A 130,006-nucleotide genomic window follows, 5' to 3' on the forward strand; every position below is an offset into this window, starting at 1 on the left:
GGCTTGCAGCCATAACCCCTAAATGGTAAAGTTATTTGGGATGAACATATATATTTTTTCTCTTTAGTATAATATAAAATAGGAATGATAGAAATTAAATGTTTTAATACATTAATATTCTCTTGAATGTGTTCATGCGTTTACGGAAAATGTAATTAATCTGAACGGGTTAACTATGCTAGGGCATGGGATTGATCAAACCAGATGATCGATCCATGATGGACCAGATTAATCTGACATTTTAATAAAAGTTTTAATAAAAGGCATGGAGCATGCGATTATGGAAAAAAACTGTACCATGTGGTGGAAGCAGTACGCCGATGTTGTTTTGACACAATGTAGGAATACTGTTAAAAGTTAAAACATCGAGTAAAAAACAAGTATTGGCATGAAATTATACTTTATATGGAAACACTGGTGCGATTGTCTCCTGTAATAGCTGATGTTTTTATAGTATAGGGGTGTTTCTGTATGTAGTTTTTTTATGGTCGTTTTTTTTAATGGACCCATGAGTCTACACAAATAAAGATTGATAGCTACTTAACAATAAACAACAAAAGTAGTTCTTGGTGGGTCTTGATTCCAATTACTTTGTGCTGCTGGGAAGCGTAACCTATGATATGTTTCATGTGGAACCGAAGAAGACTACCGACCGCGGAAGCTAATGGGGAGTTTATCAGTTTACCGCCTGAACATTTATTCACCAAAATAGCCGATATACAAGCTATTTTCCAGCCATTTGGCCATTTTCCGCAAGTGTTCACTTACAACGCCATGACCAGAATAGGGTTCATCTGGGTAATGTACAGTATATTTTGCATTCATAATCCAGTCTGTAATGTAACCAAAGCTGTCAAATAACTGTAGTAGAGTAGAAGTAGCCTACAATATTTGCCCGAGATGTAGAGTAGAAGTATTCAACCTGCTCAAGTAAAGTAAAAGTACCATGACATTGTACCCAAAAGTACAGTAGTTGAAAATGTACTACTTTCCACCACCGACTCCGTTCCCACCTACCGATGGCCGGGACACAGATATTCCAAAATGTGACTCAAAAACACACCCTGGAGTATAGCCACCTTCGCATCCGATTTTGTATACGGTCCATATCAAATTCGGTATAGTCGCAGAGGATCTGGCATTTTGAAGTCAATTAATGGGCTGGGACTGGCCTTATGTGGTGCACTAGGGCAGAGAATACTAGTAGGTAATCATTTGAATATCGTGGAAAAGTTATATACTTTTTTTTGCCGTTGTCTGAAGGAAACCAAAATAAGTTTTTACTCGTGACAATAAAGTACAACCTTGACCTTAGAATTTACAATTTAGGCATTTAGCACTCTCTTCATCCAGAGAGATGTACATTAATTTGAACTGAGATCTGATTCTAAAAAGGTCTTCTACATCCTGACAGTTTTCTGAAAAAGCTATGTTTCTATGTCAGTGGTTCAGACCTACAAGCTCGTAGCGTGCACTATGAGCTTGTAGATCTATTTTTCAAAAGCTAAAGCATAGCATGATGCTAACACCAAAAGGGGTCCCGCCCAAAATAGGTTAAGCAAGAACAAAAAGCATGGCAATACATCGCATACATAAAAAGTAGTTATCATGAAACAAGCTAAGAATGTAACAGTGGAATATCGATATAATGAAACTATACATATATACTTTTAAAAGCTATAGTGCCGTCTACATAAAATGCTATGCAAGTTACATAAATTGAGCCTGCAAGGTCGTCGGGGCTAGGGCAAAATAACAAGTAGCCCAGACCATTGAGTGCATAAATTAACATATTTTCCAGATGGTCGACACTTCTCCATAGTGTTTTTTTGTGGTTTCATACAATATTCTAATATTTTGAGATAGTATTTTTAGATTTTCTAGCTGCATGCCAGAATCATCAAAAACTAAACAAATATTTCACTTTATGCGCAATTAATCTAGATTGTAGCAGTGTTGATTTCGTTGACTAAATGACGAAAATCACAAAATGGGCCCAAACTACATGAAAACTAAGCTATGATGACTAGAAGTAAGACTAAATATATTGACAATTTCGTCAACTAAAAACTAGACTAAAATGTTTGCATGGGACTAGTGGACAAAAGATCAAGTATAAGTAAGACAAGTCATTTTACACTTGCTTGCTTGTAAAATCAGCCATTCCAACACCATCATAAACTGTAGATTTAGTCGACTAAAACTAGACTAACACTAAAACATTCCAGGTGACTAAAATGTGACTAATTCCTAGTGACTAAACTAAAATCTAAATTTGCTGCCAAAAACACTGGATTGTAGAGCAACTTTCGTTCAACCCGTCACATGGAACCATCTGTTGTGTCCAGTATCACTACACCAGTAAGCAATGTGACAAGGGGGTCAAAGTCGAACGAAAGTTGCTCTATAGAATATATGAAAGTTTCATGCACTTTATGAATTATATTATGGAAGAAAATTAACTTTTCCATCATTTAGATGCACCTGTAAGGATGAGAGATCAGATATGAAGTTAACCACCGATGGCTTCACCTCCAAATAGAACCCCGAAACTCACTGGAGTGAAAATGGTATTAAAAAAAACAAAATCCCAGGACACATGGGAGCCCATTTCATGTTTTCTTTCATTTATTCAGAGGCATTTGACAAGTGGAGCTGTGTGAAAGGGGTGAAGGGGCACAAGCATGGTCACAGAGGAGGGGATATCATGCTGAAATCTGACCACTTTTGAAAAAAAAAGAAAAAAAAACTGAGACCCAGTCCCTCGAATCTGTTCCATACCAACTGATGTTCCACGATACACAGCCAAGAAATGCTAACAGAACAAATGGCTACCAAATCAGCAGATGTAGCATCTGTGAGAAGACATTAAAAAGGTTAAGGAAAAAAATAAATGAGTTGACTCTGTGTCCTATAGTCGTACATGCCAGAAACAAGGTAGGCCCTTTTATTTTTTTTACTGTATTTTTTTTATCCTTCCATCTATTGAATGCAAAATCCAAAATAAAGGTGATTTAACCTTTTCACAAAAAAAAAAAAAAAAAAGAAAAACGCAAGAAAAAAAGCCACACCACCAAAAAATTAAAAGCAGAAAGAAAATAAAAGCATCATGTTTGATGATTTTTAATCAATTGAGCTACAAGAGTATATATATATATACGCTGGCAAAGGAAATATTTCTGATCACTTTTTGATTAATCTTTCATTTCTAAAGAGTACATGATTTTTAGTTAAGTTTTCTTTCATATCTGGGGGAATAAGGAAGGACAGGTGGGGGGGGGGGAGGGAGAGGGGGGGGGGGGCTAAAAATCTAAATCGATAGAATGCCTCTAATTCAAATACGTGTCTAAAGAGGTAGATCAAAAAACACTGAGGAGTAGGGAGAGAAGGGGCAGGTGGGGAAAGGTGGCGGGGGGATTATTATTATTTTAAGTATCACTTGTGCCCCTCAGGTTTAAGCGCGCGGTGTTGGATTTTGCGCGAGCAGGCACGCGCCCGCCGTGCGGAGAGCAGTGTTCCAGAGAGGGACTGAGGTATCGCCGCGGCCGCGCAATAGCAGATCTACAAGCTCATAAGCGCGGCACCGAGTGCCGCACTATGATCTTGTAGGTCTGCTATTTTTTATGGCGCTATAGGTGGAGGGTGGGGTGGTGGAGAGGGCGGGGCGGGGCGAGGCGTGTCACACCGTGTCTCACACACGCACACCCCCCCAACGTCCTTCTCCACAAACCCTCGCTCTCCTCTCTCCCTCCACCTCAGCTGAGGTAGACTGCGTTCCATATTGTGGAAGCATGGATACACTAGCACTTTTTTTTTTTTTTTACCACAATCAGCATATTTACATTCGGCATCAAAGAACCAAAACGAAAAATAAAAATAAAAATAAAAGGAAATAAACTCCACTCGGTATATTTTTAGGCTAAATTTGTTGGATATTACTCTCCAATCAAGATTAATTCGGAAAATGTGTGCCGTTTTTTTTGCCCCCCCCCCCCACCCAATGAAAAACATCACTTCAATCAACCTATAGCGAGCTGCTGCAGGTTACACAAACGGTCCTTTCGGTTTCAGATCCTAAAGTGAAAAACAAAAACAAAAAAAAAACGCATCTATCAGTGTGACTCCGACACTTTGGTCAGAGGTTTGGGTTGTGTTCTGGACTGGTTATGATGCAACAAGTCCAAATGGCAAGATACCTTTGCTCCGTTGATCATCCACTTTACATTGTAGGGTTAGGGGTCAAAGTCAACTCTTTTAGCACAAACGAAGGGCAGACTTATCAATTTCTAAATCAATGGAGCGACGGCGCAAGCTATCTCACCAACTAGGACTATAGGTACATCACGAAAAGCCATCTACACAATCCAGACCTCTACCAACGTGCACTTTTAACAACACTAACATTGACTCCGTGGCCTGACTATGAGGGCCACGGCAAACTGATGAAGCTCGCTCCATTAAAAAGAACGACAAATAGGGGGTACGGGGGCCTCGCCAAAAGGCTGCAATGTAAAGGAGGCGGTTGGGAGAGCCTTTAAAGCACTGCAGCTGGCCAGATAACTTGGCGGGGGTAGCTACCGTCGTTTCTAAACGGCAGCCACACTGAAGCCCACAGCCCTTCTAGGAAGGCAACAAAGTACAAATAAACGTGACAAATCAAAGTGTACCGTCAACAAGTTATGTAAATCCCAAAACTAAATGGCATTGCTGCAATTATGTACGGTTGGCATTATTCGGCATGTCCAATAAGTGTAGCTCTATACTTTTTTTTTTCCTTTTTTTTTTTTTTTTTTTTTTTTTTTATTTAAAGAAGATGATGGTGGACCCTCAGGCAAAAAAACTGAGGTGATTTTCTCGATATTTCCCGTCAGCCGCCAGCCGATAAAGGGCGCCAACTCTCGCTCTGGGGGCTGCTATGTACAAGACATTATGTACAGGATCATCATAGTCATACATACACATGTACAACAACGCCGCCTTAAAGCACCAGAGTTGAAGGCAAAGGTCAGATGGCAGCTGACCAAATTTTAAATTTTCTTAAAAAAATAAAAATGTTCAAGAACTATCAGCTTTATAAAGTATACAAAATACCACAAAAGCAAAATAAAAAAAAGAAAAGGAACATTTTTTTTTCTCCATATATATATAATCATTTTTCTTTTCTCTTCTGAGGTACTAGGATCCTGAGGTAGTTCAGTAAAATGCATATTAAATTGGTTTTCCCGGGCAGCGGGCTGTTCGGCACCATTCTCAAGTGTTGACCGGCCGGTCTGCCCTCTCTCACCTCTCTAAATATATATTTATATACGTATATAGGTATATCTATAAAATGCATCCGAATTTATAAAATGCCACTATCGATACAGGGGCAGGACGCCCCCATATATCCACCCTTTTCAGGGGGTCCTGTCCCAAAACAAGAATCATACGCCTAAACCCCCGGCCCACCCAGTCTAGGCCAACGTCCCCCACCCACCCCCAAATCAACCTTTCTCTTGGTCCTTCCAAGGACTCGGATCACAATGCCTTTTTTTCCTTTCCAAAGAAAACTCAAAGGAGAGAAAAAGCTTCATCAACCAATTCAACTGTTAAACACGCCATTCCAGGGGTTAAAAAACGGGAGAGGAAAAAGAAAAAAGAAAAATAAGTGTCGACTAAAACTGACGTCAAATGGAACATCTCGTCAACGTGCGTGGTTTTTACAGAACCGCACCAACCAAGTGATAGGAGAGGGAGGATCGTCATTTCCTCTTTTGTGTTTCTATAGTGTTAAAAAGGGAAACCAACCGGAAAAATAAAAAAACTAATTCATCATCAAGTACACACCCGTGAGGGAGGGAGGGGGGGGGGATGGGGGAAGGGGTTAGGCGGAGGGGTGTGTGCACATTTCAGAGGGCGGGTGACATCCTCAGAAGTACATTCTCACAGAGATGCAGATAGGCGAGGTGGGTGGGTGTGTGGGGGGGGGGGGGGGAGAGAGAAGGGTGGCATCATCAGGGTCTCTCGTCTGTATCAACGAGAGAGAGCGGGAGGGGGCAGGTTTTCAGTCATGTTCCGATGACCTTTTGAGCCCTGAGGGGGAGCATGACGACAACACCCCTCCGCCACCCCCTCAACGACCCCCCCTGTCTGTGTTGTTCTCCCCCCCGCCCCCCCTGAGTTCGCGCTGCACCCGTCCCATGTCTTCAGGGGGGAAGATCACCGGCGGCGTCACCGTTCCTCCAGGTCAAGTCACTTGGAGGCTCTTTTACTTCCTACGGGGAGGAGGTGGCGGCTGAGGGCCGGCGCCGGGCCCGGGGCTGGGCCCGGGGCTGGGCCCGCCGTGCACCGGCTTGGGCTGCTGTTGCCTCCTGACCTGGGACAGGATCTCCTGGATTTTCCTCTGGGCCAGCTGGAGACAAAATAGTGACTTTGTTTAACCCACTCTGACCTGAGATCAGATTCTAAAGAGGTCTTCTACATCCCGACAGTTTTCTGAAAAAAAGCTATGTTTCTATGACAGTCATTCTTCGATTTTTCAAAAATAGCAGACCTACAAGCTCGTAGCGCGCCGCTCGTAGCGCGCCACTCGGTGGCGCGCTATGAGCTTGTAGATCTGCTATTTTTCAATAGTTAAAGCATAACATAATGCCAACACCAAAATGGGCTCCCGCCCAACATGGATTAATTAATTAAAACTCTTTCAATCCAGGCATGGCTGGAGAAAAACGCTGCTAATCGTGGTTATATAGGAGTGAATGGAGGAGGGATTTTTGGATTTTGTGCATACATCAGTGCTGTTGAACACTTTTTTACGTCTGTGTGTCGAAACCTCTCAACTCCATTGGACCCTCAAACTGTCTGCTACAGCAACCAACTCCACCACCAAGTAATTGACAATATATAAACTCACAACACCAACTTTGCTGAGGCAGTATTGCTTCGTTTTCAAAATAGATTTTCTTCATTTCCTGAATATATTAAAGCAATTCTGAATAAATAACATTTTGGAGTTAGGTGGTTAATTCCCCCCCCCCCCCCAAGCTCATAGCGTGCCATAATGCTAACACCAAAAGGGTTTCCCGGCCCAAAATGGGTTTTGAACAGACGAGACACTAACTAACCTGGCTTGCATAGAAGTGTCCGCTAATCTTCACAATCACTTGATCGTTTTCATCCGGCGTCTGCTCTCTGGGAACCACCACCTCGGCGCTGGTGAGGTTTTGAAGCTCGTTCACCTGAAAGCCAATAATGGAGAGAGACGGTGGTGATGAATAACAATGCAAAACATTTAATGAGACGATTTTAGCATCGACATGGTCCTAGTTATAGCAGGCCGGGAGAAACTATGCGCAGCTGCGCGACATGAGACAAATTACTTAGAGCGACAGAGAGAGAGAGGAGTGTGTGTGTGTGTACATGTGTGTCAATTTAACAAAGTGCCGATGACGATCAGAAATCACCGAATTGAAGTGGACTCAGACCCAGACTTTTTTTTTCCTCCCTGGAAATAAAAACGTCTGGGTTTCCGAGACTACATATAATAGGTCCTCACTAATAATCATGAAAAAGAATTATGCACATTTGTTCTAATCTGTGTCTCATAGGAGGGCTGTGGGCAGTTCAGAAACCGTCTTCCAGTGACATCGATTGGGAATACAAGCCAATAAAAACGTCAGGCTTTCTAGTCCTGAAAAGTTGCAATGCGAAAATGGAAGCCATCGTCACGATAATGAAAATCTAAACATTTTTGTAAAAAGAAATCTTGTTTAAAAAAATAATCTGCCTAATGACGATGTCACTGGAAGATGGTTTCTAAAATGCCCACAGCCCTCCTATGAGACACAGACAGAGTAGAAAAAAAATCGTGCCATTTTATCATGATTATTAATTAGTGAGGACCCATTATATGAAGATGGGTTGAAAAGTGGTGGAGTGGAAAATATAAAGCAGTGGAGAGAAGAAGTGAAAGTACCAATTTGAAGTGAACCCGGAATATTTCAATGTGGTCGGTGTCGATAAGCGATCGACACACCAAATGGGGTTATGAGGGAAAACGGCAATTGTTTTCCGAGGGCACCCACCGTTTTGCCACCCTTTCCGATGACCCGTCCAGCAGCAAAGGAGGGCACCTTGATGTGAGCCTCCAGTTTCACCTCCTCTTTGGGCCCGAAGAAGTTCTCCTCTTTCAGCTTCCCGAAGATACGACCCTGAGCCTGAAGAAGCAGAGCAAAGAGGTGACGTTTATGCTTTTGCCATCATTTACACGTTATACAGACTTTAAATGGTAAATAAAAATAAATGGTAAATGGTGCATTTATATAGCGCCTTTATCCAAGGCGCTTTACATAGATTGTGCATTACATTCACCCAGTCATACACCGATTGCGGCGGAAGCCATGCAAGGTACCAACCAGCACATCGGGAGCAATTTGGGGTTCAGAGTCTTGCCCAAGGACACTTCGACATGTAGACAGGAGGAGCCGGGATTCGAACCACCGACCCATGGATCATTGGACGACCTGCTCTACCTCCTGAGCCACAGTCGCCCCTTTAGGACTTATTTACAGTGTACAGTACCAACTTGATGCCCCAGATGCTTGAACAGGACACATACACATTGTGTTTGTAGTTGTGTTTATTTGCCCAAAAAAAGGCAATTTTAAGAACCGAGACTAGATTCTACAAATGTCTTCTAAATCATGACAGTTTTCAGATAAAATAGCAGGCCTACAAGCTCGTGGTGCGGCACCGGCACTCTTTGCCGTGCTATGAGCTTGTAGATCTGCCATTTCTCAATAGCCAAAGTGAACACCAAAAGGGGTTCCCGTCCTGAATGGGTTAATATTGTATGTTTTACCATCTTTGTTCTTGCTTTTGTAAAGAAAAGGTTTTAAAAGGTATAAGCCCCCAAATTAATACTTCACCTCAGTGTGGCGGCGACTACGCAATTTACACTTAGTTGCACGCTGAACAGCAGGCATGTCTGCTGTTCACACATCACGCATCTCTTATTCAGAAAGGGATCTATAAAATCAAGGTAAAAGGCCCCGTTTGGCCAGGTTTGTCCTGGTGAAGGTCTTAACGACTAAAGTGTCGATTTAATAGATTGTTTTCAAGTGCCAGACAGTGTACGGGACCCTTTTCTTTGACATCCCTTTCTGAACATTTAGACCTTCGTGGTTGTCATACGCACGTCACCAACATTTAAGTTTGAGTCGTCATCAACCTTCAACACGGAGCCCACCAGAAGCGTAGAAAGCGTAGATTAACTTTAGTCTGACAGCCCGCCAAAAGCGTAGCCTACGTTTTCTAGGCTTTATTATTCTTTAATCCATGTTTTGATTGGATCGCATCAATAGCCGTCTCTCGTTAGCATCCCAGTGTAAAGTGTGACAGTGGCCGCGGCCATTATGAAGATGCGAGCGCAACCGCACATCCACTTGCACTCCATGTGCTGCTTTCAATGGCCTGCATCTCCAAATTGGCACAATGAATGTCGTTTCTGGTGAAAAGGTTTCGACGGCCGACACCGAGCGAGAGAACAACAACCGGTCAAGACACCGCACACAGCATTACGTCATCGTAACATCCGGTTACGAATATTTGGCTCTTCAAAATAAGGGTTGAAAGGGGTAAAACCTTGGCAATAAATTAATTAATCCTGGCGGTCAAACGGTTAGGTTTGAGGTGTTCACCAGTCTATTTTGTATTTATTTATTAATACACTATTATTTAAATGGTTCATTTGACTGGTGGTAACATTATTGTAAAAACTTAAATGGACATTTGAATTGAATTGAAGTGATGTAAAATTGAAAATCCAAGCAGTGATATTACGTGATTATTTCAATCCCTGATGCAGGGATTGAGATAATGCTGATACAATGCCACCAAGTATGCATGGCCTGCTGGCCAAGACACTATTGAAACACTCGACCACTTACTACATGATACACGTAAAAAATATTGCCCCCAAAAATCCAGCAACATAATTTCACAATAATGAAATGTCTAGTTGCGGAATACAGTAGGTATTGTTTACATGTATACGATGTTTATTGAAGAGATTCTCCACTCTTCAAGGGTCAAAGTTGTGTGAAGTGGAAGAGAACAGCAGAGCATATGAACCACAGGTGTTAGCTGGGGTACAATTATGTTCCAAAGAGTGGTCACGTTAGGCTGGCAATTGCTGGTTTGCCAGTGCAAAAAAAAACAACTATTGGTTACACCAACATTGCAATTTGTTTATGCGTATTTATTAAGACAAGAAACAAAAAGGGTAAAAATACAAAAAGGGTTACCGTCCTAAATGGGTTGAAGAACTTTTAAAGTCCTTTTAAGGAGGTTCTGATCTCAGTCCCATATCCGCTAGATTCATCCAACAGTCACTAGAAAATGTATCATCATCGATCAGAAGAAACTCCATATTTATACCAATATGAAATGAAATAAAACGTTTTAAATTAATAACTAGAAATGCACTCTGTCGAGGTGCCAACTTGCACGTTGCACACAAGTAGGCCATGTACTGCCGACCTCTACGAACTTACGATCAGCCCCTCTATAAAATATATACCTACCTCGAAGTGTACCTTAGTTACGCCACCGTCAACAGCCACTAAGGGACCACCATTCTTATATGAATTACAGTGTCCAAGTTGCTCCTTTACACCTGACAGGGGGGAGTTTCCCTGGTTGGACGTAGCGTGTGGAAGGAACACGTTATTCCAACCAGTTCCTTTCCCCTCCATCAGGCGCCCCGGCCGGCCAGGGGGAGGCAGTTTAGAGACCAGGATTACTGAATGGCACACCTTCCAGCCAATCACAACAGCGGCGGTCTAGTGCAGGGGTTCTCAACATTATTGGTCTGGGGACCCCCGGAAATGCTTCCGCCGTGCCTCGCGTGTTTGTGTTGGGACCAAATAGCCAATTTGGTCAGACAGATATGACGTAAATTCTCAATTCATTGTCAATGGGATTGAACAAAAATACAGATTTGCTCGTCTACATAAGACGCAAATTCTCCATTCATCGTCAATGGCATTAAATGTTTGATAGGACCAAAAATGTACACTATAGCCGAATATGGGAAATCACTCGTGTGAAGTGAGGGGTGCTCTTATCATCACACATTATCATATTCCGGCGGCCAATCACAATCTTCAATTTTCCACCCTCACTTTATTATCCTCAATATGTACTTTGCTCAGCCAATCAAATCATCGCTAAAAGATTATAGCGATAGTGTGTAACGATTTGCGTTTGGAATTAATATCAAAGAACGTTTTTTTTTGCAAAACAGCCTACTGGTGGTGTTATAACAAGCCAATGTGAAGTATTTAGGGCAGAAGCTCTGCTCTGGCCTCCGGGGGGGGGGGGGGGGGTGCATGGACAACATCGTCTCTGCCACACTGTTGGCCTGGAGGAGACAATTATGCCTAGGCCACCGCTAGTCATTCTAAATCCATAAGGTCATATGAGCCAGACTGACTACTATGAACAAGCCGCAGTTGTGTCCATATCATACCTTAAACTGAGCCTCCGGTGGTCCAGCGATGATGACCATCCTCTGTTTGGCATCCATTCCCTCCGCTGGGGCGATCTGGAAGGAAGGCAGACAGACAGCATTAGAAACAGGTCGGGCCCTCACCTCTCAATGGGCTCTATGCACTATGCAGGCGTTACGTCCGATACTAATGAAGGCTCTGTTCCATTCTGGTCAAACAGAGTCAGTGTTAATGATACTAATGAAGGCTCTGTTCCATTCTGGTCTAAACAGAGTCAGTGTTAATGATACTAATGAAGGCTCTGTTCCATTCCGGTCAAATAGAGTCAGTGTTAATGATACTAATGAAGGCTCTGTTCCATTCTGGTCAAACAGAGTCAGTGTTAATGATACTAATGAAGGCTCTGTTCCATTCTGGTCAAATAGAGTCAGTGTTAATGATACTAATGAAGCCTCTGTTCCATTCTGGTCAAACAGTCAGTGTTAATGATACTAATGAAGGCTCTGTTCCATTCTGGTCTAAACAGAGTCAGTGTTAATGATACTAATGAAGGCTCTGTTCCATTCCGGTCAAATAGAGTCAGGGTGCTGCTATTGTGCATGTTGGCTCACTAGAAACACTCCTGACAGTTTTCTGAAAAAGCTACGTTTCTATGTCAGTGGTTCTTCGATTTTTCAAAAAATAGCAGACCTACAAGCTCGTAGCACGCCACCGAGTGGCGCGCTACGAGCTTGTAGATCTGCTATTTTTCAATAGCTAAAGCATAACATAATGCTAACACCAAAAGGGGTTCCCGCCTAGAATGGGTTAAACAAATCGGATTTCCATCTGGATGTGGTTCAGATCTGATTCTGATTTGGCTGCTAGTGTAAATGGGGCCAAAGTGTGGCCCCTGAGTGGGGTCCAAATGGCCCCGTACGGGTGTGTATAACTCAGAGACTTATGGGGGTTCCTTTGAAATTAAAAAGTTTGAAAACCACTGCACACTAAAAGGAACAGGGTCTTAATTGGTATCATCGGTAACACCTGTGAAGGAAGTAGGGAAGCTGCCCGGTAGGGAGTAGGGATAATTATTCTGCGTGCATCTAGCCCCATTTCACCAGTCGCAAGACAGCCAGGTCAAGTTGTGAACCTCAATGTCATCATCAGTCACCTTGATAGAGGCCCCGGCAAAGCGCGACAGCTGCTTGATGTGTTGACCCTGTTTGCCGATGATGGCTCCGACGGCCAGTGCTGGGATGAAAAGGTGAACCGTCTCCGACTCAGGCTGCCCCTGCTGGTTACAACCACACACACACACACACGGCCATGGTTAGAGCACACAAGAGCAGGTAGCCATTGCTGACCAAGCTGATCATAATAGAGATTATGCAGAAAGAAAAGAAAGTGAGCCTTACTACGAAATTCATTCAGCTAGGGTGCAATAGTTAATCGAATTAAACGCCAATGTCAATTTTCAAAACCGCTCACAAGCTCAACGCGGTGCAACACGTTGTGAGCTTGCGAGTGTATAATTGTAGCTCGGCATTGTTACACAACTACATAAAATAGGCTGTGATTTAAATCGATTATTTAAAAACTTTTTTTCCGTGTCCATTTGTTAAAACCAAAAGATTTAAATTAATCACAAATGTACTAATAGCTAATAGGGGTGTAACGGTACATTTTAACAGCGATAAGATACAAAACGATGCATGGTTGATTATCCATGGCATGCGCCCTGGATCCATGGTCTGCCAAACAGGAACATTGATATTAGTTTTACTCAGCAGCATGACCCAGTATATCCTAAGAAATATTTTCTACTTCATACAATTAATCATGTGATTGCCACTAGCTCCACAAGTCTTTCATAGTTTCCACAAGTATGCAATGTATCAAAATATGGCTCTCCTAATATAAAAGGCAGATGCGAATACACCGCAAGTCAATCAGAAGGAAAAAAGCTGTTATTTTTGTTATGTTTCAATGAAAGGAAGTGCAGTGCTCTGACTTCTGTTAGACATTCATTTATTTGGAGGACACTGCAACTGTGAAATATTTGAACATTTAGCAAAAAGAGAATGGTACCTACTGTAAATGTGTATATAGTCTAGCAACAGCAATAGCCAACATCAGAACTTTCCACATGCATGAGTTTTATGCTCCCAGCTTAAAGTAAATTAAAAAATAAAATCTGTGTGGCAAACCCATGGAGACACTGCTCTGCCTGAGGAGGGTAAATCTCAACGATTTGATTTTGACAGTTTGAGTACTAGGGAAATTGCACGACGACAATTTGATTATTTTACACTGAAGTCTATGACAGTATTTACTCGGCATAAGGGGAATACAAAAAACAAGCTATATAGCCAAGCTATATAGCAAGCTCCAAGTGTATTAATTTTCACGAAGCAACATCTCACTCAACTTTATTTTGGTGGAGAAAAATAATTAAAATCTATAATCCATTTTAATATACCAAAAGTCGATGCAGTTGAATCGCTACATCACGATGCATCGATGCATTTTTTTGCACTAACTGCTCTGAATCCCCATGTGTTTTCCCATCAGCACCTTCTGCAAACCCGATGATTGTAGCATTAACCCATTTTGACCCGAGATCAGATTCTAAAAATGTCTTCTACGTCCTGACAGTTTTCTGAAAAAGCTATGTTTCTATGTCAGTCGTTCTTCGATTTTTCAAAAATAGCAGACCTACGAGCTTGTAGATCTGCTATTTTTCAATAGCTAAAGCATAACATAATGCTAACACCAAAAGGGGTTCCCACCCAAAATGGGTTAAGAGATGCCTAACCGCAGCTTCTATCAGAGGGAGCATGATAGACTATAAAGCTCTGGAAGAGGAGGTGGGAGGCAGCATCGTGCAAGAGGAACAACAAGTAGCACTGTTGGTTTTGGATGAGGCCCAATGTACTAACTAGTCGATATGTCAGCAGGGGGCGGACAAATAACTTGCTTTGGCAGGCTCCGAATGAAGATGGAGATTTCAATAATGAGGATGATGTTTTAACTGGCTTGTTTGGGAAAATTTTTTTCGAAAAGATCCTGCGGCCACGCACATTTTAACAGAAATGCAGATTCCTTCTCAAGCGTTTGACCAAAAAAAAAAGAACAGTAGGCTATATGGCGTTTGCCCTCCAACGACTAAAGTTTGGCCATAAAAAGATGCTAAACGTTTGGCCATAAAAAGATGAGTTGGGCCCTTCTCACAAAGGTTTACTGGACAGTGGGAGGTGCGTAGATGTGGCAAGCCCTGCCCTCTAATCCCCGTAGCGAGCAGCCTCAAGCCGTGCAAAGCACTGAGGGGAACGGGTGACTTACAGCGAGGGGCTGGCTGCTCACAGACAACAGAGAGGCCCAAAATGGCCCTTCGCAGCCAAAGGGACCGCTCTACAAGGGAAAAGAATGACATGAAACTGAGTTCCGTGGACCCCAAGATGGCTGCCATTTATGGATGAATGAATGTTAAGACATACTCGACTGGTAAAGGCCCAGATTGGTGGCCAGCACTATATAACTGCTGTGAGGAGGAGTGGACCTTGCCTCCACTCCACTTTTCGAACGCCTCATTCTCCTTTGTGCAAGCACATTCTCCTCATGTGCCCTCACAAAAGGAAACTTACGATACACACTATACAGCTCCATCTCAAAGAAATGGAATATTCTGCAAAAGTTCATTTTCTTCTGTAATATAATTTAAAAAGTTAAACTTTAATATATTCTCAATTCATTGCACATAAAGTGAAATATTTAAAACTTTTGTTTTTTAATCTTGATTATGGCATACAGCTGATGAAAAAAAAAAAAAAATCCTATATCAAAATAGAATATTTTACGACCACTAAAAAATTTAGAAATGTCAACCATCTGAAAAGTATGCAGTCAATACTTGTTCTGGGCTACTTTTGAACAAATTATGAATCAATGGGGTGTGGCATGGAGGTGATCAGCCTGTGGCACTGTTGAGGCTTTATGAAAGCCCAGGTTTGCATTGATAACAGCCGGAAGTTAATTTGTATTGTCGAGTCTTATGTCTCACACCTTCCTCTTGACAATGCAACCTAGATTCTCCATGGGTTTTTGGTTAGGCCAGTTGGTTGGTCAGTTAAGCACAGGAATACCATGGTCAGTACACCAGTTACTAGTAGTTTTGGCTCTGGGCAGGTGCCAAATCGAGCTGGAAAGGAAAATAATCAGCATCTCCATAAAGCTTGTCAAACATACAGAAGCACAAAGTGTTCTAAAAATATCCTGATCGATCATAGATGGCTGTGTTGACTCCAGTGTGACGTTTTCATTGTCAGTGATGATTTGGGGGTGCCATGTCATCAGTGGCACAGCCAGTACTGAAGTTCTGGGTGGGCCTGCCCAGGAGTGGGTGGGCCTGCATGCACGCATGCGACACCACACCACATTATTCATGCCTTTATTTGCTGGGTCAGGCCAGCTTTCTATCTGGCTGCATGTCATCTGCTGGTGTTGGTCCACTGTGTTGTATCAAGTCCAGAGTCAACACAGCCATTTATGATCAGGATATGTTGGAGCACTGTGTGCTTCTGTATGTCGACAGGCTTTATTAGAGATGCTGATTTTCCTTTCCAGCTGGATTTGGCACCTGCCTGCATTGCCAAACGACTAGTAACTGGTGTGTTGACCATGGTATTATTGTGCTTAACACCGCAACAGTGACAAAGGCTGATCACCTCCACGCCCCGTTGATGAAATAATGTGTTCAAAAGTAGCCCAGACCAAGTACTGACTGCATACATTAATGTCTTTTTCAGATGGTCGACATTTCTGGATTTAGTGATCTGGTAAAAATATTCTAATATTTTGAGATAGGATTTTTTGATTTTCATGAGCTGTATGCCATAATCATCTAGATTCAAACAAAAAGGTTTTAAATGTTTCACTTTACGCACATTGAATTGAGAATATAAGCGTTTCACTTTTTAGAATTATAATACGGAAGAAAATTAACACAGAATATTCCAATTCTTTGAGATGAAGCTGTATATAATTTAACCAGGCAAGTCATAAAAAAAAAGACATTTTCATTATATAATTGGTCCTCACTAATGCTCATCATAATATGGTGTAAAGAAAGAGAAGATTCATCTTTGTCAGGATCTTTGTCAGGTATACCTGGCCGGTAAAGTCATGTCAATGAAAAAACTATTTGGGTGATGACTAAATGCCACAAGAGAATATGTTCCATCGAAGCATGCCGTCAAACAATTTAAAACGTTAGCTTGTCGACTGGAAAAATTCTACTTTCCAGGTATACCGGCCTCTATCAGGTATACCTGACGAAGGCCAGAGAGGCCGAAACATTTAGTTTTTACCAATCTGTTAATGTATTATTTTGGGAGCGTAAAGGCTGTGCAGACCTTTTCTTCCTTTACAGTTTATCCATTTTGACCCGTCAGAATGTTTGGCTGTGCGTGCTCCTCTTGGTGCTATACACCAAGAGGTGTATAGCTACACGCTATACATATAATAATGGTACCATTTTTGTCTACTCCATATACATAGATACCTTTATTATCCCGCAGGGGGAAAAAAAAATCAGTCTCCTACACAGCAGTTAAGGTTACAGCTTACTTTTTCTTTTTTTTATCCCGCGATTTTGTAACCCATTTTTCACCCCTGTGTCAATCATCTAATGTGATCCTGGGCTCTACACACCCTCCACAAACCTAGTCCCCATATATGGGGGACAAGGGGAGAGCAACAGACTTGAACTCATGCTTCCTTCATGCCTGAGTGTCCAAGTTGCTCCTTTACACCTGACAGGGGGGAGTTTCCCTGGTTGGACGTAGTGCGTGGAAGGAACACGTTATTCCAACCAGTTCCTTTCCCCTCCATCAGGCGCCCCGGCTGGCCAGGGGGAGGCAGTTTTACAGCTTACATTTAAAGGGGATACACCATGAATTTGACATTTTTCAAGAATTTTTGTGTTTTTAGGTTCCACAGTGTATTTTTACAGCCAAAAAAGTGATTTATTTTTAAAAACACTGATGTTCATTGAGAAATCTGTGATTTTCTGAATGGGCATGTCTCACGGTGTCTGAATGGGCCCACTCCACGCCCCCAGTGAGGCTCTCCAACGTTGAAGCACTCGGCCCTATGGGCAAGAGGTGGGACTGCAGGCTGACCCGTGGATTTATGACGAGGAAACCCTGTGCGGCTGGAGTTTAAAAATTTGGTAATTTGACAAAGCTGCCCAACAATGCTACCCATTGGAGAGTTTCTTAACTGTACACAGCCCCCCCCCCCCCCCCCCACCACCCACTGAGACACAGGCCGAGTAAAGAAAAATTGTACAATATTATCATGAGCAGTGTGTCAGGAGAGGACCATTTATATGAAGATGGGTTGAAATGGGTGCAGTCGTCCATTAGAACAAATTGGTAACCTGGTAAAAGGTTCTTTGGTAGACAACAACTTTTGAATTGACAATCAGCATTTCTCCAATTAACAAATACACCAACAGCAACATTGTTTATGGGGCGCAGAGGGTATATCTGAACCCGAGTGGAATAGTATGAGAGCGACGACACTAGCATCGACTCCCATTGTAACAATGGAATACGGAAGTGCTCATTCCATCGCAATGGGATAGGACCAATAGAGAAAAAAGATGAACTAACCAGGTGCTCAATGGAGATAGCAAAACGTGATAATGATAAAAGAAGGTGCTCACACAGATCAAAAACAGGATCAATACAGATAAAAAGAGAGTTAAAAAAATGAGGAACGCCTTTATTAAAGGGCAGATTGCCTTTTTAATTTAATAAAGGCATTCCTCATTTTTTTAACTTTGTGTGCCCGGATCCTTCTCGCTTAGTACCAATGTTTGGAACTATAGCCCATAGGCACCTGCTTTGCAGCGAGATCAAAGCGTGTCGCCACTCTTACTATTCCACTCGGATCGCAACATGGGACACGAGACGAGGCATTCTAGTGGAGTGAAAAGTGCCACTTGTTGCCGACAAGCAGCTGGGTTTGCAGCTACAGTATGACCACCATGTGGTTGCAGTTGTGCATACAAAACATACTTACAGGATTCAAATTCACACGTGGCAACTGTACAAGCTCATAATTGACTAAAATACAGCGACACTGACGAAATAGGGCATTAACCAAAATAAATAAACAAAACATGAAATTAGAATTTGCCAGACAAAACAATGTGTGACATGACGACTCGGGGGTGATGATCAACAGCACGGACCAGGAAACTCACCCCAAACGATGAGTAGCCACCACCTGGGGGTCCGGGAGGCGGGCCGCTGCTGACCATGGAGGGACCCATACCCGGGGCTCCACCAGGGAACAGGCCCAGAGCATTTAGGTTTAGACCTGGGATCAGGTTGGACTGAAGCTGCAGAGAGGACACAACATTTCAAACACTTTAAAAACAATGTAGCGTAGTGGGCTATGGAAAGATTTAAAATATATATATATATACATTTTAACCCATTTAGGCCTGACGTCGAAGTTTATAAAATGTCTTCTAAATCCTGACAGTTCTGTCAGGATTTGCGCCACATTTTCACGATATTTTCAAAAATAGCTGACCTACAAGCTCGTATGAGCTTTTAGATCTGCTATTTTTCAATAGCTAAATTATAACATAATGTTAAAAAAAAGGGGGTTAAAGAACAATGTGACAGCTATAAATGAAGACTGGGCTTTATATTCACTCGCCACACGCTGGAAATAGCAGATCTATAAGCTCCCTACACAAATGGTGGCGCTACAGATGCACAACAAAGTATAAATCCGGTTTTAATTGTGCTTTTCTTATTGAAAACACACAACTGAAGAGCTGGGGTTAGGGGGAAGGACTTCTACCAGACCCTACACAGTCTGTATAGACCGATTCAGAAACGGGTCCCATGGTCGCAGGCAACGTATTTCCTTTAGGCGGAGACGACATATCTGCGGTGTAAACAGTCTGCTCTTCTACTACATTGAATAGGAAAGTGACTGATGTTAGTCTGCTCAAACGTTACTCTTTTACCTGCTTTTTACCAACACTGACTTTACAAAGATGCCCAGAACATCAGGACGAACCTGTGTAATTTACGGCTGCTCCAACAGTAGTGGCAACATTCAACTTTGGAGAGAAACGGAATGTCAAAAAAAATACACTGCGGTGGCTGAGACCAGAGGCATAGAGTAATGGTTGAGACGAAGCAGTGAAATGTCCTGAAAGATGCATAATGTCAGTCTTACCCAATCTTTCTGTTGTATGAACACAAGGCAGCTGTACTTTATACCAAGCATTTAAAGTATGACGCTCTGAGGATTCATGTGTGTAGCGCCCAGGATTACATTAGATAGTTGACACTGGGTGAAAAGAAATGAGTTGCAAAATCGTGGGATAAAAAATAAAAAATAAAACCACCACAACAACTCAAGCATGCACCCACAACCACACAGAATTAACAAAAAAAATCGATCTATCCATCCATCCATCTTCAACCGCTTATCTGTCACAGGGGCAACAGCTCTACCAGAGAGCTCCCTCTCCCGAGCAACATTATTAACTTCCTCCTGGGGGATCCCGAAGTGTTATTAATATTGTGCAATTTATGTTTTAGAACTACAAATACAGACAATTGTTTTTGTTTTACACATGAACAAAATGTTGTTGAATTTTCCCCCAGCCCGAGGAGAAATGATTTTCAAAACAAACCATTCCAACTTTTTACACCCTGCAGATAAACTTTGTTCTCCCCGTCGAGTGAACTTACGTTCATGGCGGCAACGTCGTTCTCGTACGACTCCCTGATCTTCTTCATCACCTCTTCTTCGGCCCGGGCACACGCCTCGATGGAGCCCTTCACTGTGATGGTTCGCTCAGGGTTGTACAAGGTCAGGTCCTGGAGACTGGACACATGACAACTTTACGGCTATGGTTGGATAGTGATATATTGGGAGTGGCTGGTGATTCAATTCTTGGGATACACTATATACAGGGCTGCACACAACTTTTTGTCTAGTACTCAGAGGAGCACCTGGAGGAGTTTCTTGGTGCTCCTAAAATGCGGCGACCCGTCTCGCCAGATGGATAAAAGAGGGATGAATAACTTATAGCAAAACGATATTTATTGGATGAGTGGGGAGTCAATGGAGGGTATTGCAACGCTAGATTTAGCCCTAGAATGGCTCTTGTTGTAGATTCATCCAATTATTAAAGAAAATCTAAATTTGCTAAAATCTAGGTCCATGTGTGGTCCAGCCCTATGGAATGCATATTCTAATAAAAACAACTTAATACTTCCTAAGGATAATATGAGCATCAAAGCAATATTTAGATTTATTATTATTTTGTATATAAATAACCGATCTACTAGCTCACAACGTGGTGCGACATGTTGTGAGCTTGCAGATCAGCAAATTTTTTAACATGCGACACATCGTACGGCGAAGCATACATCAGGGTTCCCAAACACAAGCACAGCGGCAAATGGGAAGAGTGCAAAGCATCCAAAGCATGCCCTTTTACACCGGGGACTACAGTAGTTTGCTATCTGAAACGGAGAAGACGAAACTATGTGTGTCAGGTTTTCTCAGTAGTGTCCTTCTGTCAACCGCCCTCCTACCAGCAGAAAGCAGCATGGAAGCCGCTTCCCGGCACTTGATTGACAGCGCATTTTGAATTTTGACGACGCATGCGTGCTGGCGCACCGCTTATGTGCAGCCCTGACTATATACACACAAAGTATGGCAGCCCCTAGTACCTCCTTCACATTCAATAGAGCCTGTGAAAAAGCAGCAAATAAAAACCTCAAAATACAGAATCAATGATAGGATCCATTACATCACTGTACCCACACTGTACATAACTTGGTGTTCATATATTTGAACGGGTAAGGACTACGGTAGTAATAATAATATTTAAGAAATGTATATAACGTGTGAGACACATTACATGGTTTCACCTACTAAAGTGGGTTTACATGGTTAGATAATATTGCATTGCATACTGAATAAATAGCCTGCCACCATCTCAGCATTAGGTGAATGGAAAACATTTCAGTGTTTCTGGTTATGGTCAGTGTTAAGTGAAAAGATGAAAAATCTCTATTTTCAAGGAAGGTTTTTTGGGGGGGGCACACATTTAAATAAAATGAAGACCATGGTTTATATGGACATGGACAAAAAAAATGAATTTAGCATGCGATAATTGGAGACTTGAAATAACGTCATAACTGAGTGGGTATTAAGTATAAACTGTTTACCAGGACATCTGCTATAGTCTTAAGTCATACCTGAGTGGGTATTAAGTATAAACTGGTTACCAGGACATCTGCTATAGTCTTAATGAGTATTGCCTTAAGAGGTAAGAGCATATTAGTGTGCAGGTTGAATGCATCCACTATGGGCAACACAGACACAACACAGACAATGAGGTCAAACCAAGTACAATGAGGTCAAACCAAGTTTGTGTGTGTGTATTGGTTAATACTACTAGTGTACGGGTACAGGCTTTAGTTCAGACATAACTATTGGTCCGACTGTCATTAGACCTACCTCAAACTACACTGATAGTCTGAATTTTCATTTCGTTTCACTTCATTATTCAGACTGAAAGCCTTTCCCCACGGCAGCAGTTTCTGGAATGGCCGTTGTCAAAGGGGCAGTCTAGCGGTCCAGGCACATTCGCTTGTAATCCAGCATGTGTCGCGGGCCGGGTTTGAGCCCCGATACCGACGAACTTTGCTGTGTTGCCAGCAATTCAATTAATAATATCAGAAATGTATATAACGTGTACGACACATTACATGGTTTCACCTACCAAAGTGCGTTTACCTGGTTATTTCTTGGTCTATATATAAACCATAGTCTTCATCGTAAAAAGAAAAGTACAAACATTCCGAGAAGCCATAGTGGTTCTCCAAGAGGTTTGTGTGTCTGAGATCATCTTACGGTGAGATGGTGATCTTCGTCTCTGTGTCCTGCTCAATCTTCTTGAGGTTGCGGCCTTCCTTCCCAATCAACCTTCCCACAAAGTTGTTATGTGCCAGGATCTTCAATGGGATCTCCTCCGTACTGCAAAGCCAAACATGCAAATAACATTCCTAGTTAATGATGCGTCTCACCAGTGTTCTTGCATAATTCATAACAGGCTGACAGAATAATTGGTGTCAAGTTTAGGGAAAAAGGAGGGGGAAAAACATCTGATTGCTTTACTGTGCCTAAAAACAGACACACAGCTGTCTGCTGCGGCTCTCAACTGCATTATTGGGAGTGTAATTGGTAAGAGCTATCACTCACTAAAGCACATTTAATTTAGGTAATTAATCCACTGGAGAACCATTTACTACAGGAACAAAAGGTTTAGCACTGCGGTCAAAATATACAGAAGCCATCAATATAGAGAAGGGAAAAAAAACTGCTTCCATGAGGGTTGAGCAAATCATGAACATTTGAGTATGTGTGCAAGTTGGTCTTGTTTGCCATTGTGCATAAACGGGAAAATGTGCGCGACACGTGTGCAAACTCACAACTTTGTATCGACTGCCTCCTTCTGCATGATGTCCATGATGGCTCTGCACGCGTTGGAGCAGCCTTCAGGGGTGGAGTGGACTGTGATGGGCTTCTCCGCTGCACCCGCGTTCTCCTTTCTGTGGATGTCGATCCTGGAGAGCATGAAAAGGGAGGAGGAGGATCGTGTTAATTGTGGTTTTCACACTTTGCACCCCCAAGGAACACCAATGGGCACGAAAAGATCTCAAGGTACACCTGCATTCACAGAGAAAATATCCTTATTGGCGAGATGGTATCGTCACCATCCTACTATAAAATATGCAAACTTTTCTGTCTGTGTAGTTCACCGTCTGTCTGTAAATTGACAAATCCCCATATATGGAGTATGCTGAGACTCCATATATGGGCAAAAGAGACAGACATATATGGACTTTAAGCGGCAGGCGGGTACACCGACAGAAACGACACGCATTTTATAACTGGGTGGGGCATTCATTTCCAACTTGCGTTGTTCCCGAGTAGGTTGCACTCACTCGTGTTTTAACTTGTTTCATTGACGTTATTTGATGCCATTAGTTTGTTTTTTCCCACAATTTTTGTAGCATTGTTTTCACCCGGTTCCAGCGCCTAAGCTGTAATCCTGGGTGCTACTCTCCCTCTGCCAACCTGTGCCGCAAACTGAGCTTATGCGTCTGTCAATGCATGAGGAGTGAGCAGGCCGCTTCTTATCACTTGACGGTTGGTTATTCCAACCAGTTCCTTTACCCTCCATCTGACTAGGTGACCAGGGGGAGGCAGTATAGAGACCAGGATTACTGCACGTTTTTTTCTGTGTACCTACCCTAGGCCTAGGGGACACGAGGAGAACATGCAAACTCCACAGTCACACCCTTTTCATTTTCAACCGAATGTGAACAAGGACCAGGGATCAAGCTGGAGACGACTGGTGGGCTAAGAAGCCCAAGATTAGTTTTGCACAGAGTCAAACTATTCCTGGTTATAGTGGTAGACGGGGACAGAGCCTAATTTTCTATCTCCAACCTAGCCATGCACATTTTGCTTTTACAGTAAGCTCTGGGAATTCTGCCTGACAACTCACCCAGAACATCACAAGAGGCTGCGTTTCATAAATGTGTCTCTTGACAGTCTGTCAATGAGCTTATGCTCTTCTGTAGCTCAGCATCAGGTACATTTTGCATTAAAGAACAAGCCTCTTCAAATGAGCACCATTAGGAGTTTAATTCCACCGTCATCACACAAACAGTGGTCTACGTTTCTCCAAAATTGGGAGAGATATAAATATATATATATATATATATATATATATATATATACACATACATACATACACACACACTATGCTGATTTCTCGGCACAGCGCAGAAATCAAGCAGAATGGCAGAGAATTGTTTTGTCTGGGGTTTTTTTATCCAGTTCGCAGTCAGATGGGGATAGTGCACAACGTGCGAGCATGTGCCGCTTTGTGTGTATGAAAAACGTTTAGGAAAAGGCAGGTTCTAAAGGCAGGCTTTGCACAGCGAACTCAGCAAGTCTCTACAGTCACTGGCAGCATGAAAGCTACAGGCATAATGTTTCAAAACATTTTTTATAAATGGTATGTTTTTGTTGCAATTCCTGAACTTATGCTGCAAAATAAATCTGCCCAAGAGGGACAAAGAAAATGTTGAAACCAGTAACATTGACTCAATTACTGGGTTACAAATTGTTTTAGAATGGTATTACAATTAACTATCCATTTCATAAAGGATTTTCCTTGATAATTAAAACTAAATCCATTTTTGCTTGATTACTGGCTGTTTTTCAAAGTCAGCCACAGAATCAAGGACTGTTCTCTGCGAAATCAAGACTAAATAATGTGTGGTTGTCACAAAAAATCCCAAGGCACTCCTGGACTCATCTCACACCACACAAGAGTAATGCCAACACCACTGTGGGTACCACAGTAGTCAACATTGTTCAGTCTTACATTGCCAAGTAGCAACTACAGACACCTGCGATTCAAAACGTACTTTGAGTGAGTCTGTTTGGTGATGTTACGGATAGTGGCTCCCTCCTTGCCGATGATGGCGCCGACAAACTGCGTGGGGACCAGCATTCGCAGGGGCACGTCCGACTGAAGTTTGGGCCGTGCACCCAGACCAGGGGAGCCGGCGCGCGGGGGTCCACGGGGAGGGAATCCTCTCCTACCCCCCATTGGAGGGGCATCTGTCGCTGCCGTCTCGTCTGGGATGTAGGACACTTTCAGGGCATAGTTCTCCATCATGAATCCATTCAGCTTCTCCATGGCTCTGGTGAGTAAAAGGAGGTTGTTAACATCGACAGTCAGGGTGAGGTCACTGAAGTGTTCTGCGCTGTTCTAGCAAATATTGGTAAGATAAGATGTTCAGATTCATAGGTAGCAAAATGAGAAACAATATATAACCAGCTTGACTTTCATAGAAGGAAAGCAATCTGTGCAAACAGCATATGACAAGATCAGCTTCAATGCACACAATGAGCAATTTTAAGGCTCATTATGTGGCTCTCATCCCTTTACCTCGTCTGAAAAAACACTAAAGTCCAACCAGTCAAGGCTAAGGAATACACAAGCTACGAGTAACCGAGCCAGAACACTGAGAGGCAAGCGCTTCTGAATAAAAGCCAACCCCTCGTATAGCTGAGTGTAGCACTTATAAATTATGACTGCTTCCTGAATCCTTTAAAGCTAAAAGACTAAACTTTCAATTCAAAGGAGCTTTTACAAAGCAAGTGTCCAAAAACTCTGCACAAAAAGTTCTGAAACGTAACTTTGGTTGGCTATTTCTCCCCTTTAATAATGCCAATTGGTATTGTATTTTATATTGTTTTTATTGTTGATTAGGCATCTTTACAACAAGGTATAGCTTGTAAGGATCTGGCATTCCTGGAATGAGCAGCAGAGCTAAACGTGTGGGTAGTGCCTCCAAAACATTTGCCAAAAATGGCAATGGTTGGCATTCACCCTTGCTTTGAGTTGCTTAGCGGATTGGATGATTGCACTCTCCCACAGTACTAAGGAAAAATAAAAAGTAACATTGGCCATTTTTACACTTTATTAATTATACACCCAGTGTTAGGAAACTCAGTAGCATCTGGAAGATCCATACGCAGCCACAACAGCTTGGGGGGCGGCATCTCTCACAGGCAAGACAGAACTTGTCATGATTGAAGGAAATCTCAATGCAGTGAGATATCGGGATGAGATTCTAAAGCCAGCGGCGATCCTATATCTTCAGAATATGGGACCCTAACGCCACCCTAAAGGATGACAATCAATGCTCACCCCCACACAGCTGCAGCCAGGATCATTCTGGAGGAGTACCTCCAGAATTTGGGAGTGGAGAGGATGGAATGGCCTGCCGTGAGTCCAAATCTCAACGCAATTGAACACATTGAACACTGGGATCAGCTTGGGCATGCGGTGCGTGCTAGTAACCAACAGAACCCTGTTGGCCGACTTGCAACAAATCCTGGTTGAGGAATGGGATGCCACATCCCACAAACGTGGCTAGGTTGGTGACCAGCGTTAGGAGGAGGTGCCAAGCTGCTGTGGCCGTGTATGGATCTTCCACACAGCGTAAAAATTAATACAAGTGTAAAAATGGCCAATAATATGTGTAGTTTCTCACATTTGCTAAGCAACTCAAAACAAGGGTATTATTAAAGGCAATAAAGGGGAGAAATAACAGACCAAAATGTAAGTTTCCAAACTTTGTGCCAAGTTTATAATAAAGCAGTTGAAAATAGGGAAAGTATATAAGTTTCATATATAAATACTAAACAGACTCATCTCTCTCACTCAAGTACCGACATTTGAGCCATGCCTTCTCACAGCGGGGTCAAGGTTAATAACTACACAGAGTATAAGGCATCGAAGCTCTTCCATGACAGCATGTATGAAACACACCACTGCAGTGTATAGCATGTACACCAGGGGGCACCAAATGGGCATTTTCTGTCACTGCTTATTGCATGACATATCAAATAAGATTTAGGGAGGCGGAAGCAGGAATCAGGTGCATTACATGAGAAACTACATAAAAGTAGCTAATTCTGAGGCTATTGGGAATATTAGACGATGGAGGAAAAAAAAGCCACAATGCATCAAGGCAACACAGTTTGATGTTAGGAGTTGGGCAGAGGCAGAGTGTGATGTTAGGAGTTGGGCAGAGGCAGAGTGTGTGTTGGGCAGAGGCAGAGTGTGATGTTAGGAGTTGGGCAGAGGCAGAGTGTGTGTTGGGCAGAGGCAGAGTGTGATGTTAGGAGTTGGGCAGAGGCAGAGTGTGATGTTAGGAGTTGGGCAGAGGCAGAGTGTGTGTTGGGCAGAGGCAGAGTGTGTGTTGGGCAGAGGCAGAGTGTGATGTTAGGAGTTGGGCAGAGGCAGAGTGTGATGTTAGGAGTTGGGCAGAGGCAGAGTGTGTGTTGGGCAGAGGCAGAGTGTGTGTTGGGCAGAGGCAGAGTGTGTGTTGGGCAGAGGCAGAGTGTGTGTTGGGCAGAGGCAGAGTGTGTGTTGGGCAGAGGCAGAGTGTGTGTTGGGCAGAGGCAGAGTGTGCATGTGTTTTGCGCGTGTGAAAGAGTGTGACTCACAGTCTGGCCTGATCCTTGGCTGCGTATCGAACATTGACCACTGCAGTCTCCGTGTCTGTGTTCACTGCGTGAGAGCAGGGAGTAGTCAATACAAGAACACCAATGGCATACCGGTTGGAAAACACACTCGTGGGCTTTAGAGCTTGTTGTGCGGGGACCTGAAGTTCCCATAGGAAACGGAGGGTCTCCATTGACAACAGGTTTTAATTCCCCCATTCACCCAATTTATAACTCAAGTCATTCAATTTATCTTCATTTGCTCCACCCAACTGGTAAACTAGACTACAGGAGATTTACCGGGTGGACACAACATTAACACATGCCCAAACCAACAGTATTAGATTAGGTAAAACCAGGAAAGCATCTGTGTCATCAGACTAGTCATTGGTCCGACAAATGACAACCCACCTCATCTCCTAACCCAACCATAACCGCAAGCACGGGAGCAGACGCTAGTTCGACATGCGGATGCATGTCGTAACTAATGCCCCGTCTGAATTACATGCGGTCCCCATATTAGATTTTAGCGTTTGCCATTAAAAGAAATAGATATGAAAGCTCAGCTTTGTCACTTCATACCATGCTCTGAGCTTGTTCATCTGCCATTTGACAAATCTTGAAAGTGCGAGAACTACCGATTTAGAAGGCATTTTGTAGAATCGGCCTCAGGTCTTAATGGGTTAAGAAGAGAAAGACATAATTACCCTGTTCACAGTTGTCCACTGCACCATACTGGGCTAACATACCATCCAACACCTGCAGGAAACAAAGACATTACCGTATTAGACATTCAGGCATTTAGCCCATCCGGAGCAAGTTGATGAAGTTAAACTGCAGCACAAGCTTCGTCACCTACATTACATGAAATACAAGGTCAAATCCAAAAGGCCAAATGAAATGCTCCAGGAAACGAGGTTTGGTTGGAGCAGGCTGCTCTCATCTGTAATCATTAGCACTGTCACAACAGCGAAAAGCTTATCTGCAAGGGGACCAGCCCAGCTCACTGGCAGGAAGCACATCCAGACACTCCGAAACACTCATTTGAAAAGTTAAAAATCACAGGTGTATCTGCGGTCCGGGCACCTAGGCTGCTGATGCCCATCCTGACAACCTTTGCTGCATGTCACTCCCCATATCTCTCTGCCCCATGTCCTGTATGTCTGCTGTTCACCATCAATAAAATATTTTAAAAAAACCAAAAAGAAAAAAAAAAACGCTTAATCCTATATACTGCATTGACCAGAGCATGGAGGGGCAACTTTAACAATGGAGAGGGCCACTATATTTCCACTCACTCCAGAGGGCCACATTGCACCATTTTCGCAGAATGTTTACCCACTGAATATGGACTCTAGTGTGGTGTGCTAAATTCATTTTGGATTTTATTATTTTAAGGTTTTCTGGGGTCAGTGAATCACCACTAAATAGCACATATAAAAATGTAACAAAATTATTAGTTACAGAACAGAACATTTTGGACAACTAGTCATTTAACAGACGAGTGAACAAGTGATGACGGATCGCATTTAGTTATACAAATCCCAATATTTAACCCATTTTAGGCAGGAACCTCTTTTGATGTTAGCATCACGTTATGCTTTAGCTATTTAAAAATAGCAGATCTACAAGCTTGTAGGTCTGCTATTTTTGAAAAATCGAAGAGCAACTGACATGGAAGACATTTTTAGAATCTGATCTCAGGTCAGAATGGGTTAATGCATACGTGGGACCTCGACAGTGTCTTGTTTAATCAAATGTGTTACCTGGTCAAAACATGGCAGTGACAGGATTCAAATTCACATATGTGTGATCAAGTGAGGGCAAAACGGGGAAAGGTTCCAAGAACAGCGTTACATGCCAAAGACCTGCAAACCATGCTCAGTCAAAATGGACAACCACACCCCCGGCAGCTCAACCCCCCTTCCTAGCCAACCAGGCTGCTTCACCCTCTCCCCCCCACCCCCCACCACTCCACCATCCCACCAACGACACTACCTCCCGCCCCTCCCTGCCATCTCCAATTCCCATCATTGGGGGCTGCTCCTGCACAGATATGAGAGCTCCCTGAAGTCAAAGAGCTGCCGGTTGCTGGCTGGCTGAGCCGCCCATCTGTCCAGGGGGGGCCCGGCCAATGGAAATCCAGGCCATTCAGGAAAGGGTGGGGTCGTGCATTCCAGCAGGAAGTGGTGGCTGGCTGGGGGAGGGGCGCTCGTTCATGCTACACATTCTGTGAGTCGGCAGGGCAGCACATGGAGGCGAAAGGGGAAGGAGACGAGTCCAGGGCCACCCACCCCACTATGGCTGGTGAACACACCACACTACTACAGCCTGGCGTTCCGTGGCTATACATACGAGACACATTATCTACCCGATAAGCTACATACAAGGCCAAAGATCTCATTCTATTCTCACCATTCTTCCAACCCTTCCCCCTCCCAAGGGGGGGGGGGGGGAATTGAAAAAAAAAAACCCCTTCCATGTCACCTTTGAGAGCTTAAGGCTTGCTTGCCACATACTAGCAACATGGGAGGATCTGGAACTGCAGCGTAGCGACATCATGCGTAGGCATAACGAGGCCCACCATTAGAAAACGCTGGACCAGCCTGTAGCCATTTGATAATCAAGGGTAGCGAATGCTACTGGATCTAATGTTATGCATACATCCAATGTCTCACGAGATCAAACTTCCAGAGGCAGAAGAAATACATAAATGATCAAGTGTTATGTCCCATGTTTGTAAGAATACTAGCATATTAACCACACATAAAACCCATGGCAAGCCAAAACAATACCACAGCATTATTTTAATTGTGGGAGGAGAGGGGGAAAAAAACTATTGCTTTAGTTTTACATAACATACAATTTTTAATTATACCATTTCATGGCTTACGTTATATATATATATATATATATATATATATATATATATATATATATATATATATATATAAAGCTTTCTACAAAATAAATAAAGGCCTGCACCATTGTCTCTAGTGAAAGACAATCTTCATTTTCCTGTACTATAAATTGTCTACTCGCTTATCTGCTGTCAACAAACATGATAAATACAATGTATGAACACACACACACTTGACACACAAGACAGGAAATTACACCCCAATGCAGTACACCTGTACCACAGACACCAGTTAAATAGATTTTAGTTGATGACTGATGTTGAACCATTAAATATAAAGATGAAGACAGGGTTTGACAGAAACACTTCTTCAGTCCACTTTAGCAACTCAAATGCAGTCACCCGTTCCCAGCTACCTCCCAGTTCAATGACTCCTTGACCGAGCTGTGGATTATGTACTAATAATCAAATGAACACGGGAAATGCATGAGAATATTAAAGAGTGTACATTTGTAGTTTAGCACTGCAAAATCCAAAATAATTAAATATTTCTCATTCACTGTGGCTCAATGCTCACATGGGACATTTTTCAGCAATAGTGTTTCGTTTTCGCAACCCATGAGCAACTAGTCACAACCAATGTGCAAAGTCAGTGACCATACAGTATTTATTAATTATGTTAATTAGCTCTGATCAGAGGACGTGTTCCATTAAATTCTGGACAGTACAGACAGAAAAGCATAAGGGATGTGCACGCAATTAGCAAATGGAACATAAAATGAAAATTTGGGGTATTTTAACTGACACTAAACTACTAAAGACATCATAAATGCCCAGTAAGGTCGGGAAAGGTTCGAAGTGTGACTGTGTGTGTGCGTGCAGACACGCGCACACACAAAGGGGTTGGGAGGTCTTGTTCATGCCTGTGATGCTGCTCTCTACATGTAGGGTTCGGTCGTGAGTCGTTACAAATGCCTCTCCATGCCATTGTCCCTCTGTCCTATAGTACATTCACTGCTACGGTCTAAAACCTTATAAAAATCTAACAGTTAATAATTAGAGGCTGACCTCTACGCCATCACATCAAGAAAGACTGGCCAGCACCCACTGCTCTGTTCGAATAGGTTGAGGGTGCTCAGTTCAACCCCCAGGGCAGCTCTGGCAGCTCTAGACATAAGTCTAAATGAGAGCCCAGTTGGGGCCGGCTGGCGATGCGTGCCCCGCCCTGGCAGCAGTTAGCAGCCTGTTAGCACTCACCTCCCACTGCATGTGAGGCGGGATGTTCCTGATCTGCAGTTTACAGCTCCTGGAGAGAGAGAGGACAGACAGAGTGACAGAGAGAGAGAGCGAGACAGAGCGCAAAAGAGGAGAAGGGGGTGTTGGGGGGTAAGGGTGGAGGAAAGGTAGAGAAAAAAATAAATGAATGCAGTTAAGTCATAGGATAATGAGTATCACCGAGGGTGGTGTGTGTGTGTGTGTGTGTGTGTGTGTGTATGTGTGTGTGCGATAAATGACAAACTAAAGGCATCGACCACGAAGACATCAGTGGGGTCTCTGTTCTCCATTCCAGCTGGGTGGTAGAGAGATAATCAAACAAACAGGTGGAGAAGCTGTGGATGAATCCCTTTTCAACCATTTCAAGCCATTCCCCATACCCAGCAGGTGGAACATGTGCGACAGACTCATGGGGGGGGGGGTGCTTCAAGTCACTGCTGGATAGCTTAAAACAAGATGGGCCTGGTCAACATGGAAAATCAATCTCAATGCACTCCGCTACCAGCCGCCTCACTCACACCACACAGCACTGGGAGATGAGGCGACGATAGACGGGGGTGGGGGGGGTTGAGGACAAGGACGACGAGAAGGAAGGAGACGTGAGAGGAGCGAGAGAGAGAGAGAGAGAGAGAGAGAGAGAGAGAGAGAGAGAGACAGTGGCATCCCAAGAGAAAATTCTGTGTGTTTTTGTGGTGGGGGGGCTAAAACTCACACCACCCTGAATGAGATTTATTTTTCTTCCCAAGACATGTACTCATTGCGTGTGTTGTACGGGTGAGATGTTGCTCATTGGCAGAGTTCGTTTTTACTCATGCCATGTTCAACATGACATTGTACACGATGGTCGTGCACAGTAGCACACACACTTTGGGGAAATTTGAAGGAGCAGAGAAGGATTTTAAGTGACACCAAATTAAATTATGAGGGAGTTGGACAGGAGGCGATGGGAGTCTCTCTTGGCCAGGTCACTGGCCGTTTGGGGGGGGGGGGGGGGGGGACACAACTACTACAGGCATATGCACACACATACCAGAGCCAAACGAAGGCGGCCATTTAAAGAGTCACTGAATTACTAAGCAATGCAGACTACATCCAGCATGAGCAACTTCAAATTCATCCATTTCTTTTTTTTTGGTTCCCAATTTATATATGGTTGCGCACCACTGGAATACCAGAGAAAAAAGATGTACAAAGGGGATATGTTTTGGAGGTCATGCAGACAATATGACTTGTTGATTGGAAGTCACATAGGCAGTTTCACAAGTGTTCTTTTGAACGTGGCTGATGTTATGTAAAATGTGAGGAAAAGTGTGCGGCCACTCCAAAGTCCATCGCCTGCTGACACACCAACCTAAAAGGAACACAATGTACATACAGCTGAGAACTGAAGCAGAATTTCTGACCCTTACTCACACAAAAAAAAGCAACAAAAAAAACAACGTACAGGGGAAAACCCTGACCCTAACCCAGTTCTATACAGGCCATATAAACAGACATCCATATAGCCTACAGGTGTAGACTATATCGATGTGTGTACTGTGTGTGTGCATCATAAAAGCATTGTGTTAATTTAACACAGAATGTAGAAATGGATAAATCACAGATTTTGTTGTGTACCCAGCATACATCAACTAATGAGCTCATGGAGGCTTATTGTCACACTTATCTATGGAGTAAGGCTTTCCAAGCCCTTACCCCTGAATAATCTTCCTCAAGTGTGATCAAATCCAGTTCAACATGCAGTACATTTAAATTCAGGTGATCAGCTTGTGCAAACTGTTGAATACACAATCCGTGGCAATTTAGGTAGATCACTGGTTTTCAAAGTGAAGGTCCTTGCTAAAAAGTTTAACCACATATTACCATACATTGGCCATTTGAAAACAGCCAATCTACACGCTCTCAAAGCTTTTAGATTATGCTTGTAGATCTTTGAAAAACTTTGACTATTTTTTATATTTGGGGAATATCTAATAACACAAATCTTGTATGGGGTCTCTCTCTGGCACAGAATATTTTCAGATGGGGGTCTGCAGCTACATGCATGCCACTGAGGTAGATAAAAGCAATGGGAGGCACCACATAACATCCATCACCTGGGCCTATTCCCTAAACATCATAAATTCACCTTTAGCCCCCAAAACACACACCAAGAAATTTACGCAAGCTGGGAGAAAAGCATATAATGCAGGTTTTACAACGGGTCATGCAACAGCCACACACACACACAGGCCCAAAAAGAACTTCCACATGAAGGGGCATGCACATGTGTGTGAAGGAGAATGCTTAGCAGCATAGGCCATTAATTAAAATGTATTTTAAAAATAAGACGTTTTTCCTCTGCATGTCAAGCTAGCCGTGCTGCATGTGTGTACAGATTTGATTTAATTTAAAACATTAGGAAACCACTTAATTCCAAATGAGTGAATCGTAAAGAAAATTCCCAAATGAGCTTCCAAGAGGAATTCCAGCCCTTTCCGGCCCACTGTGCCATTCCTAGCTGATCCAGCCCCCTTACACCCCCCCACCCCTTCTGTATGCTCTGCATTGCGGTGGGAACGCCGTGCGAAATGTGCAAATGCACCAAGCACTTCCAGTTGGATTAACCTATAGCTCCACACATGGAGGAAGTCAGCCCGGGAATGGGGGGGGGAGGGGGGTGCATTCCCCAGTTCCAGCCTTTGATTTGGGAAGGGGGGTGGGGTGGAGAGGACTAACCCTGTTCCAGGGAAGGGTAACAAGGGCCCTCTCTGCCCTGTGGGGGTGGGGCCCCGTTGCCATGGACACAGGACAAGTCCACTGACAGAAACATGTAGGGGGGGGGGGGGGTAAAATGGGGAAGGGTAGAGGAGGGGAGGGCCGGGAGAGACTAGCATAGGCTCATCGTGTGACCAGGAGATGGCCGGCTTCCTTATTTACTTTTAAATTCAACCAGCATTCTACACATTCAGCCCACCCCCCTCCCCCCATTGCCACCCCCCTCTCTCAACACAGCTGAGATCAGGGAAAAGTGTATGTATGTAAAATACCCTCAACACAGTAACTAACACACACACACACACACGTACGCAAGCATGTATATGCATACATGAAACCACAAGAGGAATCCCATGTTGAGCAGGCAGCACGAGACTTTGCCACATCCGTATTCATCTCCATTTCTCAGCTATCCAACCATGCTGTGTAGCTCCTTCCATCAATACTAACCAGTAGATACAAACACTCAAAAAGGGTTCTCAACACCCATTTGACTATTCAGCATGCAGAGGTTCTGAATAACTCACCGCCACGCAGCCCTAGTTTCTGCTGCCTTCTCACAGGCCCTCCAATGCCCATTAAGCTACATTCAACCATTATGTACCTAGATTTTTTGGAAGTTTTTACATTTCTTACATTTATCTATAAAAAAAAATTAACAAACCCCGCTCGCACAAAACAAACTAGATGACTCAATGTCAATTTCTGATATTTTTGTGAAGGATCATTGAGGAAACTCGACCTGCCGATTGACTGAAACATGGGGCCACTTTCTCAAGTCTCAGCCCTAAATCTCAGTTTTTGCAGGTGGGGCCCCATTGTGACCCTGTGTGACATAGAATTTTTCTAATATGAGCCAGGACATACTTATTGTACAACAAAGCCTGGTACCACCTAAACATTGACAATTGTTACTAATTTCTACTGTTATTTATAGAACACCACTTTTTTTAAATGGACTGTTCTGACACACACACGCTCGCTCTGTTTCAGCGTTTAATTTGTTGGTGTGTGCGCACCAACAAACCCTGTATGGCATCTGTCAACTTCAAGTGCATTAAAAAAATCCCTTAATACGTTTTCTGACTTTCTACACACTAGTGACAGGAAATGTGTGTCCGTGTTATGTAGGGGAGGAGGAGGGCCTAGCTAGTTTTATGGAACCAGGCAGACGTAATAACCATGGAAGGCAGGTCAAAGTGTATAAGACAACACAAAATAAAAACACTGATACAACAGTTTGGCTTATTCTAAATGTTGGATGAATTTACATATTTATGAGCAAATGAACAAATCCAACATTTACATAGTGAATAACTACAGGCCAAGACAAACATATAGCTACAGTTTTATGCAGAATGATTAGGATAACACCAACAGGCTAACAAGCAATCTTCTTCACTTTTTTCCAAAGCTATGTGGTAATATAATGTATACTTTTAATGTAAACAGATACACCTGTAGATTGTGTTCACACCCGTAGATTGTGTACACACCCAGGTGCTCAGTTTTCAACTGCCATGTTTTCCCCTACATTTTAAAGATGGGGCAGCGTTGTCCCTCCAAGTTTATACAATCTGTGCTTCTAAAGCATGTTGACATGAATTGTCAATGTATGACAGTAAAATGGCTGGAAATGTTAACAATCATACAAATGTGTATTGTTTTTTGCTTTGAGGGTTTGTGTGAACACAAACAGCAGCTGATCACCCCATAGCGATGATTTGATTGGCTGAGCAAAGTACATAGACAGAGGATAAGTGAGGGCAGAAAAGTGTAGATGCCAAAAGTGATTGTCCGAATGACATTTGTGATGATTTGATTGGCTGAGCACGGAATGTGATGTATGATAAGAGCACCCCTCAATTCACACAAGTGTGATCTGTTTTACACACACACACACACACACACACACACACACACACACACTATTTGACCATCCTTAAGCCTAGACACATGGCAAAGTCAAGAGAAATGGAGTAAAGGAAGAAAAACAAAATCACACCCATGTGAAGTGAGGGGCCCTCTTATCATACATAATCTCATGCCAGCCAATCACAATTTGCATCGTCACCTTCGTCTTCAATGTTTGTGTTTACGTAATGTTTGGGTTTACACAAACACTCAAAGCTGGACATAGGAGGGGCTAGTGCCCCTCAAAAATATTTGAAAACGTTATGCCGTCTCCACACACCCTGAGCCTTCTTTACACAGTATCCCCAAGTGTGTACAATGTACATGCTATCCCATGGCACTGTATTTTACTGTATGGGACCTGTAAGAGGCACTTACAGTGAGACTCGCGAGACTGCCTCACTGCTGCAAGACTTCCCCTTACTGAAGGGTTCAAAGGTTAAGCTATGTTGATTGGCCAAGCCCACAGCTGATACTCAGCAGGCTGGAATGCAAAATGGGGGCTCTCAGTGTACACGCATCCCCGACTAGCGAGTGAGCTGCGTGTGTGTGTGTGTGTGTGTGTGTGTGGCCAGTATACTGCTAACATTGACTAGTTGTGCTTTTTCTGTTTAAACAAGGGCATATTTTTTTTTTATATATGTATATATATATATATATACACACACACACATTATTATTTTTTTATAGCTGAAACTTGAGTGGCCATTCCATTGGCCAATAATATTGTATAACAATGTCAAATTTCCTCGCCAGAGCCAGCTCAGATTTTAAACCCCAAATTCACCTTCCATCTGGAATGTATCCATGGAAAACCTCTTCACTACTCCACTATTTTAGCCCACCAATCATAAAGTTAATTTCCCCCACTAATGCACAGGTTTTTCATTTTAATTTCACATCACTGTGTGAACTGAAACCATTTTGCCATATAAATTAATTAAAACAAATTATACACAAAGTGCTCAGCTCTACATTCAATGTAGTTTTAATTATTATCTTATGTATTCCACTTACATTGACTACTACATGTCAACAGGTTGCCCAATCAAAACACAAAATGATTATTAATACTTAGAAACATACGCCTGTTTAAAATCCTTTGAATGATTACCAAGAAAACTGACCGCATTTAAAATCAAGGAATGATTCAATTATGGCAAATGTGCCAATTATGCACACAATGCCAAATGTGTAACTTAAATTGGGTCAAAATAAAATGGAAATTGGTTACAGTATTGCAATTTCAGTGACCATTTGTACAAATCTGTTAATTTGTCCATTTGTAACTGAAACTACAAATGTTCCAGATGAACCCATAAGGGGCCTTTTGGGTACATTTGGACATAAATTAAGACAGGGGATTACACTGTATGGGGTTTCCATGACTAGGGCCCAAAAGCTGCCATCCCATTAGCGTTTGGGAGTCCATGTCGTGTTGTGTAGGGTGGGCGGAAACTCAGGGCAGGCAGGGAGACTGACGGGCAGATCCTTCTCAAATGGACGACTTCAGTTCACACAGGCCTACGCCTCACTCAGCCCTACTGCACATTTCAGCAATATCTGGCTTTAAAAAAAAACCGCAATAGACTATGTACATACAGGATAGCCTAGTAGCCTAGCCTACGTATGACCATACCGTGCATTGACGTTAATACATCATTTACCAACTGGCGGGGCAGCAGAGAAGAAAAAAGGCATTAGTCATAAACAAAAAACAATGGTTTTTCAGGACACACGCAGTCATCATGGCGAGGGGGGAGGAGTGCATCACACAACCTTTGATTTGACCCCAAATTAAAGCATTCGTTAAAACGGGCTTTAATTTGGGCAAAAATAGAAATGGGTATACATCTACATAGAATAACAAAATTGCCACAGCTAGCTCGCGTTTACCAAATGCAGAATTGCCACTTGACAAACAATACTTGTAGAAAATGGCTGAAGGAAGAAAAAAAAATGTCGCCACCAGGAACCTGGAAGGAAGCCCCCCACGAGTAAACCCTGGACCTACCTCTGACGTTTAGGGACAGAGTGCTCCACTTCCAGAAGTTTTCCATTAAGTTCCACTTTACCTAGGAAAGGAAATAAAACCCATTTTATTTTTTTTAAGAGTTTAACTGCTACGAGACACGTTTGCTAGTATCTAGTCGAACTAATTTGTATGCCATTGCACAAAAATATCTGAGCCATATACTAAGTCCTCAAATAGTGTGTAGCCCATTACTAATCAAATCATGTAACACTAATGTAGCCTACACATCGCTGGAGTATCCAACGGAATATTAATAAGACATCAAGCCCATTCGTAAAACTGTACATATATGAGGTTTTAACTGTTAACGTGGACTATGTTTAGAGATGTGATTGGTTTATTCACGTTGAGGTACATCTAACAAACAATACACACTTTAAAGACAAAAAGGTCTTGTAGTTGGCCTACATTTTACCAGCACAATTAAACCACCTGGTGTGTAAGCATGGGCGGACAGACTGGCTACACTGTGTGCTACAATGTAACAAGTTAGGCCACTTGAGGGGCCCTACACTTTGAAACCAGGACAAGCGGTAAGTTCAAAGAGAGTGCCTTTAAAAGTGATCTGTGGCTTATATTTTACGAATAGCACGCACTCCACACGGTGTCCACGGGCCACTGGGCCAGCATGCTTTATGCGCCCTACTACTCTGAATGGCGTAAGCCACAATAAGAAGAAGCCTTGGCATGCATGATGCATATCCCCGTGATTGTGTGTGTGTGTGTGCTCGCTGCTCGTACATCCTGATCAACAGTACATTACACCGGGGGCCACATCATTTCAATATACATGTATTTTTATCTGCGTCCACGGTGTCAAAGGCCAAATAGAGGTTGTGGGAGAGAAATATCCTTTTGGTAACACCCCCACCCTACAAGACTACATGCATCTCTCTCATAGGGGCCTGAAGTAAAGCGATCTCCACAATTTGCAGCAGTGTGCTTGCGTCGTTCGTTCAAATACTTTATTAAAAAAAAAGAATGAATAAAGCATCTCACCTGAAAGAATATCAATGGCCTTCATTGCATTCTTGTCGTCTGGGCAATCCACGAACGCATAGCCAGTTTTGACAAGAAACGGACCCGTGTGCGGAATCTTCCACTGCTCAAAGAGAGTTTCCAAGTCCTCCGCGGTCGTCTCTTCGACTAGGTTGCCAATGTATAGCTTATTCATGTTCAGCGCCGAAAGGGACACCCTTTTAAGATGGGACAAATCGCTATTTACCCACTAGAATGTGCAGTGTTTGTTTGGTGTAGCTCGGATCGCCTCCACCACTAGTACGGAGTAGTTGTGTGTCCGCGGCGTGCTTCCAGGTCGGTAAAGCCACAGAGAGATTTGACTGGCAACCTCGCTGCTGCGCTCGCACTCCCTGGCCCCCCTCTCTTTCTGTCGCGTAAAAAAAAATCTCAATGTTTTAATCCCGCGTCTCCAAACGATGGTACGTTGTGTGAAACGGAGGAAAAACTACTTTTTTCTGTATTCCTCCAACAAGCCCCCCCTGGCAAATAGACATAGACCAGAGAATGTCACACACACGGTAAGGCTCGCGCCCGCCTCTGAGTACAAAACCAAGAAGAAGGTGGTGGAGACTGAGAGAGAGAGAGGGAGAGGGGGGGGAGAAGAAAAAAAATCCTCGGCTATTCCGGCTTTTTTGAATGAGCCACGTGTTCAAACTACAAATCAACCCCACACGTGAGGAGCCCAATTGCTCAATTAAGTGTTTGGGGGGGGATTGGGAAAAAATTGCACGGGAATCTGGGGTGGGGACAGCAGAGCAGAGGGGAGTGGTGGAGAAAAGGAGTGGAAGAGTGGATTGGTGTGTGGGGGGGGGGGGACCTGGCTAGCTATGTATGTGCGTAAAGGGATTCCGTGAGAACCCAGTGTATCTCCTACTAGAATCACATTCGTGTGCCTTTCTCTAGTCTGTGCCGAATACTCGATTCTCATTGGTCGGTGGCGAAATAGTAAAACGGGGGGTGCGCGCACGCACACCCATAGCAGGGGACTGGTATGATATTGCGGGGGCTTGTGAGTGACTGTGCGCACCACCAAAGCGCGTCCATGGTGATATTATAAGAGCGCTTTACAGATGGCACGGTAGTGTAGAAGGGAAAGGGGGTAGGGCCATTCATAAATGATATCGCACTATATTGTTAAATTGTATGCTTGCACATCATGAACACGCTCGGATCTTTTAGAGAATGCACGATAGGGAGGGCCCTGCGTCGCTTCTTGGGCCCCGCGGTCAATATGGGAATGACACGTAGCCTACTACCTACTACTATTCAAATGATGGCATCCATCTTCTTCAACAAGGTTCCCTTCCGTCCTATGATCCACAATGCAAAGTCCAGCCGCACGCCCCCGACTTGTCCGGCGGCGTGTTCGTTCACACAACATTACATGATGGTAAGGGGGGTTTACGGAGTGAGAAGAAGGCTGCTGTGCTGCCGCCCCACCTATTTCTTGACACAACTTTCGGGGAGTTTAAACAAACTGAAATAGCATTGCCCCGCCGCCACGCCGACTGAATGCATATGGCGAACCTGCTCTGCTATACCTCAGGCATGAGTCTGTGCGTGCACTCCAAGAGGGAGGGGTTTGCCTGCCACGCTGCCGTGTGTGTGTGTGTGTGTGTGTGTGTGTGTGTGTGTGTGTGTGTGTGTGTGTGTGTGTGTGTGTGTTGACTCAAATGTAGAATCCATGTTTAGAAAAAGATTGCACAACTGCCATTAAGACGATGTGAAAATGACAGCCAAGGACCTGAAGGTTAGTCACAGGTCACCCCTATATAGAGGGATGGGTTTATCATGTTTCAAAGACATACCTGTATCTATTATTTACACTTTAGAACAGTCACAGCCTGAGATACAGTTTCATTGGAGGAGTTTTCAAAGTTTTTCCTAAACCAACACATAAAACAATTGCACATGGGCCCAGGGTTACACCACAACCCCACTATAGATGTAGGCCTATTGACATGACTTGGAACAAAATACCTAAACAGGAAGTGTTGTTTACAGTGAAACAATGATCACAGTAGTTCCTAATTTTACTTAATAAATTAAGTATCCTATTAAGGCACATAATTATATGCCTTATAGTGCAACTAAAATGTTTTTGTTGTTTTGGTGGAGAAAATTGTCAATTTAAACCATTACTTGTTTTTCCCGGATCAGTTGATTCACCTCCAATCTGTGAGCACAGTTTAGGCCTATTTCAAGAGACTGCTTAAGGGACTAATTTGAACAGTGCATAATTCATAATACATAGCTAAGATTGGAAAATACCTAAGATCTGAAGCTTTAAAAAAATATATATTATTGATTTAATACTTTAACAGTTTGCAACAGTTTGTACAGAGGTGGTTTACAATGAATGTTAAAGGGATAACACAAAAAGCTTAGTCGTTTAACTTGTTTACATTATGGTCCTGGGGGAAATGTAGGCTATTTTGTTAAGATGCACGCATGCAGATAAGAGATAACTATTGAACTTGGTTATGCTTGCAATTCCCAAAGTTAAAGGAATAATAGGTTGTTACTTGTTCATGTAAAGTAGACATTGATTGATTGAAGTATGTATTAACAGTTTGCAGAATTACACATTTCAAGCACAACTCAATACAAAAACTGTTAACTGTGAGTGGACGACACCATAAATAAAGCATTACACAAGTTGTTTACAAGAGGGTCCACCGTTTTCAATTCATCATATCATTTAGAGACGTACAAATAGACACTTCTATATAGCCATAGACAACAGAAGCGAGAAGTAAGTTTGATTTGTGCAATGGGCCCTTTTGCAGTGTCACAGACACAGACTGGCTGTGGCTACACTAGGCAGGCGTGAAGCGTCAGAAGTCCGTCGCGTCAGGTCTCACTTTAAATCCTTCCGGGGCTTTGGGCGGTTCCTAGAGGAGACGCACACGGAAGCCTATTTAAACGCCTGTAGTCCTCTATTTCTTCGTTAGCGAAGTGGGCGTGAGAGGGACGTTTGAGTGACAAGATGTTGACACAGACAAAGGCGCATTCTAATGTAGGCTATAAGTTGCTCTGTTGCTACTTCGCTGTCATGGCTGTTTAGACGACTGGTTAACGTACGTGCCTTTGGAACGGGGGACCCGGGTACGCCTCCCGGCCGAGGAGTTTTAAAACTAGTTTTGTTTTCGCCGACGACTTGCGGACGGACAACTTACATCTGACGCTCTCCTCCGCGCGGCGTCAGATGTAAGCTGCCGACAAGCGTGTGTCACCCGGCGGTGAGAAGGAGAAGGAGATTTTTGATTGATTGATTTAAATATTTATTAACAGTTTGCAGAATTACAATACATTTCAAGCACAAACTCAATACAAAGACTGCATGTTAACTGTGAGTGGACGAACCAATTAAGCATTACACTTGTTTACAACAGGGTCCACATTGTTCAATTCATCAAAACATTAAAGACGTACAAATAGACACTTCTATATAGTTAAAGAACAGAACAGGAATTCATCATAAAACAGTGTTCCCTGACCGGGAATCGAACCCGGGCCGCCGCGGTGAGAGCGCAGCACCTTAACCACTAGACCACCACGGAGATGGATAATGATGATGAGAAGGGCAGCACATGGTGAAGAGAACGGGCTATTTTATAAAGTATAAAAAAAAGTTATTTTCGATGTCATGGATCAGGGTTACAGTAAATGACAATGTAATTCAGCCAGGGGTGCCATGGATGAAAAGATTACAGGGGTGATCTGAAGCAAACATGAGAACCAATGCTTTACTTTATTTCTTCAGACGATTTTTCAATGTTTTGTTAACAATTTGGACATAATGTTACTTCGAGCAGTTCGAGCTGCCCACTGCCCAGATGTCTTCCTGTATCCCTTGACATGGCTTCACAATTCCCTCCCAGGGGGCGTTTGACAGCGTGAAAGAAGACAACTACAAGTATAACTCCTCCCAGTGGATGGGCTGCAGGCTGCATCTGTTCCATTGGCTAGTGCCTATCACTGCCGGGTGACACGCTTCATTTTCACGCTTGTGCGCGGCTTCCATTTGAGTCTGTCCGTCGCGTCCATTTGAGACTGTCCGTAGCGTCCGTCGGACGCGGAGGTGGAGCTTATTTTCCATCCACCAGCTGTCTAAAAAACCCACGAAGAAGAATACTTGAGCTTCAAGTTCACGCCTGCTGACGGCTAGATGTGCTCACAGGGACTATAGGACCACTGGACCAGAGCTGCAGTCGGTGTAGTAGTGTACTCCCTTTACAGCCGAGCAGACGCTGTGAGACACAGAGTGGTATTTCATTGGCTGGGACAGCTAACCAATCAGGTGGCTCCAGATTTGCTCCGTACTACTTGTGCTGGCTCGGCCTCAACGAGCTCATTCATTGGCTCTCCTTGTTCTCCCATTCTATATGAATCAGCCCGCGAGTTATGCGTCTTTTTCGCCATGTTTTCTCAATTAGGTGCAACCAAATATGTGAAATATGAAGCGCTGACTCACTTTGTAGCTGCTCTTAATGAGTGGATAGAGATCATATTTGTGCTGGCAGTATGAGGATAACTAAAATAGATTAATGCAAAAAGTGAGTAGGGTATTTCCAAAATCCACGTTTACTACATCAACAAATTGTGTTTTTTCATCAGTTTTGTAATTCGTTTTAACATTTTCATAAATAACAGTAGGCCTATACTGTTTATCTTTTGCTCAGCTGCAGATTTGTAGCTTTCTTTACACGTGGATGCCCGAAATGTTGAATTAGCGTAAACTTCATGGTATATATATGCTTATACAATTTAATAGAACTAATTTCATCCGGCGATATTAACCCCCGGAGCGACGTAAATAACGAAATGCAAGCTTAAAGGGTTTTCGCCTGAAAGGTGCACGCCTTTCTGTCCTTGATTGACGATTTAAATGTGAATATCCGAAGAGATAAAAAGCGATCAGTATGTTTGTGCGACACAGGGGCCTTGTTGCCTGTGCACATAGAAGACTCTGTGGCTCCCAGTGTGCAGCCAACACTGCGCAGGAGGAGTGAATGTATCGCTGAGGAATGTACAGAAAAAAGATCTCCCCGCCCCCCCAGACCCAGGACTCCTCCGTATAGCCAAGTTCCATAGGGTCAAAACTGACATAAAGTTTTGGGACAAGCAGCTTTGCGTGTGGAGAGAGCGTTCAGGCGGCTCAGCGGCTTTCATGAAAGGGAAGGGAGAACGGGCAAAAAGTCGGTCTGTTTTTACTTACCCTAAACCGAAGATATTTATAGGAAGCGGAAAAAAAACTATGTTTACGATTAATGTAGCTTAGCATATATTATATACACCAACGTTGTGTGTTATGTTGTTTAACTCCAGGCTGTAGTGTAGAATAGAACCATCTTGCCCCCCCTCCCCCTTTTAAGCAACACCCGCGCTATACTTTGATTCGAACTAAGGAACTCTTAAAAGTTTGGGTGAGATCCATTCCTTCATTTATTTCGTATCAGACGGATGGGATCGCAGTGTCTTTCACACTGTTAAAGTTGTATCCGGATCTATTGACACCGCCTTGGTCAGAATGTATGGAACATTGTCGTGGAACGCCATGTTGAATAGAAATGTTAAGACCAACACCACAAAACTTTCGTGCACGTTGCCATTATATCGATGTAATTAATAAGACGCTGTTATTAAGGTTTTATAGCTACAGTAACTGATTGTATAGGCCTACACAACCTGCCTTATGAGTAATCAGATTATTTGATAAACTTATCACATATTCTTCTACTCCAGATTCCCTTTATGCAGGACAGGCACCCCCACATCTCATTATAAAATGGCGGGTTTGTGCCCTCTGAAAACATGCAAGGAATAGGCTTTTTGTTTTTTGTAGGCCTAGTATAGGCTAAATAAAGACTAAATGGTGACTGGGAAATTGTTAAAATGGTAATGAATTGTTGCTGTTTATTGTAAAAGAGGCAATCCACAAAGACAGATTGATATGGTTGATTTCTTGGGCTCTGTTTTGTTGTGAATTGCTCATATAATCAGGACCAAGCAAATATTGAAATATAAATGTGAAGAAATTAAGAACTATATTTTTTGTGTGAGTGTTTTGTGTGTGTATATAGATAGATAGATAGATAAGATAGACAGATAGTTAGTAGGGCCCTGCCATGCCTATAAATACCTCACTTGACTCTCAGTATCCATTTACAGTAGGCCTGACCACATGTATTTCTTAAAATGACATTAAATACTTGTTTGCAAACTCCACCTGTTTACCAACTATATAGGCTATGTTTACCTATTCTGGATTTGAACATTTGTGTAAAATGAAGCAATTGTATTAATCATTATCACTGTAATTTGTTATTTTATATATTTTAGTAGAATGAGTTAGATAAAACGTCTATTCAAATCTAGCCTAAACATGGATCTTTTCACATGTGGTCACGTATACATAAGCCTATATTTGCTGTCTTTGTCACACATTCAAGTCGTTGCCTAAATATAATGGTCTCTTATAGCATGTAAGCCTATACCGGACAAAGTTTTGTTCCCTTCTTGCCGTTTGTTAACTTCATGTAATACAATTTATTGATTGGTTGCTGTATCCGAGATCAGGCTGGTTTTTGACAATTCAAAAGTAGGCTAATGTATTTTTATTTTTTGTAAAGTTTTTTGTTTTGCCATGGGTGCATTGATGATTTATAGAAAAGGGGCGAAACATGATTAGTTGTGCTTCCAAGTTTGAATTCTTAGCTACTGGCTAGCCTATGTTTGTTTACCAAAAAAATGCATGATTACTGAATATGGAGAAGGCTGAATATTTAGGTATATTTCAGGTATAAACGTTTCAACAAGTTGTTAGTGACATGGTCCTGGTTTAGTAAATACACCCAGCTAACATTGATTTAACCTCTGTCCCCTTCATATGGCAATACTTTTATTTTATTATAGAATTATAAATGTAAGATGTATGCATTTGAGAGGTTTCCTAAATCTGCACAGTTGAAGTGATGTCCAATGCATAACAAGGACCTGTCTGTGGATTTCTATTTACTGAAATGTAAATATCCTCATCTTCAGAGTAGAATTGTTTTCATATTGCATTTGGATACATATTGTATGAATGATGTCTTTAAGGTCTTAAATGTTTTGTGTAAAGCACTTTTAAGTGCCTTGTTTGAAATGTGCTATACAAATAAATATGTGTATTGAAAGGAGAAAATAACTCACTTGTTCCCTCATTAAATACTAAATTGTAATTTCCTTTCATCATTATGAACATCTCACAACAATGGTTTGGTCAAAATATTCCAAATACTTCAAGATATAAAAGGATATACCCCAAAATATGTCCATTTCATGTGGTTTGTAACTGTTAAGAGGTTTCCTGGGATATGATCACTATCGGCACATCATGCAAACTTCTATCTGATTAGTTAATTAGCACATTCCACAGTCTTGGCCAGGCTTTCAGTCTTTGGATTCCATCAAGTATCGACTCAAAGAGCATGTTGTCACTTGTTAACTTTCACACACTGTCCTGTGGTTTAATACTCCTCACAGAGTTCACAACCAAATCCAGAGTGTTCCTTTAACTCTGGGAGATACATGTCAATTGTTACACTTTCAGAGTTGAATTAACACAACATTTCTGTGTAAGGTATCAGAGGGTTGTAGGGTATGTGTGGTGTAAATCAATTTGGATTGTCTTTAACCTTTTCTGTTTCATGTAACCTGGCCCTAACATCTTTTACAAAAATCACTGTCATAGAACAGTTACGAAGAAAGAACCATGATGATGTTGTATTTGCCACGCCTGTGGACATGTGACATTTGATTTTTCTCCGTTCCCAAACAATGTCTGGAAGCCAAGCTCCAAGTTGTATACACAAGATTCTTCTGATAATCCAATCCACAGATGACCCGTCACCCCTTCCACCAAGGAGGGCTCAAAAGTGTTTAACATTAACATCAATGTCAGTGCATTTGGGTGTACATCTATGCACCTGTTCTCTACCATGACAATAACGGATCACAGATCAGGGCAGTGGATCACAAACATTTTCATGTCAAGGACCCCCAAATTGATATGTATTTGGCACGGACCCCAATCTAAAAAGACTTTGTACCAGGGACCCCTATAAGTGAAATTGTGTGCCTCAATTCGTCAAGGTTTTTCAGAAATAGCAGATTTAACAAGCATCAACATGAGCTTTGTAGAAGGGCAAATACATCTTTAGTGAATAAACTAATACTAATTTGCCTGGGGACACCCTGGAAGTCCCTCAAGGACCCCTGGGGGGTCCCCACTGGCCAGCACTCCTTGATCAGAGGGTGCCCAATGAAAATGTTTTGCCATTCCCATTTCACTTCTTGTTGCCCATGTTCTTTACAGATGTTAGTATATTCCACATACATTATGTTAAGGTTATGCTTGTTTTTATATACCGTCTGCTAGCTAGCCCACACACTCTAAAAATGTTATTTAGATAGCATGTTGTTTAGACAGGTGCTACACAGCCTAGGTTTGGCGTTTGGTAGTTACTTTGTAGCGCTTAATTGTTTTCTTTTGACTCAGTTTAGTATTTACAGTACATGACCATTCACTCTGTCGTTTGTTTGACTTTAGTTCATGCAAAAAGTTTACAAAAGCACGTATCTCCAAAAGATAGAATCTCAGGTGCTGGACAAAACATGTTAAAATGGAAACATAAGAGTCCACACACTGCATCATGCTTCCATGTATTGAATCTTCAGTTACCAACAAGGTGATGTTTCATGAAGCACCGGTGGCAAGTATGTAATTGTATTCACTATGGGAGTGTGATCCAGTGCGATGACTCTATTGTTCTATATTCATGTCATTTGCGCACTTTGTAAGTCACTCTTGATAATATGATTGATTGAAAATGTTATTTCAGTATTCAGAATGGGGGTACATCTCAAACGAAAGCACAAGTCCGTACGAAAACTGTCACTGTGTGGACGATCCGTGATTAGGCATTACATTTATTTGCAACAGGGTCCAACATTTTCAATTAATCAGAACAGATACTGCTACAAATGCCTAAATTGAAATTGTAGGCCACTCATTCCTCACTCTCAGAATAAAACATAATGGGAACATGACTCATGAGGGTGACTGAGGTTCACTAGTTGTAAATGTGTGCAACATGCACACAAATAAATCCATGTTTCAGCGTATATATATATATATATATCCCATTTTGGGTGGGAACCCCTTTTGGTATTAGCATTATGTTATGCTTTAGCTATTGAAAAATAACAGATCTACAAGCTCATAGCGCGCCACAGAGTGGCGCGCTATGAGCTTGTAGGTCTATTTTTGAAAAATCGACTGACATAGAAACATAGCTTTTTCAGAAATGGGATATATATACTACGTGGCTGCAGAATCTATTGAGCAAGAAAGAACTCATACTTTGACCTTTGAATCATGCCAACGTGCAGCTGCTTACCGTGGAACCTATAGAATTATCTCAGTCAGTGTGAATGAATGCATAACTCGAGAGGGGCCCCTGGATATGTCAGCAGTGATTATTAACCTCATCATGGTGAAGCGCCTTACTATTAGGGCTAAGGTCAATAGATGAAAAGCTCCCCGATAGCTTCAGCATAGGTTTTCTTTTTGACTTTTATTAGCCACTCAAGACTTTCAGGATTTCGTTCAGTGCTAAGATTTGAAAATAACTCACAGCAATAGATAGAACCAAGTTAACTTAAACCACAATAACCCTATCATCTCTATTCTGGGGGGCGAACACTGAACTGAAATAGCAGGTCATTGAAACACGTGAGCTTGTAGATTTGTCTTTTTTTGACAAAGTGTCTTGGTGTAGAGAGAGAAAACGAGGGGGCATGCTAGACCCTCTGGGCTCCCGTCAAGGAAGTATATATATATATATAGGGTTAAAAGTGGTTAGTTGATTGGATTATTCAGTGTGAAGTTTTGGTCAACGCAAACATTGAGAAACTGATAACACTATCTTGTTCATGAGAAGGAGAGAGAAAAAGTCGGTACCCAAATGTAAACATGATAATAATGCCACTACTCTTGCAAGATATGTTAGTAATAATGTTAGGGTTGCGATTACGTGCATCATCATACCTCAATCATTTTTTATTTAAAGTCAACACAAGGAAACTGAGTTGTCTGTTTGGAACTGCTTTGTATCACTCCTATGTTAAACATAAAACGTAATGAACATAGAAATTCTAAGACCATATTATGTATCGGTTTGGACAAAGACTAAAAAAATAGACCAAATAAACACCTGGTAGTTTATTGTTGTTTACTTCCTTCCCCCCCCCCCCCCCCCCCCCCAACCTCCAATTGTAGACCAAAATGATTTGATTTGAACTTGATTATGTATCTAGATCTAGAACCTGGGCACAAGGTTGGGAGTAATACTGTTCTGTGAATTTGAGTGTCTTCTCCACTCAATTACATCTACAAAGCGAAGCGGAACTTCAATGTCATTCACATCCGAGGCAGAAAACAAGCACATTTTGGAGCTTTATAATACCATTTCTTTTATATTTCCACAATAAATAAACAATAAATTAATATTTTTATACACACAAGAAAATAAAAACCTCTGGATGCACTCAAATGCTGTATTAGACCATTGAATGTGTGACTTAAGACTAGAGCAGTGGTTCCCAAACGTTTTCATGTCAAGGACCCCCAAAATGAGACTCATTATCCGACCCGTGGACCCCCATTTGAAAAGATATGCCGGGACCCCCGTATGAGAAGGTTTCTATGGCTCTAGCAGTGATTTTCAACCATTTTCATTTCAAGGACCCCCAGTTTGATATGCAACAGGCTACAGACCCCCATTATATGGCATTTCTATCTCTGTAACACCAATTTATATTGTAAAATCAATGTTAATTTAACTCTTGAGAGTGTACAAATGGAACAAAACTATCATTTAGCTGGGGACCCCCTGGAACTCCCTCAAGGACCCCTAGGGGTCCCCGGACCCCACTTTGGGAACCACTGGACTAGAGTACGAGTACCACCACCAATCCACGGTAACTTTGTTTTACAGCTCACTTCTAATCAACTGGAATACCAGGGAACAAATTAATGTTCAATACTTGCAAATGAGACCCCACAGAGTTTTCATGTTCTCATCAACACTGACACAATAAAACGCTGTAAAATAAAGACTTACCCTTCTTCATGATGATCCTACAACATTCCTTGAGACCCAAGAAACACTTGCCTTGTCCTTCCTCCTTACAACCACTAGATAGATTAGCAATAGATTAAGAAACTGAAATACAAGAAATGGTAAGGACGACTGAAGGAAGCTTGAAGTGTCATTTGCCCTCACTCATTATGGATGTATAAAAAAAAACACCTACAAATGAAGACATATACAGCACGTAAACAAAGTATTTTCTTCCCTTTTTTGTGTCCTCGTTAAAGAGTTCTGGTGATATGGAGCTTTGCTAACTGAACACACTTTTAAACATTTCCCTCTGACATGCAGTTTGATGAAGACAAAATCAGCAGTGAAGGGAGAGCGATTCTTGAGGCGACGAGGCGAGGAAGAAGTTCAGTATCGTCCTGCAGAGAAGTCAAACAGAATTCACACTTGTGAGTCAGCAATGGCAAAATGGTGTTTAGAAAGGCACACCAGCAGATCAATTCAACGTTTTAAGTTAGTGATAGGAATGCAGATAGACCCAGTGTGCATCTTAATAATTAATATGCTTACTGTATATTAAATCTTTGCACTTACGCGGGACCGTGAACGAGACCTGTTGCGACTGTAGTAGGGTGAACGAGAGTGCCTGCGACTACAGAAACACAATAAATATGACACTTTCCGGACAGGGATCCACCGTTCCACCACATATATAAGAGATTGCTTCAATTATTCCCTCCCAAAACCTGACTAGTGAGTTGCATTTCCACAACATGTGACCCAGCGTGGCTGGCTGTCACATAAGGATATAAAAGTGTTTGTTTTTTTTTTTTTGTTTTTAAGAGGGGAGTGTTCTCTCCTGTCCATACCCTGGGTGGGGTTGGCGAAAAGGCCTTTCTGCGTGGAGTTTGCATGTTCTCCCCGCTGTCCCCTAGGGTAGGTACCCTCACAAAAAACATGCAGTAATCCTGGTCTCTAAACTGCCTCCCCCCGGCCAGCCAGGGCACCTGATGGAGGGGAAAAAGAACTGGTTGGAATAACGTGTTCCTTCCGCGCGCTACGTCCAACCAGGGAAACTCCCCCCTGTCAGGTGAAAAGAAGCGGCTTGGACTCCTCATGCGTCGCTGTCCCCAGGAGAATTTCCCATTTCAGTAGCCAAAACCAGCAGCTATACAGTCAGAGAAAGATATTATGTAATTCAATAACATATACCGTATGTAAATCCTATTCACAACATTGTTTGACAGGCACCTCCACCGGAAGAGACTGAAAAAAGGTATCGGAACATTTCAGAAATCCCCAGCCATGAACATGAAAACACTGATATTTGGTTATTAATAACCTATCAAAAAGGTTACATCCACGTTTGTTCCATCGCTGCTTTGATGCATTACTAGTTAATACTACTAGGTAACCCATTTCGACCTGAGAACTGATTCTACAAAATGTCTTCTAAATCCTCAGTTTTCTGAAAAACCTGATGTTTCGATATCTGTGGTGCTCAAACTGTATCATGTGGAGGACCCCCAGAAATATATGTAATTGGCCGCAGACCCCCATCTCAAAATATGTTGTTCCAGAGACCCCCCGGGTGGGAAAGAATATATTATTATATATATATATTATATTGCTGGGAAAGAATATATATTCAAAGATTTGCACACGTTTTCACGATAAAAAGAGAAAAGAAAACTAAATCTACAAGCTCATAGTGCAGCACTTAGATTTGCTATTTTCTATGTTAAGGTAAAGTTTAAAATAATGGTTAAAGTGGTTCAAAGCTACGAGGTGACACAGATGTGCCCTCACCTATACCTGTAGTCATACTCGTCGTATCTGTCGTAGCCAGCATCATAACCACGGTCATAGTAAGAGTCTCTGCTTCGTCAGCAACAACCAAGACTACTGTTCGGCAGCGGTGGCCGAACGGTTTGCGGAGCGGTCTTGATATCGGAAGGTCGCTAGTTCGTATCCCCGGACCGGAACGTTAAAATTACCACCGCTGAAGTACCCTAGAGCAAGGCATTGAACCCCTACCTTGAAATGTTCTATGAGCAGGGCCTGGCTGTAAACGAGTTCTTGAGCTTAGTCCAGTTACCCTGGGTAAACATAGTAACTTTGCTTTGCTTTGCTACACTTCCATCTTGTAGGTAGATCTCACAATTTCCCCACATGTCAAATCCAAAAGTTTGCTTTGTCAACCATGCAAATTAATGCAGGTACCCACACCAAAGACTTTGGTTTGGGGTATCTACAACTCACTTCCAGAAGAGCACTTTCTGGATCATTAATTAAGTCTGGAAGCGTACTCTGAGTCCTCCATTTGATGTTTTTTGCTCATGTCAGTCATGTGTTGAAATGACTTTGATAACCCGTTGAGACCCGAGACCTGATTCTGTCTTCTAAATCATGACAGTTTTCTGAAAAACCTATGTTTCTATGTCAGTGGTTCTCAAACTATTTCATGACAAGGACCCCAAAAATGTATTAATTAAATGTAATTGGCTGCCGACAACCAACTGAAAATATGTTGTTCCTGGGACCCCTCCATAGGAGCAATATTTTAGTTAAAAATGTTCACTGTGAAAGAATATATATTCAAAGATGCTATTTTCCAAAATAGCTGATCTGCAAGCTCGTAGCTGTAGATCTGCTATTTTTCAACAGCTAAAGTTTAAAATAATGGTTCAAGTGGTTAAAACGCCAAAGCAACACAGAAGCGTTCTTCTTTACTGTGTTGGTCGTCCCATATAGATTCCTGGTGTAGGTGTGTGGGCCCGCTTGGTGATGGAAAAGTCCACTCCGTCCAGCTCCATTCCATTGGCTCTCTCCATTGCCTGGCACGCAATTAGGGAAGAAGACACCAAGCTGCAAACAAAATGTCTTGATAAGGTGTGTGGTGTAAGGCTTACATTGTGAACAGTAAACCCCAGGGATGTCTCGCATTAGGGTCTAACATTAATGTGTTGCAATGCTGACATCTAGTGGCATGTTTTGGTGAGCACAGAAATGTAAAAAAAAAGAACCAATACATACATTTCATGTAATCAAGGATTTCGTCGACTAATACTATGACAAAAAATGTTGGTCGACTACCTTTTTTCACTGACGATGCGTGTAGAGTGTAAAGTCAGCCATTACGCCGGCATACGACGAAAACCAGACTAACACGAAAACATTCCAGGTGACTAAAATGAGACTAAAACTAAATGAAACCTATTCAAGAGACTATGACTAAAACTAAAATAAAAATTTGCTGTCAAACCCTATATACTTTGTTTCTCTCCGCACCAAATCTCTCTCTTCCAAAAAATTGCCTACCGGTATCCATAAACTCACGACTTGCATTGGGTGTGATGGATTTGTGCCATTTTCAAAGGATTCTAAATATTAATATGCTCTCTAAACGGCTCCCAACCTTTTTATACTGATGTACCACATAAGAAAATACTTTGGCTCTCCATGTACCACCTCAATAAATAACATTTATTATTTATTTATTTAGTTAAAATACAGGAGCCCTGTACCTGCCCTTTTTGTCCCATTCCTAAGCCAATAATGCGGCTGCTCTGACAAAACTCAGTCTAATCAGCACAACTGCAATTTCTAATGTGATTAATCCGTTCTCAAATCTTCTATTAACAGCTAGCTGTCATGCCCATTTCAGCACGGCTGGATAGCCCATTTCAACCAATTGCTTGCTCAGAAGAACCACCTGTAGTAATGTAAATATTTCATTCCACTTTTGTCTATTTTCTCCTTTTTTGGGGAGACTCCTCTGCATACGACCAGAGGGGGGCTCAAGTACCACCAGTGGTACACGACGTACCAGTGGTTGGGAACCTCTGCTCTACACAACACACTAAGTACACATGATTATTTACCCATTCAGGCCTGATTTTAAATAAATGTTTTCTAAATCATGACAATTTTCGGAAAGATCTGAGGCACATTTTAACGATTTCTCAAAAATAGCAGACCTACAAGTTCATAGCGCGCCACTCGGTGGCGCGCTATGAGCTTGTAGATCTGCTACTTTTCAATAGCTAAATTATAACAAAATGGGTTAAACCGTTATAAACTTTTATTACATTCACCATTTCTCCATACCTCCTTGGAATCGTCGATTCTCTCAAAATAGAAAAAGGCGAAGCCTCGGGACCGTCCGGTGCACTGGTCGTATACACCACGTTAACTGCCGCCAGCGGACCATAGCAGGAGAACACCGCTCTCAGATCACCATCTCCGTGGTATATAGGCTCAGGCCAAATACTCCTAGACAGTTGTTTGGGGTCGCCTGCAAGGACCAACAATAAGACTGTTCTCAGCGAGATCCATTTTAAATTACACCTCGTTTTGTGGTCAATTTTTGAGTGGTGCAACCACTCCAATGAACAGCAATGTCCGTTTCCCCTATGTGTGTGCCTATGTATGTGTTGGTTCATGAGCACCAGTATGACTATGACTACCGTACCAATAGGGGCGCTGTTGTGCCAGAAACAGAGAGAGAGAGAGATAGTATTATTTTACCACTCACGTCGCATGTGAGGGCTCTCAAATTCTGCCATCTTCCGCCATGGCTATTGCGCAGTGTTGATTTTGGCGACTAATACTGTGACAATTTCTTTTTGTCGATTACCTTATTTCCCTGAGTGAAATAAAATGGAAATGAAAACTAAGCTATGATGACTAAAACTAAGGCTAAATATATAGGCAATTTTGTTAACAAATAAAAACTAGACTAAAATGTTAGGAAGGGACTAGTGGACAAGAGATCCAGTATCCCAAGTCATTTTACACTTGGATGCATGCTGAAAATAGCAATCTACAAGCTCACAACGAGTTGCACACCGGCATATGAATATGAAGTGATATCTAAGACAATATACCAAATTCAACTGTTACAGTATTATTGTGAACACTTACAGTTCCTAGTATAATGGCATATTACTGAGAAGGTGTGGTGACACTATAAAGACAAACTATTAAATGCAAAGTGATTGTCAGCAACATTGCACTCAGACAGAAGCTATACTACTGTACGTTAGCCAGAGTTAGAACGCTGCTGAGAGAAGCTCTTAAAAGGACCACTTCAACCTTTTGCAACCAGATCTTATTTTAATTATGTTTGGGAGACAAGAAACACTTTCCTGGGGTTTTTTATGTGGGTGACGTGTGTTTTTAGATATTTTAGTATTTCAAAGTGTCTGTGAAGTCATGGACACTGGTCTCACTGCTGGATTTTACTGCAATCAACCTTGTGGAGAGGGAGAAGGGCTGTCTTAAGGCTCATACATAGTCTGGATTTTCGGTGGTTAGGTGTCCACCGAACTACAAATTGACGCCACGAGCCGCGGTGAAGAGCAAACCACCGCCACCGCTCCAGCCCTTCTCTCTGTTTTTACTCACCACCGCTCAACGTTATTTCAGCTCCGGTGGTCAGCTCACCACCAGAGCGGTGGTCACCTCACCACCGAAAATCCAGACTATGAATATGCCTTTACTGAGACAACACGTAGTCCAGGAAGGAAGTGAGACCAGTGTCCATGACCGCAGTAGCATGTCTGTCACTTTTCCCCAGAACCATTTAGAAATTTGAAACGCACTTTTGTTTCTATGTGAACAACCGCCATAGCTCTGTCTTTTCATAATCACAAGCAATCCCGTCGGATCAGCGGCCCTTCAGGAAGACCGGCCCATCGGTTTATTGCCGCGGACTCTGCATCAGCCTCAACAGCCTGGCTCGTGTTAACCCATTCAGGCCTGACGTCGAAATTTTAAATAAATGTTTTCTAAATCATGACAATTTTCTGAAAGATTTGAGGAACATTTGAACGATTTTTCAAAAATAGCAAACCTAGATTGTAGATCTGCTATTTTTCAATAGCTAAATTATAACATAATGTTTGAAACACCAAAAGGGGTTCCCACCCAGAATGGGTTAATAGGTCTGCCTCCTCGTCAATATATAATACGCCAAAGTGGTTTTGATCGATGCTTCGCGAGATACGCGGAGGAGATACGCGAGATGTGCATTCATAGATATGGATGAACAATGCATAGCAACAGGAAAGAGGGGGATATCGTGAGCTTGATTTATATAGGACAGTGGGTTTTCAACCAGTGGTCCTTGAGGAGGTTCCAGGTGGTCCCCAGCTATTAAAATGATGGGAGAGTTGGTGACCATATTAGGTCTTTGAAGGTGTAAAATGAAACCAAATGGACCCGTACAGGTCCATTTGGTTTCATTTTTTTACGCCGTCAAGAGTTAGATTATTGTTAAACATCTGGCATTACTTAATTTACAAGAAGTCTACGCAATTAGATAATGTAAAATAATTGTTTTGATCAGCGTTTCAATAACAAACAACATATACTTTAGTCTCAGGTCTAAGAGAGGTTGTATGTCATTAAATAGTGGTCCGTGGCTCAAATGCCAAATAAATAATGGGTCTTGAAATTAAACTGGTTGAAAACCACTGATATAAGAGAATGTAGAGAATAGAGCCGATGGGGTCCGATGCCGGTCCCGTTTGTGGTCCAAGACCACCACCAAATGTATTGAATTATATTTTGTCAAAAAGTGCAACATTTTATACTACATTAACATTTTGATAATTGTTTCTATTTGAGAATATTTAAGATATACACCTTAAACATATAAAACCTTTTATTTAAACACTTAAGCTCCACCATGAAAACTACACACTGATGTCATCAAACAAGTCAAATAATGGCCGATATGTCGACCAAATCGATATATCGGTCTGGCTCTATTAGAGGCAGGAAACTGACAGCAGCGAGAGAGAGAGAGAGAGAGAGAGAGAGACAGAGAGAGAGAGAGAGAGACATGCAAGGAATGAGATGAGTCAGATCCGAACCTGGGTCCTCACAAGGAGAATAATTCTTAGTGCACTAATTGGTTAATCTGACTCTGCCAGATGGCGGCAGTATTCCCCAGTTAGTTCCCTCCTTCTCCTGCCTGCATCTGGGATCTCTCAAGCAGAAACCATGAACCCGGAAGCAGCGGGACAAACATTTGATATCTCCAGAATAATTTCGAGTTGTAGTCTTGTTAGGTTGTGTTTACATTTGCGCTTTGGCTCAATATGTCATAAGTCTCGCGTTGATCCCGCCCCTAGCGGCCTCGTTCAGCCGCATATCGCTCCGGCCAGAATTGGACCGGAGTACATCGTCTCTGCCTGAGAGTTCCCAGACTCTCCCTGCTGGCAGAATGCAAATGTTGTCCAGCAGGGGGAGTGGTTTCACCAGGCTACTAATTGGTAGCGCCAACAGGAATCCCAAAATATTATTGGGATTATTAATTTAACACAATTTTGGCCTCGGACGTGCATACACGTCTTTTATATCAAAACCATGGGGTGCCTCGGACGTGTATAGCCTATACACGGCCAAGGCACCGGAACCGTTATGAACGCGTAAAGGACACAGTTGTGAACCGTAATTAATTGATATTAAAATAGGCGTCAGAAGGCGATCTCTGCACAGAGGGCGTCAAGAGGCGCAAATGGCGCCCAATGAGTTCAAATATGCTAATGGTCAGCGCACACTGGTAAGGTTGAGGAGAACCATACCAGTGTTCCAAGGTTATCGTGCTCACTCACCCTGCTCCCGGGGGGGCGGTGGCCGGTGGACATGGGGGATGTACTCTGGCTCCTCCTGCGGCCGTATTCTGGGCTGTAACAACGAGAGCGGGAGGTATTCCTGTGGGGAATGGGAGCACCGGTCAGGGCGCCGCAGAGAGAGAGAGACCTGGAAAAGAGACAGAATAGAGGGAAAGGGTTTAGACTAGAGAACGACGAGATTGAGAAATAAATAATACAACTTGTACGTTTTATTTTTGTAGAAGAGGCAGACAAATAGTGTATGCCGTTTGCTTTGATTGAATAATTGATTGAACATGCACTCCGCAATATGATTTGGGTGAGTTCTATTTAAAGTGTTAGTGTTGATTATCGTGTATTAATCTACCGTAATTATAGTTAACTAATACTATTACATTAAAAAGGATAAAGATGAAGCGAAAATAGACCTTTTTATAGTACAATAATGTTTCAAGTTTACACGTACAAACAAATTACACAATAATCAACACAAACACTTTGTTTTAGAACACACCCATAATCAAATCATATTACGGAGTGCATGTTCAATCAATTATTCCATCAAAGCAGACGGCATAAACAATATTAGTTTGCCTCTTCTACAAAAGTAAAAGTTACAAGTTACAGTTCTCTTGTATCATACCGTACTTGTATTATTTCCCACCATGGAGAGTAACCTCGCATCTGACCATCCAGCATTATATATCCACCTCGGAGGACAGTCAAGACGGGCAGTGTCGGTAGGCCAATCACAGGCCGGCGGGGCGTTACCATGCCTATGCTCAGACACAAACGAGATTCACGCTTCAACAGGAAGATAACATCTGGCCACGTAAGAGGAACAGGGATTTTGTAGAATGTAGGGAATATAAATACAAATTCAGGACATTGGGAAGTATAAATACAGTCTAGATCAGTGGTTCCCAAACTGGGGGTGGGGACCCAAATTATATACCATATATACATTTTGTTTTTGTTCTTTTGGGTTGGGGGGGGGGGGGGGGGGGTCGCGGCCCTTGATATATATACGTTGCCTACCTAGACTTTACCAGCTCAGTGGCCTTGTGGTTAGAGTGTCTGCCCTGAGACTGGGAGGTCGGGGTTCAATCCCCGGCCGGGTCATACCAAAAACTCTAAAAATGGGACCCAGTGCCTCCCTGCTTGACACTCAGCATCAAGGGTTGGATTGGGGGTAAGTCCCTGCGACATACTAGCGTCATGTCCAGGGGGTGTACTTGTACATCAAGCTGCCTCACGCTACAGAAACAGGAGATAGGCTCCTGCCCTCATAGCTCGGCAAGGCTACTTTACATAGACTTTGAACGTGAGCGGGATGGGGACTTGGATCGTTTAGATGCCCCGGTAGGGACTCTGAGAGCGGGACCTGCTCTCTGACGACACGAGCTGGACTCCCACGGTCCGATTTAGAAGGGGAGCAGGAGTCCTATAGCCACAGGAGCATGTTAACAACACTCTTATGGAAATACAGGCCAGGACACCAACAATATCACTCTCACACGCACACACACACACAGTGGGGGGAAAGGGTTAGTAGTACATCTAGCATTTAAATTAAGAAAACATCTTGGTTTACAGTGTCATTAATAGCCCTGTGTCAAAATGCAAAGATACTGCGCCTTTATGATGTTCATTTGACAGAAAGGGGAGAATGGTAAAGAACGGATACAAACGTAAATCATTAATTTACTTAACCTACGGACACATTGTTTCTTCCAGATTATTTAAAACGCTTACTGCCTTCCCTCAGGAATTCTATCCTTCTTCGTTCTTCTTTTTTCAGTTCACTTTCTGATTCCAGGTCTCTCTTCCCCTGAAAATTGGTTTAATTTTAAAGCCATTACAAATGCAAGAGCTTCGTCTGAAACCATTCTTCCGTCACCATTCTCCCCTCCTCCCACTTCTATGTTCTGCTTGTACATTTTTCATTATTTTATCTTGGATATATTCTTCCATATTCTTGGATAAAACGCTTCAAATTCTTCACGATCAATGTTAAACCTTAATGGAAAAAAGAACATTCAAACAAATTAAAGATCATGGGTTTGTAAATAAAAGGTTAAGATCTACAATTCATGTAATCGTAAACTAAAAGACAGGACAAATCTATATGGGTCAAAGTTGTCCATTATGTGCAAAGTGAATATGAATTAATGGTTGCATTGATTGTACACACAATATGACCAAAAGTCTGTGGACAACGAACCTTTCTGATTAGTTTTTTTTTTCTAAATTGGTGACCTTTGTTCCAGTGAATGGAAATCTTACAGCTACTGTACAGTGACGACATTCTAGTTTAGAAATTAGCCCTACTGCATGTGAGCTTCCAATTTTATGGCAACAGTTTTCCTGTTTCAGAATAACAGTCCGTTTGCCCTCTCTTTTTGAGTCCAAGGAACAGCAATGTCCCTTTGTCCGTCCCTATGTTTGGAGTACCAGATTGGTCTGATCTTTTCTCAGTGTATTGATTGATTGAAATATTTATTAACAGTTTGTAGAATTTACAGTATATTTTAAGCACAAACTCAATACAAAGACTGTTAACTGTGAGTGGACGACCCAATTAAGCATTACACTTGTTTACAACAGGGTCCACATTGTTCAATTCATCAAAGATGAATGGATTTTGGCCAGGCCTCGCCACTGGAAACTTGTCTAGAATAGTTTAGAATGTCAGTGTAGCAGCTGCTGCATTAAGACATCCTCATTTCATTGGAACAAAAATGGCACTAATTAAAAACATTCAAACACCACTGCATTATAACACTAATTAGGAGTCCTAATGCTAAAACAGAGAAGGAAGCGTGGCTTTTAAGAAGACACGTTAGAAAATTAATTATAGGTCTTAGCGTTGTGCGGCAACTTGTGCCATTAAAGCCAATTATAAAGATGTACGGGCCAAATCAACTGTGGAGAGAGACGCGGCTATGGTGAACAGCAATGGTGCTCCTTCGCGGTGGTGTTGTCTGGCGTGTCGTGTCGGTGAAGCCATTTCCATGGAGCTAAACCGCATTGCATTCGATTCCATGCAAAAGTTCAGCAAAACATGAATGTTTTAAAGGTTTGCAGGCAAACTGCACACTAAACGCGACCGACAACATGGAGTGGTGAATTTAATCTTCAATTTATTATTGACGATAATTGGTTGCGGTGCTCTGTGGTAATGTCGTACAGCCGCACAGCAGAAAAGCAATAGAGAATGTGAATGTTGTCGTGCTTACCCGTCCTTCATTATTTCCGTCCTCAGTGTCACTCATTTTACAAATATTCTGAGCGGTGAATAAATAGGAAAAATACAGTTTTAGGGAGGTTTCGGCACCCTTTTGTGTCCGCACAGTGCTTTAGCTAGAAGATGGCGAACGGCTAGACTCGAGAGGAGACCCAGCAGGTTTGTTTTTGTTATTATCGGACCGGTCCCATAGCCCAGGGGGACATTCATTTCACGCATGTGGATGGTAAGTTGTCAGGGCAACAGGGAGACAACAAGTCGCTAGCGTCAACGGTTGCCCGGCAACCAGTTGGCCACATCGCGACCGACCTCCCTCCCAAGCTATGGGATCTAACATCTGGAAGCCAAATCCCATGCCATTATAATGGATAAGAAAGATCATGAAGACATGAACAAAACTTTTTTTTTCTTGCGATTTAATTCACAGGTAGCCTTATTCACTGAACAATCCGCCTTCAAAAATAAAACAAATCAAGATGGAATAAAATGAAAATACTGGGACAATTATTTTCAATGAGCAGGCAAAGGTCATCCTTTGGACAAAGAAAGCTTTGTCACACATTAAATTCAGATTTTAAGGATGAGGTTTTATTGATTAAAACTACCAGCCTGCTTCAACATTTTCTGTTGAATAGCACCAGTCGTCACCGGTGGTAGAGACAAGTTTGTTATCCTATGAAAGTTGCCATCTCAACCACTGCCTAAAAAAGACGGGGGACAACAGCTTTCAAATCACTATATTGACATTTGATTTGATATTGTTTAGTAAGACTATCTTGTGTGTTCTGTTCCGTCTTTTGAGTATATTCGTGGTCTAATGGGAATAATCTAAATATTGGCTATGTGTTGGCAATGGCACAGTCCATGCAGGAAAAGCATGTTTTTCATTTAAGTAGTAAGAATATATATATATATATATATAATTTTTTTTTAAACAAAAACAGATATGGGTTAATTTGTCTGTTTTTGCCTTCTAATATAGAAATGTGTATGAACCTGTGGAAATAGCAGATTGGTTCAGGTCTAGTATCTACAGAGGGCCTGCAGCAAAGTTGTAGTCATGGATATGTTAGAGTCTGATATCATCACCTAAAATATCACAAAAGTCAAGGCTGGACGAGCGTCGAGCCTCCTACTATTTTTAGGAAATCCCCACTGGGTCACAGTGTAACGTGAACCCTGAACACATGGAAGCGATAGGTCAGATTTCGGCACTACGGAGCTACGGATCTATTCCAAATCCAAACACAACAGTTACCAAGATAAGACAAGGAACACAGACATCAGGTTGCAATTGAGACATATAGCAGACATCGACTGTATTCGTCTATGTAGTGGAAACAATTACCATGTTCTTGACAGAAAAGACGTAAAACCATCTTGCATCTGAAGTAAAAATACACTTAAACATCCTTCATTTGGAGTGCAAATAATATTCTTTGGGTCATTTCCGTACAGTTCAGTCATAAATTATCCATAGATTCTTTATCTCTATAAGCTAAAAGACAATGGTCCTCATTCACAAAACTCTTCTTATATTATTATATTTTACTGTATTCTTGCAAAGTAAAGACCAATGTCAGATTTGTGAAACGTGTGCACAGCCTTGATTTGTGTACATACAAAGATACAATGATGAATCCCACTTTGTTGTAAACTGGGTGCACACTTCACTGTGTGAATCATTTGCATAGTTCATTGCCCGTTTAACACCATAAAGGTGTCACGGGTCATGTGCAAAAAGAGGAAAGCCAAATGATTCTCCATAGTAAGACAGTGTTGCTCGCAAAAAAGATCACAACGCGGAGCGCTTAGTCTCAACGCTTCACTATCCACTTCTGGTGAGGGATTCCCTTGCACGATATAGTATAAGCTGAACGTTTATGAAATGTAAGTATTGCTCTTATGTGTAGGCCTAAATGAATAGAAGAAAAGTTTAAGCATCAAGGTCATGGCAGAGATATCAGTAAAGCATGGCAGTATAATATTGGCCTATTATATTGTTCTACCCAAACAAACATAGATGACAAAAGAAAAACTTAAATGAAAAGTGGTTCGATATGCAGAACACTGGAACACCGCTATCCGATATGGAATCGGATCAGATCTTTCCTTCTTTACCAGCTTACCCATTCTATCCACTGTCCCGCATCATCATCACACAGCTTCGTTTTACCCTACTTTAGTGGATGTGCTTGGCTGAGGAGCCACTGGTGACGCTACCGGGCACCGAGGTTTCTCGGCTGGCCTTGCGAAGGCAGGTGGCTGCCTGGTGTGGAGGGGCTGCTCGCGACCCCTGGCTCGCTCGCGCAAGGAGCCAGGGGTGCAGCTCATTAAGGCAATTAAGACAAACCAGTGTTAGGTTGGAGGGAGTGCAAATTAATTTGTTGAGCGTTTTGTGTGCGTCCATTTGGACTGGAGGGTGGCCCAAGTGCGATTGAAATTGAATTCAAAGGCCTGAAAATGTCAACAGGCTGCATCGTCACAATTGCAGCAACAGAAATTACTCGTGAACAAAGCAAAATTGCAGCACAACAGGATGTCACCGCGGTAGAGACGGGAGCAGCGGAGAATGGCCCTTCACCTGCTGCATCAGACCCAGACAATCCAGCATGTACAGACGTCCTTTTTTAGGAGGTGACGGGTTTTAAACTAACTGCAGCAATAGTCTTTTCTATTTTATCAAAATAAGTTCTCGACAGACGCAAGATTCGGACTTAGTCCCAAGACTATTGATGTTTTTTGCACTTTGAGGCCTTTTGTTTAAACCTACAAACATCTTTTTTTAAAGTCTCGTCAGTGGTGATCAGTCATTTTTGTTGAACTTACGTCCTGCAAAATGACAGAAATGGAAAATACAGTGAGTGAGAGACATAATTGTGTTCATCTCTGAATGCTAAAAAAAAACCAATAGTTTCATTTTTGAAAAATGAGGTTTGGCACTACTTTAACTAACTAAGAATAAGACATTGTAATTGCCTTCAGGCTTTGTATGTACAACAAACAAATAAACAAAAGGAGAATGATGTATTAATACTGTATGATGATATATCTTAGTTTTTTTGTTTTGTTTTTGGATGAGTGTGGTTTTTGTTGCATTTTTAATTTGTTTTTGTGTTGTACTAAAAAATGGAAAAAAAAATCTAAGTGACAAAAATGAAGAATGATGAACCAGTCTATTTTGATGGAAACAGTTGCATGAGTGCTTTAATCTGTTCATACACACATTTCGTGAATGAGGCCCAATTCCTCTATATAAGCACTTGGATCATGTGTGTTCAGCATTTTGTTGTGGGCAAAGCGGTATTGCAAATTCATAGGAAACACATGCGCTTAAGCATTCCTAGAAGTTTTCACGAAGTAAATCATTGTATAATGTTCCACTGCAAGTGTTTACCCCTATGCTTTTTTTTTTCCAAACAGGAGCTTTCCATTATGCCATCATAAAAAGTATCTGAAATTCAAACCAAATTAAGTTAGTGAAGTAAATATCAAAAAAGGGGCGGACAGAGCGCTCCTTGTAAAAAAATAAATATCAGCGTGAAAGGAAAAGAAAGCCTTGAGCAGTCTTCCTCCTTTCCTAGGAGGTAGCGGGGCATTTCTGAGATGCATTCCCATGTTCTAGGTCAGTGGATGTCCATGCCTCTCTTGCTATTGCTTTTCATCAATCTAGTATGTTAATTTCGGGATTTTAACTTTGGGGGGAAACGCGTGGTGCGCTTACAACCTACATCTATCAAGGACTACGGTGCCTGATGCGGTCTAGGTCTGTTCGGTGTGTGTGGGTGGAGGCGCGCAGTCCCTAGTTGCGCTAGTAGGCCCACCGTCTCCTGCTTTGAGGCTCTCTGTATAGACGCAGGGGCGGAGGAGAGGACACCCGCTGCAGCATGGGAGGTGTTGGCGGAGGAGGCGTTGGCCGACACGTCGATCTTCCCCTCGAGTTTGACCAGCCGCGTTAGAATGTCGTCCAACAGCACGGCTATGGTCCTCTTCAAATCAGCTGTGCAAGAAAAGGAGACATGCGTGAATTTTATGGATTTCACTTTTGCACTCTTTGGATTCATCTTTTGAGGCCCAAACCATAATTGACATGGTCACAATTTTCTGGAGCCGCCGTCACTGCAGGTGGTCCCCAGCTAAATTATGGAGTTGGTAACCAAATGGACCCTTATCATACTATAATTCTTTAACTCTTTGAGCGCGTAAAAGGAAACCTTATGGGTCCATTTGGTTTACGCTCTCAAGAGTTAATTTTTTCTTTTATATATATTTTTTATCCCACGATTTTGTAACCCAATTTTCACACCTGTGTCAATCATCTAATGTGATCCTGGGCTCTACACACCCTCCACCAACCTAGTCCCCATATATGGGGGACAAGGGGAGAGCAACGGACTTGAACTCATGCTTCCTTCATGCCTGAGTGTCCAAGTTGCTCCTTTACACCTGACAGGGGGGAGTTTCCCTGGTTGGACGTAGCACGTGGAAGGAACACGTTATTCCAACCAGTTCCTTTCCCCTCCATCAGGCGCCCCGGCTGGCCAGGGGGAGGCAGTTTAGTGACCAGGATTACTGCATGTTTTTTGTGAGGGTACCTACCCTAGGGGACACGGGGAGAACATGCAAACTCCACACAGAAAGGCCCTTTCGCCAACCCCGCCTTCGGGTGTGGGCACTGATGACGCGGAGGAGGAAACACGCAGCCAGCCCCCACAGCGTCCCGAGCGGGAATCGAACCCAGGACCATTAGCTGTGAAGCGACAGCACTACCAACTGTGCCACCGTGCCCCTCGAGTTAAATTATTTTTAAACATCTTCATTACTTAATTTACAAGATATTAGAGAATGTAAAATCAACTTTTCTCTGTTATCTATTGTGGGCAAAATCTTATCCAACAACAAAATATCCGTTAGTTTTGGGTCCGAGAGGCTAAATGTCATCAAATGGTGGTCTGTGGCTCAAATGCCTAATAAATAACAGGCCATGGCATTAAAAAGGTTGAAAACCACTGATTTAGAACATTGTTTAAAAAGACATATTTATACTATAGTGTGAAGGGCCCTAGCACAACCAGGAACATCTTGAAATACAACACCAATCAATACTTAAACACTTAATTAACCCACTCATAACTAAGTAGTTTGACACATCACAGATTCCCTACTGTACAGAATGCCACATTTTCCTACGAAATTGTGTCAAACTAGCGAATTAGATATGAGCAAACGAAAACTTAAGCTATGATGACTAAAACTAAGACTAAATATAGTGACAATTTCGTCAACAAATGAAAACTAGACTAAAATGTTAGTCATTTTACACTTTGAAAATAGCAGGATCTACAACAAGCTCACAACGCGTGAGAATGTGAGCCAAAAATACATTTCAGTCGACTAAATCAACTGTAGATTTTGTCGACTAAAATCTAAAACCAGACCAACTAACACCAACAACATTCTAGGCGACTAAAATGTGACAAAACAATTCAAAAGACATGCTTAACCCATTTTGGGGCGGGGTCCCCTTTTGGTGTTAGCATTATGTTATGCTTTAGCTATTGAAAAATAGCAGATCTACAAGCTCATAGCGTGCCACCGAGTGGTGCGCTACGAGCTTGTAGGTCTGCTATTTTTGAAAAATCGAAGAACGACTGACACAGAAACATAGGCTTTTTCAGAAAACTGTCAGGATGTAGAAGACATTTCTTTCAATCTGATCTCAGGTCAGAATGGGTTATAACCCAACGACGCCCCTCCTCACCATAACCGGCCATGGAGGTCCCCTGCGGCCCTCCCGGCACGTTCTGGTTCTCCTCGGTCAGCACCTTGACGTAGCGGCGGCTGAGCTCCAGGATCTGCTGCCGCAGCTCGGCGCTGCTCTGGTGGCGCGCCGGCTGCTGCACGGTGTAGCGCAGCATCATGAGTCCCCACGCCAGGCCGAAGGCCAGCAGCAGCATGCTCAACCTCTGGGACATGTTCCTGCGCAGGAGCGCGCCCAGCATGGTATACTGGGGGGGGCTCTTGGGGAGGACGGGGAGAGGGAGAGGGGAGGGAGGGGACAGGTACACTGGCAGGGGAAGCTTTCAAATGTGATTCAAGTTGAAGGTCGATTGGAGTACAAAAAGGAGGGAAGCCGTCTATAGCCGACACCCACTGGAACGGGACGTCAAGGCTTTCCGCACAGGCTCGGCTGCAAAATGCCAGGCATCAAACCGACGGTGCAAACAGGGCAGGCACCCAAGCCCGGGACTCCTCGGGGTCATTGCTCACTCGGAGAGCTATAGAAACACAAGAAACGCAGGAATAGGAGATGTAATAAACAAGTGCTATGCAACAATCCCCCACCAAAAGCCTCCATTAGCTTGTAGTCCCCGTCGATGATGTCACTGGTAGACACGTTTCTGAACTGCCCACAGCCCTCCTATGAGACAGACCGAGTAGGGGGGAAAAAAAGGTTGAGGACCACTTAAATGAAGATAGGTAGAAAAGTGGTGAAGTGGTCCTTTAACTGGTAAGAGCTGTAGGCTGCATGTTATCCATTCTCTCTCCTGCCTTTCCTTTGTCTCACTCACTGTCATTAAGCAGAAATACAGCAGAAATGGAAAAAAGTAAAAAATAAATAAAATAAAATAAGAATTACACGCCTTTTTTACAATGCTTATTTTCTTAACTTTATACAAAATCCAATACAAGAATTCCGTACTCCACAGTATTCTGATGACCTACATTTTGGAACCACATAAACAAGGCACAATGTCTAAAATGCATGGACGGTGCAAGTGTTTTTGGGGAGTTTCTATAATTCAGTTTGGATAGTTAGATGGCACATGTAGCTAGCAGCAAAGCAATTACACCAATAAACTTGCCTGACGAGACAAACTACATCGGTTGAACACTATCACATGATACTTGTGCTGCTCTTTGCACTGGGTATAAGATTAGATATTAAATAGCATTTAATTAATGCGCAACAACTCCCACAATTGTTCAAAACAACCCTCAAAACAATCAAATACAGCCAGGCCAGTGACAGCAAAACCCCAAATGCCAAAATCCCCTGAGCCCCTCTTGCTCAAAGTTGTTGGATTCATGTAGTTTTTATAACCCCACTGGGAATTCTGGCATTTATTCCATGGCTTAAATCTAGAATCTCTTTCTCTCACACAAAGTCACATGCATACACAATCACTATACAGTATACAAAAGGCACATTGGAATGTGGGGTGGATAGATAAATAAATAGAACAGTCATCCTTACAGGTAAACTGAAACAGTCTGACCAGTGACCACATCTAACACATCACACATGGTGGATATTTAGAAAAGCATCCCATTCCATCCCAGCCCATAAAGAGAGCTCCAGGCAGTCAGCTAAGGCTTACCAGGCCGTTTCCTCTTTAAAGGGTTGGTTTGGACATGAAGCTGTATGAAATGCTTATTGCTTACCATAAATATCGCGGTTGCAAAAGGTATTAATTGACTGGCCGAGTCCCGTGCTGGGAGTGCTGCTCCTGTTTATGGGAATATCAAGTAGTTCCCAGGGTCAAAACTAGCGTCATTCGTATTGTTGACCTATATCTACCATTATAGACCAACTTTCGTTCAACTTTGGTTCACATGGTACTACTACTACTACTATTTATGGTAAGCATTTCATACAGCTTCATGTCCAAAAATCTGAACCAACCCTTTAAAGGAGAGACTCCACTTGGAACCAGGGTACCACAGCAGCAAGCGAGAGATGACCAGTCAATGGTCACTCCGACAATAAAGACATCTCTTTTTTTTGGTGCTTCTTAGCCCAGAAACCTGATTACCCATTTAGATCCCTGGGGACCCTCTTTGCAGCTCTGGGTGGGGATGGCTGACACGGTACTCCTTTCTTTTTTACTAACCACACCTCCGAAATGTCCAATGGTATAGGCATGGTAGCAAATAGCCTTCTGAAATTAGATGATTGTGTGTCTTGGTTTTCCAAAAACCCTGTCACTGTCTTTTTTCTTTTATCGGCACTCGTGGCCGTGGGAGTGGAATATCCTGTTGAGGTCAGGAAAGGGACACGGACTGACTGAGGGGAATAAATTATGAAAAGAGAGGTAACAGAATCCGTTTGGTGATGTCCCCCATCAGCTAGATGCACCCGCCCACCCAGACAACCGCCACATGTCCTCACTATGACCCATGGACAAGTTGCTATTAGAGCCTAATAGGCAAATGCTTCTCCACTTATTTAACCACATTAAAAGGTTGTTCACCCCAAAAAATTACTTCCCCCCCCAAAGTACGTAGTGCATGGAAGGAAGTTAAGGAACACCTTATTCCGACCAGTTCCTTTCCCCTCCATCAGGCTCCCCGGCTGGCCAGGGGGAGGTAGTTTAGAGACCAGGATTACTGCATGTTTTTGTGAGGGTACCTACCCTAGGGGACACGGGGAGAACATGCAAACTCCACACAGAAGGGCTCCGTCACCAACCCCGCCTCGGGTATATGGGCACTGATGACGCAGAGGACAGAGCGTGCGGGAATCGAACCCAGGACCTTCTAGCTGCCTGTGAGGCGACAGCACTACAGACTGTAGTGCGATTTTAACTATAACCAACAGCTACGGTCTTGTCAATGAATGATTCTTTACTGGTATTTCAGGAAATGCATAATTTAATTTGCTACACATGTAACGATTCACTCAACTATTATTTTTCTTACACAAATCCAGTATTTTCTCTTTTAACAATTAAAATTGTGATTTAAACATGATTTAATTAATGTCACCAGTTTGAATCATTTACCGTTCTATGATATATCGTTAGATGCCTACTACACAGACATCAGAGAAGGAACAACAAACACTGACAAATAAGAAACAGAAAGAAACATTTATTTCCGTGCTTAATTTTTTGTTTCTATGAAAACTCTCAATGTGACGAGCACTCTTGTCTAGTGGCCTTCCTGTGGGAATGTAGTGTAGAAATCTCATTCCCCACGAAATGTCTCATGGATCAAATTCACACTAAAAACAGCCATATGGCTGAAACTTTGCACTGTCACAACAATTCCACTAGTGTCCAGTCTCCGATATTGTACCCTGTTATTCAGTAGGCTTCATATTGTTCTTAGGAAAGGCACACCTGTATGGCCAGGGATGAGACAATGAATGTTCCACTTGTTTAGTGTTCAAACAAAAACAGGGAATTCTGTGGAAGGTCTGAATTCCAATAAAAGAAGACAAGGGTCTTCAACAGGGAGTCCAGGACCCTTAGGGGGTCCTCAAAGTCAGTACAGCAGGGCCGCCAAATCTTTGTGCGATAATGTGATTTACACTAACCCTGGCATCCCTATTCTGAGGGGAACATAAGCAGAACATAGCAAATCTACAAGCCTCACGCTGCTGGAGTTGTGAGATATTTTTGGAGGTTTAGTGTTGAGTCAAGTTTCAAAGTATTGAGGGTTTACACTGCAAACAATTAAATGTCTGAAATAAACCAAAAACATGATAGTCTATAACTGGACACTGACAACCAGCTAACAAGTTAGTTGGAGACTGTCTGTCCGCTCTGGGCAAAGCACCAAGGCTAAAATAACATGTTGTTACCGAGTAGCCGATAGTGTTTTGGCAAACAGGAGAAAAGAACAATCCTTTATCTTCACGCCGGCTGGGGCATAAATAATACTATCTAAACGTTGGGGCAGAAATTAGATGTACCTCAGTAGGACACAGGGCATAAGATTTAAGTCATTTGGGAACCTGTAAACTTCCATCCACAAAATAGCAGATCTACAAATGAGTCCCGAAATACCCATCAATGAGTTTACATACACTGATGATAGTCAAAGAGTCATGGGGGACCCTGCTTCATCTCTCTCTCTCATATAAGGGGTCCGTGGCCTGAAAAGGCCTGAAAAGATATGCAGCCCAGTCTTCACTTTTGTGTTAAAGATCCTTAATCCATAGGTTAAATATTTACGACTCAGGGTTGCCATCTGTGATGCTACTGGCTATTCAACAGCTGGTCAGACAGGCCAGCTCTGGTTTCAGCAGCAGAGCAAATAAACCTGCATAACTCAACTGCATAATAATAAAGAAGCGAGTGCAAATTGTGCAATGTGCTCCTCATGACCAACACGTTTTTTTTTTTTATCACGTCCGGTGTGATAAGGATAACATGTTGTGGTTACTACAAGAATGCAACACAAGCAGTCTCACACACACACACACACACACACACACACACACTTTCAGAAGCTAATATGGCATCTGAAAGTCATAAAGAATTGAGGAAGTTAACTGCCTGCCGCTGCAGATGTTCAACAATAAACACACCAAGTCCAACATGGATGTGATTTGGTATCAAACACCCAAAATTCACCAGAACACAGGAAATTATATCTACCATCATGGAGGGAGGATTTAAAAAAAGAAAATCACACCCGTATACCCGTATGAAGTGAGGGGCTCTCATATCATCATACATAATTACATACATCATCTCATTCTGGCTAAATCACAATTTGCGTCCTCACTTTTCCACCCCTTACTTTTATCTTGAAATTGTACTTTGCTCGGCCCATCTATTAAATCATCGCAATGGGGTGATCAGCCAATTCACAAGCCAATGTCTGTGCACCCTGGGCACAATAAAAGAGTGCATAGCTGAAATTTGGCCGAAGTAGCGGGATTTTGGCGGAAGTACCCGATAGGTAAGTCAGACAAGCAGAGCTAGAAGGATTTTCCACCAGATATATTACCCATTATACCGGGAGAGAAGATGGTAGCATTCAAAATGATCTCTCACCATGTCCAGAATGGACATGGTTAATATAGCATATTGTAGTCATTACACAGACCAACATCTCAAACAACAAGGTCAAAATAATGCAAGACGTCAGATAATGCAAGACGTCACTGAATGTTGCATACAGAAGATATCTCACGGGGAAGAGATAGCCATGATATGAACATCAGTTAGTGGAACAGGGTGACAGGGCAAGAAGTGAGATGAAAACAGGGTGACAGGGCACATGTAAATTCATTCACAAAATAGCAGATCTACAAATGAGTCCCGAAATACCTATCAGTACCGCTCAAGGAAATGACGTTGACGCTTCACAAATCTGTTTACATTCTCTGTGAATGAAACAAGTGTTGGGATCGGTCAACGGAAATATTGTATCCGAGAGAAATACATTTCCGCCTATGCGCTCTCTGCCTTATATTGTGAGTTTGTGACCAGGCTTTTCTCTTCGCAGATGAGTATGGCTGGGACCGAGGCTGTTTGTGTTAACCGGAAAAGCTGGGCATAGGAGGGGCCCTCAAAAAATGATGAATAATGAAGTGAAAATTCACACCAAGTGATGGATAATATTGTAGATCTGTTATTTTGTGGATGGAAGTTTACATATTGCCCTGTGACTTATATTTTATGTCACGATGTCCCACTGAGTTTACATCTCACTCCTGCCCGAGCCAGCGTGTGTAGATAAAAATAATTGTTTTTCTCCTGTTTGCCAAAACACTATCGGCCCCTCTGTAACAACATGTTATTTTGGCCTTGGTCTATATGCCCAGAGCAGACATCAAGTGTCAGGCTACCGCAGTGTGAGCAGTGCGTGCAATTAATGATCATACAGAAATGGTCATTATTAAAGATCGATCTTAGATTGCTTCAGCCATCATATCAAATGAATGTATGTACGCCTAGTTTAGGCTGAAACTGTATACCCATCATTTTCCAATGCTAGTAAAGCAAGCCTGATGAAAGTAGCCTATCAAATTCATCAGAACACAGGAAAATGCATCTATCTTTAGGGAGGACCTCCAGAGTCCAGACCTCTGCTTGGGGAGTCTCTAGCTCTGCTCCATAGCTCTAATGCCTAAATGAAACGCATTAGAGCTATGGATCAGAGCTAGGGAGTCTCCCCAGTCAGTGTTCCACTTCCACACCCCCAAAAAACTCCTGGATTCTCACAATTGGCAGCCCAATTATGTGTCAAATGGAACGACTAAACTCAAGATAGCTATAGCGTGTAGCCTGCAGGCTACATTTACAGAGGATTGTCGTCAACAACAACAGGAATATAAACAGACTTGCCCGTCACTAAATGAGTAAATACACATTTAAAAATAAATGTAAACTTTGCGTGGTTATTGATGGTCGAGCAAAGCTGCGTTTTACCTTAATTTGGGTCTGAAAGAAACATGCATAATCACACTCCAGAAAAAGCAACTATATAACAGTCCCCACACTACAGAGCTTCCACAGCAATTGCTCTTCATCGTTAAAAAGAAACAAATATAATATATATATATTCTATATTCTTTACAAATATCTACATTGGATCCAAAACATTGGTATCAACATAACAATGGTACGGTTGGTACCGTTATCGTAGCCTACTACCAGCTGCACCGGCTGACAAAATGATGCTTGTTTATCAGGGATGTTGTTGTTGTATGTCGCTGTGTCAGTCAGTCACTGTGGATCGATGCGGTGGCTTGTTTACTGTCTGCATTCACTGATCATCTACACGTACAGAGCTTTTACACAGCATAATGTAGATACATAGAGGACTTCTGTACTTACGCATCGAGACGACACAGGGAGGCAAAAGTCGGCTCTGCTGCGAGAATTCTTTGAGCGCCCGAAAGGAGCGTGACTGTCAACTGTTTCCTGACCTGAACTGTACGTCCGCCCGGCGTCATTGGAAGGGCATTGTGGGAAACGTAGTTCAGGTGGTTTCCAAAAACCTCAGGACTCAGGAGTAAAAATAAGAAAGAAACATGGACAGTGAATCAGTGACGGACTACATTAGTTGTTTATATGTAGGCCTATGCTGCTGTAAGGGGGAAAAGTTAGGTTTAACATTTTGTATACAGTTTCCTTCGCGCGTGTGTGTGCGTGTGTGCACACTGCAGGACTATGTAAAAGTGGCATAATTGACCTGCAAAATAGTCTCGCGTTGCCAGACTGTTGCCCACTTGCCTCTCGCAATTTTCAAATGCTTCTATATAGCATTCGGAGATTGTGGAATAGTTGTCTGGCTACGCGAGATATACCTGCAAATGGCTGTAGGAAGGTGGTGGGATATGCATACATGCCCACTGCCTGTAACCCATAGCAACGCTGACGCTGGTGCAGAGCTGAGCAACAAACAAGAGCATTTTTTTCTGTTGTAAAAACTGGAATATTTGGGCGACTTTGTTGTGTCACATTTGTTGTGATAAATGGAAAGACTGTGTCTTGATGAGACTGCCAAACAGTCTGTTGATGACTATTTGGAGTACAGAAGGTTTGTGTTGTTTAATTGTTGTTATTTATAGGCCTACAACAGCTCTCTAATTTTGGAATTTGATTGCTCAGATATGGTCAAGTCAAACACCTTGAAGAGCGCAATGTATGCTTACAATAACAGGGCATGGGGAATCTTAATTTATTTAACTGTATTATGATTTCTTTTTTTTCCATAGGCCTATAAGTCTATATTTGTACATCTCTAAATGTTTCTGATGAATTGAAAATGGAAGACCCTGATGTGATGTAAACAAGTTATTATAGTGATTTTTATGGTTTTATCCTCCAGTTTTTGTATTGATTTTGTTTGAAATGTACCCATTCTACAAACTGTGAATAAAATAATCAATCAATCAATCAAATATCTTAACTTTTAGTTATAAGATCAGTTGGTCAGTGGTAATTTAGGTCAGTATAGGCTTCTCACCCATGCAAATACATCTTTACAAAAGCTATAGGCTTTGTGTTTTAGACAACTGTCAAAAAGTCAGTCTGACCTGTTTTCCTAGTCCAATGACCTGTTGTTTGTTTCCCTATATCTGACCTGTTTCTCTTGTTCTTTCTTTCTATCTCTGTTCTTCTTCCCTTTCCTGAAAACTGGAAATGATGAGAGCAGCTTGTACGAAAAATAGTTTCACCCACTTATCTTTATATAGCCTACACCTGTAAACCTGCGATGAGTCATGGCAATTCAGTTGAACTTGTCTATCTTAACGGATCCTAGATTGCAGCGACTTAACTTGCCACGTGTCACCAGTTAGCACCTTATCAAATATCACTTCACCTCATGTCACTTGATCACGTCGCCTCCATTTTACGCTTGGTTACATGCTAAAAATAGCAGATCTACAACACTTTGCAGCGCGATGCGCTGTGAGCTGGAAGATCGGCCATTTTCAGCAAGTGTAAAATCAGCCATTATGATGGCCACAAGGCCCGCCAAAATACATTTTAGTCGACTAAATGCCTGTGATGACTGTATTGTCTGCCTTTTTAATATATGTATTTATATACTGCATGGATGTATTTCCTGAATGGGAGTCTATCAAAACTATCAAGCCACTTGTCATTATGGTTCATTGTTCCTGCCATGTCCTTCTTTTTATTTATAATGGTGTTGTGTCTGAGCTGTTTTTCTTTCTTTTGCTGTTTGTTATTATGTTCTTGTTGTGTAATGTCTTCTTGTTGTCTTTAAATGTCTAAAAAACCAATAAATATACTTTGTAAAAAAAAAAGGGGAAAAAAAGACAATGACTAAAACTTCAATCTAAATTTGCTGTCAAAATATGCCTCACCCCGGCTCACCTCACCTCACCTCACCTCACCTCACCTCACCTCACCTCACCTCACCTCACCTCACCTCACCTCACCTCACCTCACCTCACCTCTTCATGGCTGCGTTTCATTTCTTTCTCATAGGATTGTGGGTGACGACGATGGAGGCAAACTGTTCACTCCCGAGCAATATGAGAAGTACAAGCGGGAGGTGGTACCTCGGAGAATGACGAACCGGTTGTATGTGAGCTACGGAGTGCCGGGAGGAATCGACTGTAAACTCCCTGGTCCCGAGACCCAGTGCTTCTGTACACACCGGTATAAAACACACAGACTACACCATGTGACCAGTGTTGATTGTGGCAGCACATTTTGATTTGAGTTTAGTCATATAGTCTTTTTTTTTCTTTTTTTTTTTCTTTTTATCCCACGATTTTGTAACCCATTTTTCACCCCTGTGTCAATCATCTAATGTGATCCTAGGCTCTACACACCCTCCGCCAACCTGGGGAGAGCAACGGACTTAACTCATGCTTCCTTCATGCTTGAGTGTCCAAGTTGCTCCTTTACACCTGACAGGGGGGAGTTTCCCTGGTTGGACGTAGCGCGTGGAAGGAACACGTTATTCCAACCAGTTCCTTTCCCCTCCATCAGGCGCCCCGGCTGGCCAGGGGGAGGCAGTTTAGAGACCAGGATTACTGCATGTTTTTGTGAGGGTACCTACCCTAGGGGACACGGGGAGAACATGCAAACTCCACACAGAAAGGCCCTTTCGCCAACCCCGCCTTCGGGTATGGGCACTGATGACGCGGAGGAGGAAACACGCCGCCAGCACCCACAGCGTCCCGAGCGGGAATCGAACCCAGGACCTTCTAGCTGTGAGGCGACAGCACTACCAACTGTGCCACCGTGGCCCTGTCATATAGTCTTTTGATAAAAAATTAATTGAGTTTTAGTCACATTTTGCTTTAGTGGTTAGTCTATATAGTTTTAGTCATGCGTTTTTATTAGTTGACTAAATCTACACAGTTTTGCGAGCCTTGATGCCGTCGTAATGGCTGTTTCTACGCTTGCTGAAAATAGCCGATCTACAAGCTCACAACGCGTCACAGCGCGACAACATAGCTGACAACATAGTGAACTGATGTGGTGAATCTCCAGAAAACATGCAGTACATGCACAATCACATCCTTTCTGTCTATAACCCTTACTAGTCCGGCAGGCGTGGGAAATTTGGTATATAGTCTTTTTTATTGGCCTAACATATTGTCTACAGTACATACATTCATGAATCCACTTGCTGACCGGCTGTCAACATTGAGCAATTTTCTTTATGTTAGCTTTGAACAAAAAACACTCCTTGGGTTAAAAACGAACATAGCCACTTTCCCAAAATGTGCCCAAAAATGTGCTGACCTCATCACATTTGTGATTGACATTGACATTTTTGCCTTATAGGCTATAGGTTGTTAATTGTATGGTCACATATAGACCCCTATAAAAAAACATTGATCAATGCTGACAGCCGGTCAGCAAGTGGATTCATGAATATATGTATATACTATAGACAATAAAAAAGAATATTTTCACTTTAAACAAAAGAAGCCTGTTGACTACCAGACTATACGGCTATTATGGTTATACGTTATTATTTGGTGCAATCTCAGCGTTAAAACAATACTGGAGATTTTACCCCCGTGTGCATACATATATCTAATCTATGTTTCATTTTGAAAACCCATCTTCCAGATACAAGCAACACAAGACAGACTTTGAGGCGGTGCCGTCTGAGCGACCGCTGGCTCTGCCGTGCCGGGTCCCAGGCTGTCGCTGTCTGTCCTACGAGTACCTGCCCGTGGTCGCCGGGGCGCAGCCTGTCCGCTGCAGGTGCAAGCACACAGCTCAGGACCACAGCGAGACTGCTGGGCACACGTGCATGAAGTGTGAGTGTGGAATCCGTGTTGTTTTTGGCAGCAAAATGAGATTTTGGTTTTAGTCTTTTGAATATAGTTTTAGTCACCTGGAATGATTTTAGTGTTAGTCTAGTTTTAGTCGACTAGATATCATACGGTTTTAGTATCTACAGTTGATTTAGTCGACTAAAATGTATTTTGGGCCTTGATGCCGTCGTAATGGCTGATTTTACACTTGCTGAAAATACAAGCTGCAAATATACAAGCTCACAACGTGTCGCGCTGCGATGCGTTGTGAGCTTGTAGATCTGCTATTTTCAGCATGCAACTAAGTGTAAAATGACTTATACAGGATCTCTTGTCCACTAGTCCCTCCCTAACATTTTAGTCTAGTTTTTATTTGTTGAGGAAATTGTCAATATATTTAGTCTTAGTTTTAGTCTCCCTAGCTTAGTTTTCATTTAGTTTCCTTTTTGTTTTCGTCAGTGAAAAAAGGTAGTCGACAAACATTTTTCGTCTTAGTTTTAGTCGACAAAATCAACAGTGTGTGGAATCCTCCCATATATGAAAGACTTCTGTAGTCAGCGCTCTCTAATGCCCCTAAAAGTTTAGGTGCATCCTACCGTGGCATAATTGGCATTTATGGATTCATGGATTACCCATACCTTTGTCAAACACAAAGGTGCATGTCTACATAAAATAAACTAAAACTACAGTGAGTCAGATTTGCAATAATTGCAGGTGTGCCCACTCAGGTGTTACACAGATGAATTTCACACCCTTTAAGTATAGCTGTACATTCTCATCCCGACATGTACTTATATAAGAGCATTGCATTATACCTTCTTATTTCTCAGGCTCTTCCTGCTCTGGGTTCCGGAGCCCATACACCTGTGGGTGCGGCCACCCTAGCTCCGACCACAAGACGCTGGTGAGAATGTCATGCACAGTATATCTATAGGATCAACTTCTACCAGAATAGACACACAGACACCCTTTGGTGTTTCAAGCATTATGTTATTATAGCTATTGAAAAAGCTCATAGCGTGGCACCGAGTGCCACGCTATGAGCTTTGTAGATCTGCTATTTTTCAACATATTTTCAGATGGGGGTTGGTGGCCAATTACAAATAATTCTGGGGGTCCTTGACATGAAATAGTTTGAGAACCACTGATATAGAAACAAAACTGTCATGATTTAGAAGACATTTTGTCTAAAAGGTCTAAATGGGTTAACTATAAAAGGAAGAAACCAAGAGCATCCTATTCTGTAATATGTCATATCCATGTCATAGATGAAAACTCAGCGGCAATAGCAGATCTATAAGCAAAACATTTTAAAATAGTTCAACTAGCCAATCTACATCGACACAGTGTTAGCTTGTAGATCGGCTATTTGTACAAACATATATGGAAGGCATATGGTTGTGGTCCATATGCCTTCTCAAACACAAGTGGATGTAAAGACCCAGACTGCTCTGGAGACAAAAACAGGGACCTTCAAGGTTCCTTGAGTGGGTTACAAATGGACCCTTTTACAGGACTGTAACTCTGAGAGAGTGTAGAAAATAGATCCAAATGGACCTGTAACTGTAAGTCCATGCAAATGGAACCATGGTGGTTCCATTTATACACCCCCCCCAGTAATGGGGGGGGGGGGGGGTCCTTGAAATTGAAACGTTAAATAAATTACAAAATCAATGAGCCACTTAAAAATGGGCCGTAAATGATTTCCCTACTATTCAACCTGTAGGTTGAGACGAGACAAGAGCGGGCCATGCGAGGTAGACCGGTGGGCGGAGATGTTCCGTACATGGCCATGGGCGGGCTCACTGGCTTCAGCTCCCTGGCAGATGGCTACCTCAGACTGGACCACAGCGGAGCAGGTACAGTATAGGGTAACAAGACAACTCACCCCGTTTCTGTTTTCCTCCCAGAATTCTCCCCAGTGAGGGGTGGGAGAGGCTGGACAGCAGACGGCTGGACTTTGAATTTCTCTAACTATAAACTTTCACGACAGCAGACAGCCTAAGTACAAATATAATTCATGAAAAGCTACTACAGTGAAGTCTGTTCACAGAAGTTGTTGTAGGATATGTGGGGATTATCTGACGAGGTACCATTTGAGTGGGCAAAACCTTACATAACTAAATAATACTAAATTGTTTATAGGGTCAATATAAGTAAAATAATATAGCCTTTCCACAGGAGTATCTTTTTACAAAAGAATACAAACAGCCAATAGCATATTACAAAGTTATCCCCCTCACTGGTGAAAATTCCGGGAGGAAAAACGGGCAAGCACCGGGGTGAGTTGTCCAGTATTCCAGTATAGGCTTCAGCTCCCTGGCAGATGGCTACCTCAGACTGGACCACAGCGGAGCAGGTACATAGGGTGACGAGACATCCCGCTGTCAAGCTGGGTCAGTGCCGTGCACGAGTGAAAAAAGGGCACCTTGTGAAAGCGCGTGGAACCAGCCGTCTGCCTCAATAGTGTGTGAGATTTGTAGATTTTGGGCCATAAATAATATATCACAAACTGTACACTGTACAAAGAAAAATTAACAAACTATAGTAGAGGGTAAAAATCAAGTGAATCTAGTATAGAGCCCTTGGAAAACCTGTCAACTAAAAAGATGTACCATTCCGAGATGTGAGAAAGTGCACCTTGATTATGACATTGACCTTTGACCTTGCAATATATGGTTTAAGCGGTTAATTGCGTGCCTGTGTGTGTATGTGTGTGTGTGTGTGTGTGTGTGTGCGCGTGCACTCGTGTGCATGTCTTTATTTTTTCTTTAGGTGCACCTCCCCTCTCGGTGCTGTCTCCAGAGCCGTCTGGGTCTTTCCATCCACATGTGTTTGAGAAGGCATATGGACCTACCTCATCATCTGTCCACAGAGGTCTGTCTTCACATTCAATGCTCGATCATTCTCTTTATTTTTGAGTGGTGCAACCACTCCCTTACGTAGCTGTAAGGGAGTGGTGTGTGGGTGGGTGGGTGCGTCTGAGCACGAAAACAGCATGGTTGTTTTTCACCACCTGTGCGCAACCTAACACACACACACACACAAATAACACACACATATTAACTGTATATATGATGATTTTGGGTGTGCCAGTACAGTACAGTACAGTACAGTAGGGACCCCCACATGGTAACTCTGTCATTTCTCAACCGTTTCGGACGCGTGGCGGCTCGTAGTAATCAGCCTGGCCCCCTGGGTGCATTCCTGTGGGTCTGGAACTCCCACCAAACTTACTTCACACGGGTGTGATTTTTAATAAAGGATCTCTGGCTAATAAACCGCATACAGTATGTCGTTATACATTACAATTGCCCTCTCGAACAAACTTTTAGAAATGTATTTTAAAAAGGTGCTGTTCACACCTTGCATTAGAATGTCTTTCAAATGTATCTCAGGTATCTCCAGTGTTGATTTCGTCGACTAATACTATGACGAAATTTTTTCGCCGTTAACTTTTTTCACCGACTAAAACTAAATGGAAACTAAATGAAAACTAAGCTATGACGACTAAAACTAAGACTAAATATATGGACAATTTCGTCAACAAATAAAAGCTGAAATGTTAGGAAGGGACTAGTGAACTAGTGACTAAGTAAAAGACACAAGTCATTTTCCACTTGGTTACATGCTGAAAATAGCCGACGTGTTGTGAGGTTGTAGAAGTGTAAAATTAGCCATTATGACGGCATCAAGGCCCGCCAAAATACATTTTAGTTGACTAAATCAACTGTAGATTTGTTGACTAAAATCCTTTTATATTCAGTCGACTTAAACTAGACTACCACTAAAACATTCCAGGTGACTAAATTGTGACAAAATCATCACTGGCTGGCTTACCTGGTAGAGCACATACTGGGCTGTAATAAGCTTTTGTCCCGGATGTTCCACTTGCAATAACCTCACAGCCCACCAGTGGGAATCACTGGGACATATCCACTATTCCACCCTTAACCGGAACCCATTCACTTCCATTATAACATTTTAAGGAAACGATGAATATAGTATAAAACATAATATTAAACATAATTTGGAGAAAGAAAATGTGGAGGTGTATACTTCCTTGGCCTACTGGCAACGTAGGACAACTGTCCCGCATGGAGCGTGACATTTTGAGGGGCAGGTGCTCAAGTGAAAAAAAAGGCACCTTGTGCGGCACGTGGAACCGCTGTCGGCCTTAATAGTGTGTGAGATTTATTGATTTTGGAGCATAAATAATATATTAGAAGCTTTTAATCCAGAATTGATCGATGTCATCATGGGCCACATATACTGTACACACTGTACAAAACAAAAATACAATTTACAAACCGTACAAAATGGCAAACTTTCAAAAGGGCACATTGCTGTCGAGAGGGCAAGGGGGGCAGGTGCTCTAGCACCAATTAGTGTCTATCTGTGCACATCCCTGCATGGGTACAGCGACGTTAGCCTGGGACAGGCAAACAGACAGACACATAGACAAGACCGTCTTTTAGACTGCTAGAGTATAGTTTTATACAACGCCACGTTGTAAACAGAAGACTATATACTGTAGCTGATCATGTCATTTACATGCAGAATTCTTATTTGGCGGACATGTTTTGGCATAAGCCGTTCCTCAAAATCACCTTGAGGAACACACCCGTGTCATCACTCATCATAGCGTCATCTCATTCCGGCCAATCACAATTTGCGTCCTCACTTTTTGTCTTCAATGTTTGTGTTTACGTAATGTTTGTGTTCACACAAACACTCAAAAATGGCCATTCTTTGCAATGGCGTTCAATGTTTGTGTTAGGGGCGGGCAATGTTTGTTGTTTAAACACACTCTCAAAGCTGGACATAGGAGGGGCTAGCGCCGCTCAAAAAAAAACTATGTTGGGACACACTGACTGAATTAGCATGCATGATCTTAATGTGGACACGGACACTATACCCTACTATGTGGACTATGTGATCCAGGACAAATTGAGTGCGTTTACACCTGTACTTAAAGCTGTCCACTTGTTGTCAGATCACCCATGGATACATTTTAATGCCAAGTCTGAACTCAATGGTTCAAATTAGTACATGGGCCAGTGGGGTTGATAGGAATAGATTCTGGTGGCAAATTCTAATGATGATTTTTTGTTCCCACATGCCCATGGTATCATTTAAGGCAGCCCTGGTAGCACTACCAACTTGGTAGCTTTCTACCTGTTACCACCACTTTTATATGAGAAATAACCAAAATTCTAAAAAAAATTATTCATTTTCATATAATATCCTTATAATACAAGTTAATACGTTAAACTATGCCTGGAATTGATGGGGACTGAATTATAAAACATTGTAATGACAAAAAATGGTTCTTGGGAATATAGAATAAAGGTATACAAGAGTAATAATTCAAAAAATAAGTAAAATTAGTATTTTCGTTTTTTCCTTTGGTCACAAAATGGGCTACATTTCCCACCATATTACATTTAGACTTAGAGACTTGCATTTAGCATTACAGTATACCCAAAAGACTCCCTGATGTTGAAATATAACAATTATTAAACAAAAAGTAGGTAAGTATGGCATAAAATGATCCCCCACCCCTGGGAAATTACCCTGCATGTCACGGTGGCAGAATGACTGAACCCAAATGCAGAGGCAGAGTAGTTTCAAAAACAGTTTATTTAAGCAGAAGGCAGCTTAGTTTACAGCAAAGTAAAAATGCAAAATGCAGCAGTAACTCAGGAGAGCCAAACTGTTCAAAAACGGGGAAACTAGGAAATCCAACAAGGTCAAACTAGCCAAAGGCACAAAACATAGGAAGTCAAAAACCTTACGAGAACAAGGAAAATCCAGGTACAGGAAAACACCAACATGGAACACCAGACAATGGATTATGTTCCGACAGTGTGAGTGTGGTTTGAGTCCAGTCTTATAGTGAGCAGGTTGATTGTGGAAGTGTTCACAGGTGTGTATTGTGGGCGTGGCCCTGCTGGGCTGGGGATGGAGTGGGAACAGGTGTGTGACAATGACTGAGGGTAGGAATGGAGAGTGGGAGTGGCTGACAGGGATACATGGTATGCAGACCATGACACTGCAGAAAGTTACAAGTTACTGTTCACATGTAAATATCATTAATATCTTTCATTTCACTGATAGTAATTTATGTTAGATGTTTGTTGAGCATCTCAGTCTGACTATCCATGACTAGGCTTGACACAACTCATCCAGGTGCTGCTGGTGAATTCCGCCGGGGTCGATTCTCAGTACAGTTGGGACCAACCAATCCTTTTGCCAACATTCCAGCTGACCAGGTGATCGAAGAAACAGTCAACAGGGACACTCAGACTGCTGGAGGAACCAAAGTATTATTTCCGGAGCATTGCACTTCGAGAGATGCGAAGCTTTGTGAATCGTCCCAAGTCACACATTCAGCATGCTGATCTTCCGCATACAAGGATTGTAAAGGACAATGCTGATGTAAGATCTATCATCAATACCCTTGGAAATGGGTAAATCCAATGGAGATGGAGGATGTTGGTATGGTGTGTATATCAACTGGACGTCTGTCATCACAAGAAGTAATCCGTGATCTGTCGAGAGCACATGACTTAGGTGAAAGATCATATCAGAAGTTCCGATCAGAAAGTCTAGAAAGTGCAGATTCTGGTGTAAAACTCCATGACAGACTACCCAAGATGAAGCTGAAAACATTCTCTGCCATGAGTAAAAAGGTCCAAATCAAGACCAAGGGGAAGGATATCGTCAAGTTGGTAGTGCTACCAGGGCACCCCCAACACCAATCCACTCTTCCACTCCTTTTCTCCACCACTCCCCTCTGCTCTGCTGTCCCCACCCCAGATTCCCGTGCAATTTTTCCCAATCCCCCCCCAAACACTTAATTGAGCAATTGGGCTCCTCACGTGTGGGGTTGATTTGTAGTTTGAACATGTGGCTCATTCAAAAAAGCCGGAATAGCCGAGGATTTACAACAACTACTCCGTGGAGGCGATCCGAGCTACACCAAACAAACAAACACTGCACATTCTAGTGGGTAAATAGCGATTTGTCCCAGCTTAAAAGGGTGTACCTTTCGGCGCTGAACATGAATAAGCTATACGTTGGCAACCTAGTAGAGACGACCGCGGAGGACTTGGAAACTCCAACTCCAACTCCTAAGATTCCGCACACGGATCTGTTTGTTGTCAAAACTGGGGTGTTACCAAAAGGATATTTCTCTCCCACAACCTCTATTTGGCCTTTGACACCGTGGACGCAGATAAAAATACATGTATATTGAAATGATGTGGCCCCCGGTGTAATGTACTGTTGATCAGGATGTACGAGCAGCGAGCACACACACACACACAATCACGGGGATATGCATCATGCATGCCAAGGCTTCTTCTTATTGTGGCTTACGCCATTCAGAGTAGTAGGGCGCATAAAGCATGCTGGCCCAGTGGCCCGTGGACACCGTGTGGAGTGTGTGCTATTCGTAAAATATAAGCCACAGATCACTTTTAAAGGCACTCTCTTTGAACTTACCGCTTGTCCTGGTTTCAAAGTGTAGGGCCCCTCAAGTGGCCTAACTTGTTACATTGTAGCACACAGTGTAGCCAGTCTGTCCGCCCATGCTTACACACCAGGTGGTTTAATTGTGCTGGTAAAATGTAGGCCAACTACAAGACCTTTTTGTCTTTAAAGTGTGTATTGTTTGTTAGATGTACCACAACGTGAATAAACCAATCACATCTCTAAACATAGTCCACGTTAACAGTTAAGTTAACCTCATATGTACAGTTTTACGAATGGGCTTGATGTCTTCTTATTAATATTCCGTTGGATACTCCAGCGATGTGTAGGCTACATTAGTGTTACATGATTTGATTAGTAATGGGCTACACACTATTTGAGGACTTAGTATATGGCTCAGATATTTTTGTGCAATGGCATACAAAATAGTTGGACTAGCTACTAGCAAACGTGTCTCGTAGCAGTTAAACTCTTTAAAAAAATAAAATGGGTTTTATTTCCTTTCCTAGGTATAGTGGAACTTAATGGAAAACTTCTGGAAGTGGAGCACTCTGTCCCTAAATGTCAGAGGTAGGTCCAGGGTTTACTCGTGGGGGGCTTCCTTCCAGGTTCCTGGTGGCGATTTTTTTTTTTTTGTCAAGTGGCAATTCTGCATTTGGCAAACGCAAGCTAGCTGTGGCAATTTTGTTATTCTATGTAGATGTATACCCATTTCTATTTTTGTCCAAATTAAAGCCCGTTTTAACGAATGCTTTAATTTGGGGTCAAATCAAAGGTTGTGTGATGCACTCCTCCCCCCTCGCCATGATGACTGCGTGTGTCCTGAAAAACCATTGTTTTTTGTTTATGACTAATGCCTTTTTTCTTCTCTGCTGCCCCGCCAGTTGGTAAATGATGTATTAACGTCAATGCACGGTACGTAGGCTAGGCTACTAGGCTATCCTGTATGTACACAGGGAAAAAAAGAAAACAAAAAGTGAATGTGAATCATGTGGTTGTGCTTGGGCAGCAGGTCGTTTGAACTATATGGTGGCATGTGCCTCATTATGTGACTGGACATTACATTTGGAGTTCTATGTGCTGTTAAATATTTTGGAAAATATAACAAATTTTGTGGCCTTAAAAAAACGTAAATCACTAAAATGTGGCCTTTTTTTTAAGTGGCATTCTTGTGTATTACAATGTTTTATATGTCAGTACCAATCAATTCCAGGCATGATTTGACGTATTCAATTATATTAAAAGGATATGATATGAAAATGAATAACAAATTAGAATTTCGGTTATTTCTAATATAAAAGTGGTGGTAACAGGTAGAAAGCTACCAAGTTGGTAGTGCTACCAGGGCTTAAATTATACCATGGGCATGTGGGAACATAAAAATCATCATTAGAATTTGCCACCAGAATCTATTCCTTTTCATGAAATTCTGGGCTCTGGCCCATGGCCTAAATTTGCCTGTCTCACAGTTCATGCGAGACCGAGAAAGCTGTGCGTCCTCCGAACTGTCTCTGCTGTGCTATGCTTTGAGTGAACCAGAAATACTGTAGGAAATAATTAAATCACCCTTAAAACTATTACAACAAAGAATTTGAGATTTGATCCATCATTTGATCCACACAGATCCAGTGTCAAAGGTGAACCAGTCCTTGCCAGACCCGAGGACAAGAGAGGAGAAAGACATGGCATACTTTGAGAGCTGCTACCAGGAGAGGGTGAGGATATCTGTCTAAAAGCTCAAAGCCAGAGCCATTAGAGTAAGACAGAGTTAGGACATCGAGGGGGTGGAAAACAGCCCGGTCACGCGGTTCACTGACACTGAAAAGCCTATAGACTCCAATGCATTCCGTAAACCTCCGGTTCAGGCCTTTGTCACTGTTCGCCAATAGAAGTCTATGTAGAAGAGCCGCCATTGGACTTGCCCTGTGAAGTGAACGGAGTTGTCGTAACTCTGTCTTACTCTATGGCTCTGCATGCTCAAACCACAACAAAGTTGCAAGTTGCAACGAAACTGTTTTAAGGTCAACCACACCAATGCAACTCCTTGAGATGCATTGGTGTAGTTCAGGGGGTCTCAACCTGGGGGCCGCGACCCCTTGGGGAGGTCCCCAAAACATTGTGTATATATATTTAATTTGTTTGGCAACTGAATGGCTGTAAAATGGCAATTAAGAGTTTACATAGTACACTGTAGTACATGCATTAACTTTCCTTAAGGATTATATCTGGTTTCATTATTTCATTATTTAATGATGCATTTTCTCTATTAAGATTATTGTGGGGGTAAATTTGTATCGGGGTGGGGAGGTGGGCGGGGAGGTGGTCAGCCAGGAGACATGGCCAAAGCATTTCCGGGGGTCCCCAGTCAAAAACCTGTTGCTCCTGTTGCAACTGGTGTGGTTTGGGCTTAAACTTCCACTTGAGGGCAGCAGAGGGCAGTGGAGCAGTGAACAGCACTGTGCAGAAGAGTGTCATGATGAGCTGTGCTCAGGGTAAAAAGAAATAGTGCACAATAGTGGAACCACTTCTCTCTTATGCTTAATGTATGCTCCCTTGTACAACGGTGTTGTGGGCCGAAAATGGCCAATGTACAAAGTTCAGCTTTTAGAGTGGCTATCTTTGGTGTATATGACAAAGGATAAATCAGGAATACTAATACATCTGTAATCCACATAACCCGAGAAGCGTTCACCCCACCGACTTCAAATTTGACACAAGCGTCCCACGCCACCACAGGGAGTGCAGTGCCCGGTGTCACGCAGGAAACATCAGTGAATCATATGAGTCTGGCCTAGAACTATAGCTGTAGTTTACATTACTTTGTTTTCCTCACATAAAAATGTGACATCCCTTAACGCTGCTGCTCTATCTGTTTCAGTTGAAGGCTGAGAAAATGTCATCACGGGCCAACCGGGCTCCCACCAAACCATCTAGGACTTCACCTGGCAAGAAGGCATGTCACAAACAGTGACATACACAGTACACACACTGAAGAACGTACACAGAAAAAGCACACAAGCACACGCCAACGAAATCAATCCTGTGTTAAACTGGCACCCATCATCTGCCCATCAGACATTACAAACAACAAATCAATGTGTGTGCGTGCGTGCGTGCATGCGTGACTGCGTGTGCGTGCACGTGTGTGTGTTTAGCCTTTGTGCCAGCTATGGAAGAGCAATCAATTAAAACTTTACATAAAAATTGTATCATCTAAGATTTTGGCATATGTTGTCTAGACTAGATTCCAAACGGAGATACCTTTCCCCTTCTTTCCCTCCCATTTACACAGGTTTACATGAACCATATGAAATGTATTGTGGGACATGATTCCAACATCTTAAGTTTGTCTACAATATCTTTGAATGCCAGTATGCCTATATTAAGCACTGGCAGCCTCACTAATAAAAACATAATATTAAACATGTGGAGAAAGAAAATGTGGAGGTGTATACTTCCTTGGCCTACTGGCAACGTAGGACAACTGTCCCGCATGGAGCGTGACATTTTGAGGGGCAGGTGCTCAAGTGAAAAAAAAGGCACCTTGTGCGGCGCGTGGAACCGCTGTCGGCCTTAATAGTGTGAGATTTATTGATTTTGGAGCATAAATAATATATTAGAAGCTTTTAATCCAGAATTGATCGATGTCATCATGGGCCACATATACTGTACACACTGTACAAAACAAAAATACAATTTACAAACCGTACAAAATGGCAAACTTTCAAAAGGGCACATTGCTGTCGAGAGGGCAAGGGGGGCAGGTGCTCTAGCACCAATTAGTGTCTATCTGTGCACATCCCTGCATGGGTACAGCGACGTTAGCCCGGGACAGGCAAACAGACAGACACATAGACAAGACCGTCTTTTAGACTGCTAGAGTATAGTTTTATACAACGCCACGTTGTAAACAGAAGACTATATACTGTAGCTGATCATGTCATTTACATGCAGAATTCTTATTTGGCGGACATGTTTTGGCATAAGCCGTTCCTCAAAATCACCTTGAGGAACACACCCGTGTCATCACTCATCATACATCATCATAGCGTCATCTCATTCCGGCCAATCACAATTTGCGTCCTCACTTTTGTCTTGTAATGTTTGTGTTCACACAAACACTCAAAAATGGCCATTCTTTTCAATGGCGTTCAATGTTTGTGTTAGGGCAATGTTTGTTGTTTAAACACACTCTCAAAGCTGGACATAGGAGGGGCTAGCGCTGCTCAAAAAAACTATGTTGGGACACACTGACTGAATTAGCACACATGATCTTAATGCCCTACTATGTGGACTATGTGATCCAGGCCACCTCCAAATGTAGCCCGAGTGATCAGGTCACAAGAACCGTGGAGGACAAATTGAGTGTGTTCACACCTGTACTTAAAGCTGTCCACTTGTGGTCAGATCACCCATGGATACATTTTAATGCCAAGTCTGAACTCAATGGGCTCAAATTAGTACATGGGCCATCAAATTCTAATGATGATTTTTATGTTCCCACATGCCCATGGTATCATTTAAGCCCTGGTAGCACTACCAACTTGGTAGCTTTCTACCTGTTACCACCACTTTTATATGAGAAATAACCGAAATTCTCATTTTTTTATTCATTTTCATATAATATCCTTATAATACAAGTTAATACATTAAACTATGCCTGGAATTGATGGGGACTGAATTATAAAACATTGTAATGACAAAAAATGGTTCTTGGAAATATAGAATAAAGGTATACAAGAGTAATAATTCAAAACATAGGTCAAATTAGTATTTTCGTTTTTTCCTTTGGTCACAAAATGGGCTATATTTCCCACCATATTACATTTAGACTTAGAGACTTGCATTTAGCATTACAGTGTACTCAAAAGACTCCCTGATGTTGAAATATAACAATTATTAAATAAAAAGTAGGTAAGTATGGCATAAAATGATCCCCCACCCCTGGGAAATTACCCTGCAGAAAGTTACAAGTTACTGTTCACATGTAAATATCATTAATATCTTTCATTTCACTGATAGTAATTTATGTTAGATGTTTGTTGAGCATCTCAGTCTGACTGTCCATGACTAGGCTTGACACAACTCATCCAGGTGCTGCTGGTGAATTCCGCCAGGGTCGATTCTCAGTACAGTTGGGACCAACCAATCCTTTTGCCAACATTCCAGCTGACCAGGTGATCGAAGAAACAGTCAACAGGGACACTCAGACTGCTGGAGGAACCAAAGTATTATTTCCGGAGCATTGCACTTCGAGAGATGCGAAGCTTTGTGAATCGTCCCAAGTCACACATTCAGCATGCTGATCTTCAGCATACAAGGATTGTAAAGGACAATGCTGATGTAACATCTATCATCAATACCCTTGAAAATGAATGGGTAAATCCAATGGAGATGGAGGATGTTGGTATGTTGTGTATATCAACTGGACGTCTGGCATCACAAGAAGTAATCCGTGATCTGTCGAGAGCACATGACTTAGGTGAAAGATCATATCAGAAGTTCCGATCAGAAAGGCTAGAAAGTGCAGATTCTGGTGTTAAAATTCCATGACAGACTACCCAAGATGAAGCTGCAAACATTCTAAAATGTAAAATGTAAAAAGGTCCAAATCAAGACCAAGGGGAAGGATATCGTTCTCCATGCGGACAGAAATCTCTTTGGTCATATGATTTTAGCAGCACAGAGCCGTACATTACATTTAAGAAATGTCTTGTGTCATCCCCTTGGCCCAGTGCCCTGGTCATTAGCTGCTACAGATGGATCACCACGGAAAACAAACAAGTCAGCCCTTGCTAAATACCTGGTGCAAAATGTGCCAGTTGCTGATGATATCCCATCACCCTCAGCATGTATTGTGGATGGAATGAGTCTGCTCCAGAAGGTAAAGGCAGAACGCAAGACATTTGCAGAACTATCTGAGCAGGTCATGATCACAGCTTTACGGGAGGGTTCGCAGAGTCAAAGATTAGACATAGTATTTGATGTCTACAAGTCCTCGTCAATCAAGAATGCTGAAAGACAAAGACGAGGAACAGATGAGGGCATCATATACAGAAATATACACAGGGGACAGACCATACACCAATGGCGAAAGTTCCTCTCAAGTGGTGAAAACAAGACCAGTGTTATCAAGTTCCTGGTCGATGAGTGGAGATCCCCATCTTTCCAGCTGTAATATGGAGACAAAGTTATCTATGTCACCAGTGGCTCAGAATGTTTTCGCGTAACGAGGGAAATCACTGAAGTTGTACCAGAATTGGCATCGGATCATGAAGAGGCAGATACCAGGGTTCTGCTGCATTCCAAGCATGCAGCAGACCAAGGCTATAAGGCAGTAATCATAGCTGCAGATGATACAGACATTCTTATCATTGCATTAAGCCTTGGTCACAATTTACAGTGCTCCATTTATCAACGAAGAGGAACATCAGCACGCTGTCAATATATAGACATCAGGGGAGTTGCAAGTCAACATGGGATTGACTTATGCACCTCCCTCATTGGCATTCATGCTTTTACAGGCTGTGACACCGTTAGTGCCTTTGCTGGGAAAGGGAAAGTGAAACCTGTGAACCTCCTAAAGAAGATGCCAAATTTCAGGCAGTGTTTTGGGGAACTTGGGCAGACCTTTGATATGACTGAGCAACAGTTCAAAGAGATGGAGGCATTCACATGCCGCCTCTGCCTTTCAGAGAAGACGGATTGCACAGACATCAATGAATGTCGTTACCTAATGTTCTGTGGGAAAAAAGGAGAAGCAGATTCCCCACCATGCCGTGACAGTTTACGCCAGCACACACTTCGGGCCAACTACCAGGCAGCTATATGGCGACACAGCTTTCAAGCCAAAATGGAAACCCCTGAAACAACTGGACATGGGTGGACCGTTGACAATGATAGCAACCTCGTAATCAAATGGATGACAGGATTACCTGCTCCAGAAACTGGCGCTAAATCTGCTCAGTTGTGACTGCCGCAAGTCATGCAGTGCTCCAAACTGTGCTTGCATTGTAAATGGACTGAAGTGCTCCCAGATGTGTCGGTTAGAGGACTGCCAGAATGCCCCTGACGATCTAGGAGACCACATAGATGCACATGCAAGTGATGATGATATCTATGATTAATTATCTCTGAATATGTTGACTTTCAGGAAAAAAAAGTAAAAAAAAGTTTTAAAAAAAGTAAAAAAAAAAAAAAAAAAGAAATAAAGGTTAATGTGAATAATCATGTGGTTGTGCTTGGGCATCAGGTCGTTTGAACTATATGGTGGCATGTGCCTCATTATGTGACTGGACATTGTGTTGTTTTTCCTTTCTTTTTAAATTTGGAGTCTTATGTGCACACTTTAAGTGTCTATGTTAAATATTTTGGAAAATATAACAAATGTTGTGACGAAAATCACTAAAATGTGGCCTATTTTTTTGAATAATTCCTCTGAATGCCAACCTTTTGCATTTCTAAGTGGCATTCTTGTGTATTACAATGTTTTATATGTCAGTACCAATCAATTCCGGGCATGATTTGACATATTCAATTATATGAAAAGGATATTGATAGATAATTTCTATCTGTTTATATTTTATGCTTGATTGACCATTTCCTTTGACCTTTTGACCCTTTTAATCTGGTTGCCCCTGTGACTTCACGCTGTCTTTTGGCGCTTAGTTAGTGTTGTACAGTCTCTGTCTCCCTACATGAATTTGACCTCGCATGGCTATCTTATCAGCCGGGTGCCATAGCAACCGGGCCGGCACCCCCTTCCCTGACAAATTCATCCTTTGAGGCCTAGATCGACCTCTGTGTTTTGTAATTTTCCATTTCATCCAGTATTATTCCATCAAGTGCCCAGAACTCCTCGTTGTGCCACGTCGCTTTGTACGATCCTCCATTTTGTTTTGTAAAAGTATATATACCGGATTCCATTTTGGGAGACGGTAGAGAGAACCCAACCATTCTACTAGACCCCACGGGGTCTAGGCTCTGTATTTGATTATTATTGCTGTGTTTGTGAATCCATGTTCTATTTCTCTCTGAAACGATGATATAAAACGACTAAAAACCTCCCTCTGAAATGGACGTCTCTCTTTCTGGTGAAATAAGGTAATCTTTTGGTGATGGGGTAATCCTTCCTGTTCATATTAGCTATTTACTTAAAGTATTTTGGTAAAAGCTAAAGTTAAGTATAAGTATTGTAATGGGATTACTCCTAAAGTATGTATTGTGAGGCATCCGGAGCATTTTGGTTCTGTTCCGGAGCAGCTCGCAGCTTATAGCCTCGGCTAACGAGAGCTATTATCATTAGATTCAGTTACAGGGGTTTTTTACAGTCCTCCCCTGACATTTTTTATCATGATGGGATAAATTACCTATCAACTTGGTCCTGTTCGAGCCTCCTTTGAAGTGCGTAAGTCTAATTTATTTAATTAGCTGTTACCGAAAAGGCGAAGAATCAGATAAGGAAAAAGTTCCTTCTTCCTTTTTTTTTCCCCGAGAGCTCCGCTGTTTTATCTTCAGAGGGGGTTGTTTTTGGTCGTCATTATCGCTTCAGGAACATTGGATTAAACCTTTTGGAACACAGACCAGCTGGGGTTCGTGAATGCCTTCACGAACTGGACCCGTGGACCGCGTCCATGTAGGTCTGCACCAGACATCGGCTTCATGAGACCTTCTCCGTCTCCTGCGCTATTCTTGAGTTAAGTAATCTATTTGTTTTTGTGTTAAACTGTTGTTATTGTTTAAAAGAAGTAGGACAGCTTCAGCGTTTATCTTATTTCTTTGAAAAATAATTATTCAGTGATTTGTGTGTGTCATTAGGGGGGGGGAGGCGTGGGGAGAGGCTTTTTCGGTGAATGCATGTACTGCCTGTCTCTCGCTATCTCTTCCTCTCCCTGCCTGTGTGAAAAAGTTTCCTGTTTGGAGTCATTCTCTGTGCCTGTGTGTGTGTGTGTGAGGGGGGGGGGGTGATCTTTCCTCCATGCTCTCTCTCTGCCTTGTCTGGAAACGTGTCGCTTACGAGGTTTCCATTGTGAACGTCTGCTCTGTGTTTCTGTCTTCTCATGTTGTTTTTTTTGCTAATGAATGTTTATAAATAGGACGTTTTTCGATATCTTGTGAAATATACTCGGGTTCAGCTCTTTGGAGTGGATTAGTAGATGACATTAGGGTATCGATTATTTCCTTTTCAAGATCTCGTTTCTGCCTTGAGTCGACACGAGGAGAGAGGTGTGGGTTTTGAGACATGAATATTCTTAGTGAAGTTGATAGTCAAATTAGTTCATTATTCATTATTTTGGCATTCCCCTTTTTGGCCACACATAGTATCATAATAATCTGTGTTTCCGATGAAGGTCGGGAGACTTTTCGGGTGTCTCTTCGCCATTTTTCTAGTATATGCAACAATTTAGACCTTTGACCTCTGGAGCGGACGTGACTGCCGCTATTTGTTGTAAAGGTGATTTGTCTGTGTGCGGCAGTAGTCAAGCCGGAGAGCACATAGCGAGTCATCGTAATGTTTCGAGGCGTCAGTGGTTTGAAACATAACATGTGTAGTTTAGGATTCAACGGTCGCAGACCTCTCTATCTAATTCCATCTCTCTCTCTTATCCTATTTTTTGAAATCACGAGTATTGATCGAAGTAGAAGACAGACACATGTTTGGTGGGTAAAATAGATCTCTTAGATACGGAGAAACTTGGGGGTCTACCGACAAATAATGATCTAGCTATCACTCTCTCTCTCTGACTACAAGAAGACAATCTCTCTCTAACTCTCTGTACCATGTGTTGCCAACGTAGGCCCACATGTCTGTCGAAGTTGAAAATCTGAAATATACATACTTTTCTCCTCTATCTAGATCTCTATTTGATACATGTTATTTTTGTTTAGAACCAGTTTTGTTCATTTATTATTCTCCTGCCACTCGCCTGATAATAAACTGTGATATACGTATATTAAGATCAACACCTGTTGTTCTAAAGATGCTCTCCCTCCATAAAAGTTCAGTGATATAGATTGTGGCGGGTTAAGAGTGAGGTGAATAGATATATAATGTGGTTTTTCATGTCATTCACCAGTTTGTACTTTGTTTTTGTTCTGTTTATCTACAGAAACGGACTGACTGCTGTGTGGGAGTCTGGTCGGGAGACAAGCGGAGAATTTCAAAGCCCACAACTAGGAGGGAGAGTCCTCTTTGCGTGGAGGTCTCGGAAAATTGTTTGTGGTTGATTGTGGACTTCGAAATTCCATTCTTGTATACAAGGTTTGGCACCAGACCCGACTCCCCGGTGCAGATCTGTCTAAATTCACTGGTTAGGCCCAACCCCAGAACAGTCTAACTAGTTGCCCATAGATTTCCCATTTGGAACAAATTTATTACATTTTTTTTGTTTTCATGTTTATGTGGTTTATGTTGTTGTTGTTTTATTTTCCTTTCCTGTTGGCTAATTTATGCTTTCCAAGCTACGTTTAATCACCTCCAATTGTATTACATTATTGTTGATTTCATTTGATTTTATAAAAAGGTTTTAGTCATTTCATATTTCCCCTAAATTGTCAATATAGGAACATTTCCTTCTACATTTTATTATTTTGGTTTTTATCATCATGAGTTTGATTGGACTAGGCATTTAATTCACCCCGGAATCAACTTGATTCTATATTTTGACCTTTTTATGGTACTTAGGGGACTCCCAAAGACATTGTTGCGACATCGCGCTGGAGCGCATGCAGAATACCCCGTTTCCCCTCTCCCAGCTCTTGAACCTTGTCTGTTTGCAGAGATCGAGTGTATCTGTGAACCTGTCATTAGGGGGGGAAGGGGCGAAGAATCGGCTCCGACAAACGAGCCAAAAGAACTCTCGCAGATTCAGTTCTGACAACGAACTGATGGCGAACCAGAAGAACTGCTCTAAAATGAACATTCATGTGGTCAAATGACACATCTCGCCGGCCAGGTAGGCTGCAACGGTTTGCTGGGGTGGGTGCCACTCCCGAAGATCATCTCCATCATCATCATCAAAAGAGAAAAGCCATTTTTTCTCTTTCCCACAGTACCCTCTAATTAAGGATTTTATGCCTAGTAAAGTTGAAATCATTGTGTTTTTTTATTTTTTATTTTTCATTGCCATTCTGTTCCATTTTATCCATAGTATAAAGTAAAGTTTCCCCTGAGGTTTTGATTTTGTCAAAGGTCATATGATCATTCGCGCATAAAATGCGATGGGTTTGATAGATAATTTCTATCTGTTTATATTTTATGCTTGATTGACCATTTCCTTTGACCTTTTGACCCTTTTAATCTGGTTGCCCCTGTGACTTCACGCTGTCTTTTGGCGCTTAGTTAGTGTTGTACAGTCTCTGTCTCCCTACATGAATTTGACCTCGCATGGCTATCTTATCAGCCGGGTGCCATAGCAACCGGGCCGGCACCCCCTTCCCTGACAAATTCATCCTTTGAGGCCTAGATCGACCTCTGTGTTTTGTAATTTTCCATTTCATCCAGTATTATTCCATCAAGTGCCCAGAACTCCTCGTTGTGCCACGTCGCTTTGTACGATCCTCCATTTTGTTTTGTAAAAGTATATATACCGGATTCCATTTTGGGAGACGGTAGAGAGAACCCAACCATTCTACTAGACCCCACGGGGTCTAGGCTCTGTATTTGATTATTATTGCTGTGTTTGTGAATCCATGTTCTATTTCTCTCTGAAACGATGATATAAAACGACTAAAAACCTCCCTCTGAAATGGACGTCTCTCTTTCTGGTGAAATAAGGTAATCTTTTGGTGATGGGGTAATCCTTCCTGTTCATATTAGCTATTTACTTAAAGTATTTTGGTAAAAGCTAAAGTTAAGTATAAGTATTGTAATGGGATTACTCCTAAAGTATGTATTGTGAGGCATCCGGAGCATTTTGGTTCTGTTCCGGAGCAGCTCGCAGCTTATAGCCTCGGCTAACGAGAGCTATTATCATTAGATTCAGTTACAGGGGTTTTTTACAGTCCTCCCCTGACATTTTTTATCATGATGGGATAAATTACCTATCAACTTGGTCCTGTTCGAGCCTCCTTTGAAGTGCGTAAGTCTAATTTATTTAATTAGCTGTTACCGAAAAGGCGAAGAATCAGATAAGGAAAAAGTTCCTTCTTCCTTTTTTTTTCCCCGAGAGCTCCGCTGTTTTATCTTCAGAGGGGGTTGTTTTTGGTCGTCATTATCGCTTCAGGAACATTGGATTAAACCTTTTGGAACACAGACCAGCTGGGGTTCGTGAATGCCTTCACGAACTGGACCCGTGGACCGCGTCCATGTAGGTCTGCACCAGACATCGGCTTCATGAGACCTTCTCCGTCTCCTGCGCTATTCTTGAGTTAAGTAATCTATTTGTTTTTGTGTTAAACTGTTGTTATTGTTTAAAAGAAGTAGGACAGCTTCAGCGTTTATCTTATTTCTTTGAAAAATAATTATTCAGTGATTTGTGTGTGTCATTAGGGGGGGGGAGGCGTGGGGAGAGGCTTTTTCGGTGAATGCATGTACTGCCTGTCTCTCGCTATCTCTTCCTCTCCCTGCCTGTGTGAAAAAGTTTCCTGTTTGGAGTCATTCTCTGTGCCTGTGTGTGTGTGTGTGAGGGGGGGGGGTGATCTTTCCTCCATGCTCTCTCTCTGCCTTGTCTGGAAACGTGTCGCTTACGAGGTTTCCATTGTGAACGTCTGCTCTGTGTTTCTGTCTTCTCATGTTGTTTTTTTTGCTAATGAATGTTTATAAATAGGACGTTTTTCGATATCTTGTGAAATATACTCGGGTTCAGCTCTTTGGAGTGGATTAGTAGATGACATTAGGGTATCGATTATTTCCTTTTCAAGATCTCGTTTCTGCCTTGAGTCGACACGAGGAGAGAGGTGTGGGTTTTGAGACATGAATATTCTTAGTGAAGTTGATAGTCAAATTAGTTCATTATTCATTATTTTGGCATTCCCCTTTTTGGCCACACATAGTATCATAATAATCTGTGTTTCCGATGAAGGTCGGGAGACTTTTCGGGTGTCTCTTCGCCATTTTTCTAGTATATGCAACAATTTAGACCTTTGACCTCTGGAGCGGACGTGACTGCCGCTATTTGTTGTAAAGGTGATTTGTCTGTGTGCGGCAGTAGTCAAGCCGGAGAGCACATAGCGAGTCATCGTAATGTTTCGAGGCGTCAGTGGTTTGAAACATAACATGTGTAGTTTAGGATTCAACGGTCGCAGACCTCTCTATCTAATTCCATCTCTCTCTCTTATCCTATTTTTTGAAATCACGAGTATTGATCGAAGTAGAAGACAGACACATGTTTGGTGGGTAAAATAGATCTCTTAGATACGGAGAAACTTGGGGGTCTACCGACAAATAATGATCTAGCTATCACTCTCTCTCTCTGACTACAAGAAGACAATCTCTCTCTAACTCTCTGTACCATGTGTTGCCAACGTAGGCCCACATGTCTGTCGAAGTTGAAAATCTGAAATATACATACTTTTCTCCTCTATCTAGATCTCTATTTGATACATGTTATTTTTGTTTAGAACCAGTTTTGTTCATTTATTATTCTCCTGCCACTCGCCTGATAATAAACTGTGATATACGTATATTAAGATCAACACCTGTTGTTCTAAAGATGCTCTCCCTCCATAAAAGTTCAGTGATATAGATTGTGGCGGGTTAAGAGTGAGGTGAATAGATATATAATGTGGTTTTTCATGTCATTCACCAGTTTGTACTTTGTTTTTGTTCTGTTTATCTACAGAAACGGACTGACTGCTGTGTGGGAGTCTGGTCGGGAGACAAGCGGAGAATTTCAAAGCCCACAACTAGGAGGGAGAGTCCTCTTTGCGTGGAGGTCTCGGAAAATTGTTTGTGGTTGATTGTGGACTTCGAAATTCCATTCTTGTATACAAGGTTTGGCACCAGACCCGACTCCCCGGTGCAGATCTGTCTAAATTCACTGGTTAGGCCCAACCCCAGAACAGTCTAACTAGTTGCCCATAGATTTCCCATTTGGAACAAATTTATTACATTTTTTTTGTTTTCATGTTTATGTGGTTTATGTTGTTGTTGTTTTATTTTCCTTTCCTGTTGGCTAATTTATGCTTTCCAAGCTACGTTTAATCACCTCCAATTGTATTACATTATTGTTGATTTCATTTGATTTTATAAAAAGGTTTTAGTCATTTCATATTTCCCCTAAATTGTCAATATAGGAACATTTCCTTCTACATTTTATTATTTTGGTTTTTATCATCATGAGTTTGATTGGACTAGGCATTTAATTCACCCCGGAATCAACTTGATTCTATATTTTGACCTTTTTATGGTACTTAGGGGACTCCCAAAGACATTGTTGCGACATCGCGCTGGAGCGCATGCAGAATACCCCGTTTCCCCTCTCCCAGCTCTTGAACCTTGTCTGTTTGCAGAGATCGAGTGTATCTGTGAACCTGTCATTAGGGGGGGAAGGGGCGAAGAATCGGCTCCGACAAACGAGCCAAAAGAACTCTCGCAGATTCAGTTCTGACAACGAACTGATGGCGAACCAGAAGAACTGCTCTAAAATGAACATTCATGTGGTCAAATGACACATCTCGCCGGCCAGGTAGGCTGCAACGGTTTGCTGGGGTGGGTGCCACTCCCGAAGATCATCTCCATCATCATCATCAAAAGAGAAAAGCCATTTTTTCTCTTTCCCACAGTACCCTCTAATTAAGGATTTTATGCCTAGTAAAGTTGAAATCATTGTGTTTTTTTATTTTTTATTTTTCATTGCCATTCTGTTCCATTTTATCCATAGTATAAAGTAAAGTTTCCCCTGAGGTTTTGATTTTGTCAAAGGTCATATGATCATTCGCGCATAAAATGCGATGGGTTTGATAGATAATTTCTATCTGTTTATATTTTATGCTTGATTGACCATTTCCTTTGACCTTTTGACCCTTTTAATCTGGTTGCCCCTGTGACTTCACGCTGTCTTTTGGCGCTTAGTTAGTGTTGTACAGTCTCTGTCTCCCTACATGAATTTGACCTCGCATGGCTATCTTATCAGCCGGGTGCCATAGCAACCGGGCCGGCACCCCCTTCCCTGACAAATTCATCCTTTGAGGCCTAGATCGACCTCTGTGTTTTGTAATTTTCCATTTCATCCAGTATTATTCCATCAAGTGCCCAGAACTCCTCGTTGTGCCACGTCGCTTTGTACGATCCTCCATTTTGTTTTGTAAAAGTATATATACCGGATTCCATTTTGGGAGACGGTAGAGAGAACCCAACCATTCTACTAGACCCCACGGGGTCTAGGCTCTGTATTTGATTATTATTGCTGTGTTTGTGAATCCATGTTCTATTTCTCTCTGAAACGATGATATAACACGACTAAAAACCTCCCTCTGAAATGGACGTCTCTCTTTCTGGTGAAATAAGGTAATCTTTTGGTGATGGGGTAATCCTTCCTGTTCATATTAGCTATTTACTTAAAGTATTTTGGTAAAAGCTAAAGTTAAGTATAAGTATTGTAATGGGATTACTCCTAAAGTATGTATTGTGAGGCATCCGGAGCATTTTGGTTCTGTTCCGGAGCAGCTCGCAGCTTATAGCCTCGGCTAACGAGAGCTATTATCATTAGATTCAGTTACAGGGGTTTTTTACAGTCCTCCCCTGACATTTTTTATCATGATGGGATAAATTACCTATCAGATATGATATGAAAATGAATAAAAAAATTGAATTTCGGTTATTTCTTATATAAAAGTGGTGGTAACAGGTAGAAAGCTCAAACAAACAAGGAGGTTGGAGCGCACACCAGTAGTAAAGAGCTGCTGACTGCAGGAGATAAAATTGACTGGAAAGAGGAGAGGTCGCACAGCTCGTAGTCACGATGCAAGTTTTTATTTCCAACGTTTCGGCAAACAGAGTTGCCTTCTTCAGGGAATAACATACAAAAGGTATACACCAGATATTTATAAAAGTTGGGACAAAGGGTTAGGGAGTGTCCTCAATCAGGCCAACACCCAAAGTGGGTGATTGGTTGCTGGCAACAATAACTTTATAACAATAGGCAAAACAGGTAGAAAGCTACCAAGTAGTTGGTAGTGCTACCAGGCACTCCTTTTCTCCACCACTCCCCTCTGCTCTGCTGTCCCCACCCCAGATTCACGTGCAATTTTTCCCAATCAAACACTTAAAGTTAATTGAGCAATTGGGCTCCTCACGTGTGGGGTTGATTTGTAGTTTGAACACGTGACGTGGCTCATTCAAAAAAGCCGGAATAGCCGAGGATTTACAACAACTACTCCGTACTAGTGGTGGAGGCGATCCCAGCAACACCAAACAAACACTGCACATTCTAGTGGGTAAATAGCGATTTGTCCCAGCTTAAAAGGGTGTCCCTTTCGGCGCTGAACTATGGCATCTACGAAGATATACTGTGGCAACCTAAACAGAGAGACGACCGCGGAGGACTTGGACAAACTCTTTGAGCAGTACAAGATTCCGCACACGGGTGTTGTTGTCAAAACTGGCTATGCGTTAGTGGATTGCCCAGACGAAAAGAATGCAATGAAGGCCATTGATATTCTTTCAGGTGAGACGCTTTATTCATTCTTTTTTTTAATAAAGTATTTGAACGAACGACGCAAGCACACTGCTGCAAATTGTGGAGATCGCTTTACTTCAGGCCCCTATGAGAGAGATGCATGTAGTCTTGTAGGGTGGGGGTGTTACCAAAAGGATATTTCTCTCCCACAACCTCTATTTGGCCTTTGACACCGTGGACGCAGATAAAAATACATGTATATTGAAATGATGTGGCCCCCGGTGTAATGTACTGTTGATCAGGATGTACGAGCAGCGAGCACACACACACAATCACGGGGATATGCATCATGCATGCCAAGGCTTCTTCTTATTGTGGCTTACGCCATTCAGAGTAGTAGGGCGCATAAAGCATGCTGGCCCAGTGGCCCGTGGACACCGTGTGGAGTGTGTGCTATTCGTAAAATATAAGCCACAGATCACTTTTAAAGGCACTCTCTTTGAACTTACCGCTTGTCCTGGTTTCAAAGTGTAGGGCCCCTCAAGTGGCCTAACTTGTTACATTGTAGCACACAGTGTAGCGGAGCCAGTCTGTCCGCCCATGCTTACACACCAGGTGGTTTAATTGTGCTGGTAAAATGTAGGCCAACTACAAGACCTTTTTGTCTTTAAAGTGTGTATTGTTTGTTAGATGTACCACAACGTGAATAAACCAATCACATCTCTTAACATAGTCCACGTTAACAGTTAAGTTAACCTCATATGTACAGTTTTACGAATGGGCTTGATGTCTTCTTATTAATATTCCGTTGGATACTCCAGCGATGTGTAGGCTACATTAGTGTTACATGATTTGATTAGTAATGGGCTAGCTCTGGTCCATAGCCTTCTACGGTTCTGCCCTGCGCAGTAAGGCTATGGGACTTTCCGTTTTAAATCTCAAATCGAAATCAGACCAGCCTCTCCTCTTTGGCGTAAATAAAAAGAACGTTTTAGCTACTCGGCGGGTTGTGTCATTAGAAAGCCTACTTTCCTTAGTGGACGCACTCTGACTCTCTGAGCCCCCCACCTGCACATAAATGGTACTTTTTGGCCAGAAAGGGATTTCTTTTCACAGGAGGAAAAATATTCTCTATGAGGCAGTTCTCTGGGCAATATTAGTAGAGGGCGCAGCGGAGTAACTAAAAATATTTCTTTTCCGGTGGAAACAAAATCGCCTTTTGGCCAAAAAGTACAGTTTATACGTGTGGTGGGGGGCTCAGAGGGCGTCCACTAAGGAAAGTAGTCTTTCTAATGACACAACTCTCCTTTTGTTTTGGTGAGTAGCAAAAACGTTATTTTTATTTACGCCAAAGAGTAGAGGCTGGTCTGCATTCATGCGAGCGGCGGAAGTTGAGAGTAACATAGCTCTAAATGAAACTCATTAGACCTATGGACCAGAGCTAGTAATGGGCTACACACTATTTGAGGACTTAGTATATTGCTCAGATATGTTTGTGCAATGGCATACAAAATAGTTGGACTAGCTACTAGCAAACGTGTCTCGTAGCAGTTAACTCTTTTAAAAAATAAAATTGGTTTTATTTCCTTTCCTAGGTAAAGTGGAACTTAATGGAAAACTTCTGGAAGTGGAGCACTCTGTCCCTAAATGTCAGAGGTAGGTCCAGGGTTTACTCGTGGCGGGCTTCCTTCCAGGTTCCTGGTGGCAACATTTTTTTTTCTTCCTTCAGCCATTTTCTACAAGTATTGTGTTTGTCAAGTGGCAATTCTGCATTTGGTAAACGCGAGCTAGCTGTGGCAATTTTGTTATTCTATGTAGATGCCCAAATTAAAGCCCGTTTTAACGAATGCTTTAATTTGGGGTCAAATCAAAGATTGTGTGATGCACTCCCCCCCCCCCCCCCCCCCCCCCCCTCGCACACTTTAAGTGTCTATGTTAAATATTTTGGAAAATATAACAAATTTTGTGGCCTTAAAAAAACGAAAATCACTAAAATGTGGCCTTTTTAATAATTCCTCTGAATGCCAACTTTTTGCATTTCTAAGTGGCATTCTTGTGTATTACAATGTTTTATATGTCAGTACCAATCAATTCCAGGCATGATTTGACATATTCAATTATATTAAAAGGATATGATATGAAAATGAATAAAAATAAATTATTTTTTTATATAAAAGTGGTGTTAACAGGTAGAAATATACCAAGTTGGTAGTGCTACCAGGGCTTAAATTATACCATGGGCATGTGGGAACATAAAAATAATCATTAGAATTTGCCACCAGAATCTATTCCTTTTCATGAAATTCTGGGCTCTGGCCCATGGCCTAAATCTGCCTGTTTGATTGATTGATTGAAATATTTATTAACAGTTTGTAGAATTTACAGTACATTTTAAGCACAAACTCAATACAAAGACTGTTAACTGAGTGGACGACCCAATTAAGCATTACACTTGTTTACAACAGGGTCCACATTGTTCGATTCATCAAAACATCCTGTCTCACAGTTCATGCGAGACCGAGAAAGCTGTGCGTCCTCCGAACTGTCTCTGCTGTGCTATGCTTTAAGTGAACCAGAAATACCGTAGGAAATAATTAAATCACCCTTAAAACTATTGCAACAAAGAATTAGAGATTTGATCCATCATTTGATCCACACAGATCCAGTGTCAAAGGTGAACCAGTCCTTGCCAGACCCGAGGACAAGAGCGGAGAAAGAAGCGGAGAAGAGCTGCTACCAGGAGAGGGTGAGGATATCTGTCTAAAAGCTCAAAGCCAGAGCCATTAGAGTAAGGTCGCATTCATACCAGAGAGCTTTGCTGCGATTAAAACGAATCCTGCTGCGCATTGTCAGAAAGTGCGCTTCGTTTGGCAGGTGTGAAGCTCATTCGAATCCTAATGCGCAGCAAATAACCGCATTTTACTCCGTCCAAAAACGTGGGTTTCGCTTCGCTTCGAATCGCACTTGACTACGATTCGGTGCAGGTGTGAATGCAATCCGCAGTAAATAAAGGAAATGAAGCAAACATAATGTGGCGGGTGAGGAGCTGAACACAGTTGGAGACGGTTAAGGCATATTTTACGCAGCGCAAAGATGTCCCGTTACTGTGGATAGACGTGGTCGAATAAGGAGACTGAAGCCCTGATCGAAATGAGGACGTGTAGGCTACATTAATCAATTGCTTAAGAAAACACATAAAAACACTGCAGTGTATTATAGCCTACATAATATTCTGTCTGTCTGTCTGTGCGTGCCGTAAACATGGAGTGCTGTCACTGTGTGGGACTGGGGAGTTATATCAGTGCGCTCATGCAGCGCTGTGCCTCCATGCCCAAAAGAACAGTGTGTGGCGGCTGCGTGCGTAGAGAGAGAGAGAGAGAGAGAGAGAGGGGGGGGGGGGGGGGGGGGGGGGGGGGTCCCAGGCGGCACGACACACGCACGTTATGAGTGTAATTTTATCACCATAGATTTCACTGTGTAGGCTATAGTTTATGAACGGAACACATTGATAAAGGTCCCCCCTGCTGCGTTTCCAATTGCTGCGAATGACAGTGTGAAGGCAAACCGCAGCCAATTAAATATGCAAGAATCCCCTTTCCCCGCCCATACGGTTCTGAGTCTACCGAAGTATTAGGTGAGAATGTGACCTAAGACAGAGTTAGGACATCGAGGGGGCGGAAAACAGCCCGGGCACGCGGTTCACTGACACTGAAAAGCCTATAGACTCCAATGCATTCCGTAAACCTCCGGTTCAGGCCTTTGTCACTGTTCGCCAATAGAAGTCTATGTAGAAGAGCCGCCATTGGACTTGCCCTGTGAAGTGAACGGAGTTGTCATAACTCTGTCTTAATCTATGGCTCTGCCCAAACTCCTTGGGACCAAACCGTTTTAAGGTCAACCACACCAATGCAACTGAGTTGCAGGGAGATGCATTGGTGTAGTTCAGGGGGTCTCAACCTGGGGGCCACGACCCCTTGGGAGGTTGCCAAAGTATTCTGGGGGGTATCCTGAGATCAGATTAAAAGAATGTCTTCTACATCCTGACGATTTTTCAAAAATAGCAGACCGCAAGCTCGTAGATCTGCTATTTTTCAATAGCTAAAGCATAACGTAATTCTAACACCAAAAGGGGGCCAAAGCATTTCCGGGGGTCCCCAGTCAAAAACCTGTTGCTCCTGTTGCAACTGGTGTGGTTTGGGCTTAAACTTCCACCTGAGGGCAGCAGAGGGCAGTGGAGCAGTGAACAGCACTGTGCAGAAGAGTGTCATGATGAGCTGTGCTCAGGGTAAAAAGAAATGATGCACAATAGTGGAATCACTTCTCTCTTATGCTTAATGTATGCTCCCTTGTACAACGGTGTTGTGGGCCGAAAATGGCCAATGTACAAAGTTCAGCTTTTAGAGTGGCTATCTTTGGTGTATACGACAAAGGATAAATCAGGAATACTAATACATCTGTAATCCACATAACCCGAGAAGCGTTCGCCCCACCGACTTCAAATTTGACACAAGCGTCCCACGCCACCACAGGGAGTGCAGTGCCCGGTGTCGAGTCCGTCGGACCCACGGTTGTCCAGAACCAGCACAAAAGCCTCTGCCCGGGCTCCGGACCGGGCCCAAATCCAGATCATGCTCCGACATCACAACGAGGCGCGACCTCTCCCTTTATTAGCCAATTGATCACACCTGATCACCCCCAACGGGCACTGTTCTAGTGATTTATAAATCTAATAATGATTGACGATGATCTATACATCTAGCTGTTGGTATACTGCTGGTTTTCATTCTGTCCAACCAGGACTAATTTAGACGTGGTTGGGACACCAGGCGAATGCAACTGACTGTGGTATAGAATAGTAGCCTGGCAGACATATGATCATATGCACGATTGCACGGAGGAAACATCAGTGAATCATATGAGTCTGGCCTAGAACTATAGCTGTAGTTTACATGACTTTGTTTTCCTCACATAAAAATGTGACATCCCTTAACGCTGCTGCTGCTCTATCTGTTTCAGTTGAAGGCTGAGAAAATGTCATCACGGGCCAACCGGGCTCCCACCAAACCATCTAGGACTTCACCTGGCAAGAAGTGTCACAAACAGTGACATACACAGTACACACACTGAAGAACATCAAAGAACGTACACAGAAAAGGCACACAAGCACACGCCAACTAAATCAATCCTGTGTTAAACTGGCACCCATCATCTGCACATCAGACATTACAAACAACAAATCAATGTGTGTGCGCGCGTGACTGCGTGTGCGTGCACAGCCTTTGTGCCAGCTATGGAAGAGCAATCAATTAAAACTTTACATAAAAATTGTATTATCTAAGATTTTGTGATATGTTGTCTAGACTAGATTCCAAATGGAGATACCTTTCCCCTTCTTTCCCTCCCATTTACACAGGTTTACATGAACCATATGAAATGTATTGTGGGACATAATTCCAACATCTTAAGTTTGTCTACAATATCTTTGAATGCCAGTATGCCTATATTAAGCACTGGCAGCCTCACTAATAAAAACATTAGAAAATATCTCCGGGAGGATATGCATGAGCTTATAGGCGAGGTTAAGTTGTTTTTGGCACTTATGTGGTTTACGTAAGTACAGACAACACTAATATATGAACTTCAAAGTGATGGAAAAACATCTGTGGCAATACATGTGGCAAAGCCTGCAATACTTCATGGCTTAATCAAAGTTACAAACACGCCAACACGCTTCAGCCATTAAGGGCTTCATCAGGTAATGTATAAAGAGTGCCTCAGATCTTTCTCGATAACTTTGAACTACTCAGGTCCCCAAACTGAAGAGCACTAGTCACTCACCATTTTACACCCTTCTTGACTAATAGCAACTTCTTCGATCCCAATACCCAAATGCCCTTTGATGTTTTCAGTGGTGTTTTACAGGGACATTTCTCAAAGAGAAAAAAACAGCACTTGAGTACGTGCTGTTTTTTTCTCTTTGAGAAATGTTCCTGTAAAGTTACTTACGTGACCGCGCACCCGGTAAAGATGCTCAGTGTTTAAGCGTGGAAAGTTTTCAGTGGTGTAAAGTAACCAAGTGCATTTATACTTGCACTGTACTTTACTTTATTATTTGTACTGGAATATTTCCAATATTTCTTTTACTTCACAGAGGAAAATATTGTACTTTTACTCCACTACATTACAAAACATTCATTTCGGCACATTTGACCTTGTAGATCTACTTTTTATTTTTTGACGAAATTGTCAGTTAGTTTTAGTCATCAAAGCTTAGTTTTCATTTAGTTTTCGTCAGTGAAAAAAGTAGTCGACGAAATTTTTTTTGTCATAGTACTATTCAATGAAATCAACACTGCACCAAACAGCTATATACACTCTGGCTGTGGCCCCCTTATTTTATTGCAAATTGCTTAAAGGTAGAAGTGAATAGCAAAAATAGCTGCGACACGTTGTTAGCTTGTTGATCTGTTAATTTCGCTTTAAAAGAAATAATTTAATTGGGGATTTATTTGCTTTTATTTTTATTTTTTTACAATGATGACATGACCAAAATAGGTTTTCCATATGAACGTATGTCTGAGAGAGAGAGGGTTCTTCAATGGAGCAAACGTCACCCACTCAACTTGTTACCAAAATAAGAGCATCATCAGGATCACAGCTGGGTCTGGTGCTTGGTGATGAGACCAGGGTTTTAATTGACCCGATAGAGAGATGTAGGCTACTGCCTCGATTGATTAATCTCATTCCTCACAGCAGATCAGCACTGAAGGAAGGAAAGCCATTTAATCTGCACGATGACTCCGGTGTTTCTCCGGACCATAGTAATGTATTGAAGTGGGAAATCACATTAAAAGAGCCTATATGAAACATTCTCTCCTACTTATATGTTCTAAGTATGTTGGACTATAGCCTTGTCACCCTGGATCATCATCTAGATTATTATGACAGTATCAGAGATACTGTGTTACACCCCTACACCACCAGTGCTCACCTGGGGGAAAGACGTGCGTGCGTGTGTGACAGTGACAGGTGGTCTTAAGGTAAAACAACCAGGGATATGCCTGTAGGCTGCCATGGATGCACCTGTGTCCCCAGTACAGAGCCAAGTCGTAAAGGTATAAAAAGTAAAGTGTTTGGTCTGAAAGCTGCCACTTCAGATTCACCCTGTGTACATGATGGTAGGTAGGTAGATAGATAGATACCATAGAGTAGACAGACATACTCATTTCCTCTGTAGCATGCATGTAGAAAGCAACACTAGGCTCATACCCACTGCTTTTTAAACTGAGTAGCCTAGTGCAGTAGTGTATCCTTTTTTCTGCGACAGATGTAGAGACTGACTGAGAGGACAGACAAAAGTAAACATTTAGATGCCAAAGGACATCGTAACCTGACACAATTACAGACAGTGTTTAAGGTCATTATTTCACCATAGCAACTCCGTAAAGAACCAAAGCTTTAGTCCTGCCATAGGAATCATAACTATCTTGACTGACACATCTGCCAACTACACATGAGGATTAGAGTGGCAATTATGCCGTGCAAGTAAATACTCAATTACCACAGCGACAGTTAGTGAAAGCACACACTGACATAACTGGAGAGAGAAATGGCACAAAGAAACAGAGGTGCAAAAATAGAATCAGAGGCATTGAGCGAAGGGGGAAAGGGTGGAAAAATATAAAAATTAAAAGCAAGTGTGTTCCTGGGACAACATATTTTCAGATGGGGGTCGGCGGCCAAATACATATAATTTTTTGGGGTCCTTGACATGAAATATTGAGCACCACTGAGATAAACATAGGTAGAAACATAGGTATTTCAGAAAACTGTCATGATTTAGAAGAACTTTGTTTTTTAATTTCGACATCAGGTCTAAGTTCAATTGTATTTGACCAAAGGAATTATTTTAGGTTCGTTTTGAATTTGGTTGGTATATGGTCATCACCAGCTGTGACCTTGGTTGGTTGGAGTGCACTGAGCATTTTTAGTACATCATCACTTGTTACCGTGGAGAGACTAGTTTTCACATACAGTACTATCTAGATTTTTGTAGCATGCCTGGATATGCTTTCCTTGTTTTAGGTTCTTGTTTCAGTAAAAACATTTATTTGAAGATTGGCTATTATAGAATGGAACTTTTTCCAGTCTTGCTTTTCAACAGCCAGGACAACTTTTGATAATCAAACCTAAAATGTAATGTTTCTGTCAGTTGTAAAGTACAACAGACCATGACAAGACTAGAGTACTAAGAAAGAAAAAGAGAGAGGTCAAATTCAAATAGTTTGTTGTTATTAATCATAGAAATGTGTACATTATGTCATATAATAACCAGTTCAGCAAAGGGGCAAATGGCCGCCCTAAACTATGAGATTGCAGGTCAGCTATGTTACAAGAGAGATAGACAATTGTGTTCATTCATATAAATTAAATCTGGAACATATTTGGCTTTAACTGCTTCAACTGTCATTATAAGAGGACGGCTCTTTTAAGCCGTAAATATCTGAAGCCTATTTCTTTGCCCCTGCGTTCCAATTCAGACTGACCTTTAAAATATTCGTAATTTGCAGGGTGAGAAGGTGCAGGTATGGAGTATCACACCCTTGAGTTCTAATGCCTTTGAGTGGGTTTTAATGAGTTCATAGGGCCACTTATAACTTAAGCACCTTGAGCACTCCTTCGCTACCCAGTGCTCTTTGGCAATGCACACGGCTGGATTGGGTATATTAGGCAACATTTTGAAGTGATCACCACAGAGCTCATGCACATGGAAATCCCAGGTGTTAATTTAATTCTGAGAGTGTACAAGTGGACCCTTATATAGGGCCCTATATTCAGAAAACGCTGTCAAACTAGAATACATATGACTAGTTTAGCACAGTGGTTCTTGTGGTGGTTTCGGAAATCAGGACCTCTGTGAAATATATGTATTTGCTGTGCAGATGGGACAACTATTATACAACAACTGTAAAAATAACTCACATGTCCTTCACACAGACTAATATAGACTCCATGCTTGCGACATAATTAAACTCAGGCATGGTTGGCCTGACAACTTTTATTATCGTTACTGATACCAAAGGTCATGGATCCCGTGACCTATAGGCTCACAACTGAGACCGACACAGGTGCGCCACAGCTCGGACGCAACCACGCCGCTCAACTCTGCACCCGTCAATCATGTTGTTCTAGATCTAGATGCACTTGAACTTGTGACTTTGACGTGTGAGATATTTAACCCTTTTAGGCCTGACGTCTAAATTTAGAAAATGTCTTAAATTCTGACAGTTTTCCGAAATACTATATGTTTTCTGTATTAGTGGTGCTCAATATTTCATGACCCCAAAATTTATATGTAATTGGCCTCCGGCCCCCATCTATCTGAAAACATGTTCCAGGGACCCCCCCCCCCCCCCCCCCCCCCCCCAGAAGGGTTAAAAAAATATATACGGTATATTCCAAATTTGTGTCACATTTTCAAGATCTTTCAAAAATAGCAGACCTACAGACCTCGTAGCGCGCCACCTATGAGCTTGTAGATCTGCTATTTTTCAATAGCTAAATTACAACATAATGTTTAAAACACCAAAAGGGGTTCCCGGCCCAAAATGGGTTAAATCCCGCAAGTACGCAGGTTAACCGCACACAATCCCCCACGCATGTGAATACTCCACCTGACAGAGAGAGAGAGAGAACATACACTCACTCTGCGTCCACCTGAGACACTGATGTGAACATACAGAAAATGGGCCATCATATAATGAGCATTAGTGAGGCACTAATATGAAGATAAGGTTTATTTATTTTTATATATATATATATATATATTTTTTTTTTTTATCCCATTTTTCACCCCTGTGTCAATCATCTAATGTGATCCTGGGCTCTACACACCCTCCACCAACCTGGGGAGAGCAACGGACTTAACTCATGCTTCCTTCATGCTTGAGTGTCCAAGTTGCTCCTTTACACATGACAGGGGGGCGTTTCCCTGGTTGGACGTAGCGCGTGGAAGGAACACGTTATTCCAACCCCGCCTTCGGGTATGGGCACTGATGACGCGGAGGAGGACACACGCCGCCAGCACCCACAGCGCCCCGAGCGGGAATCGAACCCAGGACCTTCTAGCTGTGAGGCGACAGCACTACCGACTGTGCCACCGTGCCCCTTATGAAGATAAGGTTGAAGTGCTCCTTTAAGAGTACTTCAAAGACAGTGGGGTTCCCAAACCTTTTCCATGTCAAGAACCCCCAAAATGATACTCATTAGCCTGGGGACCCCCCATTTGAAAATATATGCCAATAAGGACCCCCTTAAGAGAAGATTTTTGCGGCTCTAGCAGTGATTATAACAGTCATTTTCATTTCACGTTTGACCTGAATTAGGCTATGGTCCCCTATTTAATGGCATTTCTATCTCTGGGACCCCAATGTATATTAATAATCTAAATTAATTTAATCTAAGTTCATTTAACTCTGAGTGCAGAGTTACAGACCCATATCCACTATCATTTAGCTGAGGACCCCCTGGAACTCCCTCAAGGACCCCTAGGGGTCCCCGGACCCCAGTTTGGAAACTGTAAGCTACTTAAAACGTAAAACGTCACATAATGGACAATAGTATACAGCCCTCTATAATAGCCTGCACTACGCAGGACAAAACACATTCAAGGACATCGAGTGCCAAAGATAAATCAGTACACATTGTGTGCACATGATGCACATCTTATGCCTGCATTTAGGCCAGGTGCATGCTGGGCGTCAAGGCGAGAATCAAGGAGAAGGCAGAAACATCCGCACACTATAATTTAGAGCGCCAATTAAGGACTTACTTTATTTAAATGGAAAAAGCCACAACATTTGGACCAGTGATACCACATATCGGTATCGGCCAATATATTTCCTGTTATCAGTCAATATCGGTATCGGTAAATAAAACTGACATTAACCGATGGCAGTAGCCAATGTTTATCTGTTGTTGATAAGCATACATTTTGCGTTGGCTATGTTGGTGTGTTGGTTATCTTATAGTCTACCAAGCTATAGATTCTATGTTGGTGTGTTGGTTATCTGTAGTCTACCAAGCTGTATATTCTATGTTGGTTATCTGTAGTCTACCAAGCTGTAGATTCTATGTTGGTTATCTGTAGTCTACCAAGCTGTAGATTCTATGTTGGTGTGTTGGTTATCTGTAGTCTACCAAGCTGTAGATTCTATGTTGGTGTGTTGGTTATCTGTAGTCTACCAAGCTGTAGATTCTATGTTGGTTATCTGTAGTCTACCAAGCTGTAGATTCTATGTTGGTGTGTTGGTTATCTGTAGTCTACCAAGCTGTAGATTCTATGTTGGTGTGTTGGTTATCTGTAGTCTACCAAGCTGTAGATTCTATGTTGGTTATCTGTATTCTACCAAGCTGTAGATTCTATGTTGGTTATCTGTAGTCTACCAAGCTGTAGATTCTATGTTGGTTATCTGTAGTCTACCAAGCTGTATGCTATGTTGGTTATCTGTAGTCTACCAAGCTGTAGATTCTATGTTGGTGTGTTGGTTATCTGTAGTCTACCAAGCTGTAGATTCTATGTTGGTGTGTTGGTTATCTTATAGTCTACCAAGCTGTAGATTCTATGTTGGTGTGTTGGTTATCTGTAGTCTACCAAGCTGTAGATTCTATGTTGGTTATCTGTAGTCTACCAAGCTGTAGATTCTATGTTGGTTATCTGTAGTCTACCAAGCTGTAGATTCTATGTTGGTTATCTGTAGTCTACCAAGCTGTATGCTATGTTGGTTATCTGTAGTCTACCAAGCTGTATGCTATGTTGGTTATCTGTAGTCTACCAAGCTGTAGATTCTATGTTGGTTATCTGTAGTCTACCAAGCTGTATGCTGTGTTGGTTAGCTGTAGTCTACCAAGCTGTATGCTATGTTGGTTATCTGTAGTCTACCAAGCTGTAGATTATATATTGGTTATCTGTCTACCAAGCTGTAGATTCTATGTTGGTGTGTTGGTTATCTGTAGTCTACCAAGCTGTAGATTCTATGTTGGTTATCTGTATTCTACCAAGCTGTAGATTCTATGTTGGTTATCTGTAGTCTACCAAGCTGTAGATTCTATGTTGGTTATCTGTAGTCTACCAAGCTGTATGCTATGTTGGTTATCTGTAGTCTACCAAGCTGTAGATTCTATGTTGGTGTGTTGGTTATCTGTAGTCTACCAAGCTGTAGATTCTATGTTGGTGTGTTGGTTATCTTATAGTCTACCAAGCTGTAGATTCTATGTTGGTGTGTTGGTTATCTGTAGTCTACCAAGCTGTAGATTCTATGTTGGTTATCTGTAGTCTACCAAGCTGTAGATTCTATGTTGGTTATCTGTAGTCTACCAAGCTGTAGATTCTATGTTGGTTATCTGTAGTCTACCAAGCTGTATGCTATGTTGGTTATCTGTAGTCTACCAAGCTGTATGCTATGTTGGTTATCTGTAGTCTACCAAGCTGTAGATTCTATGTTGGTTATCTGTAGTCTACCAAGCTGTATGCTGTGTTGGTTAGCTGTAGTCTACCAAGCTGTATGCTATGTTGGTTATCTGTAGTCTACCAAGCTGTAGATTATATATTGGTTATCTGTCTACCAAGCTGTAGATTATATATTGGTTATCTGTAGTCTACCAAGCTGTAGATTATATATTGGTTATCTGTAGTCTACCAAGCTGTAGATTCTATGTTGGTGTGTTGGTTATCTGTAGTCTACCAAGCTGTAGATTCTATATTGGTTATCTGTAGTCTACCAAGCTGTATATGCTATGTTGGTTATCTGTAGTCTACCAAGCTGTATATGCTATGTTGGTTATCTGTAGTCTACCAAGCTGTATATGCTATGTTGGTTATCTGTAGTCTACCAAGCTGTTGCTATGTTGGTTATCTGTAGTCTACCAAGCTGTATGCTATGTTGGTTATCTGTAGTCTACCAAGCTGTAGATTCTATGTTGGTTATCTGTAGTCTACCAAGCTGTAGATTCTATATTGGTTATCTGTAGTCTACCAAGCTGTAGATTCTATGTCGGTGACATGTGTTGGTTATCTGTAGTCTACCAAGCTGCAGATTCTATGTTGGTGTGTTGGTTATCTGTAGTCTACCAAGCTGTAGATTCTGAACATGTATTTCTTGTATTGAAGATGTACAGTTTCCCTGGCACAAAAGGGGTAAATAAAAACAACCAAATCGAATTAACATATATCGGTATCAATATCGGATAAAATGTTATTTTAAACATCGGTATCGGCCAAGAATTTTCATATCGGCGCATCCATCCAATTCCGACCTATCAGGTCTTCATGCAGGCAAAATAAGCATATTGCCTGATGCATAATTATTTTTGCCTGATGTTAAATAAAGTAAGTCCTTTGAGCTCTAAAACTAGTGTGAGGATGTGTTCTTCCTTCTCCGAGATAAAGCAGTACACATCCCACACTGGTGACATTTTCCTTATTTCTAATGATGTATTTACAACTATTATCAGTCACACACTTGCAGACTGCAGTGAGCTGTACGCTTTCTTCGTGAACGTGATAGCAAGAGCATTTGACTCGCTTTTCTTGTCAGGCAGCATCCCACAAAGCTGCCTGCAGGGGCTAAATAATAACAGTGGTTGCTTATACGAAACACATTGTTACAGTACAATTTTACTGTCAGTGTTGCATGCTATACAGTATACACAGTAGGCTACACTATACAGTTGTGGACAGTAACAAAGTACATTTTATTTCGGAGCATCTGTGCTTTACTTGAGTATTTGCATTTTTGGATAATAATTATGACTTGCACTATATTTCCAAGACATATATTTTACTTAGCAAATAGCAGATAGGCTCACAATGCGTTGCATTACACCATATTTGAAATAGCGAATAATATTTATAGTTTTTGAAACTCTTTTGAGATTTCTTGGGACAGTGAAAATGTACTTTTTAATTTAATTCAATTTCATTAAAAAGGTAAACTCAAGCATACATTTTACGGAGGAACTTTCACCTATTTGAATCCATGAAGGGGTGCCCTGGGCGCAGCCATAGCTGAGGTGTCACATTAAGCGTAGCTTGACACAGGGACATGGGTGTAAAGCCCTAACCACACCAGAGTTGCAACATGCAAATACTTGTGTACAGTACAGTGTACAGTATTTGTTAAAATGTTGTTTTATGTGGGCACGCCCACCAGTTCATTAAGTATGCCTGGTTTGCCTGGTGGGTAGTGATGGGTGGTGATCAACCTGAACTGAAGCCGCACCCACAGCTGTAGTTGTATGATAAAGGGGGAGGGGTAGGGGAGGGGCTGATAATGTGATGTCACTATATTACTGTTTATTTCATTGGCCCGTTTGACTGTCAAGGGTTCAGCCTCCAGGAAGAAACCCTAAATACAAAGTTAATACACCATTGCACATAAAAACGACTCCAGGGTGTCTAATGAAGTATACTGTCACCTCATAGACCTGGAAAACTACAAAAGTTGTGGCACTCTTTAAAGCTTGCTGCCTTCGTCTGTAAGTATAGTCGGTCTACCAGGTCTACTACCTGTCTTCAGAATCGTCATTAAGCATAGAGTACACTTTTGTGGAACAGTTGAACTGGTGTGCGTCTATTGTGTGTCGCAGTGTAAAAGAAGTAGACGATTGACCAGAAGCACCAGGCTGGCTTACCCCCCTGACGTCTCAGCACTTCCCCTTATATTCCCCTCTGAGCTAATTCCCATTGAACTGAATTGCAATTTGCACAAGTGACTTGGATGAGATTTTAAAGGAGTTATTGATTGTTTTGCTTTTCTTTTCGTTAATTGGTTATTTTTAGGATTTAATTATAGGATTATAGGCCATTTTAGAGCGCCCTTGTAATTCGCAAATAAATTGTGACTTCCCTGTGACCTCCCTGAAAGACCTTTCCACATCATTTATTTTTCCTGGTATTTAAACATTTTATGCTCTTTTACCTGCACGGGTAAACTCACAAACCTGTGTGTATCTTGTAATAGGATTAAGAGTATTGATCAGGGACTTTCCCTCGCTAATAAAAGTGGCGTATATAGTCGGAGTATATGACAAACAACTTTATCGGGTTTCACAGAAATATGCACCTCGCACTTTTACACAGTGCACTTTAATTATACATGAATGTGTTTCTCAAGAGTTGGTCAGTAAATTAGGAAAAGTTTCTATGTGACTCATTCGGTCACAGGTAGGTCACACTTTGATTAGTTTACGGAGAATGTTAATGACAGAAACAAAATGTCTAACAATATATTATTACATAAATATAACGACATTGGTGCATGACGGCCCAGCAGAATGAACATAACACATGAATTAGTCCCAGACAGTGCATTTGCGATAATAATACCACAAATGGTATTGTAGTCTATAAGAATAATGATCTCCTATATAGGCAAAATAGGCCTTGGATAAAACAGGCCAATTTTCTTTTATTCTCATACCTCAGTCCCATTATTATTTATGAATAACATGACAGATTCATGCGAGGGCGCCAATAACCGAGTGGCCATGATAGCACATATTGTACCACAGAGCGTCAGAGCCTATAAGGTCAGAGCCTATATTATAGGCTCTGACCTTAGAGGCTCTGACGCCTGACAGGAGTGTCCTGCGGGTTTGGGCACGTTTGCTGCATGTCACTCCTCATCTCTCTCTCTCTCTCTCTCTCTCTCTCCCCGTTTCCGGTGTTGAGGGGCGAGAGCCTTTGAGGTGTGTCTGTGCGGCCCACAGTGTGCCCACCCACCCACCATGACAACATGGGGTCTGGCAGTCAGGAAACCATGAAGCCTGGGTGGAGATTATGATGCTATGAAAGGCTGCGCTGGAGTCAATAAACAATACAACAATATAGGAATTCAAAGTTCACGGCGGAACACAAGGCGGGGACGACACACACACAAATATGCCTCTGAATGGGGGTTAAATGAAGTAACCTACCAATGATGCAGAGAAAGCTATTCAAAGGCGTGTTTGAAGTTTTATTGAGGAATCTTATTAGAGGATACATGATATTAGATACCGCGTGATGCTCTGTATCTCTCGATATAGCACACACCTTTTGTTCACATTTATCCCAGAATCCTTTTTTGCTTTCTCTCTTCACAAAAGGATTATGAGCTGCATGTGAAATACAATCAGTGGGCTGATTCAATCATATATAAGAGCCTATTTGAATTCTGTTGATTCATGAGCACCCGAGCCGACGTCACAGGCAACGAGACTTTCCCTATTCTCTATTTCATTGCAGGTTATCCATGCAGGAGCAGATGGGAACATTCATCTCACGGCTGTATACAATCATAATAATGAGTCCAACTCTTGTGTGTGATATTTGTATATCACACACAAGAGTGTGTATATCATGTGTATAGGTGCCTGCTTGGTGTGGTGTTTTTGTGTATATGCGTGCGTGCAATCCCATGCATGCATGCTTGCCCGCATCATGTGCCTGCATGCTGTTTGAGTGTCTATGCATTTTATGTTTGGGGTAAACTTTTTTTTTACACTCTCAGAGTTAAATTTACACTGGGGATTTGTGTATATAGGTACAGGCCCTCGTTGTAAAAGAGCATGCATGCTCAGACAACCCTATAATAAATCATAGATCACTATGTTCCATCTTCTCTGAGGATGTGTTATTCCTGTGTTACGCCTTCCATGTAAACAATATGAACATTACATGACGTGTTTAAGCAAATAGCTTTTGGTTGTTACTTGTCACTATAGTTTGGTGGAAGCATCCTCGTGGTTTGAAACCATAAATCTCTCATAATAAGTGTTGTCTCACAGCTTTTGTGCTTCTGTTTAATATTAACTACGTATAGCAGGTATGTGGCCTTATGTGGGTACTACTGTAGTAGTGTAGACCAACAGTGGGTCGCGACCCATTCGTGGGTCACAGACCAATTTTTATGGGTCACGACTCGAGGAAAAATCCCATTTGAACATCAAAATTGCACCTTCTTAAACTTAATTGTGTTGTATGGAACATAACCTACTGTGAAGCATGCTCTTACTTTTGACCTCTGATAGATCATTTTGAATTTTTATGAAAATCAGTTCAAATGCATCTCCTCCCAGGATCTTTGATCAAAATGCACGGAAAGTTCGACACGTGAACTTTGGACCTACTCTTTTAAGTGAAATAATTAAGGTTTTATATGAAAATGGCCCCACCCCCACACGGACCCCCCGGGGACCTATAGCCTCGGTCCCAGGGTTACTGCCGGCCGGGGACACCCACACGGTAACTCCGTCATTTCTCGACCGTTTCTATACAATATATGTATAGTTGCACCGCTCAGTTCACACAGGTGTGATTTTTTACTTTAATTTCAATTTTCAATTTGCAGTGGAAGGCCTAATGCATTTTGTTATCGATAATATACATTTTACTCCTATACATTAATCAAGTAGGCCTACAAATTTGACTGAGCAATTTACACTTGCGGCAAGCCTATAGTTGCTGACCAGGAGCAAATGTCTACTATGGGGTTGAGACTTTGTCCTGCATGTCCACCGCTGCCTAACTCACATATTAATCACTTGCAGGTGTTTCACTTCTATGAATTAGAGTTACAACAACACATGGTTTTTGTAACACTTTAACACGTTTCTTTTTAAGAATGAGTTCATTAATTGGCCTACTACATCACCTGGCCACACAGCTTGCGCGCGCGCACACACACACACACACACACACACACACACACACACACACACACACACACACACACACACACACACACACACACACACACACACACACACACACACACACACACACACACACACACCACATTATAAGTGAGGAAAAACGGTGATGACGTCGTCAACGGTGACGCGCGCAACAGACGTGCGCTTCGCGGAGCGCACGCCCTCCCCAAGCGCGTCTGTCTGGCGCACGGCGATATAAAACCACTAACTCTGCAGAGTGCAGAAACACTGTCTGGAGTATAGAAGAGACAAGGAAATCCAACAAACATCCAATCTTACCTAGCATTCATTGTAAGTATAGCATTTCTTTTTAAGAAATAGAAGATAAATTGTATAAAAGTGATTTTCAACCCTGACATTTTGCCTCTCAGACACAATATTTTACACGATTTTGTTGTTGTTGGATAATATTTTGTCCACAATCCATGCTGTATTGACGTTGGTACCATTAGGAGAGATAACAGGCAGAGGCAGACCAGAGGCATTGACAATTATTCTACATTCTCTAATTGTGTAGACTTCTTGTAAATTAAGTAATGCAGATGTTTAACAATAATTGTACTCTTGAGAGCATAAAATGAAACCAAATGGGTAATTTTACACTCTCCAGAGTTAAAGATCTATAAGGGTCCATTTGGTTACCAACTCTCCATCATTTAGCTGGGGACCACCTGGAACCCTCCCCGGACCACTGGTTGAAAACCACTAGGCTACTAAATGACAGGCTATTCCTATCTGAGACAAAACGAAATAATGTTGAAATGTAGAATGTTTTGTAAAACCTAACCCCATTTTAAACTGTAGCATATTGACTTATAGACTGCATTTTAGGAAACTGGAAACTATAGTTAAATGGCATCAATGCAGTATAGGCTATAGTTAAATTAATAAATTGCATCAAGCATAAGAACACAAAATATAAATAAAACTATATACTTTCATAAAGGCATTGCAACGAGCATGTGCAGGTAAATGTAAATAAATATATATTTAATGTTATAATAAAAACATGTTTTGGGCAGATGCATGCCAACATGGGGACGTCGCCAGGGTTCTGTCTGTGGGCACTGATGTGCCTTATAGGCGCCCTGGCGGAAGGATACCCGGTCAAACCAGAGAACCCAGGGGAGGACGCCCCGGCAGAGGACCTGGCCAAGTATTACTCCTCCCTGCGGCACTACATTAACCTCATCACACGACAGAGGTAAGCTGCCCACATGCTGCCCTGCATGGCTCTGGGGCACTCATTTTAACCCATTCTGACCTGAGATCAGATTCTAAAAATGTCTTCTACATCCTGACAGTTTTCTGAAAAAGCTATGTTTCTATGTCAGTCGTTCTTCGATTTTTCAAAAATAGCAGACCTACAAGCTCGTAGCGCGCCACTCGGTGGCGCGCTACGAGCTTGTAGGTCTGCTATTTTTCAATAGCTATAAAGCATAACATAATGTTAACACCAAAAGGGGTTCCCGCCCAAAATCAATAAACTATACTACAATAATTTCACATTGAAAAAATAAAAAAACATAATCTCTCTTGTCAATAAACTACTAGCTAACCAGTTGCATTCTGAAATGACTTGGTTGTCCATATATGTACAGTGTATATACAGTCTATTTTAGCCACAGAGCCTATAGTATAGTCCTTCAATTTGTCCGGACCTCCCCAGGCCCGGCAGAGTATAGTTGGAGGGCGGCGGACTGTGTGGCCCCGGTCTTTCTCTAATGGGACTGATCGTGGGTATAACTACTGGGACCCCGGCTGGGTCACCTGAGTGAGGAGTATGATGTTGCGAGACCCGAAACCCTGATGACCTTGGGATACATCACTGAGGATACGTCCCAGGTGCATCCATGCAATGTTTTTTTTCCCGTTCCTAGATATAGAAGGGAGACAGCAGGACTCAAGGCTCAAGGGTTGAGCACTCCAACCCTCTCTTCAGTCCTGAAGAGAGTCCATCAGGAACAGAAGACAATTCTGTTCTGTTCTATTCACTTGTAATGATCTGTTAATCTATTTTAGAGCAGCTGTGTGTCAGAGAGAGAGAGAGAGAGAGAGAGAGAGAGCGCTGTATTTTCAGTTATATCCCTATACTTATTCCTGCAATTTCAGCCAGTCTAAATTCAGGAGTTAATTCTGAGACCATGTCAAGGTTACACCCATATAGTTATGAAAGCTAACGATAAGTCATGAGTGCAGAAGAGTAGCAACCCTTTAAATATGTCCATTACTTTGAATGAAATTATTGTCCTGGATAGAAATACTGTCAAAAAAATAGCTTGGATTATATTTTTTGCAGAAATGTCACAATATGGTCATGCAAGTTAATGACCTATTATGTTATATCGTTTTTCCACTTTATTATTCCAGCCTTAGAGATGGTGTTAAGATATATATGATTAGCAGCTGATATACTGATAATGAATGTTGGGGAAATATAAAGGAATGTCCCTTTCCATTGTTGCATGTTGGAGCTGCATGTCTGTCAGTGTGATTCAGAGATCACAGGGATCACGTTGTTCTATGAATACCAACCTGCATATTTATGGATTAATGAACTCACCTTTCAAGAGAACCAAGGACGCGTTACATCGAGATGGAAACAATGACCAAACAAACAAAACAATAGTTGCCAAAGGCCAAACAAGCAAAAGGCTGATGATGCAATGTTCTGGTTTCTCTTCATAATGTGACTGCTGCTGGCTTGGATGCTGCCCATGTGGGGACCTTTCAAACGCGTCACCAAGGCTTATCATCTGAGGAGCAGAATGGGACCACCTACCATAGATCTGTAACCACCTACGACTCACCTCTTGGCTGTAATGGCTGAGCTTTCTTTTTTTTTTATCATGGTCTCCTTCGATTTATCCCACAACTTGTCTCAGCAGTATGATGAGTGATACTTTAATGTGTTTGAATGAAAGGTTTTAGGGGGGTTATTTTTGTTCTTATTTTTGTACACACATTTTTGCACACACACAAAGTTTGTCCTATAACACAAACATTAAATTCCATTGACATTGAAGACGAAGGTGAGGGTGCAAATTGTGATTGGCCGGAAATTCCCGGAAAAAGATGATGTATAATGATGATATACGATGATAAGCGCTCCTCACTTCACACGGGTTGTGTTAAATATAGTCACTCAGCTGATGTTATCCATGTCCTTCCCCCCTCCCATGCACTCTCTCTCTCTCTCCCCTCCCTATATCTTTCTCTGTCCTCCTCCCGGGGTTCAGGTATGGGAAGAGGTCCAGTCCTGAGGTTCTGGACACACTGGTGTCAGATCGGCTGCTGAAGGACACCAGAGACACACTGCCACAGTCTAGGTGTGTGTGTGTGTGTGTGTGTGTGTGTGTGTGTGTGCGCGCGCGCGCGTTCGTGTTCATTCATTCATTGTAAGAAAAACATTGTTTTTCACTATAACTCAATAACTCAATGTGATCTTTCTCTTCTCAGATACGACACATCATCACAGTGGTGAAACCATCACGGCCTGTGCCCCCCCCCCCCCCCCCCCCCCCCACAACAGGCCCTCATATCTTCTCCAGCCAACATACTGACCTCTACATACATGGTCGTACTGTACACGTACCGTTCACTCCGGATTCTGACCTCCCCAACCCCAGCAACCACTGTTGTTCTCCCCAACCCCAGCAACCACTGTTGTTCTCCCCACCCCCAGCAACCACTGTTGTTCTCCCCACCCCCAGCAACCACTGTTGTTCTCCCCACCCCCAGCAACCACTGTTGTTCGTGATACATGATGTGCCATACTGTATATAATACTGTACTCCAAGTCAGTGAAATGATAACAAAGGTGTATAGGGTATAGCCTGTTGATTAATTAACTGTCCAATAAAAGACCCTCTCTCATTACTTTTTATTTTTTGAGTGGTGCCTATATATCTATAATGTCATATACAGTGTCTGACATTTTATGTCACAATGACGTACGATGATAAGAGCGCCCCTCACTTCACACGGGTGTGATTTTTACTTGTGCATTCTAGTATGTCACCAACTGCATGTGCTTGTCTCAAAAGGCAACGCTCACTTCACATTAGTGTGAGTAGCCTTTTGCTATGGGGTAGTCTACCTTATGGATTTAGCTCAAGCCACGTTTTGAGAATTAGAGGTTGTGTGTGCTGGAGTTACATATTGTTGAAGGTCGTCTGCATAGCAAGACAAATATACACTGGAAGAAGTATATTTTAGGAGAGCACATATAGGCCTACCATCCGTAAATGCCCGCTCTCCACAGAGAATAGTCCTCAGCAAGTAGGGTGTACAATGTCGCCCTCTCGTGGCTGTTATGGAGCGTCGCTCGGATGCTTAATTATAACCACACTTTAGTTAACATTCCTTTGAGTCCTGTATACACTGTTGGTAGGGCATTCCACATTTCTGTGGTATAGGACCGAAATGAATTCAACCCCTTGTTTGAGCCTAATCTGGGTTGAACGAAACTTGTGGAGCTCTCTCTGGTGTTGTGATTGTGGATGGCGTTGATGTTTAAGAAGTAGGCATACATTGTAAACCATGACTGTCCCTGGCTATACCTACCTCATCCATCCCATTATCCCCAGACGCTTTTAAAAATAGAAATGGCCTAGGTATAATTCATTTAAATATTAGAAGTGTTGTCCAAAAAACGAGTGAATCATGGCTAAGAAAAACATATAAGTGATACAGTCATTGCACATCAGGTTATAATGTGTTTAGAGTTGATAAGGTCAAACGAGGAGGGGGAGTGGTCATCTACGTCAAATCAGTTTTCTCTGTGTCAATCTTGGACTCCATTACTCAGCCAAATTATTATGAATTCCTCGCTCTGAAGATCCAAATAGGGCCATCTCCTGTAGTAATTGTGTCTACAGACCACCTTCTGCTGTCTCTGACTCTATTCCTCTACTCTAGTCCTAATGTCCAAATATCTTTATACCGGTCTTTGTTTTATAAATTGTCTTATGTGATCTCGTCAGCATTGAAAATGAGGGAGAACCTCAATGCTCTTTTCGAGAATAAATAAAAGGTTTCAATCAATTTACAAATTTACAGGGTCATACTGTATCTGACCAATTCCAATATTATACTTATGCTGCCTTCAAACATTAGAAAACAAAATCGACAGAGCCATTCACGGTCACATTAATATTGCGTCATCAATATCTGTGAAAATAATCTGGATTATTTTGAGACGATCCGATACCGATATGGCGTTTTTATGGACAATATGGCCGATTCCGATATGCTACCAGTACCGATTATATCATGCATCGATTCATAGCCTGCTATATACCATTTGATTGATTGATAGAATACTTTAACAGTTTGCAGAAAAAAGCACAGGAAAGTACAGTTCAATACAAGGTCTGCTAAAGAGGACTGAAAACTCAAGAAAGCACTTACTATGCAAACGTGCAGTTACGCTGTGCTCTTCATGTAATGCTGCACACACACTGGCTGTGGCTACACTAGGCAGGCGTGAAGCGTCAGAAGTCCGTCGCGTCAGGTCTCACTTTAAATCCTTCCGGGGCTTTGGGCGGTTCCTAGAGGAGACGCACACGGAAGCCTATTTAAACGCCTGTAGTCCTCTATTTCTTCGTTAGCGAAGTGGGCGTGAGAGGGACGTTTGAGTGACAAGATGTTGACACAGACAAAGGCGCATTCTAATGTAGGCTATAAGTTGCTCTGTTGCTACTTCGCTGTCATGGCTGTTTAGACGACTGGTTAACGTACGTGCCTTTGGAACGGGGGACCCGGGTACGCCTCCCGGCCGAGGAGTTTTAAAACTAGTTTTGTTTTCGCCGACGACTTGCGGACGGACAACTTACATCTGACGCTCTCCTCCGCGCGGCGTCAGATGTAAGCTGCCGACAAGCGTGTGTCACCCGGCGGTGAGAAGGAGCAGGAGATTTTTGATTGATTGATTTAAATATTTATTAACAGTTTGCAGAATTACAATACATTTCAAGCACAAACTCAATACAAAGACTGTTAACTGTGAGTGGACGAACCAATTAAGCATTACACTTGTTTACAACAGGGTCCACATTGTTCAATTCATCAAAACATTAAAGACGTACAAATAGACACTTCTATATAGTTAAAGAACAGAACAGGAATTCATCATAAAACAGTGTTCCCTAACCGAGAATCGAACACGGGCCGCTGCGGTGAGAGCGCAGCACCCTAACCACTAGACCACCACGGAGATGGATAATGATGATGAGAAGGGCAGCACATGGTGAAGAGAACGGGCTATTTTATAAAGTAAATTATTATTATTTTCAATGTCATGGATCAGGGTTACAGTAAATGACAATGTAATTCAGCCAGGGGTGCCATGGATGAAAAGATTACAGGGGTGATCTGAAGCAAACATGAGAACCAATGCTTTACTTTATTTCTTCAGACGATTTTTCAATGTTTTGTTAATAATTTGGACATAATGTTACTTCGAGCAGTTCGAGCTGCCCACTGCCCAGATGTCTTCCTGTATCCCTTGACATGGCTTCACAATTCCCTCCCAGGGGGCGTTTGACAGCGTGAAAGAAGACAACTACAAGTATAACTCCTCCCAGTGGACGGGCTGCAGGCTGCATCTGTTCCATTGGCTAGTGCCTATCACTGCCGGGTGACGCGCTTCATTTTCACGCTTGTGCGCGGCTTCCATTTGAGTCTGTCCGTCGCGTCCATTTGAGACTGTCCGACGCGTCCGTCGGACGCGGAGGTGGAGCTTATTTTCCATCCACCAGCTGTCTAAAAAACCCACGAAGAAGAATACTTGAGCTTCAAGTTCACGCCTGCTGAAGGCTAGATGTGCTCACAGGGACACACACACACACACACACACACACACACACACACACACACACACACACACACACACACACACACACACACACACACACACACACACACACACACACACACACACACACACACACACACACACACACACACACACACACACACACACACACACACACACACACACACACACACACACACACACACACACACACAGTACTTGGGGCCTAGTGAGGGAGAAACCCCACAAACTGAGGACCAAACACAGGTAGTAATAGTAATTCTAGACACTAGGAGGCACCATTACCCCATACACTGCCTTAGATAATCTGAGACAAAAACAAATTCTAACCAGCTGAGTTGGTCCTCAATCAGATGGTTAGAAACCTTTTTTGACACTTTTCTTTTTATTGACTGGCACATTTTCACTTGTAATATTAATTGTAGAGTTAATTTGGTAAAAAATAAAATTTCCATTTATTCCTGAAGTTGGACAAACAATATTTGATTACAATATTATATTCCAAGTGCACACACTTGGAATAGATAACCATTTTAATATTGCAAAAATATTGAACACTTGAAAGAAAACCTGAAAGAAACAACTTGAAAGTTACAAACTGCAGTTGTCAGCCTAAACTCAACACAAAAAACATGTCATCTTTAAACTGGAGAGTAGCTCAACACCAAAAATCCAGATTTTTCCTCCCCTAATATGAGAAAAAAGCAATATGAAGCAAGAACTGTCTTTTTGTCCATTTATTTGAACGTGCACACAAAAAAGGGCACCTTGTGCAGCACAAAATAGCAGATCTACAAGCTCATAGCGCGCCGGGTCTGCTATATTTTTTTTATCGAAGAACCACTGACATAGAAACAACGCTTTAGATTGTGGGGGCCTAAATAATATAGTAGAAGCGTTTTTTATCAAGATTTGATCAATGTCACCGCATGGTCCACAAACTACAAATTAAGAAAAAAAAGTTTTTTTTTTTTTTAATGAAATTATGAACGATATCCGATCTCCGATTATTTACAGGGTCATATACTGTATCTGCCGATACCGATTCTGACCATTGATGGTCACATTATTATTGCGTCATCAATATCTGTGAATATAATCTGGATTATTTCGAGACCGATCCGATACCGTTATGGCCGATTTCGATATGCTACAGATTATATCATGCATCACTAATAGCCTGCCTATAGCTATATACCATTTGATTGATTGAATACTTTGTTAACAGTTTGCAGAAAAAAAGCACAGGAAAGTATAGGCTACAGTTCAATACAAGGTCTGCTAAAGAGGACTGAAAACCCAAGAAAGCCTATGGCTTGTTTCCATTGGGGTCCTTCATACTCAATTCATCTGAGATTGGTTAAAATTGCATTTCATTCAATATTAGGGATTGCAGCATTAAATGTGAAACATTGAGTTGCAAGTTGCAACTGCATTAACAAAAACGTGTGCTGTGCAGTGTGCACCCTCGATGGAGGCTGCACACACACACACACACGCACGCACACGCACACGCACACGCACACAAACACACACACACACACACACACACACACACACACACACACACACACACACACACACAGAATCCTCCTCCTCAGGAGCATATCCACGGATATACCCCCCCCCCCCCCCCCCACACACACACACACGCACACGCACACACGCACGCACACAAGGGGGGGTGTAGGAACTCGTCACTGCCATAAGTGCCATTGGTCTTTGGTGCCTGACGTCACGGAGCAGAGGCGGGGCATGCCGCATTGATTGGCACCGTGTTATATTCCGTGGTAGTTAGTTAGTTGTCCCACGGAGGCGAGCGACATACACACACATACAGCTGAGAGAGTGAGAGAGTGTGTGAGTGAAGTGAGAGAGGGCTGAGTGAGGAGGGGGCTTTGATTCCACAGTTCGAATATTCAACCCGGGACAGTCTAGACTCTATAGAGACAGTCAGTGTGGAGGAGTGGACCCACCGGGAAGAACTCAACGGACGCAGCACGGTAAACGTTTAACGGGGTAAGCAAGTCTGTCCATGTTTTTATTTATTTATTATAAATAAATACAATTAGGCTACAAGGTCTCTCTCTCTCTCTCTCTCTCTCCCTCTCTCTGATCTCTACACCACTCGCATTAGCTTGAGAGATTCAATTAGACAGCAGACACTGCAACAGGAGATGCAGCGAGGGGATGAGCCCCGTTATTCCTCAATAATCGGGGGGGGAAAATTTAAACAAACAGCCGTAGATATAGATCAGCTCACAACTGATATAGATCAGCTCACAACCAACGCTGTGTGAGCTTGTAGATCGGCTATATTTTCGGCGAGCGACGAACACGTCGGGGTTTTACCACCGGCTTTATTTGTTTGAGAGCTACTTTTAGCGCAGCAGCCAGCAGCAGTCAGCCAGTCAGACACCAACCAGCTGGACGGACGGTCGGACGGTGCTTCCCTCTTCCTTTTCCTGCTTTGTGGACTGGAGGCGGAGCAGGGTACCGTTTTTTATTTATTTATTTTGGGGGGGGGGGGGGGAGCTACGCACGCACGCCCCCCCCCCCCCCCCCCCACACACACACACACACACACACACACTGTGACACACACACAATGGCTGTGAGTAATAGGTAACAAAAATGGCCGCACGTGTGTGGTGAGATCTATATTGTGTTTAATTTTAATTCATACAATTGCCTGGACTCTACCCGGGGGGAGGGGGATGGGGGGGGGGGGGGGGGTGAGAGAATGATCTTTGGTGGAAGACTTGGCGTTCCGCCGCTGCCGGGACGGTTCGGGACGGTTCGGGACGGTTCGGGACGGGACGGGACGGGATGACAGCAGGGAGTCGACAGACCATGCAGCGCAGACTGTCCCCAAAAATGAAATGAATAGCATGCGTCCGTGCTGCGACACGCCATGCATGGACCACCAGGTTATAGACTTAAAAAAATATCTCGGATATGAAATTATTGATTACCTTACCTCCTACTTTACATAGTAATACTATGGGGCAGGGGATTTGGGGGGGGGGGGGGGTTCTATCATATTATGTGTTTGTTTTCAGGCAGCAGCATGCACTATAGCAGCAGCGACAACAGCAATAACAGCAAAGCATCGTTTGTAATATTGAACTGATGGAGAAGGGATCGGATAACCAGTTGCCTGGCACAGTCTGACTGTGATATTGATTTTGGCCCCCCCTTCCACACACTGCTTCTCACATCCTCTGACAGCCCCGGACCCTTCCCCCCCCCCCCCCCCAACACACACACACACACGCGCGCGCGCGCACGTGCACGAGATGCATGAGTGCCCCTAAGTGAAAAATGGCAATGCACTTACACAATAGCAAAACC

The 130,006-nt window shown here is 42.3% G+C and overlaps 5 protein-coding genes across 6 annotated transcripts; 2 read left to right on the forward strand and 3 right to left on the reverse strand.

The window, feature by feature from the left end:
• Nucleotides 1–6,247: 6,247 nt before the first annotated feature.
• igf2bp3 (insulin-like growth factor 2 mRNA binding protein 3) lies at nt 6,248–39,973 on the reverse strand (the record flags this gene model as incomplete). The annotated part of the gene is made up of 15 exons (XM_083769851.1): nt 39,461–39,973; nt 38,441–38,501; nt 31,738–31,786; nt 28,328–28,379; nt 27,624–27,687; nt 25,028–25,306; nt 23,015–23,149; nt 22,437–22,559; nt 20,258–20,393; nt 18,742–18,879; nt 12,643–12,765; nt 11,510–11,584; nt 8,064–8,195; nt 7,104–7,217; nt 6,248–6,391 (listed from the first exon to the last, which is right to left on the reverse strand). The coding sequence occupies exons 1-15, from the start codon at nt 39,633–39,635 to the stop codon at nt 6,248–6,250; spliced, it is 1,800 nt and encodes a 599-aa protein (XP_083625977.1). The 5' UTR covers nt 39,636–39,973.
• Nucleotides 39,974–42,318: 2,345 nt separating this feature from the next.
• tra2a (transformer 2 alpha homolog) lies at nt 42,319–61,531 on the reverse strand (the record flags this gene model as incomplete). Its single annotated transcript, XM_083769967.1, is given in 12 exon segments — nt 42,319–42,375; nt 51,226–51,283; nt 52,441–52,509; nt 53,365–53,468; nt 54,742–54,816; nt 54,819–54,869; nt 54,872–54,928; nt 58,257–58,404; nt 59,568–59,614; nt 59,616–59,658; nt 59,660–59,700; nt 61,496–61,531. Coding segments are annotated over 12 exon segments (786 nt in total).
• A 3,151-nt stretch (nt 61,532–64,682) lies between these two features.
• Nucleotides 64,683–74,183, reverse strand: ccdc126 (coiled-coil domain containing 126). Of its 2 annotated transcripts, none has more exons than XM_083783741.1 (3): nt 74,082–74,183; nt 67,265–67,781; nt 64,683–65,503 (listed from the first exon to the last, which is right to left on the reverse strand). In XM_083783741.1, exons 2-3 carry the CDS (start codon nt 67,503–67,505, stop codon nt 65,247–65,249), a joined length of 498 nt encoding a protein of 165 aa, XP_083639867.1. In that variant the 5' UTR covers nt 67,506–67,781; nt 74,082–74,183; the 3' UTR covers nt 64,683–65,246. The 2 variants fall into 2 exon arrangements, with proteins under 2 accessions (XP_083639867.1, XP_083639868.1); XM_083783742.1 differs by having other exon boundaries at nt 74,078–74,156.
• A 399-nt stretch (nt 74,184–74,582) lies between these two features.
• Nucleotides 74,583–88,472, forward strand: fam221a (family with sequence similarity 221 member A; the record flags this gene model as incomplete). Its single annotated transcript, XM_083770097.1, has 8 exons — nt 74,583–74,787; nt 76,209–76,382; nt 77,814–78,007; nt 78,835–78,908; nt 79,731–79,863; nt 80,780–80,881; nt 87,125–87,216; nt 88,380–88,472. Exons 1-8 carry the CDS (start codon nt 74,723–74,725, stop codon nt 88,470–88,472), a joined length of 927 nt encoding a protein of 308 aa, XP_083626223.1. The 5' UTR covers nt 74,583–74,722.
• A 31,574-nt stretch (nt 88,473–120,046) lies between these two features.
• Nucleotides 120,047–123,391, forward strand: npy (neuropeptide Y). The gene is made up of 4 exons (XM_083778232.1): nt 120,047–120,105; nt 120,837–121,018; nt 123,054–123,143; nt 123,274–123,391. The coding sequence occupies exons 2-4, from the start codon at nt 120,837–120,839 to the stop codon at nt 123,296–123,298; spliced, it is 297 nt and encodes a 98-aa protein (XP_083634358.1). The 5' UTR covers nt 120,047–120,105; the 3' UTR covers nt 123,299–123,391.
• Nucleotides 123,392–130,006: the final 6,615 nt, after the last annotated feature.

The sequence above is a fragment of the Protomyctophum parallelum genome, assembly GCF_964188405.1.
Source record: "Protomyctophum parallelum genome assembly, chromosome: 1".
Taxonomy (NCBI): domain Eukaryota; kingdom Metazoa; phylum Chordata; class Actinopteri; order Myctophiformes; family Myctophidae; genus Protomyctophum; species Protomyctophum parallelum.

Excerpts from the sequence above, each read along its gene's own strand:
- ccdc126 (XM_083783741.1), bottom strand. The coding sequence starts at position 67,505 with ATGCTGGGCGCGCTCCTGCGCAGGAACATGTCCCAGAGGTTGAGCATG. Across the intron at positions 65,504-67,264 it reads GACCTCCATGGCCGGTTATG|CTGATTTGAAGAGGACCATA; the intron begins GTGAGGAGGGGC and ends TTTCTTGCACAG.
- npy (XM_083778232.1), top strand. The coding sequence starts at position 120,837 with ATGCATGCCAACATGGGGACGTCGCCAGGGTTCTGTCTGTGGGCACTG. Across the intron at positions 121,019-123,053 it reads AACCTCATCACACGACAGAG|GTATGGGAAGAGGTCCAGTC; the intron begins GTAAGCTGCCCA and ends CCCGGGGTTCAG. Across the intron at positions 123,144-123,273 it reads GACACACTGCCACAGTCTAG|ATACGACACATCATCACAGT; the intron begins GTGTGTGTGTGT and ends TTCTCTTCTCAG.